Raw genomic sequence first — 106,190 nt, 5'->3', positions numbered from 1 at the left:
GTTTGAATGTTTTGAGCAGTCATTCCCAGAGAATGGGTCAGGACCAGCAAATGGGTGGCGGAGGAGTTATTTGTCAAACTTACATCTTGGAAATATATAATATAATATCTTAAAATAAGATTATATGAGGCATAATTGTCAATACAATTAGTTTGGATAATTAGGGCATAAAAGTATGCAATATTTAAAAGGTGGTTCACCATATCAAAGATATGGAAAACACTGATTTAGAGATTAAGTCAGTCAGTAATGTAAAATTGGTGTATTGGGGTCAGGACAGGCTAATGATGAAGATAATGTGGATAAAGATCCCCTGAGAACTAATTAATGTATTTACTGTATTCAATCTAACTTTTTCTAACATAATTTACTGCAGATTTTATTCTTGGTTGCTGTTTCCCAGTTGATATGTGAATGTTTTAATCCAGACTATAATATTTAATCTGATTGACACATGGTACCAGGCACATTTCAGAATCCACTACCCCCTGTCCTTCATTTAGTCGCTCTAACTGTGTGTCCAAAAACACTTTATCCAGACCTTGAGATCACCGAGCCTGAATCAAAGCTCCAGACCCGGTATGTTTCTTTTCCTGTGTGAGGTGGAGGGGGAAGAGGTTAAGTTTGTGCAGGCTTGGTGCGTGAAGTGAGGGGGGCTTTCACACACAAGATGGAGGATGAAGGGACAAAGGTGGCATTCATTGGCCCAGGAATGGAAAACATTTTCTCCTGAAAACAGAGAAGCTACAAATGGCAGAAATAGTGCAGAGAGGCCATGGGTGAACATGAGCTTTTTTGGGGAAGTCACATGCTTATAGACCACCAGAACCTGAGAGGCCTAATTTATCTGGTAATGGAGATAATTTCATGTCATCTTATCGAGTCTGCCTGGAAGGTTATAGGATACAGAGTCTAGAATGTGACTGATTAGCATGTGTGCTAGGGGTGTGGTGCGTTGTCCCCAAAATCCAGAGCCATTTCCTGAACTCTTAAAAAAGTGAACATGGAAACTGGAATAGAGCTCAAAAAGTAGTTAAATATGAGCATATTTATCACTATCTGTCATCAGCTGACTGAGGAATTAAACGTGCTGTGGTGCCTAACACACAGGATCTCATACACTAACATCAAAAGACAGGAAGCCCGGCTTCAAAGGAGAAAGAAAAATCACAAAATTATACAATAAAGTGTGTTTGAAGCATCTGTCCTACCCCCCTCTCAACCCCCCACCACAAATACAAAAAAAAAACCTTCCTCGAGAGGAAGGATCTCAGACACATGACTGAGATGTGTCCTCTCAACAAAAAACAGCTGAGTCAGAGAGCAAACTGACCCGAGTTCAGGGTCCTGGAGTGAGTACGCCACCTACAGGACAAGACAGCATGTACTTAGTGAGGAAGTGCAGGAAAATCACCAAGGGGGGTCGCCATTCCAACGGCTAGTGAGTGACACTCTTGACTTCTTACTTATGACATTACTCACAAGACTGGACATTAACAGCACTGTATCCCTGACACCAGTGCATGTTTGAATTAAAACACACATGGATTGAATCTTTTTAATGACAAAGTAAACAGATTGTAGTAAAGTGGATTTTTATTGTGTTTGTGTAAAACTTCATTTGTATAGCACTTTTCAAAACAAAGTGCTGCACTGGTTTGACTGATTGGTTTATATTAATTTACTTTAGTTCTTTTTTAATAGACAAGATATCTAAATATATAAAGAGATAAAAGAAGATCTAAATTCTCAGTGGTAAACTGATAATGGTGTAGGCTGAGGTGAGACCTTATTTAAACCTACCCCTCATATCTTATTGAAATGACATAAGCTTGTGTCAGTACTCATTTGAACATGTTTCTGTCAATTAAATTGTCCATAGTATACTGCCAAGTTTAACCCTTTTTATCCCCCTTGAAACAGGATGAAATAAGGGGACTATAAAATCAAGCAGATAAAAAAAAATAAAAAAAAAAATGATAAAAACAAATAAGACAAGCTTACAATAAAACCCTGTGCTAAAATTATGATTCTGCAATAAAAAAATATGAAAGTACACACAATGAATAAGAGCTTCATGATAACTGCAGGAATTCTGGTTTAATTAAGCTGTGATTTTTGATAAAGCCTCTTTTAAAACCTCTATATTCTCTAATTTGGGCCCATTTATCTTAACTGCATTCATTTATGCCGATAGTTTCTGATGTCTGCATGTTATCTGCCATAGACGTACACTACTAGAAGATTCCTTTTAAAAGTTAACAGACAGTGGACACAGTTGACCCCCACCATCTGAAGCACCATGCTGCCTGTGTCACAGCCCCACCCCCCGAGCAACAGCCTATACTTGATCCAGTCTGAAAGACAGTAGCAGCTATTAAAGCTCTGAGGGCCAAGGACACTGGTCACAAAAAAGCCTCTCCAAATTAGCTACAGTGGAGAGGGGAGGAGGCTCTTTAAAAAAAAAATAAAATATATATATATATATTAACCATTAAGTTGGTCTTATCACAATGCATTGCTTGAAAAGTCTGAGGCCGGCTAACGTGGGAATCTTGCAGCTGTTTAAAAATGCAGGGATCTCTGCCCGAGTTGGAGCTGACAACATTGTCTTGTCCAGGACACAGCAACCTGTTCCTCTCCCCTGCTGGGTGGCAGCATCACCCAACACCCACAGAGCCTTTCATCAGCAGAAGGGCCCTGATGTGGACCAAGGACACTCCAAGTAGGTCACACTGGGCAGTAAATGAATAAATCTACATGAATTAGCCAACGTTTGTTTCATTAGTGGCCTTCCATAATTCCTCAACAACATTCCTTGTGGTGAAACAATGCAGAGGAACAGGATTTATAGTGCTTTTGAATGCAAGACATATTTAATAACCACCAAATAACTAGCCAAACATGATGTTTTCTCTTCATTATTCTCTGTTTCTTTTCTTAATGACAAGAATATTTTTGTGTGAATTCTTAAAAATAAGTACTTGCACAAAATAGCACCACACACTGAAACATTGCAGTGGTTTAAAAGTGTCCAGCTCCTCAATTAAGAAGAAACTGCGTATCATCAGCATAGAGGAAAAAGTATAAAGAATTAATGAAAAATGTTCATATATTTCTATAATTGTAATTTAATATGTATTAAAGAGTATTTCTTTGACAGAAGTAAATCAATAGCTGGATAGTTGCCAGCATTTGCACTGCTCACCTTGTTGTTGACACAATGCTGACGCACTACTCGTGCCTTTGACTGGAACCAGCCCATTTCAAAAGCTCACGGTGTTTTGTCTGTGTGTGTGTGTGTGTGTGTGTGCTGTTTCTGTTTACCTTTTGGCAGAGGCAGACTAATGTCCAGTATGGAGGACATGCTTTTCTACACCATCACTGACGGCAAAGAAATGATCCCCCTCTCCCAGTTTGTTTCTGTGAGTCAACAGTACTTTTTCCACTTACCTCTGTCTTACCATACAATCATAAAACACAACATGCACTCCCCCCTACCCAAACGTCATGTTTCCAAAAAAGCTCAGGTCTTCAGGGAATGAAACAGGAGCCTGCAACAAAAACTGCAGAGCATCTCCAGCTGGGCGTATGGTCAAATTTAATAGGTATTAAAGGAACTTCTTCTTGTAATACAGTAATGTTGTGACCCTGAGGTAATCGCTGCCAGAGAATGACGTTTGTTTTTCACAAATACTTTTCAAATGTGATCTTATTTAGTTATTTATATCTTTTATAGTCTTACCAGGAGCCTCCTTTACTGTACAGTATTTCAGAAACACAAACAGTCTGTTTTTTCATGTGCACTCTGTCAACTACCAGGCTGCTGCTAAATACTACACCCTCATTTAGCTTCGTGTGGTGCAACCTTTCAAATGGGCTCGTAAAAAAAAAAGAAAAAAAAGCCGACGTGGACATCTGGAGACCTCTGTGTCTATGGCAACTGATTTTTTCAGAGAAGCACTCATTTACAGAAGAGATATGTGTCAACACAGGTAGCTTGTTGTTGCATCATGCATGACTAGATGTGTTTGGAGAGGTGACTAGTGAGGGACATGGATGGTGAAAGTGTTAGCAAATCAATAACATCAAGTACAGAGATCACCCGGATTTATCATCAGCCTACAGATGTTTTTTTTGTTAAAGTAATGCTATTAATTATTGCGCTAAAAGCCCTTTTTCTGGTTGTAGAAAGGATGTCAACAGGATGGGAAATCACTGTACCAGTTTCAAGAAAATTGCATTTGCATAAAATTGCATTCAGTTCTTCTCATTTACTTAGTTCCTCATTTAGGAAAGCATTTCCCCCACATTTTTCAATCCCTGGTAGGTAATACTACATGCTACATAATACTTTTTACTATTTGGTCTTTCCAGTGTTTGAAAATAGTCAAGAAAATATCCAGCACAACTTTCCAAACACCTCCCTTTTACTTTTAGATTGGCTGTTTCTTATATTCAAGATCAAATTCAATCATCTTTTGAATACACATTTGTGAAAGTACACTTACCAAGTCTTTTATTAGGTACATCTTTTCAAGTCATTTTCAATAGTATGGCAATATCGCAGTGCATTTCGACATCTAGACATTAGACAGAAAAGCCATTAAGTGACTTTCAATGTGGCATGATTCTTGGACAGACAAGCAGGTCTGTAATTTCAGAAACTGAAGCTAAAGGCAACAGTAACTGAAATAACCACATATTACTATCAAGGTTTGCAGACACATCAAAATGTGAAGCAGCTAGGCAACAGCTGAAGAGCACACCAAGTGTCAGTCCTGCCACTTTATGAGGTGTACCTAATAAAGTGGCCAATTAGTGTAATAACTAGTGGATCAATTAATCAACAGATTATTTCATTTTCTTCATGACTGTATTAAATAATAATGTATTGAATTTAAAAAAATACATATCTATACAGTAATATCCAGCGATCCACCCCTGTGTGTTTGTAGTTGTTGAACAAAACTGAACTCAAAACACACTCTACTGAAGAATAAGCCCTTGGAGTAGCACAGAAGCACAGCCTCATTTCCTCGCCTGCTGCTAAGAATCACTCACATACACTGAAGGGACGCTGGTCAGGTTGGTCGTGCACATGTCTTCCCCAAAATAGATGCACTTGGTTCATGCAGTCACTGTCAGTCTGTCGTGTGACTAGTGAGAGCTATTCCAGTGATTTGCCCCGTGGGCACTCCTGAGCCTTTCAAGTCCCATAACTATATATTTCATCTGCACTTAATAGCCTGCAAATTGACATTACATGCACGCTGCTGTGAATTACTCATGAAGTCTGTGACAAAGCCTTTCGTTTATAACTTGCCACTTCTTCCCTTGTGTATTAATTAGCTCAAAAAGAGCCATTAACTTTACCTCCTCCACAGGCTTTGAGAAAAATAGGCTTGTTGACATCTGACCCTCGGCTGCGGGACTGTGTCCGTCAGATGAGACAATACTCGCGTGACACTTTCGGTCCACTCATGATGGACAAGAAGCTCTTCAGAAGGTGAGAAAATATTTTTTCTTAAATAAACACTGGGTGTTTGTCACTGCTGTTCAATTCAAATGTCAAAGTGTTAAATGAGCTTTTCAGAAATCCTTTTGAAAAGGAAAGAATATTTGCAAGATAGTCATTTAATGTCAAGCAAAATGGCTGCAGTGAAAACACAAAGAAGCACCCATGAAAAGTTTCAGAAGGGACTTCTGCTGCTCAAAAAACCTGGTCATCCAACAGTTTAATGGGATAAATGTTCTTGTCTCACCATTGCACTGCTGCTGTATACAAACAAATGCCCCCTCAGTCAGGTCTGATAGTGTTGCTTGACAGAGCCCATTTTCAGACAACAAATAGAGCTTTCTGTTCACATACACCAAACAAAGGCAGAATGATATCATTAACAACAAAAAATCAGTTATCAGTTACTTAATTTTAAATATATGAAACAGCTCATTAACAAAACTAAACTTTGTCAAATTAACAGTGTTGTTATTGCAAAATACAGTTTTAGTGACTTGGCAACATAAATATGTAAAGTTATATGAATAAGTAATATTCTGCCAATTATATTTAGCTGATTGACCAAATTTTACTTAAAGATGTTATTTCAAATTTGGAGGGCCAATTCATTAGAATAATTCTTTGGCGGTTATGAGGCGATCTAAGGTCGTCACTATCTGAGTCCAAGAGATTGACGGAGACAGGGGCTTTATGACTGACAGCTGTTCACATGCACACGTGGCAGCCACTGCAGTCGAGGCTGTGGGAGAACCGAGGAGGCTCTGCGGCTTTTAATGGGAAAAAATTGTGGCCACAGACTCAACAGATCTGTGTGCTCTCTATACAGTTCTAGTATACAGTTAATTTTCTAACAGTAAAAGTCACCTCTGGCTCAAAAGGCTATCTTTGACAGACTTAATTGTTCCTATTTGATATTTTTACTTGTTTCCTGACACTTGAGTCAATCCATTTCTTGGAAACACTCAAGAGCTCACTATAAATATACAACTAAAAACACAGAGAGCTATCTTCTTCCTTTTTTTATATATAAATAATGCAAACTCTGACCACTCTCTTCTCCTCGTGTCTCAAAAACGTTGCTCGAGCACTGCCTTGAATCAGTGAAAACTGCAGGCCAGATATTTTGTTTCAGTCGTGACAGAATCTACATTTATTTTCCTTGAGCACACACAGCGTTGCTGATCAATTACAGCAGTGTGAATCTCTAACAACCTGTCCAACGTGCTGATAAAAGCAGGAGTGCTCATTTACCTTTTTTATTTCCTGATGGTGGCCCCTTTAAACCCAGTGTGATGAAAAAATGATGCAAGCCTTTGAAAGAGCTGCACTGTGCAGTTAATGCAAAGAGTTTTTGCTGGCCAGTCATTTCAGTTGTTGAATCAAAGACAAAGTTTTCTGGAAAATATTTCAGCTAAATTGTTAATTAAAAACTTTGGGCACACACAAGCAAATTATACATTTTGTTTTTTGTCACTTTTGTCACTGAAATAAGTCTCAAGTTTCAAGTAAGTATCAATGCAGCAGCAATTTCTTTCCAGATAATTATTGATATCAACTGATTTTACTCATTTTCATTGTGATAACATAAAAACAATTGGAGGGTCTCAAAATGTTGACTTTAAACCTAGAAACACATGCTCTCTAAGTTAGTATATTGCGTCTTGGCAGATGGCAGTGCCTACAAACATGTTTTGTAGTCAGCTTTAAGAGTCCTTCAAATCCTGATTGAGGGATCATCGCCCACTCTTCCTGAAGATCACTTCACTTCCTATTTTTAACCTGTGTGGCACACACACACACACACACACACACAGACAGAGCATGGTGATTATCCACGTGGGTTGTCAGTGGTGTCTGAATATTTGGGGTCTGATTACTGTGGGGTCGTGTTTACTTGTTTTCGCATAGATTACCAAAATATGTAAATTGGCCAAACCTTTGCAGACAACTGTTATTGTAATTCTAGTTCAGACTCTAGCACGTAGCAATATATCTATTATAGGGATAATTCAGGTTTGTTTTTTTAAGTGTTTGCATGAGTTATTGACATATATATCAACACTGACTGAGTAGACTCAGGTGCCAAGTGGACCACTGTTTCTATTAACCAGCCTAGGATGCAGACATTTGCTGTCACTGATACCTGATATTATAACTGATTATTCCAACTAACAAACGACTCATCTAATAAATTACCTCACAGCCCTGGTCTCCAATTTCTTAAGATTATATTCTTTATTTCACTAATTGCATCATCTGTCCACAGTGTTTTATCTCTCACATCAGCTGCCTTGTGTGTCCTGTTGTAGGTTTGTGGCCAACAACATCTTACTACTCACAAAAGCGTTCCAAAAAAAGTTCATCATCCCCGACTTTGAAGAGTTTACTCAGCAGATTGACAGGATGTACAACGACGCACAACAGCAGGAGGAAGGACAAGTAAGTCGCACACATGCTGAGTCTGTGGTTTGTGTTGTTATTGTCACACATTTGTCATACACACACACACACACATGTCTGTTTTCAGGTAGCTGATTACATTCCTCAGCTGGCGAAGTTCAGCCCTGATCTCTGGGGTGTATCACTGTGCACCATCGACGGACAGAGGTACAGTAGCGTCGTAATTTTATTCTATATGCTCGGTCTTTGAACCGCACAATAGAAATATGAACAAGATTGGTTGTTATCACCTTAAGAATATTGCCCCAATGTGTCCATTTGTCTCACAAGCCAGTGCAGAGACTATGACGTTTGCTTTTATTACTTGTCGATTCGAGTATTCTTCCCAAACCCAATACACTGTATGTAAACTGCATTATTACAAAACGCTGCGTCATTTACTGTATGTTGATGAAGACAAGAAAGAGGGCACACATAACACCATCAGTGATGTCCCTGTACTGTGAGCTTCAGAATCAATTTTAGAATTGTTAGTCAGTTTTTAAAACTTTTAATAGACTTGGAACCCTCAAGTTGTTTGGTAGTTGTCTTTTATTCATCCCAAAACTTTGAACAAAGACCCACTGTGAGGCATAATTTTCTTACTATGGCTGTCGTCTGTGAAACAGCCATTCTGAAAACCTGAGGGCAGAACAGAGTGTTGATATATTTTGAAAGCAAGACTCCAGATCCAGATAAGTCTGGATTTCAGTTGAATTGCTATCTATCTATCTTTCCCTTTATATACGTATATGCTTGTGGGTGTTTTACATGACTTTATTGTTTATCTCTTTCAATCCTGATTTCATTTACTTTTTAGATGTATTTACTTTTTGTATCATTTTTACAAAGTAAACTGGTGAGAAAGTGTTTTATCTGCTCCTTTTTTTGTATATATTGCAGTGTGTGAATGTGAGGAAGCACTTTGCATTACATGTTATTTATATGAAACATGCTTGAATAATTGATCCTGTATGTCCTCCTACGATGTAGACACTCAGTGGGGGACACCAAGGTTCCCTTCTGCCTGCAGTCCTGTGTGAAGCCCCTGGAATACGCCATTGCTGTGCATGAGCTCGGAAGTGAGGCCGTTCACCACTTTGTGGGCAAAGAACCCAGTGGATTCAGGTTCAACAAGCTGTCACTAAATGAGGAAGGTGAGTGATTGTTGTGTTATTAAATCCGCTTATCTTTCAAAAACAAGCAATTCCAAAAACAATTGGCAAATCCAAGTGTACGTAAGATTAAAAAGGGTAAAGAAATATGACAATAAAACATGCTATTGCCAAATCTTGGCAACTCTGTTTTCTGGAAGTTGGTGACGGAATAAAAGTAGCGTAAATAGTCCAAAAGCCAACAAAAGTTGCCAAAAAGGACACGGTGTACCATTCAATCACCTCACCTTTGTAACTGTACTTGTACTATAACACACTCCCCTCTGAAGCAACAATCAACTGCTTCTGTTAACCGTATAAACTGGTGTTAGCTGAGTTTCCCAGATTAAATCCTCTAATCGCAGAAGTTTATTGCTCTTTATGTTTAAGGACGGCTCTGCAAAGACATGTTGTCATTTCTTGTACAGATAAACCACACAACCCGATGGTGAACGCTGGAGCAATCGTCATCAGCTCTTTGATTAAGGTAACAATCTCCCAGCTTGTCAGCACCGACTGCATTGATATGATAAATGCTTGCTAAACACTGATGCCTCTATTTTACAATACACACACAAAATATATCACACAGCTCATTGTCATTAATCAGGGTACAGGAGCAAAACAAAGAGTGCCAGACACATTACCTCAGGAGGGAGACTGTTTTTTAGACCCTCATCAGTTATTACTTTTACACTGCAGCGTCTCACTTGACTTAATTACAGTTAGGTTAACAATCAGACCTTTAAAAGTTATAATGAAAAGCAAGAAACTAAACAGTGGAGCTGCACAATAGGGTCAAAAACATTGATTTTGCAATTATTATATATAATAAAGTGTGTTAGTCACCATTTCTATCAGCATTAGGCTAAACTAAATGGTGGCTTATCTATTATGTATTGATTAATGTTGCAGTGATATTTCTGCAACACATAAAATAACAATACTGGTATTTAACATATGAACTGAAACACAGAGCTATCCAGCTAATGACACAGCTGAATTAGCTTCACTAGCAGATGCCAGTGCCATTAACATAGCACCAATTAGCATGCTAAACAAGTGCTAGCTTCTTCACAAAACACAACTTTAAACACATTTCCTGTTCAATCGACCCTTGCGACTTTTACCCAATAAGTTAATTAATTAATTTGCACTTCATGCCACTTAATTGTCTGTTTACTGACTTCTGACAGTTTATCATCTGAGAACAACATTTAAAAACATATTGACCCGTGGCACCAAACATTTAAAATACTAGAGACTGTGGTTTTGGGTAACCCAATGAAGCCAGTTGTTATGTGATATTTAACAGCAACAATTATTGTGAAATGTTGCTTTGCCACTATTTGCTCTTTCTGTGTAAACAGGCCCAAGTCGATAATAAAGTTTGAGTGCTATAAAGACATGCCAAACAAGGTTGTAAGCATCAAGCTTAAAAGTGATGTAGACTGTGTTCAAACCCAATGACAATCTATAGATGTTAATTAAAGCTTGAACCAGTTGCTGATGTTGACAAAACAACCTTTAGTTGTCATGAATTTTATAAAATCTTGGTTTGGAAAAAATGAGCAAATACCTATAAAGAGTGACATCAGCAGCAGCTTTAATCTTATCACTCATTCACTGATGACCACAGTAGTTGGACTATGGTCATCGTCATGTAACTGACCAGCCATCAGACTTATCTGTGAGCTTTGGTCTTATCATACCACTTTATTTGTTTTCTACATGAGGGAGGGGCTTTTTTTTAACCTTATACGGCCTTCTACATGTTTCCTCTCTACGTTTTTCTGAGCTTTCGCAGCTTGGCTGATGGGATACTCCGCGTCTCTTAGGTCAAGTTTAGCAGTGAGGGGAGGACAGTGTGTTTGGGCCTGACAACAGGGGCGTGTGTGTACCTCTGGCCAATTACAGCCCTCGGAATAGAAGGTGTGTGAGCCTCCATACAACCTTTATTTATACCCAAGGAATCATTGAGGGGGTGACCCTCATTTACAGTGGTGTCAAGTAAAAGACACAGAGAGGAAAACAAGCAATGAAAGCAATAACAACATAGACAGACAGAGACAGAAATTAATTAATTAGAAACATTAGAATCATCTCAATTTGGCAAAATGTAAAATAGAATATACTGTATATAAAACAGGTTTTTAAATTCAAAGCTTGATATAAATAAAGGGCAACATTAAGTTGACTTCCTGTAGTTTTCAGTGGGAAGATCTGTACCTCCTAAACTGATGTATCATCTATGTTGACAAATCAGGAGAAATTACCTGGAAAGACACAAAATGGACATTTCCATCCACGAGGTTAACCCTCAGTTCAGTGGTTTTTGAAACCGTCTTCAGGCTTCATAGATCGAGTCATAAAATATGAACGTGACCACTGCCATCCCTGTTTGGGAACTGCTTGGGTGTGATACCATACAGGTCTGTGAAATTCAAGCACAGTCATAAACAGTCCAGAGAGCACGGTGCCATAGGCACGAAATGTCACAGACTGAGACACATCATACCTTAACACTTAAACGCTAATGATTGGTCAAAGTACTCAAACACTGCCACCTGTAGGGACGCAACGTCTCTTCACATACATACAACTGACCTAGGAGAAGAAATACTTTATAATACTAATATAAGAATAATGATAATAATTATTTATTCCTCATTTGTTGACAGCCTCATTCAAATAAAGCTGAGCGATTTGACCATGTAAGTAACTGCTTTTCATTTACACAGCCTATTCATTTGAAATTCCCCACTGAAAAACTATGTGTAAATAAATAAATATGATGTTATTGTAGGTGATGGAGTTCTTGAAAAGCATGGCTGGTACAGAGTACGTGGGCTTCAGCAATGCTACGTGAGTGATCAATTTGTAGACTGAACATCTCTCAATGGAACTTCACATTGCGTCTAACACAAAACAAGCCATTGAATTTGATCATGTCAGGGCCTCTTGTCTGTGAATTAGTCCCTCTTCTTATTTGTCTATGTTTCCTTTCAGCATGTAAACATACAATGCCTGTTTATGTTATGTTACATCAATACCGGCGTGTATGGATGTGTTTGTTTACATGCATCTAAATTTCAGCAACATTTACTTGTGAAGTTTCATGTTGGAGCTAATGGCGTATTTCCACCGGCTCTATTCGCCTCGCCTCGGCACGGCACGGTTTAGGTTGTACCTACTCAGTGTGGGTGGAGTCATCAGTGCACGGCTGCGTGACACGGCACTCTGGCCAGTCAGTGGCCGGCTGTCTGACCGATCATCGCATAGTACCTACTCGGCACACATCGCAGGAGCAGGTACTAAAAGTAGTACCTTGTACCAGGTGCTATGCTAGTAGAACCGCTACTTAAACCGTGCCATGGCGAGGTGAGGCGAGTAGAGCCGGTGGAAATATGCCATAAGTATCTCTCACCTCACCTCACCCTTCCAAGTGTGTTGTATAACCTATAGACTTCATTTATCATCAAAAACTCAAAAGATGTTTACTTTGTCAATTGTGGGTGTCCACTGAGCTGAGCACTCCTGACATAAATGTAAAAGGCTCATTCGGGGGAAATGGAAAACCAGCCGTGCATTAAATCGGGTGATTGTACACAATCAGCAAGTATTCAATTTCTTCCAAATAGAAAACAATAAATTGACCTCATTTCACACGCTGGACCTTTAATACTGATTTGTATGTCAGGAGAGGCGGGAGAGAGGATATACAGGCACAGTCATGAGGAGATATCTTTGCTGTCGTCTTCTTTATTGTCTTTTGCCCCATTTATTTACACAGTTTGTTCATGCACTAATTGCACAGTTTTAAAAAAGTGTGCCGTGATTCTGAAAATGAAGACCGCTTGTCCTCTCTGCTGCGAGTATTGCTGTGTTTCTCACTTCACTTGTTTTGTTCTGGTAGTTTCCAGTCGGAGAGGGAAACCGGGGATCGGAATTATGCAATTGGTTATTACCTCAAAGAGAAAAAGGTGAGGATATATTCTCTCCACAATATAAGCTCTCATTAATCAGGTTTTCAGAAATACCTGCTGGGCTCACATAACATTACTGTGTGTCTGATTGTAAGCTGTTGTCCTTGCAGTGTTTCCCTGACAATGCAGATATGATTGCAGCCCTTGATTTCTACTTTCAGGTGAGACAATCTCATGCTCATAACAAGCCGGCTATTCCCAGGTTAAACGCACAGATTGAGCAAACTAGATGAAACAGTAATTACTGAGCTTTTATGCAAAGTAGACACAGCATCCAGCTGCTCAGTCGCATGTCTCTGCTAGTGTCAAAGCCCCCTGGAAACATTATAGGGACAGAATTGTCTGATCAGCAGCTGCATTTATAATATTTTTTTCACAAGCATGAACACACATCCGTTTGGATAGATACTTTTAAAGCTTTTGTTGCTTAACATTCTGCACGATCACTCATTTAATGAACATCTGCAGGTCATTCAAAGTCTTAAAATGTGTTGATTTGTGTTTCTTCACAAAGTCTTAGAATCGATTCACAAACACCATCAGCATCTTTTCCCCAATATGACTCTGAAATTCTGCAAAAGGATAAAAAAAAAAGTTTACTACTTGAACAAAGCAGAAACAAACCCACAGCACACTGACCCGCATTTATGATTTATCTGCAGCTCTGTGACTTGGCATTGTCTGCTGGTCCACACTGTTTTTATGAACTGACATCAAATTTCAAGCTTGCAGCCCGGCTTTACAACAGATGCAGAATATGTTAATGGCACCAGCTAAAATTAAAGAGCACTTAAAAAGAAACCACATTCTAATCATCGGCTGGACCTCCCTTTGCTCTTAAAACAGCCTCCGTCAGCGCCACGTTCACGACTTTTGTTTCATGACATGATGCATTATCACGGTGGAAGCAGCCATTAGCAGATCGTAAATTTTGGCCATAAAGGGATGCACATGGTCAGCAACAATACTCAGACAGGCAGTGATATTCAATCCCTGATTGATTACTATTCAGCAGAGGTGAAAAATAAAATCCACACATCATCACGTCAGTCCCACAATCCTCGACTGTTGTCGCAAAGAAGTTCAGCGCAATATCTCAGGAGATCAGCACTTTCATAAAAAAAAACCTAAAATCAGCTTGTCTGACACTGACAGTAAACAGTCACTGAGATTTTTGTTTACTTTTCCATTACAGTTGTGCTCAATTGAGGTCACCTGCGAGTCTGGAAGTGTCATGGCTGCCACTCTTGCCAACGGTGGTATATGTCCAATCACGGGAGAGCGCGTGCTGAGCGCCGAGGCGGTTCGGAACACGTTGAGCCTCATGCATTCCTGTGGCATGTACGACTTCTCCGGACAGTTTGCGTTCCATGTGAGTCCCGGAGGAGATCAGACATCTTTTAAAAATCATTGTTGTGTCGAATGGCACTAACCCTTAGATAGACATGTTGAAGTCATCTGTGTTTTTATGAAGAGACATTTGAACTGTTAGACTCCGATGATCCACAGAAAATGTCTACAAGAAATATATTATATATATATATATATATATATATATATATATATATATATATATACATCTTCTACCGCTTTATCCTCCACATGAGGGTCGTGGGGAGAGCTGTGCCAATCCCAGCTGACATAGGGCGATGGGTGTGGTACACCCTGGACAGATCACCAGTCCATCACAGGGACACAGAGAGAGACAAACAACCATTCACTCTCACTCTCACAGTCAATTTACCTTATCCCCATATTGTTCTTGGACTGTGGGAGGGAACCTGAGAACCTAGAGAAACCCCCCACACGCACAAGTAGAACATGCAAGCTCCATGCAGAAAGGCCCACGTTCCGACCGGGGTCGCAAACCCAGGTCTTCTTGCAAAGGCAAGAGTGCTAACCACTACACCAACCGTGTGGCCTGCACTTCAATTACTCTTTTTTTGTGTTTATTTATGGAACCAAAGATACTTTTCTACATTGAACCTAACCTTCTGTATAGGTGGGCTTGCCTGCTAAATCTGGAGTTTCGGGTGCTGTAGTGCTGGTGGTCCCCAATGTCATGGGTATGATGTGTTGGTCTCCACCCTTAGATCGCCTTGGAAACAGTGTTCGTGGAATTCACTTCTGTCAGGTTGGTACTATGCGGTCACCATCGCTTTCATCGCTTAGTTTGACCGCATCTGCATATGTTTCAAATATGTATCCCGACTCTACTTTTAGGAGCTGGTGTCACACTTCAATTTCCACAATTACGACAACCTCAGACACTTCACGAAGAAACACGACCCCAGAAGAAGGTCGGACGATGATCCAGTGAGTTCTGTGTCACAAATGTAGATACTCTAATTTCATGCCGCCTCCTTTTTTTTTTTAAATAATGCACAAGAAAGGTTTCAGAAACTGTCTGATTTCAAGCATTAATCTTTATATTTTATCCTGACAGAACAAGTCAGTGGTGAAACTGATGTTTGCAGCATACAGTGGTGACATCTCTGCTCTCAGGAGGTAAGTGGAATATTTATATAAAGGAACAGAGCAGAGGATTTAATCCTCTTCTGCCAGTATTTGATTTTCTCCATTCTGGGCTACTGTAGAAATATAGCATTGCAACATGGCAATGAGAGGAAGTTAGAAATGGGGAAATAAATAAAAAAACAGATCTGCTTGTCTCCACATTTAAAATGTAATAATCAGAATCAGATATACAGATATTTATTGGTCCCCAGGGGAAATTAAAGGGGTCATATATATAAATTTTAATATTTTGTCAGCAACTCTTTATGACCCAAACATCGTCTTCCAAAAAAAGATTCCTGTATTTGTGTGTTTCTCTCTGCTGTTCTCCCTGGTTTTAAGTTTTCAACCTAACAAGTGTAAGGAGGATGTTTTATTTCTTTAATTGTTGTTTATTAGATGGTGTATTAGCAGAAATTGAATATACTACCCATCAGTGTGTTTTTAAAAGTGTATAATCGCTTTAAAATGAAAATAGTTTCCGCCGTATAACCCTCAAAAATAAACTTGTAGGCATTGGATCTTGCTTTACAAAGGCCGCCATCTTGTGCCATCATGTTTCTATAGCAACCTGAACAGCCAGAGCATGCGCTTCATGTTTTGAGGCGGAAGCTTGCGATGCAGAGAAAAAAAGAAGAGCAGTCGTTCTGGTATGTGAAGTCCATCGTGGTTCCCCTCTTTTCATCATCGTCACGTCCCTAATTCTCACACTGGACCTTTAACACATTATATTTGCATGTTTGGTACAGAAAGTTTAACATTTAGGGGTTGTGGTTTTTGTGCAGCAGGGAAACATTTTGTTTTCATCCTGTGCTTTTAGACGTTGTGATCGGCAGATTTCTTTCTGCTTTGTCTTCATGCTAAGATATTCTAATTATCCTGTAGCTTTAGCTTCATAATTTAGACATATTAACCTGGTGTCCATTGTCTAATGTAACTTGCATTATCAGAGCTGAAAATATCTCACTCGTCCACCAATATTGTTAATTAATCTACAAGTTTGCTCACTTGAGTTAATCTGTCTGTGTTGTTCCCTCCAGATTTGCACTTTCAGCTATGAACATGGAGCAGAGAGACTACGACTCCCGCACCGCGCTCCACATCGCTGCAGCTGAAGGTGACTCTTCCTTGTTTGTTAATAATTCTCGAGTTTCCAAAGTGTGGTTTGGAAACATGATCATCCTTTTTTTTTTGTCACAGGTCATTTGGAAACTGTCATTTTCCTGACTGAAATATGCAAAGTCAATCCCTACATGAAAGACAGGTATGGATTTAAAAATAGAAAGTAATTATCTAATATGGGATGAGATTACTATCTTTAAATGAATCCATCCATCTTCATGTCACACTGTGTTCTCTGTCAGATGGGGGAACACGCCTGTAGATGACGCCGTGCAGTTTGGCCATGACGTCGTCGTTTCAGTCCTGCAAGAATACCAGCGCACGTTCACTGAAAAAGACTCGTCATCGAGTGACATGGAGGAGCAGAAGAGCACACTGGACACCCTGAAGAGTATTGTTTAAACAACAAGGAATCTTAAGGGTTTGTAATGCAGTCATTTTTCCTATTTTTATTTGCACCTCGAGAAAGGAAAGGGGAAGTTAGAGAAAAGTGATGAGTGAGTTTATCATCTTTGGGCTGTTGCAAAGCTGTTAAGTGCAGGATTGGTCAACAATATATAAAGCGTTATATGCACGTGCAATATGTGTGGATAGAGAAATATTTTTTGGATTTTGCTTGGTGCAACATCATGAACCCTATTTGGCTTAAACAAAAAATGTAAAAAAAAACATGTATTTCTTTTGCTTATGGTTTTATATTGAACTAGTTTTGCTTTCGTTATTCTAACCAACCTTATTAAATACATGTGAACGACAAAGACGTTGCGTACATACATGAATGTAATTAATTTACTCCCTAAGCAGTAAGTGAATAAATCATTCCTCAAATTGATTATCGTAGCTCAACAGGAGGTGATTCGGCTGCATTTGTGCCTCAATGCTGACAGAAGTTTGTTGATAATGACAGTTTATTAAGGTTTACTGTACATAGGCTAACTGCTAATACCACAGAGTCGTCTTATTTTCTTTTTTGTCCAGACACATGACTCCTACATCATTTTTATGCATCCTTTTTAAATGGTCACAGAAACACCTTCAGGTCTCAGGAACAGGGGAAGGTCGATTTTGAATAAAAAGGATATTGAAACTAATGCAGAACCACGTTGTCCAAAAACCTACTCAATAATCTCAGATTAATGCATTTTAGTCACTGATTTATTTCATTAGAATTGTCACTGTAAATATGTATCTTCCTGCTGTAAATAAAAGAGGACCGTGAGAGTATTTTCAGTGATTTTGTTTTATAAACAATGCAGTATGAACATGAGGCTGGAGAAAGGTTTTGCAGAGACTTAAGTTTTGTGACTGAAATGTGATTACAAAGTGTAAAAAAAAAAAGAAGAAAATAACAAAGTCAACATTCTCAAAGAACACACCCTCTTCTTCACATCAGATATTGTGAGAGGTAATATATGAGGTACTAATGAAAACGTCTGAAGGCCTGAGGCTGAAAAACATTTGTCAAATACGAAAGCACCACTGCATTCATATTTTTTTATGTTGCTGCACTTATCATGGGCTGTAGATTGATGAAGGGGAGGGGTTTGAATACAATGCAACGTAAGAACATACATTGCCTAGAGTCCCTTGTTGCCCACAGAAACATAACCAGCACTTTTGGTTATTCTGTGAATCATTTCCAAGGACGATAATGTGCATTTTCCTGCAAAATGACACTGTGATAAATGAAGCCCTGCTAACAAATGCAGCCAACAATCATAGCCTCACTTCAGGCCTTCAGGCTCCTCCAGACCAGAGTGTGTGAGCAGCTCCCCGTCCCAAAGTCCAAACGCAGGGCAGAGAGGAGCGTTGAATTTAGCTTTGAAGTTGTGAATGATCCTGGGATTCTCAACGTCCACCAGCCCCAAGAGCCCTGCTTCGTAGTCGAGCAGGATGCCGACACGGTCCGGCTTTCCTACCAGCATCACAGGAACTATCTTATTGCTGGTCATGGCAAACCACTTGCGCTGAGCGTAGCCGAACACCCAGGAGGAGCTGTCGGTGCCCACGCAGTCGTCCCTGGACATCGACGCTTCGGCCACTCCAAGACGAAACTCTTGTGACTTTCTGACCGTCACCTCCCAGTAGTGTCGCCCGCCACCGATCTTCTCATCACCGAAGACGACGGCCCAGTCTCGGAAACGCTCTGGGTTGTCTTGCACTTTGCTGGGGTCTAGACCCAGGATACGGTAGATAACACCTGTGTCTTTCTTGAAGAGGTCCAGACTACTGTGGGCTGTTCGCTCATCAAGCCTGAACTGCAGATCTACAGAAAGAATAAAATATCAGCAAAAATAGAAAAGTAATGAGTTGTAGAATTTTTTTTTTTTTTAATAACAACTGCCTCACTGGGTTCTGCATTATGTTCTACACATTAAAAAAAAATAGGTTCCTCATCAAACTGTAAACTAATGGATCCCAAAGTTGTTTCAGAAACATTAAACAAGACACTTGGTGTTAGTTAAGATGTCTGCCTTTGCTTTAAGTTAAATTTGCTGCTGTGTAAAGGCTCTTAGAATTGAAATAATTTAGGAATGTTAAATAAAAAAATACTGTTCGGTAACAAATAATAATAAAAAAAGACGAAACAAAAGTATAAAATCAAATCCAAGATATGAACTATCATCCTTGTTTTTTATGGTTATTTTTTTTACTGCACTGAACAATTAAATATGAAATTACTAATTCTGCAGAACATCTGTTTTTCTTTCAGTTGATCGTGTATTTTCTTTAGTGGCGGCTAAATTAGCTTTTTTTTAAAGACTTCAAATGTATTATTACAGGTCATCAAATATTATTAGATTGATGCAGAATAAACAGTTGCGCATTTAACTAGTTTACATAAAAAGAATTGTGGTTTCCCATCAAAAATTGAAGCAAAGAGTTTACTTTAACTTTTAATTTTATTTCCCCTTTTTTTTTTAGTTGAACTGTCCAGGGTGTACCCCGCCTATCGCCCCATGTAGCTGAGATTGGCACAGCACCCCACACGACCCTCTGGTGGAGGATAAAGCGGTAGATGATGACTGACTGAAATTTGTAGTTTCAAAAAGTAAATTTTACATTTCAAGAGGGACAAAATAATCACATGCTAACAAATGAAAAAAAAACCACATGTTAAAATGTTTTAACAATAATTAAACTGTAATTTATGTAGGTGTGGAACGTTTTGGTCAAGCTGCAAACTTCATAAAACTGTTGTACAAAGTAAATTTCCCCTTGACATACAGTGTGTTTCAAGTGTAAAGGAGCACCATATTAAAATCTTAAGTATTCCAGACAAATTGCTGCATATTCGTGGGTAAATACGGTGTTTATCTAGAGCTATAATCCGTTTAAACCATGTGCGTTAAATATGTAAACCCTCAGCCTGGTGAGACACTGGCCTCTGGGCTACAAGCTAACGGCTAACGTCGTGTTTGTTTAACTTATTTATGGATTTATTTACGTCACTTTAATATACAGCGCTATAACTCACTGCTCCCCGTGGTGGTGAACACGTAGCCTCTCCTCGCTGACAGGCCGACGGTCCGCCTGCTGTGAGCGGCGGACACGAAGGTGACAGCTCGTCCTGCCAGAGGACAGAGACGGACAGCGGCACAGCGAACCACCGCCATGTTTTCACTGACGCTGTTGCTGCTGCTCACTTGTTTCCTCTGCTGCTGCTGCTGCTGCTCAAGTATGCGTCAGCGCGCTCTCTGCTGCCGCCTGCAGATCTGGAGAGGAAACGCATGTATCATATCAGCACCACGGACAGCGCTCGCACCGCGTCAACTGCATTACTCTGATCCCTTTACCTGCAATTTAGTGAATATACACACTGTTATTTCTGGGTTTCTATAAACTGCAGTGCAATCTGGTCATTTTTCAATCAAAATATTGATAATGATCATTATATGACTTCAATAAAGATCTAAAACAAACATTTATTAATGCTTTCATTCTGAGGTCTCAAATTGTCTCAAAAGTGCCCCCCAATCAATTCCTTGTGGCCCACCACATATAATATATTATGTCCATATGTTTTTTTAATGAATGTATTTATTTAGCATCATAAATATAACAGAAAAGAATACGTCTTTATTGTCCACGGAGGTGGACAATTGTCTTTGGCTGACTGTCTGAATTACAGACAACAACACTGATAGATAAAAGACCTCACTACAATAACAATGCATAAAAATAATTTGAAATAAAAGTAAAAAAGTGAATAGTAGAGCAGTTTAAGTGAATGTCTGTGCTCAAAATTATAAATATTATTATTTTGATGTCTTTTTCTTTAAAACACTCAGTGGCCCATAGGTCATTAGAGTTTGAGAGCCCTGCTTTAATTATATGGACAGATGCAATATACATTTTCGTAATGTGTTGGTGTATCTATGTGTGTAATTTATTTTAATTATTATAATTATTTTTATTTAGAATTTCCAATAATTTGTTGTCCATTGTTTTACCCAACAGGTTAGTGGAACTTTGTCCACTTTGGGTGCACCTGTGACAGTAAACGTGTGGCTCCCACATGTCCTCTTGTCTTTCTGGTTACATCCACCAGGTAAGAAGTACTGTATACATGTCTGATTCATCACTGATGTTGTGTACTGTTCTCTTATATTATATGAACTATATAATAATATACTCAAACATAACAAGTGTTTGACATCAGACACAACTGCCTGGTGCTATGATGGCTGCACATATTACAATGACACTGTGTTTACACTGTGTATATAATATTCTGTTTACTATCATGTAAAAGATAGGGAATTTTTTTTCTGTATTTCTTATATTTTCTGGTGTCTTTAATGCATTTTCACTGCATATTTCCTTGACATTTTTTACTATATCCATTACTGTGACACTACTAATCAACTTAACTTAACTTATAGATCCTATATATGCTATATAGATGCCTAAAAAGTTGCCTCTGACTGTATAGTCATTGTGGTCATTTGTGTTTCATTTGTGCCTCTCTCACTAGTTGTTTTGTTTCTTTGTTTTGACTCTATAGCAATATTGGAGGACATATTGAGATCATTTACTCAAGGGAAAGGCAGTCACAGAGCCACTTAGTATCACACAGCCAAGTATATGAAAACCATAAACACCTTAAGGAAATGTTTACTTAAGTTTTTCTGCATTAATCATAACCGAGAGATCAGAGTACAACAGCAACATAGGAGAGTTTTGGTTTTTTTAACTTTATGTTGATGTATCCAAGGTGGGTAATGAATCTTTTATGAAGTGTAATAAATATTTTGTCATATTAACAATGCTTGATTCGGCCCCCGTTGCACTGCCAGATCCATTTTTCATACCAGTATCCAGCTGTGGACTAAAATGTCATTGTTTATTCATGGTCCAATCTAAAGACAGTCAAGACAGTATCATCAATTTTCCCTTCTTTTTTCTTTACTTGTGCCTGATAATGACTGGATTCTAGAGAGCTGTAGTTCACAGACTCTCACCCTTACAAAATAGAAATAATCTGGGGTTTTTTGGGGGGTGGAGACCTCATCCACTCCCTGAATGAAGCTGGTTCATTAACGTAACTCACACAAAAGAAGAAGGTTCTTGTTTAAAACATTGCATTCTTGACTTCTATAATTAGTCTCACAATGCTTTATTTCATATTTAGTTGAAAGACATTGTCGAGTTGCACTAAAGAACAAAAACGATTCAGTCCCACTTCTATTTTGAACTTGCATTTCTGATCTTCTGCTGGCAGTGAACTCAAGTGTTGGATTTAACCCTGGTTACTCCCTAAGACAGGGTTTCTCAATCCTGGTCCTGGGGAACCATTGCCCTGAATGTTTTAAATGTCTCCCTGCTCCAAAACACCTGATACAAGTAAATGGGCCATTACCAGGCTTTCTGCAGAACTTGGTGATGAGCTGACTTCAATCAGGAGCTCTATTTCCCTTCTTCGAGGTAGTTTTAGAATTTTCTAGATATCACAAACAGTCTAGGAGTTATGGTAATGAGAATTTCGTGTGCCAATGGTCAAATATCCTACAGCATCAATGCTTTCTATGAGTTTTTCCTTTGGTTGTAACCAGAGATGGGAAGATACCACTTTTTTGTGTCCAATACCAATGCCAATATCACAAACTTGAGTATCGAATGACAGCGATATTATCCGACATATATATCATGTATGAACTATGAAGCTGTTAACAACACATTTGTGCTGAGTCATTTCAAAGACATAATTCTACTATACTGTGTCACGAATATTGTTCTCCCAAAAAGAAGAAGAAATAAGCAGCCCAAACATGACTCAGCTAAAATGCTTTTTGTGTCCGTCAAGTTAATAAATTACAAAGATGACCTCAATCAGAGATTCACAAATCATTCATGTCATCATCCAGACAAGACAGACTGCAGACTGCAATGCACTTATTTCTTCACCTCTCGCAAACAAAAAACATGAATAATACAGATTTTCTTTTTTGTTAAACGCCACAGTCGGACTCATCCATCGCTGGGTCACAGAGGGGGGGGGGGGAAGCCATTTCACCCATTTTTTAAAAAACTTCCCTGGCTGCCACTGAATCCGTTTTAGAAGGCATTTTTAAATTTTAATGATCACTTTTTAAGACGTGTATGAGTGAGCTCCATAAAAAGATGAACTCCTCACCTCGATATGAACCTAAAGAGCAAACTGGGATCTTTGTCTCTTGTAGGTCATTACTGGACTAACCTTAAAAACCTTCTGCTCTCCTCAGTTGCAGAATGACCTGCTGGACGAGGCCAGGAGAAGCGAAGATGGTGAGTTTTCTGTTTTTATCTGATTATTTTCTGTCCCTGCTGCTTGTCTTTCTTTCTATCTTAAGTGCTTTTTGATTTATTATCATTATTATTATTATTGAATGGTGTTGTTCTGGTTGTTTCTGTTGTTTCTCTGTGCAAGTAGGACATTTAAAGGTGCAGTGTGTGTAAAAGTGTGTGACATCTCCACTCATCCCAAACAGAAGTCTTGTTTACTGTTTTACTGTAGCTCAACAATTCCCAAAATGTGGGCTGTGGCCCCCTCGTGGGCTGTGGTGGTACTGCAGGCGTGCTGTGAAAGGAGTCTGGCGTATGCAGCAACACCACTGCTGTGAGCGACGAGCCACATCACAACCCTTTCTTTCCGCTGTATTTCAGTGTCTGTGCTCCAGTCATGCAGGAAGTACTGAAAAATTCTGTGAACACATCTTTTCAATGAACTGATTCTAATGATTCAGTAAACCGAACACAACTGCTTTACAAGTCAACAGTCACTAGTTTGTGTGTGTCGTGTGTAAAACAAAGTCATGGCAGTTTCATGCAGCCGTGCAGTGATCACTCCGTCCATGTTGAATGGAAAACCATACCAAAGTCGAGCCGTGCTGAGGCGAGGTGTGCTGGGACTGTGTAGTGGAAAAGGGCCAAAAGCTTGACGTCGCGTTGAGACAAACAGCCACAAACTGAGCAGGAAAAAACGAGCTGCGCGATGTTGTCTGCTGTGTCACATGCAATATCTTCACACTACGTTGTCTTGCTACATATCTCGCTGACGCGGCCATCGGGCACAGCCCACACCCCGCCTCCCAAGTAAAGCTACTGTTCTCAGTCTAAACGCAAGCCTGAACGAGGGCTTTACCGCTCCAAATTGTACCGTACCATGAAACACGGCTGAATGAACAAGGTTCAACTCTTACTTTCAGCCTTGCCTGAAGTACAATAAAAACATTTTTCTAAGTCTTTTATCTTAAAGCCATTATACAAATATACAAACATACTTATGGATAGTAGCTATATTCACTTTCTGCCAATAAACTTTCCTTAATGTTACACCCTGGACCTTTAAAGCCACCATAATAAAAATGGTACTCAAGCTACAATATTTCTCTCTCTCTCTCTCACGCTCTCTCTCTCCAGTGTGAGGTGAAACTATAGTTAAGTCCCTGGTGAACACCACTCTCTACTCTGTGGCCCAGTCCTGCTGCTGCTCCTGCTGCTCCTGCTGCTCCTGCTGCTCCTGCTGCTGCTGCTCCAGACAGAGAGAGAGAGAGAGAGAGAGAAAAAAACTAGAGCTTAGAAAAGCTCACGACTCACCATCGACCATCATAAACCAACCAACCGTCGGACTGTTTGAAACACGCGTCCAGACTCCTGAGCAGAGAACATCTCTGTCAGTCTGACCTGACTGTGTGAGACAGAGAGGAGGAGAGTGACGTGCGTGCGTGCGTGCCCGCGCGCGCGGAGGAGCCACAGAGGAGAGAGAGAACTCCTGATGAATGAGCTCTAAGTGTCAGAGGCTTTTCTTCTTCTTTTCTCTCTGCTTCTGTTGGCGGACAGCAGGACTCACGATGGTGATGATGGGAGTGCGGGATTTAAAGGACTTAAAACCGACCTGCGGATTCTCGCGCTGACGAAACAGCTCTTTCTGCAAACCAGTGAGAAACCAGTGGCGATGGACCTGCGTGCGTAATGCGTGTCTTTGAGGAGTCCGCACTGCTTTTTTGCACAAAAAATGCGTGACTTTTGCTCGCGTCTGACTTTTTAAAAAAGCGCCACACATGCTCCACATGTTTCTTCTCGCGCCGTGCGCGTGAGAGATGGCGACCAAACCAAACCGCACCGGTTCAACTGGATAATGACAGTTTGCGCCACAGGTGAATCAACGTCTGCGCAGTTTTCACGGCAGTGACTGTGGTTTTTGTGTGAACCAGTTTGGTTGTGTTGCACTGCAGCGACACAATGGACCTGAAAGCGGAAAGCGAGGAGCCGGACTCGCACCTGCAGCCTCCACCCTTAGAAGTTTTCGCGCACAGGTCGACGCTGCACGGAATCTCCCACATCTTCACCTACGAGCGCTGCTGCATCAAACGCTGCCTGTGGGTCGTGTTTTTCCTGGGCTCCCTCGCCTTCTTGCTGTACGTGTGCGTGGACCGGATCCACTTCTACCTGGAGTACCCGCACGTGACCAAGCTGGACGAGGTCGCGGCCCCGATCATGACGTTTCCCGCCGTCACTTTCTGCAACCTGAACGCGTTCCGCTTCAGCCGCGTGACGCGTAACGACCTGTACCACGCAGGAGAGCTGCTCGCGCTGCTCAACCAGAGGTACGAACACACTCACATTCACACACAAAAGAAAGGGTCGGATGTTTCCCTGAGTGCAAAGTTCAAAGCTTTCTCTTATTTATTGATTGTTTTTTTTTCTGTTTATTCCCCTTAAACATGTGCTAACTCTTCATAGTTTCCTTTAGGAATTGTTTTTATAAAATCAAGGACATTGTTTTAGCAACCAAGTGGAACAAATGTCTCCATCCTGCAAATTCCAAATGAAAAATTCCCTCCTTTTTCCCAGAGACTCAAGGTTTCCTGGTAGTTTGAGGATCCAATCCTGCACAAACCAAAATACTGATCTATGAGGAGCTAGAGGATGATCTTTTCCAGGACATAAACATCATTTTCAGGCTGTAAAATCATATTTAAATTGTGACTAAACCAGTATTTCAATTTAACATAAACATATGTGATGATTTGGGGAACTATCATACATTTGAAACCACTTTTACACATTTATCTGACTGCTAGTGACTTTTTTCCTGTAATTACTTTATGAATAATATATATTATGTAGTTTGAGGTTTGAGCACCTCATTATGTTGCTCACACATGAATGCATCAGTAATAATTATTTGCCTTTTGTACAAGGAAAGGACAGGTGCATTGAACGATATGGACAAAAGATTATTATGATAAATGTTTTCAAAAATAAGTCGATATGGATATAATTGCGAAAAATGTCAAATAATTATGCATATATTGAACCTTTGTTATATTTATAGTGAAGAAAATCATTGCCGTTTTGTATTATTACTGAAATGTTGCCCAGCTCTAGTTGGATAAAGGATTTTTGGAACTAATATTGATGCAGATTGTTTGGTGTAAAAAGTTTGCTATACTATATCGCCGGATATTCCAATCCAAATGTATTTCTATAGCACATTTAAAAGCAACAGAGTTGACTTTACATCCCATAAACTAAAACAGACAGGATATGAAACAATGTTAACTAAAAGCAATTAAAAAAAATAAAAATAAAACCAAAAACCATCATCAAAGACAGCATAATGTATAAAACACAAAAACATGTAAATAAGCACATAAAGACGTGGATTTGCTCTTTAATTTACATCGTAGTTAACATTTTTAAGGCTTTTTATTTACAGTTAAACAAAAACATGAGCCCCCAAAAAGAAACTTGAGTTTCAGAAATTATAGGAAAGGTTTTATTTGAAAGAATTGTATTTTAAAAACTACTTAAACAGTTACTAACGGCACAGTTTAAGTAGCATTTCCACTAGCATAGTACCTGGTACCAGGTACTATTTTTAGTACCTGCTCCTGCAAGGTTCCAAAAGCGTGCTGAGTAGGTAACTATGCGATGATTGGTCAGACTGACGGCCACTGACTGGCCAGCGTGCTGTCGCAGGAAGAGACGTCCCACACACAAATCAAGCCGAACAGTGCCGAACTGTAGATCACTTAAAACTACTTAACGATCCTAAAAAAATTGGTTAATCTCCAACAACTACCAGGGAAACCTCTATATTAAACAGAGGAGTCTGGTGTGTTTAGGGACAGCGCCGTCGATCGCAAGCGGCATCACGGACCAGAGTCTGTACTCCAGAGACGTGTGGACAGAATCCAAGCCGAACAGTGCCCAACTGTAGATCAGTTAAAACTACTGAACGATCCTAAAAATGTGGCTTAATCTCCAACAACTATCAGGAGTCTGGTGTAAAGTCACTAGTCACTCGTTTGTGTGTGTGTGTCGCGCATAAAACAAAGTCACTGCAGTTTCACGCAGCCGTGCAGGGATGACTCCGCCTACATTGAGTAGGTACTTTTTTATGGAGATGCAACCTAAACCGTGCCGCGTCGTGCCGACAGAGAGCCGGTGGATATACACCATATGTCAACTGCTGTCATCGTAGAAGATAGATAGTCTTCTGTTGGAGTGCCCTCTGCTGGACAAAAAATGCAATGACATAAGATCTTTTTCACACTATATTATGTGGCGGGCAACATGAAATCGAATGGAGGGCTGCATGCTCGGCACTTAGTTTTGATGGTTAAAGTTAGAGTACAGTTCTTGTTCTTTTTTGATAATGACAGGGATTAATTAATTAATTTTCTTCATTTCAATGACTCGCTCAAGTTTATGCTTTAAATGCCATCATTTATTTTCACAGGGTAAGATTTTAATTGAGAGATGAATGTGGTAATTACGTCTTGCTCACCTAATGAGCTCTTCTTTCCTGTTCAGTCATTTGGTGCTTGAATCAAACGAGGCTTTATAATAAAAAGAAACTGGCTACTGAAGAACATTCTTAACGTGATTGCAGTGGAAATGACTAAAGCTATGTGTGTTTAGTCATTTTTAAAGATATTTACATGGGTAAAACTTTAGCAAAGCTGCGGAGAATTAGCGATGTTTATATAGATATATATATGCATATGGGCGTGTGTGTGTGTGTATTTGTTCCTTGTCTGGCATAAACACTGACCAGTAGTCCTCATCGAGACCAAAACCTAGTCCTAATGAGGCAGAATCTAATTCCTGACAAAGTGGTTAAGGGCTAAGTATTTAAATGGTGGTTAGGTTAAGGTTAGGGTTATAATTGTGTTAGGTTAGGGTTAGGACAGGGGTCTCAAACTCAAACACTGAGCATCTAGTCTGGTCACCTGGGGGTGAGCGATATGATTTATTTCTATTTCATAGAATTTCAAAATAAAATGTTTGTCTTGATATGGAACAATATCTAATTTATAATAAATCATAGAGAAATAACTCATTATAAGATGATATTATGTGGCGGGCAACATGAAATCGTTTGGAGGGCTGCATGCTCGGCACTTAGTTTTGATGGTTAAGGTTAGAGTAAGGGGCTCGGGAATGCATTATGTCTATGATGTGTCCTCACTAGGATATAAAAACAAGCTTGTGTGTGTGTGTAAGTGCTCAGAGCTCCATTGATGTGAACCTCTGACGGGCTGTCAGTTAAAGAGATGGAGGACAGGACTCGGCGCACTGAGCAAAAAGCCTCGGGTGGTTTCACTTTTATGTGGATATACGGCCAACGTGGACTCTAAATCTTTAATGAAGATCCCAGTCTGAACACCAAAATTAGCCCCTTTTCTTGCCCTGTATCGTTGGGTGTGATAATCAGCACTGGCCATCTGGGTTTGTTACATCAATACATTTGCTGCTTTCCAGGGACATGTTCACAGGGAGAATGAAAAACAGAACAGAGACTGGGTTTTTTCCTACTCATCTTCACGCTTACGCTCCAAAGTAGGTCTAGTGCTCATTATCCGGCTTCTCTCGGCAAAGGTAGCGAGGCGATGAAACGGCACACTTGGCTATAATACCCCCACAGCCAGAAATGAGAGTGCTTGTGGCATGAAATCCATTTAAGGTTTTTCTCCACCCACTCCCACGGCTCGGAGTCACTGGTCTGGGAAACGTCGTGTGGCCGTACACACACGCTGAAGCGCCGGCCCTCCTCGATCCGGCTCGTACGTTGGGGATTTTATCTCATAAGTGCCTTCTTGGCAGCTTTTGTCCACTACACAAACAGTGGGGAGCAAATGCCTCGCTTCAATTAAGTTCCCTCTCAGTCAAACGAAAACACTCTCCGCCTCTGCCACTGCGGAGCCTGACCTAATCATGATGTCAGAGAAAATCTATGAACTAATTTTTAAACCTGAGTGAGGTCAGTTATTATTGATTTAATGTTTGGAAAATTTCATTTGGAGTGTTAAATGACCCTTTGCCCTCACCAGAATGAAAAACACCACTGCACATATTTTTCTTCTTCTTCTAAGAAATGTAAGAAAATGTGGCGCTGGATTGCCAGTATCTGTTTGATACTAGGGGTGGGTCAAAATATCGATCTGGTGATATATCGTCATCCTTCCTCGTGCAATACTATAATCTATACACCAGGGCAAATATCGATGTTTTTATTTATAAATGAAGGCGCTCTAAAGTAAACAGTTTCTGCCAGTTTCACGCCAGGCGTCAGGGAAGTCAGGGAAGTCAGGGAAACTTGGGCAACGCGATCGCGATTCACAACTACACATGATCTCACTTCTAAATGAGGAGATTCTTCTGCATTTTATTTCATGAGCCGAATCGCAATTAAAAGATCCTACTGTCCTCTCACTTCAAGCGCAGCCTTGTCGCTGCCTCGTCTCTCGACACATGAAGCGTGTTTACGTCACGTGATTCAGTGGAGGCGGAAGCCCATTGTCCCTGATCATGACGCCACGAGTTGAGCTAATACAAACAAGCCATATGTCGCTTAAGCCACCACAATAATAACAATAAACCCGTGTTCAGGGCCTAAAAAAATCACGTAAAGTTTGACACGTCACTTGAATGCCTAATTGAATATTTCGAATCTTTTTTTCATGCGTGCAATAAACATTTTGATTTATGAAAAAGTCATGCCAGAGAATCGTGATCTCAATTCTAAGCAAAAAAAATCGTGCAGCCCTACTTGGGCGGAAGTTAAGTGGTTGAAGAAGAGGGAGTTTACTGCGGGATAATGGTGGAGAAAGCTCCGTTAAGAGATTCCCCATCCACGTTGAATACATAATAGACTTTGTTCTCCATGTGTTTTCTTCAGTCAGACAGATATCTTGATGTATCGCTGCATGATTGTCCTGCAATATATTGATTCTCACAGAATTGCTGTATCGTGATATTATTGGTATCGCTTATCATATCGTGAGCTGCCCTGCGATTCCCACCCCTAAAACTACTACCACAGTTACACCCATACAAGCGTAGATAGAATATAATACTAAATATGTTTTCTTTGCAGTTTGTTGACATAAACAGAGAAGATATTTCACAATAAAAACACAATAAATTATAATTGTTACGTAATAACATGTAATTGATCCATTTTTGTGACATTTATAGATTCATTCTCATAAATACATGTTGTTTTTCTGCCATTACTGTTAAGTATATGTTTTATTACTCTGGGAGCAAAAAGTACTAGTCAGGGATGGACTGACTAATTTACCGTTTTTGTAAGTTTAGACATTTTTTGCTCTCTAAAACCTTTATTTGAGAGAGTGGAGTTTTTTTTGATTCCCTGTTTAATGAATTCAGTTAAAAATTAAGAGCAGCAGTCATTCAAACATAGCAAAACTGCTGAGTCTCATTCTTATTCATGTAATACAAACACATGTTACACAAAAAAGATCAATAAAATACCACATTCCTGTAACAGGCGCCTCGCTCATATGAGAAACTTCTAAAAGGCCTTTCAGACAAAAAAAACCCCAAAACACAAGCAATCTGCTCTTTGGTGAGTCCATTAAAATGGTGACATTTTTAATAACAGCACAATGGGGGATCACAGCGAGGGAAGCGAGCGGACACATTTACAGCTAGTCTGCTCTCTTATTATACAAGGCAGCGCGGCTGGGGTTTCTGTGAGCTCCATTAACTAAAAGGAAATTTACCAGTGGCAGCGACAATGCTGCGTATGATGTGGGTTGCCTTCCTTCCCCCCCCAAACACACACACACACACACACACACACCACCCTGACCCTTCCACTCACAGGCCTTTATTCTCAACAAAGACAGTAGTATGTGTGTTATAGACAAAATGAAATGCCACCTGTTTCTGGGGACGCACGGCTGTTGATGATGATGAAGACAATCGTTAAGAACGTGTAGTAATTAGTGGAAATGAGGATGACGATGAAGCGCGAGGAGAGATGAACTGTTTGTTTAATTACAACACAAACGTGAAAGGTCAGAACATTAAATCATGTCAGAGTTGTCTGAGATGTATTGATTTTTTTAACACCTCAGAATGACAACGTCGATAATCGGGAGCGGGCACAACAAATATTAGCAATGAATGAATTAACAAATTAAAATAATAAACCAAACATGTAGTTGCTTGTATGAACTTCCCACTGATGGTGAAACACAGCCGTGATTTGTAGCAAGTGTCACGTTTACTTTCTCTTAAAATCTCAGGATCTTTCTTTGTGACACTTTTCAATGTATGTGTTTATTTCTCCACATACTCCAGCTTCCTCCCACAGTCCAAAAACATGCCGGTGGTGTGAATGTGAGTGTGAATGTTTGTTGCTGGTGTTGTCCAGGGTTTATCCTGCAGCCTCTCACCCAGTGTAGGCTTGGCTGCAGCCCCGATAACCTTAAATATAGAGTATTACAGTGAGTAAGAGGTGGCGTGGCGCAGAGGACACGTTTGCACAAGCACACTTTGCATTACCGTAACTATGCTACGGTTTGTGCTTTCGGGAAAAATTCCGACGCTTTCTGAAAGCTGAGAAGTTGCGTGTCAAAGCCGCTTGTGTGGTTATTACGGTAATTTCACTTGCTCTGTTGCAGGGAGCCGGCGAATCTGCGTCTCTGTCAACAGAGAGTTGGAAAAGCGGCTGTACATGACTTTCCATTGTTTTGGCCAGTTTTTGGACATTGAGACTGAAAAGGTCAAAAAAATCGGACTGAATTTGTGAAAAATGGAACAGAACTTGGACTGAGGCTGATGACGGAAGTACGGACAAGTATGGATACTGAGAAACGGCCTGAGTGACTTTAAAAGTGACATGGTACCTGGTGTCAGACGGGCTGGCCTGAGTATTTAAGGAACTGCTGATCTGTCAAGATTCTCTAGTGTCTGATGAGGGTAAACATGTGTGAAAAGGCCTGTTTGATACCAGAGTTCAGAGAGAGAATGATGAAGGCAACAACTTGTTACAAGTATGGAAGCAGCAGAACTCCTCACTGGCTGCCGTTACTGCACCTTTATGAGGTGTCCTGTGTACCTAGTTAAGGGGTCGGTGAATTATTATATATTATTATATTATATTATATAATTATATCTTTTTAACACTAACAATGTGACAATTGTGACAACATAAAAAGCGCCCACTTGTGCTGTGAAAGGAACCTGAACGTACAGAGAATTGTCATCTGCATGTGCAGCTCCCCAGCTCACCGTCTCAGTCTCGGCTTGTTGTTTGACTGTTCAACCGAAACTTCATTTTCACCCTCACTGGTCTCATGGCATCTTGTTTGGCTGCAGCAACGGCAAAAACTTGACTGTGGGCTTCCTGCCTGCAATCAAACAGACATTAGTGACTCGACTGAAGGGCATATTATCTACATTTAGTAGCTATAATATCCAGATCCTCACCTGTGGGCCAGTGACCGTCTGGTCTGGTCAAGACGGGGTCGGTGTAGAGAAAAACAGCTGTTCGGTAAGGGGCGATCTTCAAATTCTAACACAATATTCCATCATAATTTCGCGTTAAACATATTCATGATGATGATTTGACAGAATTTCAAGGTTATAGTTCTTGTTTTGATATGGAATGATGAAAACCTTACCAATGAAAATATAGTTGAATACGACACATTGGTGCATTTTGCGTTACCGTAATTACGTGACAGTTTGAAAAAAACTGTTTGTGAAATGAAAATGAACTTTACTTACTGACTGTTTGGCCGAGCTGAATTTTTCTTCACCGTGCATCATAGTAGCGCTGCGCTGGGAAAAGTTGCTGACTCAGCATCTCCACTGTGTCAGGTCATGTTATCAATGCTGCCAACGAGAGCCGGAGCCAATAAAAAGCCGTCTTTATTGCAGAGTCATTGAACCTGAGAGTGAACGCTGATTGTATTCTTTCCCTGTGCAGACAAAAGGACCAGCGTAGAGAGGATTTATTTACAGATTTGATTGTTTGACCTGCTGCTGAGATCACTGTTTGGATTTTCTCAGCGTGTCTTTGCCACGTCTTTTATTTTGTAATAGCGAGTGTGAATCAGGCTAAGTCAGACAGGAGATGAAGAACTGTGAGGCCTGAGGCTGCTGCATTTAAACGGGCAACTAGGTTTATGGGCCTGTACAGCTCTGGTGAGACGTTTATTACAAACTGCACAATAAAGTGTTACACTCCGTTAGTATCATCACTTAGCAGGCACAATAATCTGGACTGTATTATTAAAAATAAATAAATAAAGTGACCTGATACAAAATCATCACGTGTGAATAACAATATTTTAAAGGCAGAAATTCACCTCATATGACGTTTACTTTTCAAGAAAATCCATCAACCCGCACCAACGGACAGGACCTAAAACCTGTATTTAGTAATTATAGCGTATTTTTATCGCTCATTGTCGTTGTCTGTGCAGGTACGAGATCAGAGACATTCACCTGGTGGAGGAGAGTGTCCTGGAGAGCCTGAAGGTCAAAGCCGACTTCCACAACTTCAAGCCGCGACCGTTCAACATGCGGGAGTTTTACGACCGCACGGGTCACGACATCAAGGAAATGCTGCTCTCCTGCCACTTCCACGGCACGGAATGCAGAGCGGAGGACTTCACCGTGGTAAGAAAAGGTTTGATCATCAATGAAATAATAATTATGATTTATTTATATATGTCTTTATTCCCAACAAATCACCATAAGCACACATTTTACTTTAAAGACCCTGGTATACTTCCACGTGCAGCCCAGATTTCGGAACTGCGCGCCAGGATACAATGAAGTCATCTGTATTTACAAAACCATGGGCTACAATGTAGAATATCATCACGTTATGTGTTTTAAACTGAATGTCCTTTTAAATTCATTTGATTTTGATGTCATTAACAGACAGCACACAAGGTAAAACCATGGGATTATGTCATTTTCTGACCCTGCTGTGTTTTCTGCTCTTTGTTCAAATAGATACCATAGATAGCAATAGATGTCACAGTTTATAGGAGTGATGTGATCATATACGTCGTCTTTTATCCTCCGCGGCACAGACATACATCCACGCCGGTGCAAAATCAGATTTACACTTCTACTGTTTTCTTTTTTTCCCTTTTGTGATAATCACTTAAGAGCGCGTTTGTGAGTCTTGTTCAGAATCTGTGCCGAACAGCCCTTGTTATAATTTATGATCAAACACTGTTTTGAGCTTTTTATTTATTTAGTTGAATCCCCACCGCTCTCTGGTCATGTTTTTTTACCTTTTCATCTCCACATTGCAAGAATAAACAGTTGGAAGGGAGGGAAGGAAGGAAGGATGGCATTGTCCCTTGAAATTAAACCACTTTGGAGGAGAGATGTGTGTAGTGATGCAGAGGAGCCGGTCAAAGTGTATTAAAACAGTCCACTGATGTTGTGTGACTGACTGATGCACGAGGAAGTTTCCCCTGCAGCAAAAAAAGTTGAGCTCCCTGGCTCTAATGCCCGCGCCATAAAACCCTGCTGTTACTGCGCTGACACACCCAGACACAGTTGCCAATAGTCACTGGCTCTGATGTGGTTTTTAATTTGGAGCTGAACATTGATCATTCTACACAGCAGGCCTCACTGAATAGATTGGATTAAGTTTTATGGTAGTTTAGCCCCTCCCCACCCCACACATACACACACCCCCCCCACAGGAAGATTCACGTTTATCTGCAGTTCACATCTGTGGCTGCTGCTGTGGAGCGAGTTTGTCCATGGAGTGAGTTGTGGATGTTGGAATGTTGTTGTTGTTGTTGTTGTTGATGACTAAAAACAAGCTTGCATGTGTAGATCTAAGAGTCGAACATTAATACGCGTTGAAAAAGCAAAGATGAGCTTGTCATGGTGTCATTTGCAGCAGTTGCAATGAAGAAGCTTTAAAGGGGGACATTTCTGCTTTCTTTTCCTTTTATGAAATCTTTGATAGCAAAACAGCTGGGTGTCTTTTTATATAGAGAGATGAATGCAGAGTATTATTTTAATTTAACCTTTATTAAACCAGTTAAAGCCCCACTGAGGTGGAGAAGGGCGACCTGCCCGAGAGGTCAGCGACACACATCATAATAAATGCAAGTTCAAAAAGACAGGTCATAAACAATACGTTAAAATAGACAATAATTTGACAATAAACGAGCAGTCGTTGAGATCACAGTAACCGTTAAAACATGGGCACTGTTCACTCGATTTTTGTTGTCTAAATAATACAGCACTGTATCTTCTGATCAGGACTAATCTTAATCCAGCAAACATTTTTTCATTGTGTGATTTTCAGTTTTCAAGTTTACCTCCACAGTTTTCTTTTTTGACTTTAATTCTTTTCTATTTTGTGTTTTCTTGCATTTATTAGCATCTTATTTTTTTTGTTTGTTTTTCTCTTGGTGACTGTTTTCAAAAGAGGGCATTTTAGGGCTCCCAAAATGTCAGTGCCGTGTGGATTAATAGCCAAAAACAATGCAAAACCTTTTCGGCGGATACTCCTTAAATCATTCTCGTGTGTGTGACTGAACACAGGTGAGGGGAATGAGAATTGAATTAAATCAAAGTGTGCACTTCACGATGCACAGATTGACAGTACGGTTTCACAAACAGCACCTTCGCCATTGGCCGCAGTCAAACTAAATGTCATGTTATGCACTTATATGTTAATAAGGATTTGATTCTTGTAATATTTTAACATATTTTAAGCTTAGTTAGCCAGTCTGCCCCCAGGCTCACATGGACTTAATGTTAACACGTGGCAGCCTGAGCTTCAGGTTTACATTGCACTGCACTGTTAATGAATCATTTGCTGCGGTAAAGGAAGCTGGTTGCTCTTAAATCACTCTCTTGTTCCATAATAATCCATCCTTTGGCTATAGTGCTTTTCTATCTCGAGGGTAACTGGGGTAAAACTATAGAGCAAATGTTACAGTGGGCAGTCTCTCACAGACACAGACAACCTTTATATTTACACTTTTTAATCTGACTGTAATCTGCATGTTTTTGGACTGCGGGAAGGAGACACCCACCACATTCAAACTGTGGTACTATTACTAACCAGTGCAGAGAAATTAGAGGCCAATAGACGTGAGGACATGGCTGAAGACGAGCACAGATGTGAATACAAATCAGAGATTACCAATAAGCCACCGTGTCAGTACACTCCTGAATCTGACACTGGATACAGATCACCACCAAAATCCATCAGACCCTTTGTGTTTCGAGTTAAAGGCAGAAATGTCACTTCCACGGTGAATGAGGCAAACGTTTTAACACAACTATGAAATGCAACTGTACTGAGGAATGTTTTTAAAGCAGTATACATTTACACACTCACGATTCAGACATTCAAAATAAATGGTAGACTAGTAAATAGGGACTGATTCCACTGGATTCATATTTAGAGATTTGTAGTTTGAAAACGCTCTTTTTTGTTCACCCAGAAATGATGGTTAACCCTTTTGTTACCATCTTTAACTCGTTTGTGGTAGACAGGAAATTCTAGAGACTATGGGACTGGCGATCTGTCCAGGGTGTGACCCCACCTTTCGCCCTATGTCAGCTGAGATTGGCACAGCAACCCCCATGGCCCTCATGTGGAGGATAAAGTGGTAGAAGATGGATGGATGGATACCGGAAAGCAGAGAAATGGAGATTTGCGCCTATATACTTGTCTTTACGGTAGCCCTCAGGACTTCTGTGGAACGACTGTCCAATCACAGACCAGATTCACCAGAATAAATAACTGCCAGATATCAGAAGTGAAAGTTATCTTGTAAAAAGGGGCAGAAGCACTCACTCAGTGAACAATGTTCTGACAATTCTACAGCCATAAAACCTAAATAAATCCAGGTGGCCTGATTCTCATGATGGGCATGAGAGGGTTAAATAAAGTTCACCTTTTGCCAATATTTTAGAGACCCCAAAATCGCACAAATCATGTTTCCAGGGGAGCTCATGTCTCATTACGGGGGGCTGAGACCCCCCTGGCTCCCCTGGAGTCGGCACAATGCCTTGGATGCAGTAGTTCATGTCAAGGTAGACATGAGGTCCACATGGTGGTGCAGTGCAAGAAGGTCACCAGCAAGAAGGTCACCAGTTCCCCCACAGTTCCAAAACATGCCAAATTTAGTTGAGCACTGTAGGTGTGATTCATCTCTGAATTGTTGGCCCTGTGATGGACTGGTGACCTGTCCAGGGACCCTCATGCACAGGATAGAGGAGTAAAAAAATGAATGAATGAATTGCATGTAGACTGTGAGCTGTGACTGCTGATGTCAGAGCGTACGCAGTCTCTCAAAACCAGTTCTTAAGACTTGCTTCGAGATAAGGGCGCACAATCTCAGACAATCTCTCCGAGATATAATTCACAGCGTCGCATTCGACACATGAAAAGATCCACAGATAGTAAATTTAATGGGAAAAGGGTCAGATAGATACAGATGAAGTGCAGTATATTGATTCTTTCTGACAAGCCATTAGGAGATGGAGTATGAATGTGGTTTAGGCCACAGCTGAAGTCGGAATTTGTTAAACCAAACCCATTTGATTTGTTGGCCACAGCCTGGTTTTACAAACTTTTTTACGTGATGTGCTGAATGATTTCAATAATAATAATTATAAATGGTTAAATGAAATGGAAATCCTGATTATGAGGTCACGCTGGCTGAAGCAGATTCCATCCGTCCTACTAAACCCAGACTCAGATTAGCGGGTGCTGATGTTGTGCATGCTGTCACACACTGTCGTGACTTACTGTGTTTTTACCACCTGTGCTTTTCTCACTGTGACAAATGTTTGCTGTGGAAAAAAAGACATTATAATTACACAAGCCAATATTGCCTTTCAGCTCACCTTCACAACACAACAGGGCATTTCTTTCATTTGGTTTGTTCCCCCTTCGAGTGAGAAGGGAAAATATTAAATCCTGCCCTCGGAAGAAAGTCTCTTAAAGTGAGAGGTTAATATGGAGTGGCTTTGTGGACGTGTAATGATGTTGTTGGCCGAGTAGAACGTCCTGCTCCTGAACCCAGACATTGTGTTGGGACTTTTTCCTCATAGGATTAGAAACAACCATCTGGTTGTGGTTACAAACATTTTGGTTAGTGCTGTTTCAATAATTCATGTCAGCACTGGAAGAAGAAGAAATGCACTCATATTGAACATTTAAATCGACCTTTGGTGTGTGTCTGGACCATGTCCGTAGCAGTAGTCCCTGTTTTTACCATGCAGTACAGTTCAATACAATTAATTCCGTGGTCAAAAGTTGAGAAGGCAGAGAGTCATTACTTCCGTGTGATCGGGGAAAAGCACAAAATTTGGCATCTTTGAATTTTCCGACTAAAGCAACAACGCCAAACCAAATGAAGGATGATTTCTGGCGTAAACACTGACCTTGTCAGGACCAGTAGTCGTCATGGAGACCGAAACCTGGTCTTTATGAGACCTAAAGATTTGTGTAGTAGTTTAGTTTAAAGGCATGTTAGGCATGAAATTGATAATAGTTGAGGTTATGGATGACACTTTGTTAAGGCTGTCCAAATGAATGGAATTCAATGTGTGTGTGTGTGTGTGTGTGTGTGTGTATTCACTACCCACTTAAGCAAGTTATTGACCTTTCTGTGTAATTTCCTCTAATTTGAGGAGGGGATTGATAATTTATGCAGTAGTTAATTTATTTAGCACACAAGTCCGAGACTGTTTCTCAATCTGTCCTCCGCTCTCGCCGTCCCCTCGTCCCACTCGCACCTCTTCACACTTCTCCACTGTGTCCACCGCGAGAGAGCAATTTCTCTTCTCTTTGAAGAGCAGTGTGGTGCTCGGAAAATTGCATTTGGCCGGACCATAGTGGCAGCGGTGAGGTGTTTCCCCCTGGAGAGGTTTAAGGCCTTTATTTCTCTCCTCTCAGCTTCCCTTTGTTATCTACATCAGTGCACAGCGCCAGAAAACTGGAAAATGCACTTCCTTTGAAGATTGTCTTTGATGCAATGCATTGTTAATCTTTTCATTGTTTCATTGCAAAGTGCTTGATGAATAAGGAAAGAGGTATATCCCAACTGACTGTTCTTTGTGGAAAAGATCAAAAGAGGAACTATATCAGGCTGCTTGTGATGAGACTACAGATTCAGTGCTTAATTCAACTGATGGGATCACTTTCTTTTTGGGGAAAAAGTTTGATACTGACGACAGTACCTTGTCATCTCCTGATACAGGATTACAAAATAAATGTCTGCTTGTTCTGCATATTTCAGCTGAGTATTGGTACTGAAAGGAAAGTTGCTTGAATCAGATTGTACCCAATTTAAGACGTGATTAATCTTCTGAAGTTTCAGTGTTTTCCAATACAGACTCAAAACCAGACAATACAGAAGGAACTCGACGGCATTGGAAGCTACAAATACTGGTGTAGCATTGAGGGATATGTTTTTAGAAGCGCTGTGAACTCAACTAGAAAGTGAGAGTCTGAGTAATGTGCAGAGCTCAGCGGTGATGTGAGCACGTACCGGCTCAATAAATCAGAAAGGTATTTAGGAGTAAAGCCTTAAAAGTCTGCAATAAATTTTAAAATCAATTTGAAATCTAATCAAGAACCACAACGGATGGAAATGACCCAACTGTAGAATATTTTTGAGCTCAGAGAATTTTCAGGTTTTCCTCACAGACATTTTCCTTCGCAAGGAATTCCCAACAAATGAATATAACCCTTACAATTTCCCCTTAAATGTGCAGTTATGTGTCAACTTTTAACTTGTTGAGGCATTCTGACAGGAAGTCCAGTTGGACTCATGGGACCAATTTAGACCTGGCATTATTATCTGTCCTCAGTGATCCACACCGTCTTAAATAGGACCGTTCACACCTGGCATTAAACTATGTCTCTATGTTTTTATTGAGTCTGACTGCACAAATGTGTCTGATGTCATGTTTACGTGTGACAAGAAGGAGAGAGAAGCTGGAGTGAATCAACGTGCCGCCTACAGTGCCGTAACCTTAAATAACCATTAGGAAAAATAAATCATAAAACAATTAGTGTAAATATTGCGGTAGTTTTTAATCCATCCTGTGATCAGATCTGATTGGAAGTGTTCACACCTGTACTCTGTGTGTTGTACGGATGTTAATACCAAATGTGAACGGGGCCATGGAATGTGGAACTGTATTGCTGTGCATACAGAAAATATGTATAAGCCCTCCATAAATCTAGCTCCTCCACATCTCACTGACCTCCTCCACACCTTCCCTGCTTTTTCCCCATTCCTCCCCAGCCTCCCTCCTCTCCATACCACATGGGACTCAGGTCTGTTCTGCCCCCAACTCTGGAATGCTCTCTCACAGCACAATTCAATTGGATATCTGGCAGTTCCGAACAATAACTGCCTTCAGATCTCAACTCAAAACTCACTTATTCAGACTAGCCTTCCCCACATGACCGTCCTCCATCCATCGTAAGTCACTATTTATTTGTAAACTCTGTTTGCTGTGTTGAATTTTTCCATTTTATTGAAATGCAAGGAGTTTTTTTTTGATATTCTTATTATTTTTTCTCTAAGTAAATCGTGTTTTTGAGGGGTTTCCCATGCCCCAAAACTCACGGATTTCTGCGACCACATCCGACCTGGTGAAAATTTACATCGGAAAGTGGTTTGGGGGATGTGTGTCAAAAATTGGATGTGGGAGGGGCAAATAAGTGCGCCACCCACTGTCCAAATTCACCCTGAACATTAGGTTTATTGTACATGCCAAAAATTGGTACACGTGTAGAAAAATGACATTATGACCATGATCCAAACCCAACAGGAAGGCCGCCACCTTGTTTTATCTTCTGTTCTTATTATGTATTGTTTGTACTGTATTAATATTCGTATTACAAAATAAATGTCAATGACAGTTAACCACTGAATTATCGGATGCACCCTCTGCCCCTCATCAGTTGAAGAGAATCATCACTGCTAATTGAACTCAGAGGCATTTCCCTAATAGACAAGCAAAACGGTGCTCATTTAGAAAATCAGTTCACCACCAGTGAACTAGAGCAGTGCAGAATAAAGTGTGTGAGTCTCACTCTGACGAGCCCTTCCCTCGGTCTGATGATGCTTGGCACCTTTTGTTTGTCAAACTCTGGCTTTGACAGCTCCACCTGGGGAATTGATGTGTTGGCAAAGCTCCCAGTGCACTGTCGCCGCCGTGACAGTTGTGTTATCATTTCTGCTCTCGGATCGCTGCTGTCACGTGTCAGGAAGGCAACGCACATGTGAGGGATTCTGTAGCTGAAACCCCCAAACAAGAGAACAGACAGATCAGTGGTATGAGAAGCTTCTTGTGTTTGTATATCATTTTACAAACATCGTGGCTATGAATGTATTAATAAAGTCTTTGTTGTCTGTTCACTGAATATCTTTGTTGTGATAGCAGGATGAAAACAACACAATTTGGCATCTCAACCCAAGAAGGAAGTAGAATTTTAACCAATCAGATAAAATTCTGTCTGTTTATCTCAATTGAGTCATATTTATTGCTGCATAATAGAATTGACAGACTGACCAACACAGATCTTCTGACATCTTCACTATTATTACAGCGTCGTCCAATAGTATTTGTAACAACATAACGTTGTTTTCAAAGGCCTTCTGGTTGGACAGTTAACAGAGAGTGACCTGGTATCTGGACTGTGGTTTCAGGGGTGGAGGTAGACCAGGCAGAGAGAGGATTTCTTTAAAACGCCGACAGCTCACGAATAATTGGCTCAGGGCGGATGTGCCAGGTTGTGAATGGATGAAAATGTGAATGCGCTGGTGAAGCTCAGAGTTAAGCAGGAATTGTGCTTGTGACTTAGAAACAGACACAGAAAGACAAGTCTTCCTTTGTGAACTGAACACAATACATATAATATATAAAACAGAGATAAAGTAGCTTTGACTAGAAATAAATACGTACTGTTTAATCAGAGGTTGCACTGTTGGATTGGTTTTGCACAGCAGGTTTTATAAGTCCATGTTTAAACCATAGACTGTTTATATAAAGTGGATATAGTCTCTGTTGGTTGCAAAAATAACTTAATTTGAATGGAAGAGTATAGGAAAATGAGCCTATACGTCTAACTTCATGTATGAAGTCAGTAAAGATTTTCCCGAGGAGTTAATGGTTTCAAGTCTTCTTCAATAGAACATGATGTCAGTCTTTTAAATTATGTTCACATTTGGAGGAAAATGGATGATAAACATGAGTGGACACCAGTGTCTGTGAATTTCCAGTTGCAAAAACTAGACCCATAGACCCATAGTTACAAAAACTCTTTAGAATAGGCTCCCCCTAGTGGTCACATAAATAACAGCAATCTGGTACCTTGGCTGTGTTGACATCAAACAGCTGTGATGAGTCTGTCCCTCTGTAACTTGCTGCCTAGCCAACTGAAAAATACTGGTGTTGTAAGGGTCATAATAGGGGGTAAGACATGTTGCTCAAATGAGGCTTCACCATGAGATTTTAGATCTTTATTGGTTGCCACTTGCTATATTGTGCTGGCACGAAGTGAACCTCATAACTGTCTTTCCGCGGGTTCACGTCCACACAGACCTGCTTTGCATTTCTTCTTGCGGATACACGGCCATGGTTCCATTCATCCTAAATGTGGGGTCTGCATCAGTCTAGTTCAGTCTGCAAATGCATAACTCCATTTCACAATCACTCACTGGGAGTTTGCCCTCATTTGCATGTCCTTGTATTCTTTTGAGTGATGTGTTGTACATATTTAGGCGAAGATTTGATTTTTGACCAAGGATGGAGTTTCTGGAGTCTTTATAAAGCTTTATTGGAAATAGCTCAGAACTGAGGAGAACTGAGACAATGCCAAACATGAACAAGGAGATGCTAACAGTCCTCTGTCATTCTGCCTGTGAATCCCAGACTTATGGTATTTAAAAGGTTTTGGAGAAAAGGGGGAGAGGAGAGAGACGTCAGGTCAAAATGTCTGCCGCCTATCTGCTGATACCTAGAGTCGACGTTGGGGAAGACTGTGTAGTTGAGTTATTGGTCCTCTGCCCCAGTTAGGTTCAACAAAGATAAAATGAGGCACACTCTGTAGACAAATGATGGGTGCCAGAGTTAAACAGAGTTGCAGCTGGCCTTGTTCTTAGTTTGTCACTTCACCGCGTGGTGAGTGGGAGTGAAGTATTGTTTTTAGTGGCTCTGTCTGTTTGTTTGTGCTTCCACACTTGCACTTGCCAATATGACCAACAGAGGCCACCAGAGGTGAAGTCTGCCATCTCTGATTGCCTTGTTAGGCAATGTGAGTTGCTAATTTAAAGAAGGCTGAAGAACAGTTGTTCTCTTACATGGTGGACCTCCTAACATAACTCAAGCAAGTCTCCATGGTTGGTGTCTCTTTCAACCAAAATAATGCCACCAACTGGATTGGACCAGAGGGAGCATGCGCAGCCAGCGCCTTCATTCCATATGAACTCAAACTGTAGCTGTGCTCAGCTTTGTCTGCAAAGGATCCATTCAGATTGGCAAACGATGAAATGTACATCACGTGGACCCTATAGCCAGACCCATACACAAAATATGATCTGGACCATGAAGTTGGGAACCCTAACCTATCAGGTCAACAGACAGCAGGGATACAAGCAAACCCAGTGCACTTTCATGTCTGATTTTCTGGTTGACTGCAGTTAAGCTCATGTAGAAAATGGTCTTTAGCCCCAGTCTGAACTCCTTTACAAGTTACCCACAGGGTGACAATGGGCTCAGATCTCTCTGACAGTTCCAGCTACACTGTGAGCTGGAAATGAACCAGACTCTTGGGAGATAATAGCCCATTTTTACCTTGGCAAGGATATTCTTTTGCTTGCTTTTCCTGTGGGTTTTGTGGCCTGAAGCGACAGATGTGAAGCACAGCCACCGCCACCGAGTCCACCGGCCAGCAGATTGTGGGTCAGCACAACTATGCTGCACGTCCTGGCTCCTGAATCAGTCACATTCTCCTATGAGCTGAGTTAGCAAAGTTATGTCACCTCCTGGTCACAGTGTTTATCCTCGTTTCTCCTCCTCCTCTCTCGCTCTCTCTCTCTCTCTCTCCCTCCTTCCCTCCCCCTTTCAGGCAGCTTTCTGCATTCCTCCTTTGTCTCAACCCTTGTGTAGTGCATTCCTCACATCAGTCCCCATAGGCATGGCAGTCCTCATTATGTTTTCATGTCATGTTCACTCCTCTTCTTTCTCTCTCTTTCCCTCCCTTGTTCTCGTGCCCTTTGTTCTCCTTAGTCCCATGACATCCCCCTCTCCTCTCCCTGATTCAGGCCTATATTTTAAGAAAAAAACACACACACAAAAAACAGAATGAAAGGAGCAGAGAAAACACTTAAACAGCCCCACGTCCCACGACACCTCTGTGATGAACACCGAGGATTAAATTAATATTTGGCTCACACTGCTGAACGAGGGGTATTTTAGTGCTGACCACCTTCAAACACTGATTGAGGGTCTGAGTAACTACATTAGATCAGCAGGTGAATACTCCGGGCTCATAATGGGGAGTAATTCTGTGCAGGAGAGCCATCTGTCAGCAGCGAGACTGCCAGACACAGCAGGAGAGCTCCAGTGCAAGTTTATTGAGTGCAGTTTAAAACGCTACCTTTGGTAAACATTTGTAACTCCCTGTAGGTTAAACCCTCGTATTATTTGTGCGTGGAACTGCAGTATAAATGCAAGTTTGAATAATAAGTCCTTCAGTTTCAATAGGAAACAAAAAACGACCCTTGTGTCATTTCAGTGATTACGTGAAACCTCCAAACGAGGCGAGATTTATGATGCAAACCGGCTAAAGAAAAAAATAAGTCCACTAGATGTTGCAGTTAACAAATGGTTGATCCTTTTGCAGTTGTCCAATTCACAGAAGCTAACCCAGCGATACGCTTCAGGTTCTGCATTTATTTATACACACTTTTTGTACATCTGGATTTTCTCTGTTAGGACTTTGGAGAACGGGGTTAAGTGGGTAGTGCAGGTCGTCGTCCAACAAGAAGACGCCTTTGAGATCCTTGTAAAGACTCTTAACCCTAAATTGCTGCTGGTGTCTGTGCCAGCGGAATAATAAAAGTGTGCTGTATGTATAGATCAGGGGTGTCAAACTCATTTTTGTTCAGGGGCCACATCCAGCACAATTTCATCTCAAGTGGGCCGGACCAGTAACAATAGTGACCAACAAGAACTCCTTTGTTTTCTCTCCTTTGTTTTACATTTAATGAAGGATATTTTAACAAAACATGACATTTCTTGAGAAATATAAGTGCAATTGCAACAATATCATGCCTAAATGTACTTTTTTGCACATCACACTGGATCTATAAAGGCACAAACATTTAGTCACAGGTATCTGGAAGTGAAAAATATTGCGTTTGACATTACGTTTAGATTGTAATCGTAGTGTGAAATTTTAACAAATATATCCTGTGGTTCAGATTGGACCCTCTGGCGGGCCGGTTCTGGCCCCCGGGCCGTATGTTTGACACCCCTGGTATAGATGCACTGTGTGAGTCGGTTTAAACGGTTTATAAAGCTTTAACTGGTCACCGAGATCAGAAAATGGCAATATAAATTTACAACGAAACAGTGTTTTTGTATTTATGGTTCATATTGTTTGGCTGTGGACCTTGTTTTCAGATGTCTGGTCTTGTTTTTATGGAGCCCGTGAGGAGACATTTGTTGGGGGGGGGAAATATCATGTGTCCAGGCTTTAATAACAGTGCAGTGTATCTAAAACACACTTTACTGTAGGTTGTCTTACTTTTACTGACTTTTAATTTGTTCAGTTTCCCTCCAGTTTTGTTTACCTGTGCTGCCCTGATTAGTTGCACCTGTGTCTTAGGTTCCACTCCCTTGTGTATTTATCGTCCCTGTTCCATGACTTCTCTGCCGGTTCATTTATTCTTCCAAATGTTTCCATTTCCCTGTGATGTGTCGGCTGCAACACGTCATGTCATCTCATTTATTTTTCTGTCTGGTATTTTCTTACCCCGGTGTCACCCTGCTGCTTTTTGAAAACCTTTTCAAGTAAGACTCCTGTTGCTGCACACTATTACCCAGAATGTAAATCTTCGGTTTGTTACTAATCATGTTTTACCTCTCAATATTTATATGCACATAACAAATGAATGGATGGAAAACTTTTTACCCCCCTTTAAAATGATTCCACACCATTAGAGGACACAAAGTATTTTAGTGTACTAATAGACTATAAGCATTACAGTGGCTTCATACTGCAGGATCCACTCCATCGCCCACTAACACATTTTGAAGCCCCAAGTTTAATTTTCAAGGGTGAACAGCCGCAGAGCATCTCCATGACTCCAGCTGATTTCTGGATTTCTGTGATCAGTCATGCTGCTCAATCACGCTCTATTTGCCCAGGCCTGAGAGGGGGAAACACTTTTTAAGAAGACATTTTGGGCCGAGGCAAAAGGGAGGGGGAGGGACAAAGAAAGCGCAGCATGACTGAAAATAGCCTGGTTTTGCTGCACTGCCCTGCACATGGTTTATTTACCGTGAGGAATAGTGCAGGTGACTCGAGGGCTGGATTGGAGGCAGACTGGCAAAGACTACCTGTGACTCAGACTTCTGAATGGAGTTCAGAGGAGGAGGAGACTGAGGAAGAATCAGTGCAGTTCTGCCGCCAAGCTCCTCTGGACTCAGCTGACCCCAAATATGGCTAATTGTGTTGTTTCCAGAGGTTGTCACGCTACTATTTCACACTACCAGGCTGAAGTGACTAATATTATGATTATCTTCCATTGATGTGACTCATCATTTTTTTTATGTCATCCGTCATGTTGTCGCCCGCCGCGTTGTCGTCTGTTGTGTTGTCGTTCGTCGTGCTGTCTTCCATCGCGTTGCCATCCGTCCTGCTGTCGCCCGTCGCGTTGTCTTCTATTAGCATAATTGTGATGAAAATGTCCTACTGAGTGTTCATGTTTATTTGTAGTTGTAGAATCCACTTCTTAAAATATTCAATTTACGCAAAAAAAAAAAGAAATACACTGCTGACATAACCTTTTAGGACACGAGTGCTTCTAACACCATCGTTTGTTTTTATCTTCACGAGTGAAATCTTTTGACAGGTCGATGACTTGCAGGCTTGTAGTTATTGTTAAAACACTCTGAGGTCTAATTCAGGTCAAATGTTTCCAAGGTTATGATGCCAGACTGAATCAACATCTTTTCACCTCATGTAATGGTGCGTTCATTAAAATATGAGAGTGGATTTTAATAATTCTCCCAGTATGAATGGGGCTGCACAGTAATAAGCAGGTGCAGAATATTGTTAGACCATGTTGAAATGAAAAATGGGGTTAAATGAGAGAGAATGCAGTATACACAGTCGAATGTTAAGTGAATCTGCACAATCAAATTGTCCTTCCACGGAACAAACAAACAGCACCGACGGAAAAACAAACGGAGCGAGGAAGCTGCTGAGTTTTCATTCACTCACCTCCAGAACCTCCCGTTTCATTTCTTTTGTTCGTGTGTAAACTGCAGCCAGACGGAGGCTCTGTGTGTGACGAGGTTGGAGAAATGGATGCAGGGCAGAGAGAAGTGAGAAAAGACAGATGGGAGCAGTTGTAATGACAGGTGAGGATGAAGACTGCATATCCTGTAGGTGCGAAAGACGCTCCGAACAAGGACAAACGGGTGACAGAGAGTGGAGGGAGGGACGGAGAATGAGCCTGGGGCAAGTTATTGAGTGCAAAAAAAAAAAATGAAGGTTATAATGAGGAGTGGAAGGAGAAAAGCAGCAGGAGATAGGAACAAAAAAAAGGGGGGCTACATCTTATGTCTTCCTCTGACACAGCTTTAATGAGTCATTTATTTTAATATGCAGAAAGATCCTGCCCAAATTTACTCTGGTCATAATAAAGGGTTTTATGGTTGTCTGAGGGAAAATTATTGGGAACGGAGGAGATATTTAATTTCCAGCAAGTACGATCAAACAGAGGTGCAAACAGTCAGCAAACACACACACACACACACACACACACACACCAATATATACAGATAAAGTGCTGTTGGAGGAGGCAGTGGCATTCGCAGCAACAGCAGCAGCCTCGTGGGAGAACAGCCGCGAGACTGATTAGTATTTCCTGGATGTGCCTTTGCACTTTTATATCAACCTCAGTCTGGCATTTCCACCACAATTACTGAGCTAATCAGTTAACCAGTGATGGCGGCGGCTCGGCCTGCAGCCTGAGTTCAGGCAGCATTTCTTTCTGTTGTTATTTTTTCTGTCTGAAGTGTCTGCAGGAAACCAAAAAAATTGACATTGTGTATATGTGTGTGTCTTTGTGTGTGATTTGTTTAGACCTTGGCTCCTCAGGATGCTGCTCTCTTTTCCAAAAGATTATCATTATGACATTTTATCACACAGACAGAATACAATATGGACTAAAAGAAAAGAAGAAAAGTTGGCTGGAAGTTTGAGCAATGTTTTGCATACCGACCTGAGAAGGAAAGGTACGTTTAAACTGTCTCTGGAGACTGTCCAATATCCATAAAGTATACGAAGTGCCTGAGGGAAGGGGTCGCTCCACTAAGTCGCCTAAACGCGCATATCATTGAGGCAGGGTCTTAAAATTGAATCCAACCTAGGTGGGAAAAATTCCAGAACATTAGGGAAAAAAGGTTGAAACTAGAGCTGCAGCTAAAGATTATTTCCATAAAATATCAGAAAACCTTAAAAAATGTTGATCGCTGTTCGTCAAACCTGGAAATGATGATGTTCTCAAATGTCTTTGATGATTAACTTTTAATGATTTCTTTGTTATGTGGAGCAAAGAAATGAAGAAAATATTCACATTTAAGAAGCTCGGAAATCTTGTTTTAATCATGAAAAAAGCTTCAAACCGATTAATCGCCGATTAATTTAGTAATCGATTAATTGTTTCAGCTCTAGTTGAAACCTTGGTCCAGTAAGAAGGAGACAGGACATGAATATTTCTCCCCTAAAGCCTCATGAAGGTCTATTGTTTAATAGTATTTGGAATTTATGTTTGACACAATCCAAAAATAAAACACAAAAATCAACGTGTGGTGTTTGATTAAGGATAAGAGCGTAATATTTCTAGTATTTCATCACTCATGACGTGAGTTACATCTTAGTATAAAAGTACAGCGGTAATTCACAACACAGGCACTTGGTGTGTGTTGTTCACACAGAATAGAGGTCGCCAGTCACTGCAGTTGTGTGTGTGTGTGTGTGTGTGTGGCCTGGTTAAGAATGACAGGTATAAAGAAGAGGACTGGTTGTGCCTTCCTTGTTTACTCCCTGTTGGTCTTTGCTGCTGTGATAAGTGGAGCGGAGCTGAAGTTGATGTCATGGCAGAGTTGTCAGGTATTCTGTCTTACTCTGTGGTTGATGGTTAAATTTAGGTTGCTCAGACGTAGACCACAGAAAGTGAGGACAATTGTGCTGATCCTCACGTTCTGTCTGGGTTAGGTTTTGTCCATGAATATGTTAAAATGTACAGTACATACAGAGGATATAATAATATGCAATATAGAGTGTATAGCGTGGCATTTCCCAACATTTTCACCAACTCTATAAACACACCTGAGAAAAAAGTACTCAAAATGTTTAAATTGGATTGAATTTGTGAAATTTGGTCTATTTTGGGACTATTATTGCTACTTTATATCACTATTAAACATGTGATATAAAATTAATCATAGCTTTGACTCATTCAAAAGAAGATGAAAAAAAAATGCATTTTTTAAAGCCTGAATATTTGACCTATAAACACACACCCCCAGGATGTCCATATATGGAGTTGTGCATTATTCCCACGACAAATTAGCACTAAGGGTTAAGTGTTGTGCATTTAGTTGTGACGCTAAGGTTAGGGTAAGGGGTTAAAGAGTGCGTTATACCTGGGCTGTCAAACTCATTTTAGTTCAGGGGCCTGTAAAATAATAGCATAATAATATTGTTTTCCATTTAATGAAGTGTCTTTTGCAATATTTTGCAATTTCAACAATATTATGCCTAAGTTTTACCACTTACACATGTGCATTACGACTTACAGATCACAGAGGGTCTGCAAAGGCACAAACCATTTCATCACAAGTATCTGGATCTGAAAAATATAGTGTACATTTTAACAAATTCATCCTGGGGGCCAGATTGGACCCTCTGGTGGATGGGTTTGGGCCCGCGGGCCGTTTGTTTGACCCACCTACTGTATCTGTGAGTGTCCTCACTAAGAATGCTGTACACAAATGTGTGTGTGTGTGTGTGTGTCCTGCAGCTGACAGGGACATACCTGTTTTAAAGTGGCAGCACAAACTTATTATGCCCCCTCTGTCGTCTCTCTGCAGACAGCGACTCTTCTACACCTCGGTAACTCCTCGGCGCTGAACTTGAGGGAACAGCTAATATGTTTTTCAGTCACAGGCAGAGAAAACAAAGTTAATGAAACGAGGGCGTCACACTTTGTCTCCAGCCCCGTCACATGACGCTGAGCTTCTGCCTGTGAATCATTTGAGCGGCGTTTAACCTCACAGCTCTGTCCAGCGATGCAGGACAAGTCGCACAATTTTCAGTCTGTCCTCGTTCCACAATCTGCTGTGGCTTAGTGCAATATCTTGTTTTTCGTCACCGATTTTTGAAAAGAAAAAGAAATAAATGATAATAATAGGGCTTCATCTTAATATCGCTTAATATGTTGACTATTTCTCAATTAATCGAGTGATCGTATCTCAAACCTGGAAATAATGAGGTTTTCAAAGGCCTGAATCCATGTCTGTTTGTCACAGCAACAGGGCTGACCTGAGGTCAGTTAAAAAGATTAAGACGTTCTAAACGGTCAGCTGTCAGTGTGTCGTGTTTGCTACAGTGACAACAGTTACACGTCGCAGCTTTAAGTTTGAATGGCTGCATTAATCAGCTTTACAGTTTATCTCTCACACGCAGGCACATGCACCAACCGAGCAGAGCAAAGACCAGCTGCAGGATAAATGTGCAGAATTTGACCCATAGCAACTCACTGTGCACATAGATGCACACGAGCTAATGCACCGATAGACGAGTATACGCACAGGCATAAAGAGCCCGGGTACAAACACAAAAAAAATGAATTAGTAATGACTAAAATCAATTTGCTGCTTGTGCTGTTTGATAATAATGTCTGTCGTTCATCTGTAGAGAAAATTGGGAAGCGTTGTTACTCACACGTGTAGGAAATCAATTACCATTAAGATGTTTAATACATGTAAATGTCCAGGTCTGATTCAGACGGCAGCAGAGAAACATCATCATGCAAAGTAATGACCCTCAGGAACAATATGGAGTCTTCGTCTTCATCAGAGGAGGAGGAGGAGGAGCTGGTGATTAGAATGCCAACCCACAGGTTTCCTCCATATCCACGAAATTCACCTCATGTTGAATAAGCAGCAGTATTTCAGCTCTTGGTTTTCTTGAAATACCGTTATAGTCTAATGCTGCCTTCACCTGCCGTCGGAAAGATGATACTTCCCTTTTATGAACTACGAGTGCGTTGCGTTCAAGTGATTTTTTTGGTGGAGTGAAATTTAAAAAAAGTCGGACACACGGTTCACCCTTACCTGCTTCTTGGGTAAAACATGTTTTAATTTGTTAATTCACATGTTGGAGCAGGAGCATGATGCAGTAAAATAGTATAGTAAAAGTATTTTATAGACTAAATCAGCGGTATAGTGTTTTTAAAAGACCAATTATAATAATAATAATAATAAAGGAATTATTTACCATTCTAGTAGTCTTACTCTCTGTTAGGATTGATCGATTTTGAATAAATTGCGATATGATTCACGATATCAGAGGGAATGGCCATTTTTACATCATTATTTTGGCTTTAACAAATATTGCGCCTCCTGTGATTTGATGGACTTGTTTGAGAATAGAGTTTTATTTTTCACGTCCAGCAGTCAGATCGATCCGTGCAAGATTAACTCCTCATTTGAAGTAGTTATAATTTCTGCTAAAGATACCAGCTCTTTGTTTCCTGAAAATCTGTGGTTCCTCTTGTTTCTAAATGTTCCACCCGAGTCAATAAAACAGTTTGTCTGATGTTTACACCTTTTAAAGAGGTGTTGTTCAGCCTCAACAATTTAAAAGAGTTGGAAGATGCTCAAGAAAAAAAAAAAAGATTCCTGAATGTGAAGGAAAAAGAGAATTTCTTTACATTCATACATTCCTTGTTCATACAGTTCATGATCTTCACTTCAAAAAAGCTGCAAAGCTTAATTTTTTATTTGAAATGGTTTGAATTAAAAATGTGCTCACATCATGTAAATTGTAGGCAAAAAGGTTAATTAAAATAGTAAATATTTGTATTTATGGAAGGTCAGTGAACAACCCCAGCATTAGGCTTTATGCTTTAAAATTACTTTTATTAGACCTGACAGTCCCTCTCATAATTACTCTATTGTTGCTTGGTAACAAGGGAGTGATTGTGTACATGCATGCGTATGTGCGTGCCTTTAAAGAGCTCTCTTTGCCGCGCGTTATCACCTCTGACACCTCATTAAGGTCAGTGTTGTTTTAATTATGCACCGATATCAGCGAGGGGAGATAATTGTGAGTGGCAACCGTTAGGCCATGTGAAGACAGACACATGACGCCCTCTTTGTCAGAGTGAGACAGTCTTGTATGAAGTACCGTAAAGTGATACTTGAGTAAAAGTACAAAGATCTTTACCAGAAAGTGACTTTGGTAGAAGTTGAAGTCACTTTTTTTTATAATATTACTTAAGTAAAAGTCTTAAGTCTTAAAGTATATGACATTTACTCTACTTTTAAAAGTAGTAAAATCAGAAAGTGAAAGTATTGGGCTCAGTTAAATTTCGGACTCTTCTAGTCTATGTGTTAACCCCATGTTGAAGCGTGTGAATGTGTTATGAAAGGTGTGTGAATGTGTGAATGGGTGACATGGATTCAGCTCATCAAGACTACAAAAGCTCTTTATAAATACAGACCATTACCAACTCTTCTTCTTCTTCTGATTTCATTTGGTAGAAACGAGGAACAAAGGCAGTTAGAGGAAATGCAGTGGAGTAAAAGTAAAAGTTGCTGGAAATTTAAATAACAAAGTAAAGCAGAAATATGTGCATTGTGTACTTAAGCACTGACAGTCAGTACATTATAATAAATGAATATTTGTCTTAGTCCTACTGAAATCACAGGTTTTAATACAACAACATCTCATTTCTCAAAGTCAGACTATCACTCCCAGATAATGAGATTTTGTCGTATTTTAACTACGCGTCTGTTCAGAGTGGCCTGGGCACTCAGTTACCACCTCCAGCTTAAACCCGCAAATAGTAGAAGAATCAATTACACAGACAAATTAGACAACGGCGACTAAAACATGGTGGTACACTCGTTGGACTGATGTGGAGATTGATTTCAAGCTCTGCCGGCTTAAATAATTGAAAGTTCATGGATGGTAGGAAGACATGCTAACAAGTAGCCCTAAGGTAAACCCGGAAACTGCCGAATACTAACCAGCTGAAACGGGGCATATGGCCACCTGGCATAGCAGTGTGTGTTTGTATACTGGGACAAACAGAGTGGTCCAATGAAACTTTGTTTGTCATATTTTGAGACTGTATTTATATAATCTGAACTCACATATAAAGTTAAATTCGATTTTTGTCATGTTATCGCAGGTTTAAATAATAATAATAATAAGTCTTGGTTTCTGTTTCAGGGTCATGACATGAAGTATAATATATATGAGATTGTAACCAGAGAGAATGAGACTACATATTAAAAGTGGGTAGAATCTTGTTTTGTTTTCAGTGAAACATCTGAAATTGTATCAGTTTTGTTTCATTAGGCATTGAATTCCACATGTGACTTCCTTTGATGAAGAAAGCTGAGATAAAGAGAGATTTTATCTTTGTTTTTATTTCATGTAAACATCTGTTCATTTACAATAATGCATGTTTTAGGACATTGGTGCAGTCTCGTCATCGTCTCGTCTCAGTCGTGTATTTCGACTCGTCTCCTTTGACGAATACACACAAACTCTCCCTCTGTCAGGTCAGATAGTTTTGCTTGACAGAGCCTGTTTCCAGATAAAGGACACGGCATACAAATAACTATAATAGTTCCATCATTTCTGATCACAGAGACCAAACAGAGGCAGAATAATAACATCAACAGCAGCAAACATCTGCAAAAGTTATCCGCCGCCGCCGCCGCCGCCGCCGCTTTGAGACTGTGCTTATACATGTTTCTTTACAAATAGCATCTCAGCGGTCATACCGTCGCCCCCATCTTTCATTTTTAAGCACACACAAAACCAGATCTTTACGAAAAGCAGCTGTTGATCCTGATGGGAGGCCCATTTAAGGCCCATCAAAGTCAGGAAAATACTGCAATTGTGAGTCACTGAACGCGGTCTACAGAGACACCCCTTCATCTTTTAGCTGTGCCGCTTATCTGTGGAGTGTATGAAGGAAACAAATAAGATTCATTCTTCTAGAACCAGACACTGACAAAATAGCCTCTCTCTCTCTCTCTCTCTCTCTCTCTCTCTCTCTCTCTATCGCTTTGCATCGAAACCAAAGCAGAGGAAGAAAATATGTGTAGGTTTTCAAATCATTTTGGAGTTTGAAGGATTTATGATTAAAATGAAGGCGACCTCAACAGACACCAAAGGAACAGGACTTGTAACCATGGATGCAGAGGACAAGACCTCAAAACCTTCTTTGCTGAGTCATCATGCCACGCAGACAATGACAAAACCAGAGAGAGGATGCTGTTGTCTAGTAAAAAAAAAAAAAGAAAAAAGAAGGTTTTAGGTTCTCCAAAATCTCTGCCGGCGTCCTTGTTGTTTAAAACGTGTCCGGTCGTCAGCAGCGCTGCTACAACAACACTGTCACTAATGTGTTTTCTTACAAACTGGAGCTCACCTTGTTTTTCCGACTGCGTCTCGGCTTAATTAGAGTCTCACATGCAAAATGTCAATATGTAGATGCTGTTCAGGAGAAGCCTCTGTGCGTTTCTGTCTTTCGCCCTGATTTGTGAAGCAGCACGACGCTCATCATTTGATTGCTTTGTGCATTTCGATAAAAAGGTGCCATCGCCTTGAATAATGCCTCTCATTAGCTGCACCTCTTACCTGCACTCTTTTTCTACACAAGGATGATGACTGCAGCGTTTGTTTTTCCTTCCTTCCTCGTCTCCGTCCTCTCTTTGTCTTTTGTCAAAGTGAACGATCACACACATACGCAGACGTGCTCTGACCAGATCGTAGAATGAAAAGAATTCAGGATTATATGGAATAGCTGTCTAAATGAGCTGTTAGGCTCCCGCTTTCCCCTCTTTTTTCACCATGGCAACCTCAACCAGTCAAGTGGTGGTCCAGGCTTGACCCACTGCTTTTCACCAATTACCTACTTGATGTGATTTCTGAAATTAACCAGTTTCAAATAAAGATAATAATAATAAAAAAAAGAAAAGCCCACCATTATTTTTTACTGATGAGAAAAGAGTTTAAATCCATGACAGTCATTTTGTAGAGAAGAATCTGGCGGGATAGTTTATTAGAGCCAGTCATTTACAGATGCAAATCATTTTCATATCCATTTGTCACAGAGTGGAATTCCTCTTTTTTTGTATAATTGCTTCCTTCATTGGACGTGTGAAATTTAGTCTGAAATGCTTTTCCTCCTTTTTCAGCAGCTTCCATTTATTTTTGAATGCTTTGCAAGTGGCCACAGATAGTTCTGCCTTTTTGTTTTTTGCTCTCACGTCCACACGCACACACACACACCAGAATGTTTTTCTGTCTTGTTAGTGTGACCTGCACACCGGGGTTTTCTCCCAGCTCTGACTTTGTGGGAGACAGATTTGACAGTGGAGACAGTCGGCCTGGACACGTGAAGAAACATGACATGAGCATAATACGGACACAACAGAGAAGAAAACTGGTACACAATACAATAAACAAGGGACATAATACATGAACTTACACTCACCAGCAACCTGTTCAACTCAGCCATTGATCCACTGTGATTTTCACACACACTCATCTTTAGGGTTTACAGAGAAAATGGTCTGAAAAAGAGAAATTATCCCGAAAATGCCAGAGGTCAGAGGAGAATGACCGGACTGATTCAATATGATGGAAACAGGACTATCTCTGAACACACACGTCGAACCTTCAAGCAGATTACTACAGCAGCAGAACTTTATTGGTACTTTATTGGTATTAGGTTAACAAATCAATCAATTTTTCAAAGCAATGATTTTGGCCATCCCTAACTTAAGTCCTTAAGTGGTCAATGAGAGTAATTATATGAAAATGAACTGATAATTGTGCTATAAAGTCACACTGAAGTAAATTGTCATGTATGGTTAAAGAAAAACACGAGAGGAGAATGACGAGTTGACCGGGAAACGGATGTTGCGTACTTTTATTGTCGTAACTATGGTGACAAAGTTCAGGTACGCCTGCTGGCATGGGGACTTCCTTGCAGGAGACACTCACAGGACACGTCGGAGAGAAAATGGTCCGTTATATTTGTTCAGGTTGGATAAGTCACGACATCAGTTTGCAGACTAAACAGCAAATTAGCTGCTCGACTCCAGCACGTTAAACAGCAAATTCATCAACATCAAACTCAGTAAAAGTGTCCACTTTAGGACGGTTTCATGCACACTGCTCTTTAATGGGCGAGGGTGCTAAACCAGGCGGGACTATACATTTGCATCCAAGTAAATGGCCTGTATTTATGTAGCAGATTCTAATCTACCGTATCCATCACTGAAAGCTCTTAACAAGGCCTCGCACACACACACACTCGCACACTGATGATGCAGCAGAATGAGCAGTTGTGGTCAGAGTTTTGCTCGAGGACAGTTTAGACACGCTGTCGCAGCAGCTCTTTTTCCCTCACAGTTGTACATACATATGTCTGCTACATTCACACCATTGTAAGCCTGTCAGCTCCACTCCATTCTGTGTGTATGTGTGTGTGTGTGTGTGTGTGTGTGTGTTTCTCACTACATCAACGCTTTGTTTCTGTGTTGCATTAACAAAGATGCAATCTGTGCACAAACAACACAAAGGTGAGATCAGAGGAACAGAGAAAACAATTTCAAGGATGATGGTTTCAAAAAAAATGTAGTGCAAGATTTAAGAACCGACTGACAGCAGGCACACTGCTGCTCCCCCTGAAACTTTTATGTTTCCTCCACAGGCAGCAAATGAGACAGTCCTGAGTGGGACAGAGCACGAGGTGAACGTGTTCTCACCCCCGGGAAATTCTCTGTTTGGTTTAGGCACAGGGTGGCCTGTAGGTACACAGTGCAGGAGACCAGCAGCGATCAATGTCTCTGCAGGAGAGGAGAGGACAAAAAAATGTCCCAGACATGGTCCTGTTCTCTTCACACAGCCGCTCTGCTGGACATTACAGACGTGTCACTGGGGGCTCATGTTTAATTAAACTGGTTCAGACGTTTTCTTTCACACGTGCAACTCCTGCAGGTCATGTCTAGAAAATGTCAGGTTTCCAGTGCACATGTGTGAGAGCAACTTTTAGTTCTCAATGTCCTTCGTATCTGTCAATCAAACACAGACACACACACACCCACACACACACACACACACAGTTTTTATGATAATTTCCCCAAGGATTCCCTTATTTAAAATCCTATTAATAATACATTAAATATCACATCATGCAAATAATTTCTCACTGAAAAAAGACTGGGTAAATCTTCCAGCTTGACTTTGATATCAGAGATTGAAACGCTGCGGTCACACCAGACCACACCACATAATATGCTAAATCTAAACTGGAAATTTTGAGAAAAAAGTTGGAATATCGAGATTGAAGTCGACACTTCGAGATTAAACTCGGCCAGTCAGACTCAGGTCGTTTAAAACAGAAAAAAAAACTTTGATTGGCTTATCGCCGCTTTTGCGACTTGAATGGGACTGAAATTGATCTTGATCTGTAGAGCAGCTGTGAATGGGTGCGGTTTGCATCAATAAAATCCGAATCTAATCAATTATTACATGTTTTATGCATTTATTTAGGAATGTGACAGACCCAATTATTTTATAATTATGTTCATTTTATTTCCCCTCCTAAACTGGACCTAATTTATGTTTGTTGTGGTTGTGCACAACAAGCAAAGCCGAGGTGGAGAGTGTGCATGCCCACATGTAAACTGTAAATCAAACGTTTGGCAAAACTGAGGGGTTTTTACAAGAGAGAGCAGAAGCTTGGCAGGTCAGAAGCAATTTGCAAAATGCACCGTTCCGCTCTAAAGTTCACAGGCAACACAACTAACCTTAAAATTGACCTGACGTGGTGACACAGTAAGAGTATTCTGCCATGATTCCCCATCCTTTAGTGTGACGCAGAGTGACTGACCACTGTGCAGTTACTCGGGACGACTACAAAGAGTCCTCTTCACATCATTTTCTTCTGATTTTTTTGTATATTTTTCTGTTTTCAAGTTCCCTCTACAGTTAAGCTATCAAAGTCTTTTTTGTCCACAAAAGGGTTTCATTTAAATTTGATTTATAACTCTAACTGATTTGGATCTGAATCACCCAAATACACGCACTCACATCCGTCCAACAGACCAAAGACAAACACAAGAGGAGGAGGACAAATAAAAAAGGATCCATTCATTGAAACACTGTGCACCACACCAAAAGGAATCGCTAAACAATGCTCATTCTTTGAAGCCCTACAATAAAACTTTGATTTTCACACACACAGAAAGTATCCTAAATAACCAGAGGGTGTTCATGTGTAGTTTAGAAATGCATATTTTAAGTCTTTTAACACTTATCTCATCTCAAAAACAATATCAAAATGCCACATGCCACATGCGTGCGCCCGTGCTTGTGAAACGTCATCAGCCTCGGTCCAAGTACTGTTCCAATTCACAAGTAGACACAAGCAGCGAGTACGGTTCTCATACCCTGAAGTGTTCTCGCTCCGCCCATTTTACCAAGTGTGCATCGGGTGGTGACTTGAGTGTATACTTGGGAAAGCCATGTATCCCAGAATGCATTTTGCCAGGACATATCTGGCAGAGGAAACACATAAAAACCTGAAATCAGTCTGTTCATGTGTCCTGAGATGCAGTGTTAAGATCATTTGAGACAAGAAATGAGTCATTTAGAATCCAAAAATTTATAGAAATGTCCTTCTGTGGCAGCGTTACAGCGCCAGCATATATATATTACAGCATATAGAGTCGTTTTGAGGGGGTTTCATATCGGTGAAGACAATTCTTGAAACAATGCTGTGTCTACAGACAACTTTTCAAGATTGAAAAAGATTGTAAAGGGAACGTTGGGTTTCCGTGTGGATTCGCGATCACTGTAACTGTACTGAAGTACCAAGAAAAATGCAATTATTCCTTTTTATTCATTTAATTTAACCTAAAGGTCATTAAATGAGCTTGACCCGGATGTTCTACATGTACGCGATTTATCCGACAAGCGGGATATTCTCTTTTGTCACGTTGACCTTTGTGCGAGTGTGTTATCTTGCCTCGCAGCTTGAATCTGGCCTTGTTGTCGCTTTGAGATTGCACAGGTGGCGACGGGAGCCGGCGCTGCATGTTTGAAAGTCGGAGTTGCTCACATGCACTATCTGCGAGAAGAATTAATCTCCTGGTATTCAGCAACAGCATGTGACAGGCCGGGAAATCTAAAGCCTCAGCGGATTTCTCCCAGCAGAGTGTGAAATTTGTCACATGGAGGAGGTTCACTCCAGGGGAAACGCCGCAGGAGGGTTTTTTTCCCTCCCTCCTGACAGATTTCCCGACTTCTAATTTGCACCAAAAAGTGACAGGAGTCCTTATAATGAATGTATTCATTAATTTACCTTCATCCCACCTTTGCCGGGTGGTATTTTGGGAATTGCAAAATGACAGACATTTCATGAAAAAGGGCCTTTGTTAGCTGCACAGCAGTGGAGAGGTGCTCCTCTACAGCAGGAAATGCTTCCCAGCAGCGCCTAGATCTGTCTTTTGATATTTTCTTATTAATGAGGGTGAGCACTTTGTCCTTCTCCTCTGTTGGGATGTTCTCCCTGGTGATCACATTGGCCACTAACCAAAGGCTGGAGGCTGCAAACTGTCAGTATGTTAAGTACAGGGTTGAAAGATTTTGAATAAATATCTAATTGTGATTATTTTGTATTATTTGTGCAGATATGTGGGAAGCAAAGATGTTTTGCTCAGTCTGTAGCATATGATGTGCACAGGCCAGCACACTATTTAATCTAAAATGGTCATTTTTCACATATTGTTTTAAATATTGCGTCGTATTGCAATTTTGATTTAAAGAAAATTGAATCGTAGAGGTACAACGCTAGTGTGGGATCAAATTATTGACTGTGTGCGTCAGCCTCTGCTACGCTTCGTGGTGATATGCCCTCTTCCAATCACAAATGTTTCAAATGATTACTCATTGGCTGAAGGGAATTTTTTGCACGTAAGAAAAAAAAGTGGCTTTAAACATGAAATTTTGAATGAACCTTTTGAATTGACCTTAAAATAACTATAAATGATTAGCTGAGATTGGCACAGCACCCCCCGTGACCCTCTGGTGGAGGGTAAAGCGGTAGATGTTGATGATGATGATGATTGTAACCCAGGAATTCCACTGAATGTGTTCTACTTTTACCACATAAGGAACTGGACAGTAAGTCAAACACCATTACAACATTAAAGGCATTATTTTCAGAATAAAAGCCTCCAACAGAGGCCTACTTTCCTGTTTAGCTTGCTCTTATACTTGTTAGCACGTCGAGTGCCATTCGCAGTCTCCCACCATGCATGCACTTTAAAATATCCAATTCTTTAAGCTGACAGAGCATATTTCTGGTGTCGTTGTCAGTCTAAATAATGTACCAGCATGGATCATGCCATGCTTAAAGCCCACATAGACCGGAAGCTCCAATTAACGCTGCGTTTGTGTGTGTATCTGCGTCATTACCTCGTTTATGAAACCCTAAAGTTTCAGAACAAACAGTTCAGCCACTGCTGAGAAAATAGTGTTGTATTGTTTTCCTGGGCTCTGCGAAGTGGATCGGCACTTCCTTAATTTGATGTCGTCATCAGAAATCCTCACCACGGTAGCGCCTCCTGGTGCGGGCACTAGTCCGGGCACATCCGGTTGCGTACATTCAACCGCAGAAGAAGAAGAACTACTCTCGTTGTAGCTGCTGAGATGCAGAGCATCCACCGTGCCAGAGGGGGAGCTGTGTATCTGAGAGCTGGCCTATCTATTACGTCACTTCCAGGTACCTGGCCAATCACAGGACAGTGGGAAAGCTCTCGTTGGCTGGCCAATCACAACACAGTCCACATTCTGGGGGTGTGGTTTTGGTCTGAAACAGCGCAGCTGACGAGAGCGTCAGTGAGGAGATATTTTGATCGGCTCTTTTGCAGCAATTAGGAGGTTTTTAATCACGAAAACCAGTTAATATATGTAAGTAGACCTCCATAACTAACATATATGTTTAATACATGCATTCAATCTCACCTTTAAGCTTCAATTCAGCGTCTACTATTTCCCTGGGTTTAAGGGGAATGACTGTGGCGCATGAGCAGTTTGCTCAGTCCAATTCTGGCCTGACTGAACGTGTAAATTCAAATGTAATTCGACTCCTAATCGCATTATCCAGGTGTGTTAGTGTAACTTTGAGAAATGTAAGAATTGAGTACAATTTCATTCAAACTAAGATATTTACATGTATTTCAAAATGTCCGGTTTCAGCCGGACTACCACAAGCAGATCATCTGTACGACCTCGTCTCAATTCCTCCTGCACAACTGAAGCGCTTTATTACAGCCACTCAGATGTTGAGTCATGCCACTATTCCCAAAATGAATCCGCGAGTGCTCTATTATACAACAAGACCATGAGTACTGTATGTGTGTGAGTTTCACAAGGGCTGTCCAGAGGGAATGGAGACGCATGTATGTCATGCACCATCCGTCACCGTGTCCTTGTTGTGCATCTGTGCGTGTATGTGTAACTGTTATTCTCTGACATTACCATATGTCCATACTTCATCTCCACACAGAACATAGTAGCGTGTCTGACTTATTTATGCAGCGTCTTTCCTAAGACGCTGTCTGACTCTTGCCTCCGACAAAGGAGAGGTGAGCATTTCCTGGCTTTCGCGGCACATATTAGGAACAGTTGCTGCATCTGTGCATACTCTGTTTTTGTTTTAAAAACACATCAATTCTGCTCTGGATAACAGCGATGGGCTATTTTAAGCAAAGATGCTTGTGGATATGAAATGGGTATATGCAGTAGAGAAGTTAAAAATTGTGTTTTCATTCAAAAAAAAAGCTCCAGGGATACAGTTTAATATGTACAGGCTTCAAAGACGACACAGTTATCCACACATTTGCTTATTTTTTTGAATGGCCCTCATCAGCTGTGGTTCAACTATTAAGCTCTATTGAATTGCGAACTTTCAGTTTCAGTTTTACCTTGTCGTTGGTCTGATTAAAGAAATCCTTGCTCTTTCTTTTCATCATTGTTGTGAAGAGTAAAGCAGAGCGTTTTCATCTGAAAGCAGAATTTTAAATGAAAACGTAGTCGTATTGACGTCATCTGGGGGGAAAAAAAAGCTTGTTGTGGATTCTCATAAATCAGATTTCATCTGGGTTTTGTTCATATGACACATTCAGAGAATCTAATTAAAATGAATGTAGGCATGACACACAATTTCATTAAGAGAGTAGTGAAGATATAATTGATTTGAGTCGGCGTCAATCATGAGAACAAAGTGAACCGCACAATTTCAGGAGTCTTCTTACACAGGCCATTACTGAGTTCAAGTCAGGTGTCAGGTGAAATGCAGGGTGACAGGCTTTTGGCTGTCCTAAATGAATTTTCCTCCCTCCTGCCACAGGGTGATACAGCTCATTATTACACTCTGCATATGATTAGACATGCACCAAGGAGACTGCCAAAGATATTCGGACAAACAGTCGAACACTCTTGGCTGATATAGAGACTGTCCTCTCGCTGTGTACGCGCACGTAAACGATACGTAATCATTATATGCTCCAGGTGTAACTCCTGCCATTTCAGTTAATCATGTGTAATTCACGGCAAAACCTTTTGTCCCGCTCCCTGCGGCCAGACGGACGTGCAATCATCTGACTCTGGGGAGTAATTTAAAATGAACTGTAGTGACCTGTCATCATCGGGCTGGAGTATACTGCAGTGTGGCTGCTTTGTTCATACTGCTCAAAGTGTCACATACTTTGTTTACATTAGATCTAAAGTAGATTCTGCTACATGTATGGTGTAGAAATGTAAGGAGCAGCCCACATAGCCAAGTGGAAAGAGAACTTGGCTTGTGACCAAAGGGTTGCCGGTTGGCTGGGCTAAGAACCTGCTCATGTTTAATTGAACACTCTAAATTGACCCGAGGCACAGAGAGGCCACACCTATGGCGCATACCTAGCACTAGCTCGGCTCGCCTTAGCACGGCATGGTTATTTTGCATGTCCAGTAGCATAGAACCTGGTACCTGGTACTTTTTTTAGTACCTGCTCTGACGAGGTTCCAAACGGGCTGAGGTGTATTTAGCGACAAGCACTGCTGTCGGACGGAGGCTGTGCTCCGGTCATGGAGGAAGTACTGAATAATGTTTTTTAATTAACTGATTCTAATGATTCAGTTACACTGAAAACAATTGCTTTACAAGTCACTAGTCACTCATTTGTGTGTTTGTCGCACGTAAAACAAAGTCACGGCAGTTTCATGCAGCCGTGCAGTGATGACTCCGCCCACGAGTCGAGTCGAGCTGGAACCATAGGCAGAAAAGGGGCTCTAGTGTACTCCTTGTGCTGGTCCCAAGCCCTGATAAATGGGTTGGTTGTGTCAGAAAGGGTATCCGGTGTAAAAATCTTGCTGTGGCGGCCCATTGAGAAGGAGCAGTCAAAAGACAAACAGAAAAAAAATACATATGTGTATATATACAGTACATAGTGTTGATATTAGGTTATTGAAATAGGCCTTATAATAAGATTGGATACACATGAACAGTCCTACACATGATTTACTATATTGGGTTATACAATTTGAAAACGTCATATGTAGTAACATTTTAGGAGGGTTCATTCATTGGCAGCAATTGAATTTACAGTACTTTCCATAAACATAACAAAAAGGTTTGTTTTTTTATACAATATGTATAAAAGGTTCTTACTTTAGGTTCTTTACTTGCAGTTCCACGTTTCTACAGTAATCAGAACATATAGTTCACATAAACCCAATGCATCAACCAAATTTAAAACATCCATATCCATGGAAACCTCATCCTCTGACAGACAACAACATCATTTCTGGTATGTGAAGGCCACCATAGTTCCCTGACACAGCTTCACAGTAATGAATAACTTATAAGTTAACTTGTTCCAGATATGTACATATCAATTTAAGTTAATTAGTTTTCCCTTGGATATGAGTTTGATGTGATTAAAAAAAAACTGGTTTTTTTTTTTTTTTCGAAATGAAGAAGAAGCAGATGTTGAGACAGCCTTTACTTTCGCATCACCCCGTTGAGGATCTGATGGTTAATTACAGGAGGTAGTGCAGACCAACGTCCATATTTTTATGTTTAAGGGGCACCTGTGATGAGTCACTATGGCCACGCTTATGGAAAAAGATATATTTTCATCCATGACACCCTGAGATGACACAGTGAAACAGAGCTGTACTGCTGGGAACGCCACCGTCTCAGAGGCTGTAAAATATTACTCATGCGCTCACACATTCTCTCGTCCCAAAGCTGACACCGTCTTTGCATTACCGTGTTTTGCACTTCCAAATCCTCCACGGCACTGCCGCTCAACATCCGTGTGGTGCGTGCTGTCAAAGCTAACAACCGATGCCCTGATTGTGTTAACTTTTATTAAATGAACTTACTCAAATTTACTCAAAACAGAGCGCAGCAGTGCTGCAGGACAGAGGCGACAGCAACAGCTAGAAACAGGAGAGTAGCCACCTCTCAGCTGTTGTCAGACAGGTGTCACTGTAGCCTGCAGGAAAGCTCAAGGCGGCAGTTTCTATCCGCTGGTTGTCAGATTTAGTTCCAGACTGAATTCTTTGCCACAATATCACATCTGGTTTCTGGTGATTTCTGTATTTCCCTCCTCTTGTCATCATATATCTCATATTGATACTGCAATTATGTCGTTTTATTCTTGACTTGAAGTTGCAGTGTGTAACCTCTGGTTATTTTTGTTGTTGATGATGTTATTATTCTGCCTCTGTCTGTTCTCCATGAAGAGAAATGATATATTATTTATATGCTGTGTCCTTCATCTGAAAACAGGCTCTGTGTGTGTGTACAACAGCAGGTCAGCGGTGGGCGGGGTTTAAAGGCTTTTATCCAATCAAACTGCTGGACAGCTGAGGTTTTTGAGAAGTAGGATTCACTTCTGAAACGTTCAGTGTTTTTTAGGCAGCCGCCTCGCTTTACTAGCTCAATGTTGCTTTTGCCTCTGTCTGTCTCGACACTTCCTGTGTGCAGTGCAGGCGACAGGAGATCTAAATGTGGACGTTTACCGTAGGATGCTTTTGGAGGCTTTTCCAATCTTAGGGCGCTTTCACACCAGGATAGCGCAGGGGACTCGGTTCAATTGGGCGGAGAATGCCGTAATATTTCACACCTTCATTTAGTTTGGTTCACTTTCAAACTGCACTTTAGTAAGTGGACCGAACCGCCTGGACAACATCACACAGTTAAAACAGCTGCTTGTTTGGGACAAGCTCATCGATCGGCCAGGACTGAAAACTGATCCCTTTAGCCAAAAAACACCAACATCAAATTTATGCAGTCTTGGGGTTTCTGTTTTTCCTATTCAAACCTGATTGGTTTTTTACAAGAAGAAGGTGAGGCAGCGAGCTATCCTCACTTCCTCTCTTGGGTTCGCTTGATATTCCGTTTGAATCTCCCACTTTAGGAGAACCGCACCAGAGTTCACTTGCAATCAAACCGAACATTTTCAGGCAGACCGGAGTTCACTTGGTTTGGTCCGCACCAGAGTTCAGGTGAGCTTTCAAACCCACCTCCCTCCACTTGAGAGCAAAACATGGACCATATTTCTATCAAAGTCGGTCCACGAGACATTTCTACCGTCTATGGTTCTACATGCGCGTAGTCGCTTGAAGCAAACCAAGACCTACGTGGACCAGAGTTCGCTTCTTTGGTGCACGTCAGAGTTCGGTTGCACGTTCATTCTTCCCCAAACGAACTGGACTTTCCGAGCAAACGAGCTGCGGTTCGGTTAAGAATGGCTGGTGTCAGTGCACCTTCCGTCATAGGTATTTGCCAAGTCTCAGAGCACCACCAGTGTTGTTGTTTTTATGTCTGTTATTATGTCAGTCAGATTCTATACTGTTGTTGTTTTTATGTCTGTTATTATGTCAGTCAGATTCTATACTGCATGGTCTTTAAAGCAACACTGTAGACTCTACATTCTCAAACGCTGCGGTCACACTCGACACAGGAGGATTTAATCGTAGTTCATCCTGATCTCAGCATCTTCCTGTCAAAGCCCCTTTGACAGGGCCTGGGGCTGTTTGTTCCTCAATGTTTGCTCAGCTGTGTGGGACAAAGGGACGAGTGGTGCACACTGGAGTTACAACAGGCCTAGCTGCTACAGGCTGCTGGCTCTCTGTCTCTGTCTCTGTCTCTGTCCTCTCACAGCACAGAGCGTACGTGGGCTTTGACCATGGTTGGCACACTCACGTGAGCAGGCGGGAGATTTGTAGGCGACCGTGATGCCTGAGACATGGAGCGAAAAGGCAGGCAGTGGAGGTTTTAACGTCCCATATGGTCCTGTTGCATATCTGGGCACAAGGGGAAGATGAGGAAAGAAGGGGTTTGCAAGTTGTAAGCAATAACTCCATCACATAACTGCCTGATGGTGAATGTTTTAGTGCCTTAAACGGATTGTTGTTCTCTGACTTGATGCGTACACACCACCAACGATCGCTCTGATAACTGTCAACAGAGACAGAACAGATTGAAGCCACTTAACTAAATCTACACCTGCTTAAATCTGTGATGTCTTAGGAATAATACATTTGCTGCTTTTCCCCAGTTTCCTGACTGGAAAGTGACATTTGTAAAGTCCATGAAGAGAATCAGCAATTTGACAGGAACACAGAGGAGTTGCTTGTTTTACCGCTGCCTTGTTTGGTAGAGAAGTAAATACCAACAAAGAAACAAAAACATACCTTTGAGAGGAGCAACTCCTGTGTGCAATGATGTAGAAATGTTGATTTTCTTTATTGACTTTGGTGCGGTACAGTGAGTATTTCATTTTAAGCGGTGATAATATGCCAATACCACATACAGTACAGCCACACTTCAAAAGAGCTGAACTATTCGCCTTTGAGCAGCTATTTATCATCTAGTCTTCTCTTGTTCTGTTCTCGTGCAGGTTGACTAAGCAGGCGTCTGCTAACTGGCAGAGTCTCTATAGAAGGTTGAAAAGCCGTAAATGAATGCGATGCCGCCGTTTTAAGACATTTATATTGCCCATCCAAACCTCATATGACCATGTCCATTATTCACCGGGAACATTCTGCCCTGGAGGAATTTTAAAAGTGTCATTTTTCAGTTTTAAAGCAGGCTTTCAGCAAAAAGAACCCCCGTCTCCTCACCAAGAGAATAACAGTTATAGGTGGGAGGAATTACAGGCTACATTCCCTCAGGCTGTGAGTGTGTAGCTACTGCAAGACCATCCACCAGAGAGATTGCAAACCAACAATTAGTTGTCCTCAGAGGGAGAGAGTTTCCCGCTGGCTCTTCTGCCACTACATGATCAGTTATTATGTTGTTCTGTTGTGACTCGCCAGCATTTGTCCTCAGAGGACATCGCTCTTTTATTCACCACTGTTTGATGTTTGGCTCCAAATTCGTCTAAATGGCACGAAAAGACGGTGCCACTTTCAAATAAAGTGGCCTTTCAGTAGAGGGGGTTTTAGAGCCGCAATTAAATATTATTTTCATTTAAATGTCACCACAATCCAATAATATTAGAATCACTGTCATAGAAAATGGCCGTCAAATGGCCAATAATTTATAATTCCGACGATAGAAGTACAAATTTCTGCTTAAATTATATTTCTCTAGTTAATAAAACTGATTTTCTGTTGCTGTTGTTTTCTAAATGCAAGGTTTTAAGGGTGGAACATAACATTGAGTTACTATTTTTTTTCCTACTTTATATACTGTAACACAGTATATGTCAGAAATACATTTAAATATGTGATTATAGCTATACTATAGAGACATTTCCCTTCTAAACGTCTTGTGATTTTTAATTTCTGTTTTTGTTTGAGGTTTCAAAAACCTAAAACATATTGCAAACAGTTATTTATTGCAGCTTGTAATATTTCCTGTTGACATTTACAATGTTGTATATAACAATGAAATCATTTACCCGTCACATTTGGAGAAACAGACATTCTGAGAATGTTTGACATTATTAAGCATAATTGGTGATATCAACTGTTAATTATGAAGAACAGCTGAGTGACTAATTGTCACAGGTATATACCATATTTTCCACAGAATTTGTTTTCTTTTCACTTTGAGGATATTTTGCTGTTAACCCTTACAAGACCCTTTTCCATTACTATGTTAAAACGTACAGCATATACAGAAGCTATAAGAATGTGCAATATACAGTAGAGTGTCTTATATCTTTTTTTCAGCACAACCTAGACAATGTGATAAAAAATCTTGAATTTTCACCAACTATATAAACACACCTGAGCAAAAATTACTCAAAATATTTAAAATCAGATTCTGCATAATTATTGCTATACTTTAAATCATTACTAAAAATCTGATTTAAAATGAATCACAATTTTCACTCAACAACACATAAGAAGATGAAAAAAACCACACATTTTTTTAAAGCCTAAATATATAAACACACGCAGCACCGATGTTCACTCTGGTCTTGGATCGCTCTGCATCAGCCTTTTTCTTAACAGCAGCTTTCCCCAAAAAACGTCTTTCATTTACCTGTCGTTGGCACCTTTTCTGTCTCGTTGGATTTAGCACGCTAGCATTAGCTCTGGTGTTGTCTTCTGAGCATGTGCGATTAGTGCACGAAGAGGGTTATGCGCCTGGGGGGATGGGGGGGCAGATGGCAGTTTGATTGATGCATCACCATCCAATTGATTCATTTGGGCCGTTAAATATGATTGGATGTTGTTTTTACAGGCCTCTCTGTTCCGCTGGTGATTTAATATTTTTATTTCTGTGACAATGCATAATTGGTTACAATCGGGGTATGAAGAGGATTTTAAGCAATACAGTAAAAAAATGCTCCAGAAAATAATGGATCTAACTTGCTTCCATAAAGTATTTCAACACATACGTGGTCCTGATTTGACCTGTTTTTGTTCCTCAATCCATCCTGCAGTGATCAGCATTGTTCTGATTTAGAGGCAGCACTTTTATTTATAACATTTATAACATCAGTGAATGCACACGTCCCATTTTTTTCCTTCATATGATATGCTACGCACTCTCCGCCGGTCTCCTGAGTTACTCCTCAGCCGCCGCGATGATGCCGTATGGACTCTGAGGGTGATAGGTACTGAGAGTGTGCCCGGTGTCTGGGAATAAGATGAGAGAGGAGGAGAAGAACTGTCTCTGCTGGCCTGTGAAATATTCATCAAATGAAGCAGGGGCGGGTGAGGTAGCGTGGCAGGAGATGCAGAGGAGTCCACAGAGGAAACAACATCATAGTTCAGGAGGCACTTGGGAACAGGGGAAGTGCAACTCAGACCAGGGAGGAAGAAAATGTTTTATTGTGTGGTCGCTAGAGGTTAAAAACCCAAATATATGACAGATAAAAAATTCCCCTCACAACGCTGGAGGAGGTTTTATGATATTTTATCTATAAAGCAGCAGGTGAGGTTGGAGAGAGGCCGATGATAGCATATTGAGTTCTAACATTTAAATGGCTTTTCGACAACACCCAATTTCCTCAAGCACTGGGAAAAGTTTGGCTAACATCTCCAGCTTTCTTCTCGATGGCAAATAACATTAGGAGGACGTGCCATTCACACTTAATCATTACACAAGCCTGTGCTGCACCATGCTGTCATCCACGAGTCGATGCGCTCGACTTGATCTTGATCAATGCACATTAGTTTGACTTTGAGGCGAGAAGCACAATAGTTCTGCTTCTTTACATTTATGATCGATACAGGACATTTCGCACAGTTTACTCTTTTAAGATCCACATGACCTTCTTTGTGTTTCCTCAGTATCGCAGTTTTTTTGTTTTCTTGTCGATAAACACACGGGGCCATGCCTTTTTACGTCAGGAAAGACGGAGCAGGAAAGGCAGAAGAAGCACACGGCGCGAGTTAAACGAGAGACATCTTCGCACGGCAGCAACTACGGCTGAAAACACCAAGACGACGTGCCCATGAAAACGTTCAGAGGTGGATTCTACTGCGAAAAACACACCTGGACGTTCAGAAGGACTTCACAATGGTATTTCAATCACAATTTTGGCTTCTCACGAATGTGATTGTGAAATGCAGCGACACAGACTGCAGTGTCTTGTGGCGCGTTTCCACTATACAGTTCCAGCACGACTCGGCGCGGCATGACTCCACTCGGCTTGGTGTTGTTTTGCATTTCTATAGTACCTCCTCAACGTGGGAGGAGTCGTCATAGCACGGCTGCATGCAACGGCCATGACGTCGCTTTATATGCGACATACACTCACTAGTGACTTATAATGCTGGCATTTGGAGCTGTAACTGAATCATTAGACTCAATTTCATCATGAACCTCATGATGGCGCTGTATAAGAGAATGTCACTGAGTGGTTCAAGTATTTCATTTTGCTCGACCTCCAGAGGAAACTTTGTGTGTGTGTGTGCACAAATGTTCCCGGCAACTGCTCTGACAGTTGTTGAGATATTTCAGTCAGGATCATAGTGGTGTTTTTGGTCTTTTTGTCTTGTCTCTCTAATTGAGAAAGTTTTCAGTTTTCTGTTATCCGCACTCTTTGAGGAGTTTCTTCTCTACCTATATTTGCCCTCCTCTCATCGCAACCTTATTTTGACAAACACTGACTCTGGGTTTGATTCCACGTCCTGGATTCCTGGGCATCATTACTACACGCTCTTGCTCATAATGTGCCTCTGGATTTTTCAGTTGCTGCCTATAGTTTGTATTTCCATTCGTTCCATACGTTCCATTCAGAAGTGAGTATAGAGGAGTTTTTTTAACCTTTGTGCTGAAATCCTGTGTGAGATTTGGAATTTTAGTGTGATAGAGTTTACAGTGATACGGAGCTGCACAGGTGTGTTTGACTCCACCCACGTACACCCACACCAATCTGATCTCCATGCCAATATACATGATCAATTAACCAAGTCATTATTTATTTATTTTACAGGAAATTAGGGGAGTTTTGATACTTAAAAATGAACATAGAAAATTGTTATTTCACACATATCTTTTTGAGATTATAAGATTATGAATAATGACACTAGACCCAGGTAAATGTTTCAAATTGCCCAAAACTTTTATGACCAAATAAGTTCAGCATTTCAATATTGTATTCATGGATATTATTTGCTTTGCTGAAACTCAAGGATTGTCATGTACACAGCAAGTGGTTACACTGGGCAGTGAAATTTTTACTTTGTTCCTTTTATTTTACTTTAGTTTAGATCGCAAACTTAACTCGAAGCATAGAAAATAAATAAAACAAAGCCAGTGCTATACACAAAAGGGCCGAGTGTTGTAGAATGGAAAGTGCAATTTGTTGTGCAATACTGTCTCAGTGCTTAAGCATCCACAATGTGCAAATATTGATTTTATTGTATAAATATAAATGATATATTGTCAGACATGGAAAAGACCAGTCATAGGTAATAATAAAGGTAAAGTTTAAAAGTCGACACAAGTACATTTGAAGATGTGTTATCAGCACATTTTGCACTTGCTGCAGAAAATCTATATTTTGTTACAAAGTTCAATATTTTTCCTCTTGTGACGGTAAAATTATATAGGAAAAGGTCAAAGGTCAGAGAACACACCAAGGAGCTGAACTCACTGGACCCAGGAAGAATATTTTCTCGTCTTCAAAGTGATGAGTGTTAAAATGATGTCATTAGCCAGACTGTTGGATGGAGACAATGTTTTGACCTGAAATATGAGCCAAGAACATGGTGACCTTAAAGCGTTTTATCACAGAAACAGGTGAACATTTGGACTGTGGGAAAGAATTCTTAATATCACAGCAATGTTATAGACATTGGTTGGTGTATAAAAGGTGGTCACATCTGAGCTCAGGGGAGGCTATTTTGACTGTTGCTCCACTGCTGTGTAACATGTAAATGAATGTAAAATAAAATGAATAGCTTAAGCCTGCTCCACACGAGAGGATTTTCAGACTTTCGGTGTTTTAATGCTGAGAAAGCACAGACTAGACAATCATGTCAAAACACAGGACCACACACGATTTCAGGGAGGAGATTCCAGGGATCACAGAAACTTGCATGATTAAACGTGACTTCAGAATATAAACAGACATGAAGGAGGACTGTCGGTGTTGTCAGTTAATAGCTGTTGTGTGCGCGCAATGTTTTGTGCTGAGAAATGCAAAAAACTGGCTGAGAGAAGACGGAATCATCCGTTTCTCGGTCAACTCGCTCTCATTGGTTACTGCGGGGTTCACGCCCCCAATCACTGTTCAGTCGTGACTATCAAACATGTTTAATACTTACAATTTGGGGAAGACTCTGACGCGTCCGTTGACGTTAAAATCGCGTCTGTTAATCCCTCACACAACAGGATCATTTGTTAAGATAATCTGTTTAAATCAGCCTAAAATGTCAGAAGACACCCACGATTGTAGGAAGAGCCAGATCGGAACCAAAATCTGGCCAATTCTCCTCTGGTGTGGGGCAGACTGTAAATACTTCACATCTGTCTACATTGTCAATTAGTTTCTCCACAACACGAACAACAAAATGTAAGAATAATACGTCAATAAAATTGCCTTTAAGCACAAGCACAGTACGTGAGTATCTTAATATTCTGAGTTTTTTCCACCTCTGCCCACTAACATGGCTGCAGACTCTTCTTATTAATATTAATCCCTTCATGTTCAGAATGTGAATTCATGTATGAAGGCACTCAGTAAAGTGTGAAATGTTCCATTTTTCCCCGGTCAGATAAAAATCCTTGTTGAATTACGAGTCCTAAATTACATAACACACACACACAACAGAACGCAACAACTGTGGTTTTTTCTAAACGCCGCTCGCCACTGGGCTGCTGTCAACTTGCTGTTGCATTTACATCGCAGCTCCCTCTGTGACGAGCGTTTAAACATGAACCATAATAACAGCGAAAGTGTCTGCACTTTCCCCAGACAGCTTTAAAGTCTCGGAAACCATCCCCGTAAAACAACAGAGCACTAATGGATTGAACTTACCCTGCTGAGACGTGTTTTAGTAGCTCGCAGTTTGCAAAACTGTATTAAGACCTTGTTAAATGGATGGCAAAGTGCATGGATTTGTGATTTAGATATTCTTTCAGAATCAAGTGTTGCTGTGAAAACAGATCTGCATAGCGACGCGCGTAACGATTAGTGGCGGCACAGCTCTGTTGAGTGCTTTTCAATACATGGGAAATTGTGTGTGAGTGGCAGCTTTTATTGATCACGTAGCTCTGAAGATTACAGCCTGTACTTTTTTTTTTATTTACCTCTAGATGGTGGCTAGAGGTAAAAGATTATACTGTATGTGTCGCATTTCACAGCTAAACAGAACCTTTTTGCCCTTTGTGACACTTATTTGAACAATTACGGTCCCTTGTGTCTCTTATGTCCGCTGCAGGAAACATTTTCCATATGTGGGCAATGATTTATTCATTCATCATGACAAATGGAACGTGCAGCCGCAGTATATGTGCCGTGTGTGTGTGTGTGCATTATGCATGTTGAATGTTTTCTTTAAAACTCCTACCTCTGTTACACCATTAACTATTAAACTAGTATGACCTAACATCACCTTCACAGCTGCGTATCGATCACACACCTCTCAACATCAAATGCCCTTCTTGCACATTTTATGTCACTTCCACCCTCTTTGTACTGTAAGGATTGGTTTATTCATGAAGTACAGCGAGTACATGCACTGTATGATTTGACACATTTATGCTTTCATTCACGGAGACAGCTGGGTTTCCTCCTACAGATGTTTATTTAGCCCCCAGGCTTCACATACTGTCACCATCACATATGGTTGACTGTGCGGAGAAGGCCACCTGCAGCAGGTTGATAACTTTAGATCAGATAATAATAGAAACACCGGTGGGTGTGAACGTCAGCGTTCGGGAAGTTACAGAAGTTGGCACAGCCCCTCGCTCTTAATTATGATGTCAGAAAGGTGTGGGAGGAGAGGTTTTAATGAAGCAACACTTCTGAGACAAACCAGCACCTGGAGTACAGCATGGTTTTACATTCTTGTCCAGACCACACCGAGTGTGTCCTTGGATCCAGTCACAAAAACCACATCAGGAGGTGGTTTGAGAGTCCATGTGGCCGCATTTCTGACCATGCATGAATGAAATCTGTCCTCTTTCATTTATGTTACTTAATTTGCAGCCACGTGCACAACATAAACACTGATGGCATTGTCTTTCTAATGGTTAAACTCAGGGCTCTCCAGTTTGGAACGTAGTGTGGAGTGAGATGGGGGTGGGAGTTGGTTCGTGTTTGAAAAATAAGATGTTAATCCTATAAAAGAGAAACCAAATAAATAGTTTTATTTTTGCCTTTTTCAGTAAAAAAAAAAACAAAAAAAACAGGCAAACTCTTACACTTGAAACTTTCACTTTAATAAGCAGCTATTATGATAAATTATGTGATATAATGTGGAAGTGATGACTTTTCTCTGATTGGCTGATAAGCAGCTGTGTGGATGGACTACGCAGCGCAATCTGCCTTTGCATCATCCATTCATAGATTACTAATTTATGTGTGGTGTGTTTTATCACTTCTCAGTGTGTGTGTGTGTGTGTGTGTTATTGAACTTATTGAAACGTGTGTGTGTGAGAGCTCTGATAAACTCTTACTTCATACATTCATACAGTAGCGTGAGTAGAGCTTTGATTACCCTCTCTGTCATTGACACCTTCACATACACACATACACAATCATGTTGACTTTGAATTTGGGGGCCCAAGGTAAACCTGCATAAAACACAACCTAGTAAAGGGTTTTACAACCATGGTGTTATTGTACATAGTTATATAATAACATCTAAATGTGTTTGTTGCTGTGGACTAATGTAATCAGCTGAGGGGCCCCCGGTAATAGCCTGCATTGGCTGTCATGTTGTAGAGCCACTGCTGAGTTTAAGCTGTGATATGGTGGATAAATGTCTCCTCGCCAAAACTTGAAAATGTGGCGTCACAGGGAGGAGGGAAGAGAATGTTAGCAGCCTTAAACTAACGCCACGAGGCACCATTGCAAACCGCCATTCCACCGTGCCACCCTACAAACAATCCTCCTCCGAAGAAAAATAATTTTCCCTCTGTGATTTGCCTTTCATTTGCCTTTCTTGATAGTGCAGAACGTTTTTTTCCCGCTGCTCAGATTGATGTTTGCATCAACGGACTTCACATGATGGATGACTAAAATGTTTAAACTGCCCTTGGTAGAACCCGAACTCTGTCTCAACAACGGTGTGGTTGTTTTGTTTGCTCATTTGTTTTTTTTTAAACCGTAGATATGAGGTTTTGTGCCGTAGTGTTGATAAATAGTCTGCTCCAAACCACCCTTCAACTCACTCACTCACTCACTCATAGGTTCATGTGACTCACGCGACACTAAAAGCTCTAAAGCGAGATTAACTCTCCGCTAAAGAAATCTCCATATTAATTAGGTTTCCTTCTATTTATGGTCTGCATGAAAATGTCACGTGGGCTCTTGTGATTTACATTTTCTTACACAGCTCCAATCTGACAACCGGTGTCTTGGCATCTCTTTAGCTAAGGCTACATTATTCTTGGCTTGGATGTGTTGGTCTCCATGGTAACATCAGAGTCATCATAAGTGCAATAAAGAGCATTCAGACAATCACCATCAACTCACTGGCTTTGATTGTGTAACCCACAGAATTCCTCATTTCCTTCTTCTTTCTTTCTTTCTTTCTTTCTGTCTGTCTCTCTCCTCCTTTTCTCTCCTCTCTTTCTGCCAATCACGCTCCTTTCTTCCTGGTAATCTTTTGCCACGCAAGCACATTATTTTTCAACACACTCTCACATATAAATGCATATATCAGAGACGAACACTGACCCCCAGTGGAACCTCGCTGTTAAGCTCACTAACGTGATGAGGGACGGCACTTCACCTCTTGTAATTTCATACCACGGTGGAGTGCTGTATTTAATGCTATTTTACACTTGCGTTTAAGCACATTTTGGAGTCAAACATTGTACTTTCTGCTCCTCTACCTTCCTCTGAGCGCTTGGCTTTTAAAGATGTGCATTCCAAATCAAAAAGATAACTTTACAAATGACTTTTCAACCATTTCTTTCTTATTCAGGTGGTTCAGGTTTAATTAACAGAGGCTCAAAAATGTTTTTTGTGTTTAGAAAACCTATATCAATAAAATGTCTAATGTGTCACAGGTCTTCACTCGCTATGGGAAGTGTTACACCTTTAATGCAGCAGGTGATGGACGCTCTGCCCTCATCACCACCAAGGGAGGTATGGGTAATGGACTCGAGCTCATGCTGGACATTCAACAAGATGAATATCTGCCAGTCTGGGGAGAAACAGGTGAATGGACCATCATTTACTTCAACTCAGAGCTGATTATCTGTCACACTCCAGCAGTGTGTGTATATGTGTGTGTGTGTGTGTGTGTGTGTGTGTGTGTGTGTGTGTGTGTTAATCCCTCAGAGTGTGAAACTCAGAGGAAAAGAAACTCTTCCAAGTGTCTGGACTCACTAGAGAAATAACTTTACACACTCATCTCCCCGTCTTCATCTTCCTGCAGATGAGACATCATTTGAAGCTGGGGTCAAAGTTCAGATCCACAGTCAGGATGAGCCGTCCTTCATTGACCAGCTTGGGTTCGGAGTGGCACCTGGGTTCCAGACATTTGTTTCCTGTCAAGAGCAAAGGGTACAAACCTTTACTGATAAAAAAACACATACACATGCACAATTATTGATGAATAATTGAAAAATAATTGTAATGATTGAAAAGTCTGTCAAAAACACTGCATTTGCTGGTGGAATTTTGTCCAAACAATAATCTAAAACCCAAGCATATTAAAATTCTGATCATTAATCCAAATGATAAGAATGTCTTCCTGACATTTAAGGAGCTACAACTAGAGAATGTTTAGCTTTTGTAGTAACTTGAAATATTTGGCTGGTTATCAGTTATTATCAGTATTAATAATTACACAATAGTTCACTAACAAGACACTAACACTAACTGTGTGTATGAGCACTGAAAAAACTGATATAAAATAACTGGCAATTTTTTTTTTTGTTTAACAATCTAATTACTTCAAATGAGAGGATTCATAAAATGTGACCTGAATATGAATTGATTAATTCACTGATGGAGTCATGATGATGAAAATAATTGACAGCGTTGGAGTAGGTCAAAGTTGAAGTGTTTCTATGTTTACATAACAGAGTTACCCAAGACAGTCTAGCTGCAGACCTGCACTGTCAGGACCCTTCGTTGCAGACCTGCACTGTGAGGTCTCCTGCACTGTCAGGACCGGAAGTTGATTCGAAGCCTTTCAAAATAAAAGCGACCATACCGGAAGCACGTATTTTTCGTTCCCAATGTTTCTTGGATCTTTATTTTATGTTTACAATGTAAATATGTTTATGTGTATCAATGTGTTTAATGAAAGAGATTTAAAAAAAAAAACCTGTATATCTTTCCATATATAGATATATAGATATATCTATATATAAAGAAAATACAAAACGTTATGACCACTTCTTGGGTTATTCTACAGATAATCAGTGCAAACTAGCCTACTCAAAACATGCAATATATTAATTTAATATAATTCACAAAAAGGACAGCTGTTAGTTTAGTCTGCACTACAAATTCATATTGAAACAATACATCTCTGTAAATACACCTTAATGTGTGATGGCATAATGCATCTACACTCCAACCTATTGCTGACTGTTCTTTGCTTCTATACCATTATTTATCATTGAAAATGTAGCCCCCTGCACTGCTGGATCCATTTACATATTGATTTACTTGTTTTTTTTATATAGGCATATCTTATGTTTGTTTGCAATTATAACACCTCATAATTAATTTAATAATTGCTTAATATTGTTTGTGCTACGTTCTTACCTTGTGCTGTTGAACCACATGGAGGGTGTGAGGGTTGATGATTTTAAATGAACTTAGCTTTGTGTATTCAAAGTGAATTACTGAATACCTAGTTACATGACCCAGATAACCAATATCTTCTAAGCAGTTTTTTTAATGATTTTAATTATTAGTGTTTTAACAACAACAACAACTTTTTCCACAATATTTTTCTTTCTACTCTTTGTAATCAGAGTACGCCAAGTACCCTCGTTTGTCCATAATCTCTTCACAGAAGAGCCACATATCTTCAATCTGGTAAAAAAATAAATTTAATAGGCTCAAGAATTAATTCTCTCTCTTCCTCATTCGGATCCATTGTGTCAAACAGCTTTCACATTTCCTGCGCAGTCTCATCAGTTTGGGTGCTGTTCATGTTCAAATCTAAGGCATCTTCACTCTGGCTGCAAACAAGTGTTGATTCGCCTGCACCCATTCCGCTGCAGCGTTCAACTTTCGGCGTAGTGCCGGTAGTTAAGATCGAAATATGCATCTCTGCAGTGAGCACTATCATACGATAACAACGCTAAAAACTACCCAAAAGTCCAAAACCCGATTCTTTCAAATTAATATAACTTTACAGGACAATATATAGTGTGCAACATAACGTTCTAGTGAATAAATACTGTTTCTGTTTCTTCGTATGACGCAAAGTTGTTGTCACTTGACTGTTACCCACCTCGTCGTCTTCACACTTCACATGGGGAACGAAAAATACGTGCTTCAAGTATGCTAGCTTTTATTTTGAATATATGCTTCCGGTATGGTCGCCTTTATTTTGAAAGGCTTCGAATCAACTTCCGGTCCTGACAGTGCAGGAGACCTCACAGTGCAGGTCTTCAACGAAGGGTCCTGACAGTGCAGGTCTGCAGCTAGACCCCTCTCGAGTTACTTGGCTATAACTTGGTCATTTATTAACAGCCATTATCTTTTTAAAGTCACATGTCCATTTTAAAACCCCTGCTGGATTGTTTTTTATTTGTAAGATTAATTTCTCCACATCTGGCAGATTATACTGCTTTTGACTAATGAAGCATTTCATTTTTTATTCACTCTTGTATTCAAATTTGCCGTTTTCATTTTTTTGAAGATCAAAATAAAACAAATTTATTACTGCATATAAAGTTCCTGACTTTAAAATATTGGGAGCAGTAATTAATGATGTATTCAGTTTTTTATTACTGAAACCCGAGGAAAACTACGGAAAATAGAAAAACTTTTCCAGAAAAGTTGGTATATTTTGTCAAAATGCAAAAAAACTAAAAATCTGTCGTTTGTTGAATCATTTTAACTGTTTTGATAAACGCACAAAGAAAAGATTTGCAGTGTTTTAACAGTGATGTACGATGTGTCGCCATTGCAGCTGATATATCTGCCTCCGCCGTGGGGAGACTGTAAGGTGACGCCCATGGATTCAGACTTCTTTGACAGTTACAGCATCACAGCCTGTCGCATCGACTGTGAAACGCGCTACCTGGTGGACAACTGCAACTGTCGCATGGTGCACATGCCTGGTAGGAACCACACACACACACACACACACACACACACACACACACACACACACACACACAGGGCTCTCAACTCAAATGACCTGAGGGCGACTGAGTATCTAGTCTGGTTTGGAGGGAGTGGATCAAGTGAAAAAAAAAAAAGTCAATCTCATGATACTGCAAAATCTGTGGCAATAATCTATAGCATTTCAAAATAAAACTCTGTATGTCATGTGACTTGGTTTGCTTACGCTACCATGTTGGCAGGAAAAGCTTACAAAAATGAACGGCTACCGTGCCACTTTGAAGCCGCCATGTTTTCCAAATTATTTAGAAATAATTGTACTTTTTGGTCATTCTAACATTGCTAAAACAACAAATGAAAGACTTTGGCACTGGTATATATTCTGCCGCTTATACAGTATATACAGTATATCTATGGATCTCCTGCCAAAGTGGCGTTGTTTTTGTTGTTCTTTTGAGCGTTGCCTGATGTTACTGTGTTGATATCAGCTACCAGAGTTACAGCAATCATGCACTTCAACAAAGCAGGAGGACATTTTTTGATACAAGCTTGTGTTGCTTTGGCTGTAGGCGACGCTCCGTACTGCACCCCCGAGTTGTACAAGGAATGTGCTGACCCAGCTCTCGGTAAGAAAGTCTCCGTCCACGTCTGTGGTGTTAGCTCTCTGAGGAAGTGATTCATGCCAGACACCACAAACACGTGCTCACGCACGCACACACACACATGCGTTAAGCCGTCACAGCAACACTGAGCTGTTCCAAAGGTCAAAGGTCATTTCTTCTCTCTCTCCAGATTTCCTGGTGGAACGAGACAACGACTTCTGTGTTTGTGAGACGCCGTGCAACATGACCAGATACAACAAAGAGCTGTCCTTCGTCAAGATCCCCAGCAAGGCCTCGGCCAAATATCTTGCCAAGAAATACAACAAATCCGAGCAGTACATTAAGTAAGTTGTAAGTAGACATCCAAAATGTGTAAAACGGTGATGCCGCAGTCCCCCGGTGGGCCATGAGGGCACTGCAGCTGGGCCTTGAAAGGTCAGATATAAATAAATAGAAATGATTTAAATTTTAGGTTTTATTTAGGTTTCCACTAACCCTAAAATATGTATAGATGAAAGTTAATTGAAATAATTAAATTATTAAGTTTGCAAAATTGGTAAATCCAACTAAATCTTGTGTCGTCTACAAGTATGTATTTTTTAACCACTTTTACTATATTAAGATTTTGGTGGGCCATTGAATATTTTCCAAATTTATTTATTTTAGCTCTCCCTATTTAACTTTAGAAACCATATTTACAATTAATAAATTGTGTTTATTCCATTACAATTGTATGCACCTATAAAGAGATACTAAGTGTTTCTTAATAAATAATAATAACTGAATTGTGTAATTGTAAAAATGACCATTACTGTTGTGACTGACTTGTTTTCTTCCTCCACAGGGAGAATATCCTGGTTTTAGACATCTTTTTTGAGGCTCTCAACTACGAGACGATTGAACAAAAGAAGGCTTATGAAGTGGCTGGACTTTTAGGTACATTATTATTATTATTACTTCTGTTATTTTACAGTGGATGAGTTATTTGCCTGATATTTGATCAAATATTCCATTGTCTTATACTTATATTATTTTTTTTTATCCCAGGTGATATTGGTGGTCAGATGGGACTCTTTATTGGAGCAAGCATACTCACTATTCTGGAGCTGTTTGACTACTTTTACGAGGTGAGACTTCTCTCACCAAGAATTAAGAAACTGACATACAAGTCACTTTATATGCTCATAGCATCTTTATTTGCTTATTCACATCAAATGTGAATAAAACATGAAATAAAAACGTTACAAGACTCAGTAATACGAGTGAGACAAAAGAGCTCCACTCATCAAGACATTCAATAACTGAAAACAACAAAGTTAAACTATAAAACTACATAAATAAATATAACCAGATAATGTACAATATTACTTGTACTCTTACTTGCATACAATGTAATTAATATACTTTAAACAGAGCTTTAGCTGCCACTGAGAATAATGGGGTCATGTCTGCTGTGATTATCCTGGGAATTTTCACAATCTGGAGGGATTTTCAGTACAGTTTTCATAAGAAAAGATGTACAGATGGCGATCCTTTATATGGGTAGATTCCATCAGTGTTAGCCTTGGATTTCATGAGGCCAAACAAACAAACAAACAAACAGCGAGACAGTACTGCTTATTGTTGGCAGGTGAGAGTGGACTGAAAAACAACATTTTGACCCTCATTTTGGAATTAAGCTTACAACAAATACAATTGAATAGTTCCAGTGTGCTTTACAGCTTTAAGAGGATAACAAAACATTTGAATACAAATATTTCATACAAACTTGTGGTTATAGTTATATATAGGCTGCACCATTCACCGCAAGTGATCCAAACTTCCTGGTTACATTTTGAAAAAGGCAGATAACATTGCAGTAGATTTCTTAAAAACAAAAAGGTAATTGGTCTATTTGGTGAGTAATAAATGATTTTTTCATTTGATGTGAGATTTTATTTCAAATGTCTGAAGGGGTACAGTTTTGGGAATCACTGGGCTTCACACATACACATAAACTGTGTGCATGTATGTTGTAAGTGTTGGTGACCTTCACTGCTCTGTTGTTCTCCTCAGGTGATAAAGTACAAACTGTGTCGCTGTTCCGATAAGAAGCACAACAACACTGACCAGGGAACAGTCCTGAGCTTGGACGATGTCAAGTGTCATGTCAGTAATTTTCACTAGGCCTCTGCAGCTGTCAGGAGGAGGAGGAGGAGGAGGAGGAAGAGGAGGAGGAGACGCTCCCTCATCTCTGAGCGGCTTCATGAACAGCTTTGTTCAAAGCAGTTTTGCCGGAGCAGACTTCTGTGGCGACAAAGCGTCTGAACTGTGCCTGGTGAAGTAATGTTGTTTGAGCAGCGACGAGGTGGAAACAATACGTGGTTCAAACAGCCACACAAACATCTGGACAGCAGACTCAACATGTGACAGATTCAGTAAATCAAGGCATGAAGTGAACTAAGGTTCATCTGTATTCAGTTCAACTGTGGTGTCAGTTTGAAGGAGATTTTTTGTAAAATAATTTTATGTGACAGGGTTGTTGTTTTTAATGTGCATGTCACCACTGTGTATATATTTTCAGCCCTAACACTTTATATTACAGGTCTGGACTTTCTACTTATCTGCACACAGTGTCCTGATAAGTTTCCTGAAAGTAGTCACATAATTTCCCCGTTAATTCAGGTCACAAAGATAGCGATTGGTTGGTTTACTCGCAGTGAAGCCAAACAATAGCAGGTATATGCTGAATATACTAAATGGGAAATGCATCTACAAGCAAATTCAGTATAAAGAAAAAATTCTTTCCCACTTGTGAATAAATGAATCCTTACCATTCACAGGTTTAAAAGGAGCTAGTCCCTAAGAAATTCACCGGACGTCAACACACTTAATCAAAATAAACGCTGGAGTTTCACTATTTTTGCCATAAAATTAACACCAATCCAGCCTCTGTGTGTAACATTTAGGAGGCTTTATTGACAGATATTAAATAAACTACCAATAAGTATGTTTAGAATAAACCGTTGATATGTACTTTAGGCAAAGGGGCCTTTCTTTACAGAGGCAGCCATCTTGTGTTTTTACCAGCCAAAGAAAGACATTTTGAAGAGAAGCTTGTTACGTAAACGACGAAGAACAATATGCTTTGTGGTCTGCAAAGGCCACCATAGTTCGTCCATAGGGGTGAGCGGAGGCGTCTAAACTCACCAGTAATTACCCCGTTTTCCACCAAAGGAACTTTTCTCATTTACCCGGGAATTGGAAAAATTCCCGGGTGTGTTTCCATCAAAACTACCTGGGGAAAAACTTTCAGATTAGGGACTTTTCAGATTACCAGGAACTCTAAGAAGAACTCTCTGAAGAACGTTAATTGGTGGAACACATTTTGCAGCTGTTTCCATGAGTATTTAAACCCCTCCAGCGACTCTTTTTCAAAAAAGGGACAAGACCTTTTCTGGTCTTATTAGAGACTTTTGGAGACGTTCTAAAGGTCTGTGTGAATAATTCGGATGCGAATTATGACGCGGCCGCCGTGTTAAATATTTTGACTGTACATCATCAACAACACTGATTGTGACAAGAACGCAAACCACACCGATTGATGGGAATTCTTTTCTCCAGCTAAATAATAATGTCACTAATTATTAACACTTAACCTTTAAGAAATCAAAAACAGCAGACCTGCAATTCTAAGTGTTCAATTTGTCTTAAACAACACATTTTCATTCTTCCCTTGGTTACATATTTTTAATGACATCATTCCTTTGTTGTTAAATATATTTTGCCGGGTGACAGCGTCCTGACGACTTTGTGAGCTGAAAAAACATTTATTCAAGTAGACGTGGTTATGAAACAATTAAACAGAGACTAAAACCAGACCACACATGGATGTAGCATCGAGGTCAATCAAGTGAATTGACACTTAGTATGGTGCAGATTTCATTCTCAGCATTCAGCGGGTAAAACAAACTGTACAGTGTGTAGTTGTGTCATTATCAAGCACAATCCTACCATCAGCTATAACTTCTTGTATATATTGCAATGACATTTGACAATAATATGAACGTATTTGCAAAGACTTACCTGTTTAATATTGTACTTGTTGTATTTATTTAATACGGACTTGCTGTGTGTGTCTCAGTTCAGTTTCTGTGTACATATTGTAGATGGATTATATTTATCAAACGCAGTATTCAAGTATGCAGCTAATGTATTTATATTTTTGCTCTGTATTCATACGATAAGTGTAGGATTGTTGTTTTTCAGTGTCCACAGCATGAGGACATATACAAATTTAAAAAACAAACTCAGCTTAGTGTATATTTGTGCCTCCATTTTTCAAAATTTTCTTTGATATATGAAGGAACGGTTGTTTTTAGTCTGGTGATGTATGGATAAATAATAAACTTGCAGCAGTTGTGATATGAAAGCTTAAATGCTAATTTACTGTATATGTAGAGTTTTTCCACATGACAGTCTTCTGTGTCGTCATTTAAACTGAGATGATATGAGCAATTAAAAAGCTGCGGTTAGTTAAAAAGTGTCACACTGGGTCGTCTTTTACAGTGTCACACTTTCCGCTAAACGGAGGAGAAATTGTGTAAGATTATGCAGCATTTTCACTTCTTTACTGTGCATGTATTTATACTTAGCTGTTGCTGACTTGGTATAAACCAGTGTAGACTCAGAGTTCAAAAGAGTTCAAACTTTGTTACATTATTGACCCTCGTCAGAGGTCAAGTCATATTGACCTGGCTTTTCCTCCTCTGCCACCATTAGATCAATCTTTGTTGTTTAAGATTCCAAATAAGCAATGGAGTCAAAATTTGGTACAGTGTGTTCTTTACGGAGCCCCAAAAGGGAAAAAACAAAAATTAAAATGAAATGTTTTGGTGCGCACAAGATACTTTCTGGTGCTCATGAGATACTTTCTCGTGCTTATGAGATACTTTCTCGTACACAATATAAAGTATCTTGTGCGAACAAGATACTTTCTCGTACACACCAGAAAGTGTCCTGTGAGCACGAGAAACTTTTTATTTTTAGTGCCTCCTGCTGCAAGGCATTCTAGTGAGAACCTAGAGTTCTCACATACACATGAATAACAAGGGGTCAAAGTTTTGTGCTTTTTTTTGATGTTTTCAAATTTTATAATGAGTGTGTATTGCGTGCATGGGCGTTGAGCTAAAGTGACACAAAAAAAATCACAGAAATCTCTAAACTCTTCTCGTGTCCACAATTTCCAACCAACACAGACAATGTTTACATCAAAACGTTGCTATGGTTGTCGTCTAACCCTTTATTAAACTATGACAATTTTTCCAAATTTTGGACGACATACAAAAGTATGACATTTTTGTCAAATTTTGAAAGACATACCACACTATGACTTTTTTGTCAAATTTTGGACGACGTACTATACTATGACATTTTTGTCAAATTTTAGAAGACTGACTATACGATGACTTCTTTGTCATATTTTGGACGACATACTATACTATTACTTTTCTGTCCTATTTTGGACGACGTACTATACTATGACTTTTTTGTCATATTTTGAACCACATTCTATACTATGGCTTTTTTGTCCTACTTTGGACGACATTTTCGTCCAAAAATTTGACATTTTCGTCAAATTTTGAACAACATATTATACTATGACTTTTTTGTCATTTTTTGGACGACATACTACACTGTGACTTTTTTGTCAAATTTTGGACGATATACTTAACTATGACTTTTTTGTCAAATTTTGGACGATATACTATACTATGACTTTTCTGTCCTATTTTGGACGACATACTAAAGTCATACTTTAGTATGTCGTCCAAATCTTGACAAAAAAGGCATAATATAGTATGTCATCTAAAATTTGACAAAAAAGTCATACTTTAGTATGCCATCTAAAATTTGACACAAAAGTCATACTTTAGTATGTCGTCTAAAATTTGACAAAAAAGTAATAGTTTAGAATGTTGTCCAAATTTGACAAAAAAGTCATACTTTAGAATGTTGTCCAAAATGTGACAAAAATGTCATAGTATAGTGTGTCGTCCAAATTTTGACAAAAAACTCATTCTTTAGTATGCCGTTCAAGTCCTGACAAAAAATCATACTTTAGTAGGTTTTCCAAAATTTGACAAAAAAGTCATAGTATAGTCATTCCAAATTTTGACAAAAAGTCATACTTTAGTATGCCATTATATACAGAATAAAAAGCTTATTTGCACGTGAAATCCATCCATCCATCATCTTCTACCACTTTATCCCACAGTGGGTGCTGTGCCAGTCTCCGCTGACCCTGGACAGTTTGCCAGTCCATCACAGGGACACATATAGAGACAGACAACCATGCACTCACAATCTCACACCTACAGGGACAAATTTACCTAATCCTAATCCCCATATTGCATGTTTTTGGACTGCGGGAGGAAACCAGAGAAAACCCACACCCACACGCACACACACACACACACACACACACACACGGGTCTTCTTGCTGCAAAGGCAAACGTGCTAACCACTACACCAACCGTGTGGCCCACATGTGACAGGTAATTCCACCAAAGATTTACATCAAGATCAGCTTTTCTCATACGTGTATTTTTAATAATGAAAACATGCACTCTGATTTTTCAGCTCCTTTAATGTAAAAAAGGTCTGGTTTCTTTGCTCCATATTATAAAGAAGTCATTGTAGGTGGGGCATGTAAAGCCCATATTTAAACCAAACAGTAGTTTTAGGGTTTAAATGTGTTGTCTTGTGGAGATTGATATGTTCAAAGTTTGGATGTTTCAAGCATTACTGCTCGAAATGGGCTTTGAATGGAACAGACAACGTACACGTCAGATCTTAAACTGAAGGGTGTGCATCGTCTCCCACAGAGTGAGAAAACACTCGCAGTGTCAGAGAAAACACTCAGATGATGAATGATACCCGAGATTGTTTTTCCTCCACAGCCTTTATTGCCTACAAAGAAAACCATTGCATTCAAAGGGGTGTGCACTTTACTGACATCATGTTCCATGATTTCTGGGTCATGAAGGTTCAAATGTCAACATTTCTTTTATTGCTCCTGGAAATATCACAAGAATCTTGGAATTTTAACCTGAAAGATAATATTGGTTATTGTTTTCAATCAAGTTGATGATAATGTTGAATATCTGATTAATTTTATTATCCTTGATGGCAAATCCTTAAATATTTCAAGTTACTAATCTAATCTTCTTCCTTACCACATGAAATTAATTATATAATCAAATCAGTGGATCTTTTGGATGACAAAATATTTATTAAAACTGTAAACATGTAACATCCTGTTTATGTTCTCTTTTTATATAATTTCTGTTTTGAACTCCTTAATTCATATTATGCTTGTTGTTGACCCTATATACTACTTTTCTTCAATACCAGATTATTCATAATTTTCATTGTGCAATAATGATGTTCATCCATTTTTTGATAGGTGCCATGATGTTTGACCCATTTTATCATCTGTGAACTATCAAAAAAAGACATTTCCATAAAAACAAAGTTCAAATGTTGAAGATTATCTCTCTAATCTGAGATTTTAACCCCAGAACAGACATTGAAAGTGGAATTTAAAGAGGGTAAAAAAAGAGCAATCAATTACTTGTCCAGTGATCCAGCCTCAGCTTTCCAACTGTAAACTGTGACTGTGTAAACTGCATTAAAACGGAACATGTCACACACTTTAGTCCAGGATCCTCTAATCTATTGTTAAAGCCATGAATGAAGGTGGTTGCTCTTCTCTCTGTGATTACTCCAGCCTTGAGGCTCCACTTCTATTTACACCTACTCTATTAGTCAGTTTACATACTCTCCTCCACTCTTTGTATAAATATATTACAGAGAGTGGAGCACATCTATTATTTACTCTGATCCACTGTTCAACAGCCTCTCGAGAGGAAGAGGTGGCAGAAAAGACATAGAGGAATGAAGACACAGGGAGGATCGGGGACAATTCAGAGAACGGAATTCAACGAGGAAAGCGGCACATGGAGAATTCTCTTGATTCATGACAATAGAAATAGAATATAATGATGAGCCTTTCAGTGTCAGTGTCCCTGAGACCCTGAGTTGAGATTTCAAAGCATTACTCTAATTAAAACAAGCTTTTCATATTAAGATGTAACTTCTTAACAGGTTTTGAACTGTAATCACCCTTTGGGTGTCAAAGATTGTGTGCTGCAGCACTTATTATTATGGATAGTACGCTATCAGATGTGTTACACACCGAGTGAGAACCAGGAGAGGTGAGCTAAGGTTAACTTCAAATGACCAAGAAGTTGAAACTGTTAGCTTAGCTACATCTAGAGTGAAATAAAACAGGATTCAGGTGAAAACACTGACGTAGAGCTGCAGTATATTCGGGTAAGGATGAGTTATTTGGCACCTTTGCACACACACACTAATGAGTGACAGTGATTATGACCTCTGCATTTAACCCATCCTTATTACACACAAACCAGAAATCCAAAGGAGGATTGGGTGCCTTACTCGGGGGCACCTAAGTCCTTGACTCACCCAGGGATTTGAACAGACAACCCTCCGGTTACAAGCCCAAGTTGTATGATATATGATACGTTTTAAAAAATGTTGTTATTTGTTTGGTTTTACTTTGTAGTACACACATAATAATAATAATTGACTTTTCCTTATCTATCTCATCTAGCTAACTTCCTGTTTTACTTTGTAGGTTTCCTGTCCTTTATTCCAGATTAACCACACTTCACCTTCCGTCACTATTGTGTTTCTATTGCTAACCCTGCAGCTCATCAGCATCTGCACATTCTCCTGTGTCCTCTACAAGTGTATGACTTTGCCCGTGCATGACTTTATGTTTGTGACTTTACGAGCTGCTGTGGAGATTGATCACCTGAAATAAAGTGCTGGAGCACGACCAGGTAAATTCAGTGCTGCAGGCTCAACTTCGAAGGTTCCTGGACTTTCCCTATGAGCGAGTTCTTTCTGAGGGGGTAAAATATTAAGCCAAATAAAATGAATAAGGACTTTACCAGGAACTGTGCACAGTCAAAACACACACAGTTCTTGATAAAGTCCTTATTTCCAGGGGGAAGAATATGAATCAATTGAAGATTCATATTCTGCACTACTGTTGGACAGTTACGTTATTCTAAGTTCTAAAATTGAATTTGTTTGTTACACTTAGAAAATAAGTAAATAAAGTTCTTTAAGATAAAAAAAAATAACAAAATCTTCAACGTAAAGTTAATGAAAGGCATATTACAACAATAAAGCAGCTTACATTTCAACAAGGTGAGGCTGCCGTTTATAGAAAAGGTAAACAAAGAAAACAAGTGTACTTGAGGCCTGCAGTAAGGCGTCCTGTGTGTCCCTTGAAAAGATTTGTGTTCCTTCTATAGTGCCCGAGCATCCTCAGACAAAGCATTTCAGCCTTTTCCATTCACTCTATTGATTTGTCCAGCGTGGCAGCCACATCGACCGTGTGGTGTGAAAGCAAAACAGCAACTATTCCCGAGACAAATGGAAGGAATGGAAAGAGGGACAAATGGAGGTATGGTACGTAAAGAAAAGTATATATAGAATGATGAAAGGTCAAAAACACAATCATTTGAATTGTGCATATAATACAAGTCGGTGTGGAAGGAACCAGTACTTTTCTTTCAGAAATTCAGTCAGGGTTTTCAGATCAGATCAGATGGGAGTAAAAGGGAAAAGTTAGACAGGAGGATGTTTTTGATGTAGTTACACGTGTAAGTGACATGGCGATGATAAATGACTCCAATTGAAGCGCAGATTGCAATCCAGAGGCAACTGTGATAAATGGTTGTTACACTGTGCTCATGATCACTCAAACTCATCCTCTCTACACTATCAAATCCCTGAACTGAGATGTGGGTCTTGGGCTTGAAGCCGGTGCATGTGGCAAACAGACACAATTGCAATCATTTTGAATGGATTGCAGATATAATACAGAGTTCCAGTTGCTGATATTATCCTATCCTGGCATTTATCAGTCCAAATCAAAACACAGTCCCATTTGCAGGGATAGCAGGAGTAACGTTACTGCTGACTGAGCAAACAACTGCCTGCTGCAATTATACAAACTGTAGTGAATAGCGAGTGTGTGCAGAGATGCTTGAACACCCTGGGGCAAGTAAAAGAGACTTTTATGAGACTCCTTTAGATCCTGAAAGACAACATTTATTATGTTGTCCAATAAAAATACTTGATGGATCCAGAAGTGCAGTGACCATATCAGATTAAGTTTCTATGAATTACTAAAGTTGACTTCATTTAAAAAGGCTTTCATTAATAGTTTCTGATATGTTTATTCATTTCTGCTGTTTCAGCGCTGTGTAGCGCAAAGATTTACAGAGACGAATAAAGGCTAAGCTAAATAAAAAGCTTCTGTACATGGTCAGTGGTATCAGCATAGAAGAAATATGGATATTATATATTCATTATTGACGTTTGTTTTAGGGCAGTTATTTTTCTATACATTTCTATCAGTGAGACTCATGTTGTTAGACTTGCATATCTCTACATCCAATGAATGCCATTTAAATCCATGTGTATTTACTATTTTTTTTAGGGGAAGAGAAGTATTATCCTCAAAAAGTCAAAGGAGTCATTCATCGAGACTCTCAAAGTAGAATCACCTGCAGTATTGAAAATGTTATGTTTTTAGTACAACCATGAGCCTTTTATTTATACTGATTCTTTTATTAAGTCTTTCTTCTCTCCATTTTGTCTTGAAAGTGACGAGTGCAACTATTTGCCAGCATTTACAGAGAATGATGAAATCTAAGAACATAATCAGGGAGAACCATGTGTCCTGGTAGGACATAGGAGTTCAGCAGGGCTCATTACTGGGTACTTAACCTTTGCTTTACAGTAGAAATATTTACAAATCTTCCGTGGACACTGTTACATACCTCTTTCATGATAAACTTCTTTCCAGATAAGCTAGTCAGGTAAAAACAACAACTGTCTAACTGTTGTCTCCAGCTGTCTCCATCACTTTACATACTGCAGCAGTCACCTGTCAAAACCAGGCACCAGCTGCACTATGTGTGTGCATCCATAACCTTCGGCTGTCAGGTCACTCTCAAAACAGTTATTCTAATATGAGAGTTATAAAATACCAGCATGTCAAACCTACGTTAAGCCATTTTGATAAAGGATTTGGTGTTTGTGGTGAGTCATGCACACATTTCCCAATGATTTGCATAAAACAAAAACACCCTAGTGAAGCATTAATACTTCCCTGTAACCCACAAAGCAAAAGAGTGAGAGAGAACGAGAGCTCCGCTCAAAGCGCAGTAAACAACAACAAGGTGACAAAACTGGCCCAGAGGAAGAGTGTGTTCACTGGTGGCTCTTTCATTTAAGGCCAACACTAAATCATATTGAAAGGTACGTTCACTGACCCCAAAACAATCTGGAAATGTCACAGGCTAAACCTCTGAGGCAAAGTGTCTTTGTTTCACCCAACAGGTGTAGGCTGATTACCATCAGACCTTTACATACTTGAGAGTTTTCGTAATGAGGTCCCCTGTCTGCTCTTTCTCCAGCCTTTATATCAAGGATAATCTGTTACATATTCATGACCCACTGCCCGTCAGACAATAATGTTATTCAGATCAGCTGGTAAAACTGCAAGAAGTCAACATGTGTCATCTCTGTTCCACAGGGTCTGAGGAGCCTGTTTAAATGGCTCTAGACGGAGTGTTTCTTCTCTTAAATACTGATAACTAGGCTAGTTACACCTGGTTTCTCCTTTGATAGCCATCGTATCGCCATGGCACAGCAAAGACAATCACAGGTTTCATATGAAGAATCATCAACATACCCCATGAGTGGTGTGGGGTTGGTTCCTTGAGTATGTAATGTATGAAACCACATTGATACACTACACCTAGAAAATACTTCAGGTATTAAATAAACTGTGTATTTAATCAAGTCGACACTTCAAAATACAAAGTATGATGCATGTGGTTTTAGTTTTGTTGAATGCGTGGGGTTTTAGGAATACAGTTACAGGTAATGGTGTTTGAGCACCATATTTTCGGGCAGTGCACCTGCATTTTGAAGAAAAAAGGCATATTTCTAGGCTGGTGTCTATGTGAGTTGATTAGATCTCCTTTCCTCAGAATCTCTAATGTTGGATACAACTCCATTTATGGTTCTTTAATTATCTTGGGCACTTCGGCACAGCCAAAGGCCCTTGTGATATATTCACATCCATTATTCTAATCCTATTAAAATGGGATTCCACTTGTCATCATTTTTCACTGTCACTATTGCTCATAGATGTAGGAGGGCATCTGACTGCCTATGCTTCCAATAGTGGTGGCTCAGTGCTGATCTCTCTCTAACAACACTGGTACACAGTTTCTGCAAAGTCGTCATGTTTCCATGCACGGTTAAGTTGAGCTACCAATATTTAATAAGACAACTGTCCTTGTCCCAGTATACAAGCACTAGCAAGGAATCCATTTAATGAAGCAGTGTGTCTGCCTCCGCTACACTAGATGGCAGTATGCGCCCTTTCAGCTTGTTATGCTGCATTCCATTTACGTCGGAACTCAGAATTAGGAGTGACATCGCCCCGGTGAGTTCACTGCCACACAAACAGCACTGCAACATGTCTACAGAGAAAAACAAAAAGTACGATGTGTTCAACTGATTTAATGTGAAACACACTGGACAGAAGTGCTATGAACGGTGAAAGTAGCAGTGCACCACAACAATGTCTGCAACCAATATTTTCTGATTTCCCTATCCTACTGAAGGCACCAACAGTATTCTAATGAAGGCATCACGAGCAGCTGTGCACTGCAGGTTTCTACATAATCTAAATTCTAATTCTAATTCTAAATAAATCAACAGCCCACCCAGGGCCTGAGTGATGGTACATGTTGTCAGCCAGGAAGAGATAGACAAAGAATACACCTGGTAAACATAACCTCAAATTATTATCCACTCAAACTAAAAATGACTTATGTTTTTTTTCTACCTTTTCATCGGCAACGGTTTAATGACAACAGCAGTAAATCTTTGAATAAAGGGATCACAGCATAGCCAGTGTCACCCTCCGTGTCGTTAGGAATCACAGAACATAGATTACAGTGACAGTGAAAGAGAAGAAACTGAAAAGGAACCATTTTAATCAGTAATACAAGTATTTCAAGTCGTACTGGTGTAACAATGGCACATAACAGGGAACTGAGACGGTTTCACTTCACAAAGTTTCTCCAAGTTGATGAAAAGAGTCTACCACAGCACCACATTTCATCTTTAGCCGCCTGCGGCCATTTGTTTTGGTTTCTGAATAAACCTAACAGCGTCCCTGAGCTTATCTGAATCACATCCTGTTCCCTGCTGGTCACATTAATACCACCTCACACTGATGAAGTGCTTAGAAACAACCATGTCTGAGCAAAGGATTCAGACACAAAACCCTCACAATCAAGTCCTCTTCTCCTCAGAGTCTCTCTGATCATCAGTATTAGGTCATAGGCTAAATTGAGGTTTCGTTCTCTACCTACATTGTTAGATTTTATCTAGTTTTAGCACAGAGCTTTTGATGGTTGTGGAAATAGAGAGATATTCTTAGAATTACAAACTATGATATGCACTGACAACAAGACGCTGTTATTTATATATGTTAAAGAAAATGGTGAGAAAATGATATGTGGCTATGCTTTACTAGGGCTAAATGAGATAAGTAGTGGTAACCTAAAATTATTTTCACAACTTTGGTGATGCAAAACATTCTAACTTCCTGTTCACAGTCAGATAAAACTGACGAGGGATGATGTGCTTCCCTTTTACTGTGCTTCTTGTTCTCAAACAGCATTTACCTGAATAAATAAAGTATGGCGTGAAAGTTCTAATCCAGATAATGATTGCAGTGATCAGCCATTTAAATGTGGGATAGTAATTACTGTATAAATGCTGTTAATATGATTTGTTAATAGTTGTGCCCCGACACTGCACGTCCACTGTCATTTCACTTGGTCTCTCTATTTTATTTGGTTCAAAACCATTGTTGTGGGGACATGTTTGGGTTGTAGTGTTGGATTATAATTAGGTGTATGTTAAGGTCGAAGGATGGGCAATTAATTGTGATGGTTAGCGGCAAGGTTTGTAACAGGACTAGCAAAATGTTTAGAGGTGAACACCGATAAACCTCATGCAATGTTTTGATTCCCGTGCTGATTTAAAGCATGTTAGACGCAATTAAGGCCCAGTGTGTAAGACTTTGTGGCATTGAAGGGTGAGACTGCAGACCGCAACAAACAGAGGACTCATCCACTCACACCTCCCTTTCCCAAGCACATCAGGGAGCTGGATTGCGGTATTCACAAACTACAAGGTGTGGTGCCACAAGATGTACGAGATCAGCTGACGAGGATCCAATAGATACAGATATTACTGACGACGTCTTCTGTCAGCTCTGACTAGTTTGTCTAGCACAGGTTTCTACACATGATGGCTGACTTAAAGCACATAGAAGGCGATGGCTGAATGATTTTCCGACACCCTGTCATCCAGTGAAGCACACTGCCAGGATGTCTCATGTTTCAAGCTCCAGTGTGTGTGTTCACTTGTCTTTGTTACCTCTTTAGCACCATAAGCACTGACAGCCAGAGCAGTGGCCTCATAGGGGCAAGCCTGGTCCTGATGATGCAGAACCTATGAGCAAGCCCCAGTTAGGATTAAGGACCAAGATTTGAATTGTGGTTAGGTTAAGGTTGGGGATAGGCATGACCTGGTGTGTTTAGGCTAATACTTATTGTTTAGGCTGTCCAAATAGATGGAGACAATGCAGGAGTCTAATAAGCTGACACAAACCTGTGTGTGTGTGTGTGTGTGTGTGTGTGTGTGTGTGTGTGTGTGAGTGAGTGTGAGAGAGGGCAGAGGCAGGTTTTCTTTTTTTTCTTACATTTTTATAGACAATATGAAAGCATTGTTCTGAGAGCCGCGTTCTCACTTCGGATTTGAGTCGCGTGTCTATTTTTATACCAAGTATAGCCATATTGTGTCTGTGTGTGTGTGTGTGTGTGTGTGTGTGTGGTGGCGTGTGCCTAAGCACCATTCATGCGATCCAACAACCTGACGCTGGCTGCACCCATGATTGGGAGCAGATGGGGGCTGTTGGTGTGTGTGTGTGTGTGTGTGTTATGAGGATGATGAGGAGGAGGAGGAGGAGGGGTGCGTGCTCTAGTTTAGGTGATGTATGGACTCTCACACACCAACAAAGACCCTCCTTCAACCAATGTGTTTCCTATTAATTGAAAAGGGGAGAAAAATAGAGCCAGGGAGCAAGTGCTTAAGCAGGAAGAATTTATGGCTCAGCAGTGACAAAAAAAAAAGAAGCAGCAAATGACTCCATCTTTTATGCAAAAGTTGGGGGGGGGATAAAAAGTAGCTCTCTGGGGCGTCTACAGGCAGGGACAAGAGACCCTTCAGTGCAATCACTACTGCTCTTTTCTTGCTCACTTTGACACAGCCATGAAAACCAGAGTGAGTGTAATGTAGTTAGCAGCACGTGGCGCTGCTGCTCATACTGGCGTAAAGCCTGAAATATAAAAGCTGTGCGAGTGAGCTTAAGATGCAGAGGTTGAGTCAATAGAGAAGCTTTAAGCTTGGAAGTTGCCAGAGCCTTTTTCACCGTCCGCTCTCCATCAACGTGTCCGTTTATCTCCTCGCGCTGTTTTGATAGCTTGTCACCGGAGATCTGAACAAGTCGTCATCCTTTCACTGTATGAATGTTTGTGTCCATCAGTGCGCTCGAGCAACACAATGAATATCCTCCGCAACAGCGTCGCCCTCTTTGTTTAAGCAACACCGTTTAAAGAGGCAATAAAGAGAGCACTGTTTGCCATGGACGCCCGTACAGGAGCAATTAACTTCACAGATGTATCATGATTTAAATGAAACACATCCCGCCTCAATGACGCTGTCTCAATAAGAGATGGTTAGAGCTGCCTGTTTTAATTCACTTTGCTGTGATGTTTGCGATCAATCAATCAAAATCAACTCAATCGAATTCTGTTTGTATTGACCATGTTTATAAATCACACTTCAATCAGTGGGTTTCAACAAAGTGTGACATCCACATTCAGGATGTTTACTGGCAGAAATTGAAGCTATGTTTGAGTGAGTGTATAATCCAGGTGAGTTGACATCACCTTCAAGCACTTTCCAAGGATTTCCACGACAATTTCCCTAAAATTTAAGGACACAATATGCTGGCATGGGGCAACATGTAAGCAACTTGTCACTTTGCACACTTTGCATCTGGCCCAGTGGGATCTTGGGTAAGTCAGTATTTGTAATATGCATGGAATCTCACGTCAACAGCAGAGAGAGACAGTGGATAGTGTTCACAACACCACTAGTAATCATGACTCGACGTTTGTTCTGTGCAGGCCTCGTCTACGTACATCCAGCAAAGCAGGGCACATGAAACAGTAGGTGGCGTCGTAACAAACAAGGAAGACATTTACATTAATATCAATATTAACTTCAAAATTGAAGCATTTTCAATGTATATTTGGGCGATTGGGCACTGACACTTTTATTCAAATTCCCAAACTTTCAAGGATTTCAAGGAACCTTGATAATTGCTTGATGTTCATAGCTTTTATATGCAGTAAGTAACACCTTTTTGTTTGTTGAAAGGTATTATAGCAACATTTTTTTTGTCTTAAACTTGTCATTATGATGTCAAAACTGACTGCTGTATCCAGAAGACTTGAGAATATATCGCTTACCTGGTGTCTGTCTTGAGGAAAAGTACCTATTGGTTTATCTTTTTACGACACACATAAGTCACAGGTGTGCTGCATCCATTTCCCACATAATACTAACATCCCCACGTCTGAGATCTCAGCTGACAACTAAATGTTTAGTAAGCATTTTAAAATGTGCATTATCTTGTCTTGAAAGTCAATGGGCCTTTGTTAGAGCTGCCGATAAGTGTTCAACTAATGTTCACTTCCAAATACACATTAATTATACACAGAGGTAAAATAATATACCCCACAGATCAGACATAAAAACATGGGGACGTATTGGAGGGGAACATATTAAAAACAATACAAACTGCTTTTTTTGAGCATTTAAAACAGTATAAAGTGCTTATGAGATTATGTCAAACAATGCGTTTGAATTATAATTATTAGTGCACTCGGCCCAAAAATCTCACACTGTGGAAAGGAAAGGTGCCAAAAAATGTGATAATTGAGAAACTGTATTACATTAAAAAGGTAGTTACGGAAATATTTGTATCACAAATCCACACACTTTGACTTCAGATCAATCCATACTGTTGTGCTTGATCAACAGGTCATTTAGCAGGTCATTCATTTTGTTATAGTTTCATCTATAATAATTAGAATTAGAGCTAGAATTAGAAGACAAATTACAGTTACAGGAGAAACTGGTGCATGGCAGTTTTCTGCAGGTGATCTTCTTCACCTGAGACATGACAAGTACATTCTTTAATTAACTGCTTCCAATGATTCTGTACACCATAAATAACTGCTTTGTCCGTCACTTGTTTGTGCGTTTGTGTCGCATATAAAACGACATCATGGTAGTTTAGTGCAGCTGTGCTATGATGACCCAGCCCACATTGAAAGAGTTGGGCTAGAACTGTAAAGTGCAAAAGCGCCATAAATGCATAATGCCTAACTCTTAACCTTGACCTAAGGAGGATCAGCCAAAATGTCCCCACAAGAATATAGGTTTGAACCAGACAGAAGACTCAGAAAATGTGAATATTGCTGTGTGAGTGTGACGGAGTGACAACAAATTTCTCTGGGTAACAAAGTCCATATGAATGTGCACACTCATCAATCAGTGTGTGATGTGCATGTGCGTCAATGGTTTGCGGCTATAAACACTGAAATACCCTCCGCTTCAAAATGCATGAATGTATCTTTGAAATAAAAAAGTCACAGACTCCTGCAGCAACAAAAACAGGACCATATCTGGACACTATTACAGACCGTCAGTGGAAAATGAAATACAAATGACTCCAGATACAATTTGGGGTACAGGTTAATGAGATTTCAAGCCTACATGGTTTTTTTTCATGATATGAGGGAAACTCTCTTCATCACAGAACAATTATTTTCATTTTTCACTGATTGTGAGGTTAACAGCTGCAACACAGTGTTCACAGTAAGTAATCTAACAGGAAGGTCACTGTGACACTGTACTGGCCGTTTGCAGCAACATTAGGCTTGGTGACTATTCGACCAAATGCCAAGAGTGCCTCACTAAAATAAATAAAACAAATGGCCAACACTGATAAAGTTCTAGCCTGTTGCATGTGATTGTTGTTTACCAGCAGGAGACGCAGCGTTATTAAAAGGGACTTCAAGAACTTGTTTTGTTTTTTTTAATGCCTTGTGTTTGGGCTTAATAGCACTATATCCAACGTGAATGAGGCGAGAGGAGAAAGGAGCGGTGGAGATAGGAGAGAGAGCAGGGGCAGATTGTGTAAGAGTTGTGTTAAGTACTCTTAGACTAGTTTTAGTAAAGACAATAGTAATATTTTCATCGTATAATGGTGTTATTCATGCTAGCAGCAGCTTTGACAGCAGCACCTATTGTGATTATAATTATGCTGAACATGGTTAAATGGATCCGACACCCGTCTTCCTTTATTCCTTTCATTTCTCGTGAGTTTTCTTAACAATTGAAGCAGTGGATTCAAAACCATTAAACCGATCAGCTCCAGTGACAATGAGGATACGAATGAAATTTTCTTACATGATTCTGGCTCCAAAGATTCATGTACTACAATCATATAGTCCGTGCGTTTACATGCATGATAAATGTCAGATTTTTGTCGGACTAAGACAATAATTTGGTTTTCTTAATGTCACGTTAATTCTTTAGTCCGACTAAAAACAAGCTAGTCTTAGTCGGACTAACATACCTGGAAACTCCTGCACGTATACGCTAAGTCAGGCTGGAATCGAACTTCCTTCCCACTATTTGACACGGAGGTCAAATAGTGGGAAGGTCTTGCTCTTGTGGTTGCTGTGTTGTTTCTTTGAACAACACAGCAACCACAAGAGCCATGCTTGATCTAATGTACAGCAGGTACGAAACATACAGAACCACAGCACGAGTCATCTCGCTATTTGTGGTTTGTTTTTCTGTGACGTTAAGGTCAACAGGAAACTGATTAAATACGCACTAGCTTACAGAGAGATAAACTCCCACCGATGGAGGTGGAATAAGATGTACACGGCCAATACATCGATTTTCTTCACCACATATATTCAAACTCGGCAAGTTGTCTGATTACCTGTCTTAGTCGGACTATGGCCTTAGCTCGACTAAATGTGCATGTAAACGAGAGTCAATGTCAATAATTGAATAATCTATATGATATAACTTATATAACTTTATTCAGTCGCATGTCGATATATGAAATATTATAAAACCACAGTTTGCTGGTTTCTTCAACTTTCACTCACGAGCAAAGATAATCTGACAGGACAATTATCCATTTGAAAATGTTAATAGCAATAGCCCTCTTGGCCATATTGTCAGCCCTAGTTCAAGTGCGTTCCCACACAACTAAGCCTTCTCAAATGACATCTTGCAGAACACAGTTTAAGATCAATTTAACACATTGAACATCGAGTAACTTGTGAAATGAACTAAATTACACACCGCTAATCTGCCGCTGGTGAACATGTGATTTGAACTAGCTAAAGAAATGGCAGGACCAGTCAAAACTGAGAAGTAAAGATACACTGAGATTAGCTCACTGCAGATGCATCATTTATGCACAAGTGTATTCATCAACCAATAACAAAAAACTGCAGTACGATATGCCAAGTTACGTTTTTGGGGGTTATACAAAAATATCACATAATTAGACCACAGGAGAAAACAGATGCTTGTGTTATGATTCTAAAAACTCTCTTTAATAATTCTTGCGGGATCCATAAGTTTAAAAAAGTTACAAATGATATATAGCAATCCCAAAATATCTGTAGGAAACTTAAAAATTGTATGAAACACATTCGATACGACATTTATTATCAGTGTCTGAGCTTGATAAAATGTTCAGGTATCTGGCCAAATAGAAACCATATCCAAACAGGAACCGTACGCAAGTAGGCGCCAGATCAAAACAGGAACTAGATCCAAACAGTTACCGGATTCAAAACAGGACGGGCCATGAAAACAAAGTTTGGAGTTTTATTTGTATATACTAAAAACTAAAGCCTAAAATGCCACAGGTGAGAATAGACACACCCTTTGAAAAAACAAGATCTGTGAAGCATCAGCAGGCAAATGCAGTTCATGCAGATCCACTAGTTTGTCTGATGTAGGCTTCGTTCTTTTTTCCCCCTCTTCACCCTCCATCTCTTCTCTCTTTCTCTAACAGGATTCTTCTCTCTCTCTCTCTCTGCATCTGTCTTGTGTAAAGACTGTGAATAAGGGAAATTGTGTGCGCTCTCGCCAGCATACACAACAGCACAGTGAAGAGCACATAAAAGTACATTGTGTGTGAGAGTGTGTGTGTACTTTGGGTGACTCTGCTTTCGTTTTGCTTCACCCCGGTCCCCCCCCCCTCCAACAAACCCAGCACTCACACTGGAGCAAAATAAGAGTCCAGCCACATCTTGGCACCTCGCCTCCCCTTAAACAAATCAGACCATAGAGGCTAATAAAAAACTCTGAGTCTAAAGCTTGCCTCGACAGACGAGGGGGTACCAAAGAGGGGAGGCATACTCAGTTACCCCACACCGTTCAAAGAGAACTTGTGCAAGACAGAGCCTTGTTTTTTAAGCACGGACAAAAAAGTGCTAGTCTCTCCAGTGTCACCAACATCCACGACCGCTCGTCTTTGCTGTTAAATGGTGCTTGGATGTTTTCAACTAGTCACCAAAAAAACCAAATACAGTTGCTCCTTAGTTCAGTGACAAAGTGAGAGGGAGCTTTCCACCTTTCGACCAATTACCGCTATCATAGCAGACAGGCGGCTGCTTCAAACTTCACACATCAGAGACGAATGAGAGGAGATGGAGGATGAGGGGCAGCAGAGTGAAAGTGTCTGGCTCAGGGAAAAAGGGGTCAGGCAGGTCGAAAAACTACAATGCTCCCAAGCATCCAGGGCGTGTCGGCTGTAGGCCGCCATCAAACATGCATTTACATATTCAAAAAAGGAAACAGGCATTTTGCATGAGTCATCCTCTCCACGAAGGTAGAGGCAACCAGACTCGCAGCACCAGGCTACAGCCCACGGCAGAACGGATGAAATCTCTTACAAGGAAGTGACCATAAAAAGACAATGAGAGAAACATTAGTGTATCAGGTTTGAGTAATAACAGCTTGAGGTCACTTTAAAAATGACTTCACGGTGCAACATTTGCTTTGAGTACAGACAGACAAAGCATGCTATAAAACAGCCTATGATCTTCTTATGGAATACAAATACTATAAGACCACATGTGAAGATTTCACACACAGGTTTGCATATTGTCTTACATATATTTTGGACAGCCTAAACAAAGCCCTCTCCCTAACCTTAACCATAACCAGATAATGGTTAATGCCTTATGAGGACCAGGCTTTGGTCTCCATCGACAACAAACTAAACTGTGCTCTTGAATGCACAAACACAACAACATCATAGATGGCAAAGCAAAAAACAAATCTGCAGACTTGACCCTTGACTATCAAAAGCCAGGTTTCCATCATGGTACAGTTTCGGTTTGGAATGGTAAAGCCCTGGGGTCAGACTGGATTGCGTGTCTCTGTATCTTTACTTGGTAGGCAGGGTGTGCGCCTTGCTCAACAGCCATGTCAGCGAGATACACAGTGGCCACAATGAACAATGACATCAAATGCAACACAGACAACACAACGGAGCAGCTTGGGTTTTTTTTGTGCTCAGTTTGTGGCCGTTTGTCTCAACAAGACGTCAAGCTTTGTATGAGAATTGACCGCGGGCATAAGGGAGTGACGCTTTTCTGTCACTAAATCTCGCCAAGGCTGTCGTGGGTCGAGCTCCACCCGTACCGTACTATACCATTACTCTAGTACCCTAAGGAACAGGTGCCACAAAAATGGAACAGTTCAGGCCGGTTATTTTAGCACCGTTCCTAAAGGAAACGCAAAAAAATACGTACCAATAGTCAAGTCACGTGTGAGTGCGATTGTCTCGGAAGTTACAAATGTGTAAAAAACAAAAAAAAAATCTTTACCGTTGAAATGATTCTGTTGCTTATCGTATCCCATACGGAATTTCTTCATTTCTTCATTCATTAAGTCAGACTTTCCCCATCATTCCTCACCTGTCAGTACATGATGTACTGTAAGTAAATGGGCTGCTTATTTTTCTTTGTCAAAACTTCATGACCCCACAGTGAAAGTGCAACCTGTGCCTCTGTGTCAACCAAGTTACTCTCAACGCACCAATGATGACATTGTCTGTCAGGTTCGGACAGTCATACAACAGATGTGAAAGTTACCTTCTGGAACATGAAGTGAGCTGCTGGGTATCAGGGTTAACGAGGGATGACACTGGGGTCATTAAAAAGCTCCGCTACTAAAAACCCTCAAACGTTGACCAGAATGCAATAGTATATTGTCAACAACAGCTCCTGCTATTTTCTTTGAACTCGGCCAAGTGCTAAGCTAAGTGTGTAAAGGGGACAAAAGAACTAAGAGGGTGAACAGCATGAAGGAATGGACACGTGTGTTAAGAGATGGTAACAACACTGCAGAGCCAACAGCCGTCCTCCATAAGATAAGGACAGTAAACCACACGTGCCCTCACTTCTCACCTTGAACTGTGCAGCAATCACAAAACAACATATGTGAACATGTACCGTTCATGTGTATCAACCCAAAAACTGACTGCATTGTCATCGTAGGGATGTGCCTTTGAAAATCCAACAGATAAAATATTCTTAGCTCGAGTCCATGAGAGCTTGTGAAAGTAATGCAGGGTCACGGTCAGGGCGTGAAGTTAACTTTTCAGGCCACCAGCCAGTGCAGCAGGTAGATTTAAAAAATGTTTTGTGGCTTAAATAAAGGTGAACAACACAGAAAATGCATAAGCATGGTTCTAAAGTCCTGACTTTACAGCTTAATGTGTGTAAGTGGCTTTTTGAGGACTTGTTGCCCCTAATTTGTGTCCCAGTCACAAATGGATTTGACTTTGCTGTTTCTGATCCATACATAAGACGGCGGGACATTTCTTCTGTAGTAACGTCACAAACAAGCCAGTCACGAACTTTGACATCCGTGGCAATGGACCACTTTGCGTTTAAATGCCTTCTTTTACTTTTCTTTGAATCTTCCTCGTCCTCCGTTTGATGGTCCGTTGTTACAACCGGCCAGTGTAGTGGCTAGATTGACAGTTTCACCCACCAATCGTTAAAATTTACTCGCATTTGGCGTGTGGTCAGGTGTTAATTTCATGCCCTTGTCACAGTATATTGAGGTAACAAGATGCGTTCAAAGACCCTGGTAAATTTCATTACTTCTGCAGGATCTACAGCGTGTTGAGCTTATAGGAACATTCAAGAAACCTCTTAAATTGTGTTACTTCTGCAGGCACAAATGCAGCCCACTAAATAAATAGCCATAGGCTTTAGAGGTGGCTACTTTTCCACTGTTCCAGCCTAATTAGTGGAACAGGTCAATCAATAAACACACCCCCCGACACACATCCCCATCTCTAGCCACGCCTCTGACTGTTATTCTGTCACCAGTGCAAGTCACAGCTTTTCCTTCTTTTCACAGCAGAAACAATATGCAATTCAAATTTCAGCACCGCCAACTTCATCATCTAAAATTGTCACACTGATGAATAAGAGCCAAGCTCCTCGAAAACAGTTTCAACGAAACCCAAATACGTTCAGCTTCGGGAAGGTATTTCATTGCTCAACTGCTGGATTAGACTGCAGGAGGTGTTACTTCATTGCCTGGCAAACAAGAGAGTATTTGCTCTGTAATTTAGCATGTAAACACAAAATACATCAAACCGGGAGGTAACATGAGGACAAGTTTCGCTCCTCCTCCTCACTCGAAAATCTAAAAATAAGAGGAAGATTCATTTAAACTCCCCCTCCACTGACAACTGTGGTTACTTCACTTGGATGTTTGGATGACACTGTGTGCAGAGTTGGTCTTCATGCTTATTAGCTGAACTTGAAAAATCCATGCTTGCCTTGTGTACATGAGATTTTAAATATTCATGTGGGAGATACAAATTTGTAAAGATGTAGTGGAGTTGTGATGAGCCCTGAGCAGCTTCTCGTGTCCAGCTCTGATCAACTGTGATGTAAATATGTGACCTGGGGTGACGGTGACCACCATCATTTCATTTCACTAAATCATTTCTATACCAGTCTATAGGCTACACATTGAATGGTTGAGCTAACTATTGAAGCTGGTAGCAGCCATTGAAAGTGTGCTGTACTGTTTTTATCTTATTCAAATAATCAGGAGAGCGTCTTACTCATGCAACCCAACTTTTACCCACATTTTCCACAAACACGGAGGCTGTGACGCTGACAGCAGCAGCTAACCATAAACAAGACACAATTATTATAATATTATAATGCATTGCTAGTTTGCAGAACCACCTTGGAATGGATTACAAGTTGTTTTGTAGAGTGTTAGGTGCAATTCTCCTTTTCCTGCTTTGTGGCTGTCGGATCACACCGTGCTTAAAAAAGACAACCCAACTCTTAATTCACCGCTACTCGACTGACTGTAATACCCCCATTCCCACTGGTCACAAAAACCTGTTTAATCCTGGGTTTAAACTAGTATTTCACCAGAGGGAATGTGTTTAATCAGCATTCACTCATGGGCCAAATTAAACTCTGGTTTTATCAGCTCCGGCTGATTCTTAACTCAAGGGTTTAACTTTGACAGTTTTATGCGTGTTTTCTCACTTTTGGCTGCACGCGAGCCTCAAGGAAGATGATGCATTCTGAAGTTTTCTCAACAGCTTAACACAAAAGGGATGACGACCATTTTATTTTGAAATTAAGAT

General features: G+C 40.2%; 3 protein-coding genes across 3 annotated transcripts; 2 read left to right on the top strand and 1 right to left on the bottom strand.

Annotated features, from left to right (window-relative positions):
- The first annotated feature begins 2,377 nt into the window (after nt 1-2,377).
- On the top strand, nt 2,378-17,963 carry gls2a (glutaminase 2a (liver, mitochondrial)). Its single transcript, XM_044038638.1, has 18 exons — nt 2,378-2,725; nt 3,338-3,425; nt 5,388-5,509; nt 7,831-7,960; nt 8,049-8,128; nt 8,954-9,117; nt 9,543-9,601; nt 11,796-11,828; nt 11,921-11,979; nt 13,031-13,097; nt 13,211-13,261; nt 14,296-14,472; nt 15,103-15,234; nt 15,324-15,416; nt 15,547-15,608; nt 16,658-16,734; nt 16,818-16,881; nt 16,982-17,963. Exons 1-18 carry the CDS (start codon nt 2,514-2,516, stop codon nt 17,139-17,141), a joined length of 1,830 nt encoding a protein of 609 aa, XP_043894573.1. The 5' UTR covers nt 2,378-2,513; the 3' UTR covers nt 17,142-17,963.
- On the bottom strand, nt 17,962-21,311 carry spryd4 (SPRY domain containing 4). The gene is made up of 3 exons (XM_044037525.1): nt 21,303-21,311; nt 20,218-20,410; nt 17,962-19,005 (listed from the first exon to the last, which is right to left on the bottom strand). Exons 1-3 carry the CDS (start codon nt 21,309-21,311, stop codon nt 18,464-18,466), a joined length of 744 nt encoding a protein of 247 aa, XP_043893460.1. The 3' UTR covers nt 17,962-18,463.
- A 3,480-nt stretch (nt 21,312-24,791) lies between these two features.
- Nucleotides 24,792-85,661, top strand: LOC122777412 (acid-sensing ion channel 1-like). The gene is made up of 10 exons (XM_044038639.1): nt 24,792-25,828; nt 33,977-34,172; nt 77,288-77,438; nt 77,659-77,786; nt 80,383-80,533; nt 81,107-81,163; nt 81,330-81,483; nt 81,984-82,075; nt 82,187-82,266; nt 83,195-85,661. The coding sequence occupies exons 1-10, from the start codon at nt 25,464-25,466 to the stop codon at nt 83,303-83,305; spliced, it is 1,485 nt and encodes a 494-aa protein (XP_043894574.1). The 5' UTR covers nt 24,792-25,463; the 3' UTR covers nt 83,306-85,661.
- The last annotated feature ends 20,529 nt before the right edge of the window (nt 85,662-106,190 follow it).

The sequence above is a fragment of the Solea senegalensis genome, linkage group LG11 (assembly GCF_019176455.1).
Source record: "Solea senegalensis isolate Sse05_10M linkage group LG11, IFAPA_SoseM_1, whole genome shotgun sequence".
Taxonomy (NCBI): Eukaryota; Metazoa; Chordata; class Actinopteri; order Pleuronectiformes; family Soleidae; genus Solea; species Solea senegalensis.
The sequence above is the reverse complement of the archived record's forward strand: the minus strand, read 5'-3'. Positions and strand labels throughout refer to the sequence as shown.

Excerpts from the sequence above, each read along its gene's own strand:
- gls2a (XM_044038638.1), top strand. The coding sequence starts at position 2,514 with ATGCATTGCTTGAAAAGTCTGAGGCCGGCTAACGTGGGAATCTTGCAG. Across the intron at positions 9,602-11,795 it reads TCATCAGCTCTTTGATTAAG|CCTCATTCAAATAAAGCTGA; the intron begins GTAACAATCTCC and ends ATTTGTTGACAG. Across the intron at positions 15,235-15,323 it reads GTGGAATTCACTTCTGTCAG|GAGCTGGTGTCACACTTCAA; the intron begins GTTGGTACTATG and ends CTCTACTTTTAG.
- LOC122777412 (XM_044038639.1), top strand. The coding sequence starts at position 25,464 with ATGGACCTGAAAGCGGAAAGCGAGGAGCCGGACTCGCACCTGCAGCCT. Across the intron at positions 80,534-81,106 it reads TCGCATGGTGCACATGCCTG|GCGACGCTCCGTACTGCACC; the intron begins GTAGGAACCACA and ends CTTTGGCTGTAG. Across the intron at positions 81,164-81,329 it reads ATGTGCTGACCCAGCTCTCG|ATTTCCTGGTGGAACGAGAC; the intron begins GTAAGAAAGTCT and ends CTCTCTCTCCAG.
- spryd4 (XM_044037525.1), bottom strand. Across the intron at positions 19,006-20,217 it reads GTTCACCACCACGGGGAGCA|ATCTGCAGTTCAGGCTTGAT; the intron begins GTGAGTTATAGC and ends TTCTTTCTGTAG.